At 51.9% G+C, this 139665-nt stretch overlaps 3 protein-coding genes across 9 annotated transcripts; 1 reads left to right on the top strand and 2 right to left on the bottom strand.

Moving 5' to 3' along the window:
• Positions 1 to 21247: 21247 nt before the first annotated feature.
• On the bottom strand, positions 21248 to 29635 carry LOC134947453 (olfactory protein-like). Its single transcript, XM_063935543.1, has 7 exons — positions 28975 to 29635; positions 27135 to 27271; positions 25882 to 25952; positions 25236 to 25346; positions 23184 to 23285; positions 22216 to 22238; positions 21248 to 21361 (listed from the first exon to the last, which is right to left on the bottom strand). Exons 1-6 carry the CDS (start codon positions 29065 to 29067, stop codon positions 22216 to 22218), a joined length of 537 nt encoding a protein of 178 aa, XP_063791613.1. The 5' UTR covers positions 29068 to 29635; the 3' UTR covers positions 21248 to 21361.
• A 15971-nt stretch (positions 29636 to 45606) lies between these two features.
• Positions 45607 to 128568, bottom strand: LOC134948308 (uncharacterized). Of its 5 annotated transcripts, none has more exons than XM_063936218.1 (12): positions 128481 to 128568; positions 123539 to 123695; positions 122572 to 122731; positions 121988 to 122090; positions 120898 to 120995; positions 120065 to 120152; positions 118904 to 119013; positions 118031 to 118238; positions 115450 to 115564; positions 92535 to 92644; positions 80752 to 80866; positions 45607 to 46061 (listed from the first exon to the last, which is right to left on the bottom strand). In XM_063936218.1, the coding sequence occupies exons 2-12, from the start codon at positions 123687 to 123689 to the stop codon at positions 45889 to 45891; spliced, it is 1431 nt and encodes a 476-aa protein (XP_063792288.1). In that variant the 5' UTR covers positions 123690 to 123695; positions 128481 to 128568; the 3' UTR covers positions 45607 to 45888. The 5 variants fall into 5 exon arrangements, with proteins under 5 accessions (XP_063792288.1, XP_063792289.1, XP_063792285.1 ...); XM_063936219.1 differs by lacking the exon at positions 128481 to 128568 and adding an exon at positions 128369 to 128435; XM_063936215.1 differs by lacking the exon at positions 128481 to 128568 and adding an exon at positions 128180 to 128320.
• LOC134948310 (DNA polymerase epsilon subunit 3-like) lies at positions 128336 to 133561 on the top strand. 3 transcript variants are annotated; one of them, XM_063936221.1, is made up of 4 exons: positions 128336 to 128427; positions 130060 to 130140; positions 132481 to 132582; positions 133137 to 133561. In XM_063936221.1, exons 2-4 carry the CDS (start codon positions 130109 to 130111, stop codon positions 133300 to 133302), a joined length of 300 nt encoding a protein of 99 aa, XP_063792291.1. In that variant the 5' UTR covers positions 128336 to 128427; positions 130060 to 130108; the 3' UTR covers positions 133303 to 133561. The 3 variants fall into 3 exon arrangements, 2 of the variants coding, with proteins under 2 accessions (XP_063792291.1, XP_063792290.1); XR_010182942.1 differs by lacking the exon at positions 128336 to 128427 and adding an exon at positions 128657 to 128852 and having other exon boundaries at positions 132486 to 132582; XM_063936220.1 differs by lacking the exon at positions 128336 to 128427 and adding an exon at positions 128661 to 128852.
• Positions 133562 to 139665: the final 6104 nt, after the last annotated feature.

The following is a 139665-nucleotide window of genomic DNA, read 5'->3' as shown; positions in this document are numbered from 1 at the left end:
TCTCCAGCTTCTTCTGAAAAAGCCTGATGAGGGGAATGACCTGACTCAGGCTGGCAGTGTCTGAACTGACTTCACGTGTGGCAAGTTCAAAAGGTTGCAGAACCTTGCACAACGTTGAAATCATTCTCCACTGCGCTTGAGACAGGTGCATTCCACCTCCTTTGCCTATATCGTGGCCAGATGTATAGGCTTGAATGGCCTTTTGCTGCTCCTCCAACCTCTGAAGCATATAGAGGGTTGAATTCCACCTCGTTACCACTTCTTGCTTCAGATGATGGCAGGGCAGGTTCAGGCGTTTTTGGTGTTGCTCCAGTCTTCTGTACGTGGTGCCTGTACGCCGAAAGTGTCCCGCAATTCTTCTGGCCACCGACAGCATCTCTTGCACGCCCCTCTCGTTTTTTAAATAATTCTGCACCACCAAATTCAAGGTATGTGCAAAACATGGGACGTGCTGGAATTTGCCCAGATATAATGCACGCACAATATTGCTGGCGTTGTCCGATGCCACAAATCCACAGGAGAGTCCAATTGGGGTAAGCCATTCTGCGATGATCTTCCTCAGTTGCCGTAAGAGGTTTTCAGCTGTGTGCGTATTCTGGAAAGCGGTGATACAAAGCGTAGCCTGCCTAGGAAAGAGTTGGCGTTTGCGAGATGCTGCTACTGGTGCCGCCGCTGCTGTTCTTGCAGCGGGAGTCAATACATCTACCCAGTGGGCTGTCACAGTCATATAGTCCTGAGTCTGCCCTGCTCCACTTGTCCACATGTCCGTGGTTAAGTGGACATTGGGTACAACTGCATTTTTTAGGACACTGGTGAGTCTTTTTCTGAGGTCTGTGTACATTTTCGGTATCGCCTGCCTAGAGAAATGGAACCTAGATGGTATTTGGTACCGGGGACACAGTACCTCAAACAAGTCTATAGTTGGCTCTGCAGTAATGATGGATACCGGAACCACGTTTCTCACCGCCCAGGATGCCAAGGCCTCAGTTATCCGCTTTGCAGCAGGATGACTGCTGTGATATTTCATCTTCCTCGCAAAGGACTGTTGGACAGTCAATTGCTTGGTGGAAGTAGTAAAAGTGGTCTTACGACTTCCCCTCTGGGATGACCATCGACTCCCAGCAGCAACAACAGCAGCGCCAGCAGCAGTAGGCGTTACACTCAAGGATGCATCGGTGGAATCCCAGGCAGGAGAGGACTCGTCAGAATTGCCAGTGACATGGCCTGCAGGACTATTGGCATTCCTGGGGAAGGAGGAAATTGACACTGAGGGAGTTGGTGGGGTGGTTTGCGTGAGCTTGGTTACAAGAGGAAGGGATTTACTGGTCAGTGGACTGCTTCCGCTGTCGCCCAAAGTTTTTGAACTTGTCACTGACTTATGATGAATGCGCTGCAGGTGACGTATAAGGGAGGATGTTCCGAGGTGGTTAACGTCCTTACCCCTACTTATTACAGCTTGACAAAGGCAACACACGGCTTGACACCTGTTGTCCGCATTTCTGTTGAAATACTTCCACACCGAAGAGCTGATTTTTTTGGTATTTTCACCAGGCATGTCAATGGCCATATTCCTCCCACGGACAACAGGTGTCTCCCCGGGTGCCTGACTTAAACAAACCACCTCACCATCAGAATCCTCCTTGTCAATTTCCTCCCCAGCGCCAGCAACACCCATATCCTCCTCATCCTGGTGTACTTCAACACTGACATCTTCAATTTGACTATCAGGAACTGGACTGCGGGTGCTCCTTCCAGCACTTGCAGGGGGCGTGCAAATGGTGGAAGGCGCAAGCTCTTCCCGTCCAGTGTTGGGAAGGTCAGGCATCGCAACCGACACAATTGGACTCTCCTTGTGGATTTGTGATTTCGAAGAACGCACAGTTCTTTGCTGTGCTTTTGCCAGCTTAAGTCTTTTCATTTTTCTAGGGAGAGGCTGAGTGCTTCCATCCTCATGTGAAGCTGAACCACTAGCCATGAACATAGGCCAGGGCCTCAGCCGTTCCTTGCCACTCCGTGTGGTAAATGGCATATTGGCAAGTTTACGCTTCTCCGACGACGATTTTATTTTAGATTTTTGAGTCCTTTCTTTACTGATATTTTGTGTTTTGGATTTTACATGCTCTGTACTATGACATTGGGCATCGGCCTTGGCAGACGACGTTGATGGAATTTCATCGTCTCGGCCATGACTAGTGGCAGCAGCTTCAGCATGAGGTGGAAGTGGATCTTGATCTTTCCCTATTTTTGGAACCTCAACATTTTTGTTCTCCATATTTTAATAGGCACAACTAAAAGGCACCTCAGGTAAACAATGGAGATGGATGGATACTAGTATACTTATGGATGACGAGTGACTGACGATACAGAGGTAGCTACAGCCGTGGACTACCGTACTGCGTCTGCTAGTATAGAGATGATAATGATATAAAAAATATATATATATCACTACTGCAGGTATATATATATAATATATAATGACGGACCTGCTGGACGCTGTCAGCAGACTGCTGAACTACTAGTATGAAGAAGATAGAAAAAAAAACCCCACCACAGGTAGGTATACAATTATGGACGAGCGCTGACGACACAGAGGTAGCCACTGCCATGGACTACCGTACTGCGTCTGCTAATATAGAGATGATAATGATATAAAAAATATATATATATCACTACTGCAGGTATAATAAGATTTTACTCACCGGTAAATCTATTTCTCGTAGTCCGTAGTGGATGCTGGGAACTCCGTAAGGACCATGGGGAATAGCGGGCTCCGAAGGAGGCTGGGCACTCTAGAAAGATTTATGACTACCTGGTGTGCACTGGCTCCTCCCTCTATGACCCTCCTCCAAGCCTCAGTTAGGACACTGTGCCCGGACGAGCTGACATAATAAGGAAGGATTTTGAATCCCGGGTAAGACTCATACCAGCCACACCAATCACACCGTATAACTCGTGATACTATACCCAGTTAACAGTATGAATATAACTGAGCCTCTCAACAGATGGCTCAACAATAACCCTTTAGTTAGGCAATAACTATATACAAGTATTGCAGACAATCCGCACTTGGGATGGGCGCCCAGCATCCACTACGGACTACGAGAAATAGATTTACCGGTGAGTAAAATCTTATTTTCTCTGACGTCCTAGTGGATGCTGGGAACTCCGTAAGGACCATGGGGATTATACCAAAGCTCCCAAACGGGCGGGAGAATGCAGGTGACTCTGCAGCACCGAATGAGAGAACTCCAGGTCCTCCTCAGCCAGGGCATCAATTTTGTAGAATTTTGCAAACGTGTTTGCCCCTGACCAAGTAACAGCTCGGCAAAGTTGTAAAGCCGAGACCCCTCGGGCAGCCGCCCAAGATGAGCCCACCTTCCCTGTGGAATGGGCTTTCACCGATTTAAGATGCGGCAGTCAAGCCGCAGAATGCGCCTGATGAATCGTGTCACAGATCCAGCGAGCGATAGGCTGCTTAGAAGCAGGAGCACCCAGCCTGTTGGGTGCATACAGGATAAATAGCGAGTCAATTTTCCTGACTCTAGCCGTCCTGGAAACATAATTTTTCAAGGCCCTGACTACGTCCAGTAACTTGAAATCCTCCAAGTCCCTAGTAGCCGCAGGCACCACAATAGGTTGGTTCAAGTGAAAACCTGATACCACCTAAGGGAGAAACTGGGGACGAGTCCTCAATTCTGCCCTATCCATATGGAAAATCAGATAAGGACTTTTATATAACAAAGCCGCCAATTCTGATACACGCCTGGCCGAAGCCAAGGCCAATAACATGACCACTTTCCGCGTGAGATATTTTAGATCCACGGTTTTTAGTGGTTCAAACCAATGTGATTTTAAGAAACTCAACACCAGGTTGAGATCCCAAGGTGCCACTGGAGGCACAACCGGGGGCTGAATATGCAGCACTCCTTTCACAATGTCTGAACTTCAGGTACTGAAGCTAATTCTTTCTGGAAGAAAATCGACAGAGCCGAGATCTGTATCTTAATGGAGCCTAATTTTAGGCTCATAGACACTCCTGCTTGTAGGAAATGCAGAAATCGACCTAGTTGAAATTCCTCTGTTGGGGCCTTTTGTGGCCTCACACCAAGCAACATATTTCCGCCATATGCGGTGATAATGTTTTGCAGTTACATCTTTCCTGGCTTGAATCAGCGTAGGAATGACTTCCTCCGGAATGCCCTTTTCCTTTAGGATCCGGCGTTCAACCGCCATGCCATCAAAACGTAGCCGCGGTAAGTCTTGGAACAGACAGGGCCCCTGCTGCAGCAGGTCCTGTCTGAGCGGCAGAGGCCATGGGTCCTCTGATATAATTTCTTGAAGTTCTGGGTACCAGGCTCTTCTTGGCCAATCCGGAACCACGAGTATCGTTCTTACTCCTCGCCTTCTTATTATTCTCAGTACCTTTGGTATGAGAGGCAGAGGGGGGAACACATAAACCGACTGGTACACCCACGGTGTTACCAGAGCGTCCACAGCTATCGCCTGAAGGTCCCTTGACCTGGCGCAATATCTTTTATAGCTTTTTGTTGAGGCGGGACGCCTTCATGTCCACCTGTGGCCTTTCCCAATGGTGTACAATCCTTTGGAAGACTTCTGTATGAAGTCCCCACTCTCTCGGGTAGAAGTCGTGTCTGCTGAGAAGATCTGCTTCCCAGTTGTCCACTCCGGGAATGAACACTGCTGACAGTGCTAACACATGATTTTCCGCCCATCGGAGAATCCTTGTGGCTTCTGCCATCGCCATCCTGCTTCTTGTGTCGCCCTGTTGGTTTACATGGGCGACTGCCGTGATGTTGTCCGATTGGATCAGGACCGGCCGGTTTTGAAGCAGAGGCCTTGCCTGACTCAGGGCATTGTAAATGGCCCTCAGTTCCAGAATATTTATGTAGGGAAGTCACCTGACTTGACCAAAGTCCCTGGAAGCTTCTTCCCTGTGTGACTGCCCCCCAGCCTCAAAGGCTGGCATTCATGGTCACTAGGACCTAGTCCTGTATGTCGAACCTGCGGCCCTCTTGAAGATGGGCACTCTGCAGCCACTACAGTAGAGATACCCTGGTCCTTGGAGACAGGGTTATCAGCCGATGCATCTGAAGATGTGATCCGGACCACTTGTCTAACAGGTCCCCCTGAAAAGTTCTTGCATGGAACCTGCCGAATGGGATTGCTTCGTAGGAAGCTATCATTTTTCCCAGGACTCGCGTGCAATGATGCACCGATAACTGTTTTGGCTTCAGGAGGTCTCTGACTAGAGATGACAGCTCCTTGGCTTTCTCCTCCGGGAGAAACACTTATTTCTGGTCTGTGTCCAGAACCATCCCCAGGAACAGTAGACGTGTCGTAGGAAACAGCTGTGTCTTTGGACTGTTTAGAATCCAACCGTGCTGTTGTAGCACTTTCCAAAATAGTGCTACCCCGACTAGCAACTGCTCCTTGGACCTCGCCCTTATAAGGAGATTGTCCAAGTACGGGATCATTAAAAACTTCCCTTTTATCATCATTCCGGCCATTACCTTGGTAACACCCTCGGTGCCATGTACAGTCCAAACGGCAGAGTCTGGACTTGGTAATGGTAATCCTGTACCACAAATCTGAGGTACTCCTGGCGAGGATAGTAAATGGGGACATGTAGGTAAGCATCCTTGATGTCCCGGGATACCATGTAATCCCCCTCGTCCAGGCTTGCAATAACCGCCCTGAGCGATTCCATCTTGAACTTGAATTTTTTTATGTATGTGTTCAAGGATTTTAAATATAAAAAAGGGTCACACCGAACCATGCAGTTTCGGTACCCCAAACCGTGTGGAATAGTAACCCCGTCCTTGTTGAAGTAGGGGCACCTTAAGTATTACCTGCTGGGAATACAGCTTATTAATTGCCTCTAGCACAGCCTCCCTGCCTGAGGGAGTTGTCGGCAAGGCATATTTGAGGAAACGGCAGGGGGAAGACATCTCGAATTCCAGCTTGTACCCCTGAAATACTACTTGAATGAAACAGGGATCCACCTGTGAGCGAGCCCACTGATCGCTGAAATTTTTGAGACGGCCCCCCACCGTACCTGGCTACACCTGTGGAGCCCCCGCGTCATGCTGTGGACTCAGAGGAAGCGAGAGAAGAATTATGATTCTGGGAACAGGCTGACTGGTGCAGCTTTTTCCCTCTTCCCTTGTCTCTGTACAGAAAGGAAGCGCCTTTGACCCGCTTGCTTTTCTGAAGCCGAAAGGACTGTACCTGATAATACAGTGCTTTCTTAGTCTGTGAGGAAAACTGAGGTAAAAATATTTCTTCCCAGCTGTTGCTGCGGATACGAGGTCCCAGAGACCATCCCCAAATAATTCCTCACCCTTATAAGGCAGAATCTCTATGCGCCTTTTAAAGTCAGCATCACCTGTCCAGTGACAGGTCTCTAATACCCTCCTGACAGAATGGACATTACATTCATTTTGGATGCCAGCCGGCAAAATATCCCTCTGTGCATCCCTCATATATAAGACGACGTCTTTAATATGTTCTCATGTTAGCAAACTAGTATGTTTGACAGCGTCACCGACCACGCTGCAGCAGCACGCTCTGCAGGTTTCAGTCTAGTACCTGAGTGTGTAAATACAGACTTCAGGATAGCCTCCTGCTTTTTATCAACAGGTACCTTCAAAGTGGCCGTTCCTAAAACGGCAGTGCCACCTATTTTGACAACCGTGTGAGCGCCTTATCCACCCTAGGGAATATCTCCCAGCGTAACTTATCCTCTGGTGGGAAAAGGTACGCAATCAGTAACTTTTTAGAAATTACCAGTTTCTTATCAGGGGGAACCCACGCTTTTCACACACTTCATTCATTCATCTGATGGGGGAACAAAACACTGCCTGCTTTTTCTCCCCAAACATAAAAACCCATTTTTAGAGGTTAATGTCAGAAATGTGTAACACATTTTTTATTGCCGGGATCAAGTCACGGATGTTCCTAGTGGATTGTGTATATGTCTCAACCTTGTCGACACTGGAGTCAGACTCCGTGTCGACATCTGTGTCTGCCATCTGAATGAGCGGGCGTTTTTGAGCCCCTGATGGCCTTTGAGACGCCTGGGCAGTCACGGGCTAAGAAGCCGGCTGTCCCACAGCTGTTACGTCATCCACCCTTTTATGTAAGGAGTTGACACTGTCGGTTAATACCTTTCACCTAACCATCCACTCTGGTGTCGGCCCCACAGGGGGCGACATCACATTTATCGGCATCTGCTCCGTCACTATATAAGCCTCCTCCTCAAACATGTCGAAACAGCTGTACCGACACACCGCACACACACAGGGAATGCTCTGACTGAGGACAGGACCCCACAAAGCCCTTTGGGGAGACAGAGAGAGAGTATGCCAGCACACACCAGAGCGCTATATAATGTGGGGATTAACACTATAACTGAGTGAATTTTCCCCCATAGCTGCTTGTATATACAATATTGCGCCTAAATTTAGTGCCCCCCCTCTCTTTTTAACCCTTTGAGCCTGAAAACTACAGGGGAGAGCCTGGGGAGCTTTCTTCCAGCTGCACTGTGAAGAGAAAATGGCGCCAGTGTGTCTGAGGGAGATAGCTCCGCCCCTTTTCCGCGGCCTATTCTCCCGCTTTTTTCTGGATTCTGGCAGGGGTATTTACCACATATATAGCCTCTGGGGCTATATATTGTGGTATTTTTGCCAGCCAAGGTGTTTTTATTGCTGCTCAGGGCGCCCCCCCCAAGCGCCCTGCACCCTCAGTGACCGGAGTGTGAAGTGTGTATGAGGAGCAATGGCGCACAGCTGCAGTGCTGTGCGCTACCTTGGTGAAGACTGAAGTCTTCTGCCGCCGATTTTCCGGACCTCTTCTTGCTTCTGGCTCTGTAAGGGGGACGGCGGCGCGGCTCCGGGACCGAACACCAAGGACTGGGCCTGCGGTCGATCCCTCTGGAGCTAATGGTGTCCAGTAGCCTAAGAAGCCCAATCCGGCTGCAAGCAGGCGAGTTCGCTTCTTCTCCCCTTAGTCCCTCGCTGCAGTGAGCCTGTTGCCAGCAGGTCTCACTGAAAATAAAAAACCTAAATCAATACTTTCTTTCTAAGGGCTCAGGAGAGCCCCTAGTGTGCATCCAACCTCGGCCGGGCACAAGATCTAACTGAGGCTTGGAGGAGGGTCATAGTGGGAGGAGCCAGTGCACACCAGGTAGTCATAAATCTTTCTAGAGTGCCCAGCCTCCTTCGGAGCCCGCTATTCCCCATGGTCCTTACGGAGTTCCCAGCATCCACTAGGACGTCAGATAAATATAATATATAATGACGGACCTGCTGGACGCTGTCAGCAGACTGCTGAACTACTAGTATGAAGAAGATAGAAAAAAAAAACCCCACCACAGGTAGGTATACAATTATGGACGAGCACTGACGACACAGAGGTAGCCACAGCCGTGGACTACCGTACTGCGTCTGCTAATATAGAGATGATAATGATATAAAAAATATATATATATCACTACTGCAGGTATATATATATAATATATAATGACGGACCTGCTGGACGCTGTCAGCAGACTGCTGAACTACTAGTATGAAGAAGATAGAAAAAAAAAAACCCCACCACAGGTAGGTATACAATTATGGACGAGCACTGACGACACAGAGGTAGCCACAGCCGTGGACTACCGTACTGCGTCTGCTAATATAGAGATGATAATGATATAAAAAATATATATATATCACTACTGCAGGTATATATATATATAATATATAATGACGGACCTGCTGGACGCTGTCAGCAGACTGCTGAACTACTAGTATGAAGAAGATAGAAAAAAAAACCCCCACCACAGGTAGGTATACAATTATAGACGAGCACTGACGACACAGAGGTAGCCACAGCCGTGGACTACCGTACTGCGTCTGCTAATATAGAGATGATAATGATATAAAAAATATATATATATCACTACTGCAGGTATATATAATGTATAATGACGGACCTGCTGGACGCTGTCAGCAGACTGCTGAACTACTAGTATGAAGAAGATAGAAAAAAAAAAAAACCACCACAGGTAGGTATACAATTATGGACGAGCACTGACGACACAGAGGTAGCCACAGCCGTGGACTACCGTACTGCGTCTGCTAATATAGAGATGATAATGATATAAAAAATATATATATATCACTACTGCAGGTATATATATATATAATATATAATGACGGACCTGCTGGACGCTGTCAGCAGACTGCTGAACTACTAGTATGAAGAAGATAGAAAAAAAAAACCCCACCACAGGTAGGTATACAATTATAGACGAGCACTGACGACACAGAGGTAGCCACAGCCGTGGACTACCGTACTGCGTCTGCTAATATAGAGATGATAATGATATAAAAAATATATATATATCACTACTGCAGGTATATATAATATATAATGACGGACCTGCTGGACGCTGTCAGCAGACTGCTGAACTACTAGTATGAAGAAGATAGAAAAAAAAAAAAACCACCACAGGTAGGTATACAATTATGGACGAGCACTGACGACACAGAGGTAGCCACAGCCGTGGACTACCGTACTGCGTCTGCTAATATAGAGATGATAATGATATAAAAAATATATATATATCACTACTGCAGGTATATATAATATATAATGACGGACCTGCTGGACGCTGTCAGCAGACTGCTGAACTACTAGTATGAAGAAGATAGAAAAAAAAAACACCCACCACAGGTAGGTATACAATTATGGACGAGCACTGACGACACAGAGGTAGCTACAGCCGTGGACTACCGTACTGCGTCTGCTAATATAGAGATGATAAAGATGATAGAGATGAACCAAAAAAAATAAAACACTACTGCAGGTAAATATTTATATAATATAATGAATGACGGACCTGCTGGACACTGTCAGCAGAATGCGTTTATAGAATAAAAAATAAAAAACACCACAGGAGTGTTTGTTTAACTTTTTCAGGCAGACAATATACTGGTGGTCAGTGGTCACACTGGCAGCAAAAGTGTGCACTGTACTCCTGCTATAACTGCACCCCAGTCTCCCCCACAATTAAGCTGTGTGAGCAGCACTGGCAGTGAGCACTCAGCACAGTCAGATATAATACATACATAGATGATATATTATCATTATCATATTATCATGCAGCACACTGAGGCTGAGCACAGATATGGTATGTGACTGTGTATCGTTTTTTTTTCAGGCAGAGAACCGATTAAAATTAAACTGGTGGTCACACTATCAGCAAAACTCTGCTGCACTGTACTGAGTACTCCTCCTAATGCTCCCCAAATTAGTAAATCAACTCAAGTGTCTCTGACTCTCTAATCTAATCTAAACGGAGAGGACGCCAGCCACGTCCTCTCCCTATCAATCTCAATGCACGTGTGAAAATGGCGGCGACGCGCGGCTCCTTATATAGAATCCGAGTCTCGCGAGAATCCGACAGCGGGATGATGACGTTCGGGCGCGCTCGGGTTAACCGAGCAAGGCGGGAGGATCCGAGTCTGCTCAGACCCGTGCAAAAAAGGCTGAAGTTCGGGGGGGTTCGGATTCCGAGGAACCGAACCCGCTCATCTCTAATTGCTATAAAGGTGGTGTTAGAAGTTACGGAGGCCCCTCATTTACCACAGGAGAAGGCTTACTTTTATAAAGAAAAGAAAATGAATGTAACTTTCCCTCCATCTCAGCTAAACAGTCTCTTTGAGGGAGTCTGGACTAATCCTGAAAAGAAATTTCACATTCCAAAGCGAATTCAGGCGGTTTACCCTTTCCCTGCAGAAGACAGGAAAAGGTGGGAGTCACGCCCCATTCTAGACAGTGCCCTGTCACAATTAACAAAAAAAGGTGATTCTTCCGGCGCCGGGAACGGCTTCACTAAAGGAGCCGGCAGACCGCAAGTTAGAGACTACGTTGAAATCGATCTATGTGGCCAATGGGACACTACTCAGGCCTACCGTTGCCTGTGCGTGGGTGACTAGTGCTATTGAAAAATGATCAGAAAACTTGTCATCAGACATTGACACGATAGATAAAGACAAAATACTCCTAACGTTAGGTCATATCAAAGACAATGCTGCGTACATGCTTGGAGCTATGAAAGATATTGGTCTCTTGGGTTCAAGAGCCGCTACCATGGCGATCTCAGCATGTAGGGCGTTGTGGATTCGCCAGTGGAATGCTGACGCAGATTCCAAAAGGAATATGGAGGCTCTCCCGTATAAAGGCGAGGCCTTGTTTGCAGATGGGCTGGATGCCTTAGCTTCTGCGGCTAAGTCGACATTTTTGCCTAATGCTCCTGCGCCGGCGAAAAAGACACATCACTCTCAGATGCAGTCCTTTCGGCCCAATAAATACAAAAAGGGTAAAGGTTCCCCTTTCTTTGCGGGTAAAGGAAGGGGAAAAGGTAAAAAGTCCACAGTGTCTCCAGGATCACAGGAGCAGGAATCAACCTCTGCTTCTGCCAAATCTTCAGCATGATGCTGGGGCTCCCTTGCGGGAGTCCGCTCAGGTGGGGGCACGTCTGAAACTCTTCAGTCAGATTTGGGTTCAATCTGGCCTGGACCCGTGGGTCTCACAAATAGTGTCCCACGGTTACAAGCTGGAGTTTCAAGACATTCCCCCATGCCGATTTTTCAAATCGGCCTTAACAGTTTCTATCCCAGACAGGGAAGTGGTATCAGCAGCAATACAAAAATTGTGTCAGGATCAAGTGATTGTCCTGGTTCCCTTGTCGCAACAAGGAGAAGGGTTTTATTCAAGCCTTTTCGTAGTTCCGAAGCCGGACGGCTCGGTCAGACCGATTCTAAATTTGAAAACACTGAATCTCTACCTACAAAGGTTCAAATTCAAGATGGAATCTCTGAGGGCAGTGAATTCCAGTTTGGAGGAAAGGGACTTCATGGTGTCAGTGGACATAAAAGATGCCTGCTTACATGTTCCTATTTATCCTCCGCATCAGGCTTACCTGAGATTTGCAGTGCAGGATTGTCATTACCAATTTCAGACGTTGCCGTTCGGACTCTCCACGGCACAGAGGCTCTTCACCAAGGTGATGGCGGAGATGATGGTCCTCCTTCGACAGTTGGAACCTACGACAAGATTATCGTTTCTGGGGATGATACTGGACACAGAAGTACAGAGGGTATTTCTTCCAGTAGAAAAGGCTCTGGAAATCCATAGAATGGTCAAACAAATTCTGAAACCAACAAGAGTGTCGATTCATCAATGCATTCGGTTGTTGGGGAAGATGGTAGTGGCCTACGAGTCCATACAGTTTGGCCAATTCCATGCCAGAGTATTCCAGTGGGACCTGTTGGACAAGTGGTCCGGATCCCATCTACACATGCATCAGGGGATAATCCTGTCTTCCAAAGCCAGAATTTCACTCCTGTGGTGGCTGCACAGTTCTCACCTCCTGGAAGGACGCAGGTTTGGGATTCAGGACTGGGTCCTAGTAACCACGGATGCAAGTCTCCAAGGTTGGGGAGCAGTCACACAGGGGGAAAGCTTCCAAGGAAGATGGTCAAGTCAAGATGGGGCCTCCACCAAGAAGTCTTCGCAGAGGTGACAGGTCTTTGGGGAGTTCCTCAAGTAGACATGATGGCATCTCGTCTCAACAAGAAGCTTCAGAGATAATGTTCCAGGTCGAGAGACCCTCAAGCAATAGCAGTGGACGCACTGGTGACCCAGTGGGTGTTTCGGTCGGTGTATGTCTTCCCTCCACTTCCACTGATACCAAAAGTTCTCAAAATCGTAAAAAGAACAGGAGTTCGAGCGATCCTCATTGTCCCAGACTGGCCAAGGAGGGCTTGGTATCCAGATCTTCAGGAGTTGCTCATAGAAGATCCTCGGCCTCTTCCTCGTCGCGAGGACCTGCTGCAGCAGGGGCCGTTCGTGTATCAAGACTTACCGCGGCTACGTTTGACGGCATGGCTGTTGAGCGCCAGATCCTAGCCCGGAAGGGTATTCCCAAAGAAGTCATTCCCACTCTTATTCAGGCCAGGAAAGGAGTAACGTCTAAACATGACCACCGTATTTGGAGAAAATATGTGTCTTGGTGTGAAACCAAGAAGGCTCCAAAGGAAGAGTTTCAGTTAGGACGTTTTCTCCATTTTCTTCAGGCGGGTGTGGATGCGGGCCTACGATTGGGTTCAATCAAGGGCCAGATTTTGGCCTTGTCCATTTTCTTTCAGAAACAATTGGCCTCCCTTCCAGAAGTTCAGACCTTCGTGAAAGGGGTTCTGCACATCCAACCTCCATTTGTGCCTCCTGCGGCACCGTGGGATCTTAACGTGGTGTTGCAGTTTCTTCAATCAGATTGGTTTGAACCTCTCCAGGAGGTGGAGTTGAAGTTTCTCACTTGGAAAGTGGTCATGCTGTTGGCCTTGGCATCCGCAAGGAGGGTGTCTGAGTTAGGGGCCTTGTCTCACAAGAGCCCTTGCTTGATATTCCATGAAGATAGAGCTGAGCTGAGAACATATAAACCAACCTATTGTGGTGCCAGTGGCTACTGACACCGTCGCTGGTTCAAAGTCTCTGGATGTGGTCAGAACTTTGAAAATTTATGTCGCCAGAACGGCTAGGATACGGAAAACAGAGGCTCTGTTTGTCCTGTATGCTCCCAACAAGATTGGGTGTCCTGCTTCTAAGCAGACGATTGCGCGCTGGATCAGAGGTACGATTCAACACGCTCATTCCACGGCAGGATTGCCGATGCAGAATTCGGTGAATCCCCATTCTACAAGGAAGGTGTGCTCATCCTGGGCGGCTGCCCGGGGGGGTCTCGGCTTTACAACTTTGTCGAGCAGCTACTTGGTCAGGGGCAAACACGTTTGCTAAGTTTTACAAGTTTGACGCCTTGGCCGCTGATGACCTAAAGGGGGTCATTCCGAGTTGTTCGCTCGGTAAATTTCTTCGCATCGCAGCGATTTTCCGCTTAGTGCGCATGCGCAATGTCCGCACTGCGACTGCGCCAAGTAAATTTGCTATGCAGTTAGGAATTTTACTCACGGTTTTTTCTTCGTTCTGGTGATCGTAATGTGATTGATAGGAAGTGGATGTTTCTGGGCGGAAACTGGCCGTTTTCTGGGTGTGTGTGAAAAAACGCTACCGTTTCTGGGAAAAACGCGGGAGTGGCTGGAGAAACGGAGGAGTGTCTGGCCGCACGCTGGGTGTGTTTGTGACGTCAAACCAGGAACGACAAGCACTGAACTGATCGCAGATGCCGAGTAAGTCTCGAGCTACTCAGAAACTGCACAGAGATGTATTTTCGCAATAATGCGAATCTTTCGTTCGCAATTTTAAGAAGCTAAGATTCACTCCCAGTAGGCGGCGGCTTAGCATGTGCAATGCTGCTAAAAGCAGCTTGCGAGCGAACAACTCGGAATGACCACCAAATTTTGGTCAATCGGTTCTGCGGGGACATCCGCACTCTCCCGCCCGTACTGGAGCTTTGGTATAACCCCATGGTACTAAAGTGAACCCCAGCATCCTCTTGGACGTATGAGAAAACAGGATTTTTATACCTACCGGTAACTCCTTTTCTCCTAGTCCGTAGAGGATGCTGGGCACCCAGCCCAGTGCGTACTTTACCTGCAGTAGTAATTTTGTTATAGTTTTACACAGGTGTTGTGTTAAAATAGTTTTTAGCATGTTGCTGTGATGTTCATGCTGGTAACGTGTGTTAGATTGAATGCCATGTGTGCGGCATGGTTGAAGTGTGAGCTGGTGTGAATCTCACCATTAACTTTAAAGTAAATCCTTTTCTCGAATTGGCCGTCTCCCTGGGCACAGTTCCAATACTGAGGTCTGGAGGAGGGGCATAGAGGGAGGAGCCAGTTCACACTCTGAAAAAGTCTTAAAGTGCCCATGGCTCCCGCGGAACCGTCTATTCCCCATGGTACTAAAGTGTACCCCAGCATCCTCTACGGACTAGGAGGAAAGGATTTACCGGTAGGTATAAAAATCCTGTTTTCTTGCAAAATGTATTATAATTCTAATTAGTAATGATTGAATATTGCATCTGCATCTTTTTTCTCTCTGTGTGTGGCACTATAAGCCTCAGCAAGGTAGCACCTCTCATTACATGTAGTTAGGCTGTGTAGTCTAGAGCCACTCCTTATTCATCCAAAATAGGACGTGGCCATTTTTTTTAATGAGGGTGGGTCACCCTAAGAGTGGGCCTTCTTTCCTCTTGTATGTTTGCCCACCCCCATCCTGTTATTGTTACTCCCCTCCCGTACCCTCTCTCTGTCACCGCTATACATCCTGTATGCGCTCCTGCCTTAGGTGTCTATGTTTGTGCAGATCAGGCAGAAGTAGGGGGGATGGTCTCCTTTTACTCGCGTTAACACAGGGCCGGCTCTAGGCATGTTCGAATAGAGCGGCCGCGCAGGGCGCCACCCTTAATTGGCGCCACGCGCTGGCGCCGCCATATTCGATGCTGGAGCCGGCCCTGTGTGTGTGCTGCTGCAGCATTTGGCGGTCGCGCTGTGTATGCGCGCTGCGCGGCGCCGGTATCTAACGTCAGACGCCGGCGCCGCGCATAGCCCGCCTGCACAAGTGGCCGCCCGCCCGCCAGCCCGGACCCAGGCTCAGGCTCAGGCTCACTCGCCCGGCCTCCCGCCCGCCAGCGCTCCCACACAGGCGGACAGCAGTACTCCTCCCCAGCGCCGCAGGTATTTTTTTTTTTTGGGGGGGGGGGGAGAACCGCACTGTGGGGGCATTTCTGGCACACAGGGGGCATTTTTGGTTATGTGGGGGCATTCCTGGCACTGTGGGGGCATTTCTGGCTCTGTGGGGGGCATTTCTGGCACTGTGGGGGCATTTCTGGCACTGTGGGGGCATTGCATATCTGGCTCTGTGGGGGCATATTTGGCACTGTGGGGGCATATCAGGCACTGTGGGGACATATCTGGCCCTGTGGGGGCATATCAGGCACTGTGGGGGCATATCTGGCACTGTGGGGGCATATCTGGCACTGTGGGGACATATCTGGCACTGTGGGGGCATTTCTGGCACTGTGGGGGCATTTATCTGGCTCTGTGGGGGCATTTATCTGGCACTGTGGGGGCATTTCTGGCACTGTGGGGGCATATCAGGCACTGTGGGGACATATCTGGCACTGTGGGGGCATATCTGGCACTGTGGGGGCATATCTGGCACTGTGGGGACATATCTGGCACTGTGGGGGCATTTCTGGCACTGTGGGGGCATTTATCTGGCTCTGTGGGGGCATTTATCTGGCACTGTGGGGGCATTTATCTGGCACTGTGGGGGCATATCAGGCACTGTGGGGACATATCTGGCACTGTGGGGGCATATCTGGCACTGTGGGGACATATCTGGCACTGTGGGGACATATCTGGCACTGTGGGGGCATATCTGGCACTGTGGGGGCATTTATCTGGCTCTGTGGGGGCATTTATCTGGCACTGTGGGGGGCATTTCTGGCACTGTGGGGGCATTTCTGGCTCTGTGGGGGGCATTTCTGGCACTGTGGGGGCATTTCTGGCACTGTGGGGGCATTGCATATCTGGCTCTGTGGGGGCATATTTGGCACTGTGGGGGCATATCAGGCACTGTGGGGACATATCTGGCCCTGTGGGGGCATATCTGGCACTGTGGGGGCATATCTGGCACTGTGGGGACATATCTGGCACTGTGGGGGCATTTCTGGCACTGTGGGGGCATTTATCTGGCTCTGTGGGGGCATTTATCTGGCACTGTGGGGGCATTTCTGGCACTGTGGGGGCATTTCTGGCACTGTGGGGGCATATCAGGCACTGTGGGGACATATCTGGCACTGTGGGGGCATATCTGGCACTGTGGGGGCATATCTGGCACTGTGGGGACATATCTGGCACTGTGGGGACATATCTGGCACTGTGGGGGCATTTATCTGGCTCTGTGGGGGCATTTATCTGGCACTGTGGGGGCATTTATCTGGCACTGTGGGGGCATATCAGGCACTGTGGGGACATATCTGGCACTGTGGGGGCATATCTGGCACTGTGGGGACATATCTGGCACTGTGGGGACATATCTGGCACTGTGGGGGCATATCTGGCACTGTGGGGGCATTTCTGGCACTGTGGGGGCATTTCTGGCACTGTGGGGGCATTTATCTGGCTCTGTGGGGGCATTTATCTGGCTCTGTGGGGGCATTTATCTGGCACTGTGGGGGCATTTCTGGCACTGTGGGGGCATTTCTGGCACTGTGGGGGCATATCAGGCACTGTGGGGACATATCAGGCACTGTGGGGGCATATCTGGCACTGTGGGGGCATATCTGGCACTGTGGGGACATATCTGGCACTGTGGGGGCATTTCTGGCACTGTGGGGGCATTTATCTGGCTCTGTGGGGGCATTTATCTGGCACTGTGGGGGCATTTATGTATCAGGCACCGTGGGGGCATTTATGTATCCTGCACCGTGGGGGCATTTATGTATCAGGCACCGTGGGGGCATTTATGTATCAGGCACCGTGGGGGCATTTATGTATCTGGCACCGTGGGGGCATTTATGTATCTGGCACCGTGGGGGCATTTATGTATCTGGCACCGTGGGGGCATTTATGTATCTGGCACCGTGGGGGCATTTCTTGCACTGTGGGGACATTTCTTGCACTGTGGGGGCATATCTTGCACTGTGAGGGCATTAATGTATGTGGCACTGTGGGGGCATTTATCCATCTGGAACTGTGTGGCCATTTATGTAGCTGGCACTGCTGGGGGGCATGTCACGTGTAGCTGGCACTGCTGGGGGGCATGTCATGTGTAGCTGGCACTGCTGGGGGGCATATCATGTAGTGTTCCCGCTAGGCGTCTGTGGCTGGGCAGTGTGTCTCAGTGCTCTACCTGGCGCAATGTGTCTAACGTGCTCTTATAGGAGGTTCTACCTGGTGCAATGTGTATTAGCTGCACTACTGTGTGGTGTAATGTGAATTGCCACTATAATGTGGCTACGCACCTTCCCCACGAAGTAACTCCCCTAAATTTTTGCTGCGCGCCTTCGGCGCGCACTGTCCATGCTTTAGCGTGTGGAAATGGGAACAACAAGCATTACAGTATGTACATCATTTTGCCCACCTAACTTAAAAATGTGCCCTCCCTGTGATCAGCAACCTGCCCTAAAAAGTGAACACTAGCACGTGTAGCTGGCACTGCTGGAGGGCATGTCATGTGTAGCTGGCACTGCTGGGGGACGAGACCACGCCCACTTTTTCAGGAGGCCACGCCCACTTTTCCAAGAGCGCGCGCGCCTTCGGCGCGCGCATGGGGGGGGGGCACTTTTACATTTTCTCGCTCAGGGTGCTAGTAGGCCTGGAGCCGGCCCTGCGTTAACACAAAGTGCAGGTGCCAACTCCCCCAGAGTGTCCAGGAGACTCGACATATTGGATATCACCCAGGAGAGCAGCCAATAGTGTTGGGGGGGGGAAGGGAGAGTGTCCAGGAGACTCGCCATATTGGATATCACCCCGGAGAGCAGCCAATCGTGTCGGGGAGAGTGTTCAGGAGACTCGCCATGTTGGATACCACCGTGGAGAGCAGCCAATAGTGTCGGGGGGAGTGTCCAAGAGACTCGCCATATTGGATATTACCCAGGAGAGCAGCCAATAGTGTCGGGGGGGGAGTGTCCAGGATACTCGCCATATTGGATACCACCGTGGAGAGCAGCCAATAGTGTCGGGGGGAGTGTCCAAGAGACTCACCATATTGGATATTACCCAGGAGAGCAGCAAATAGTGTCGGGGGAGTGTCCAAGAGACTCACCATATAGGATACCACCGCGGAGAGCAGCCAATAATGTGAGGGGGAGTGTCCAGGAGACTCACCATATTGGATATTACCCAGGAGAGCAGCCAATAGTGTCGGGGGGAGTGTCCAAGAGACTCGCCATATTGGATACCACCGTGGAGAGCAGTCAATAGTGTCGGGGGGAGTGTCCAGGAGACTCGCCATAGTGGATATCACCCCGGAGAGCAGCCAATAGTGTCGGGGAGAGTGTTCAGAGGCTCGCCACATTGGATACCACTGCGGAGAGCAGCCAATAGTGTCGGGGGAAGGGGGGGTCAAGGTGACTCGCCATATTGGATACCACCGCGGAGAGCAGCCAATAGTGTCGGGGGGGTCCAGGTGACTCGCCATATTGGATACCACCGCGGAGAGCAGCCAATAGAGTCGGGGGAGGGGGGGTGTCCAGGAGACTCGCCATATTGGATATTACCCAGGAGAGCAGCCAATAGTGTCGGGATAGAAAGCAGGGACAGGCCGGGGTGATGTCCTTTACACGTCTACACCCTCCAGGAACCTGATTTAGATAGCGATATTGCAGGTAGCTGTGAGATGTCGGTAAATTAGTGGCTAGATTTAAAGCGCCAATTTTTAAAGAGACAGATTTTCAAAAGTGCAACACATGGTCACTGAGCCCCAGGATCTGTGAAGTCATTTTATATGCCTGGGTTCAGATTAAACCCCTTGGATGAGACTGGCTGTGCAATCCCCATGTTTGCAGTGTGACTGGTTGTTGTTGGGTGGAGTTAGTTGTTATTGACAGTAGTTGTGGCCTGTTAGGTAATGTCTGTCAGCAGCCACTGGGTCTATTTCCTCCTGGAAATCCCGCCCATCCTCCCTGGTACTTCCTGTTGCTGGCTTTTGGCGGGAATAAATTGTTAGTGCCATCTTTCTCTAGTCGATATTGAGGTTCTCTTCCCTTAATTACACAGGCTAAGCTGATTTCACCTTACTGCGGTCGCCACCTGGGGGAGATGTATCAAACCTTTGAGAGAAATAAAGTAGAGAAGTTGCTGATAGCAACCGATCAAATTCTAGCGGTCATTTTTTGGTTAAGCCTGTGCTAGATAAATGATAGGTAGATGATTATTAGTTGCTATGGGCAACTTCTCCACTTTTTCTCTTTCAAAGGTTTGACGCATCGCCCCTTGGATGGGATTTTAGTTCGTGTCATTGGAAGGGTACTTTGGATACATCTTTGTCTTGCTTTTTATTGCGTTCCACGGGACAGAGCACACATAGCGCCTGAAAAGGATCATATTCACAGCATGCTGGGTGTGAGGTGGCATTATATTGGTGGGTGGTGGCATTATATTGGGGGTGTGAGGGGGCGTTTTATTGGGGGTGTGAGGTGCCATTATATTGGTGGGTGGTGTCATTATATTGGGGGTGTGAGGGGGCGTTATATTGGGGGTGTGAGGTGCCATTATATTGGGGGGGTGAGGGGGCGTTATATTGGGGGTGTGAGGTGGCATTATATTGGGGGGGTGAGGGGGCGTTATATTGGGGGTGTGAGGTGCCATTATATTGGGGGTGTGAGGGGGCGTTATATTGGGGGTGTGAGGTGGCATTATATTGGGAGGGTGAGGGGGCGTTATAGTGGGTGTGTGAGGTGGCATTATATTGGGGGGTGTGAGGTGCCATTATATTGGGGGTGTGAGGGGGCGTTATATTGGGGGTGTGAGGTGGCATTATATTGGGAGGGTGAGGGGGCGTTATATTGGGTGGGTGAGGTGGCATTATATTGGGGGTGTGAGGTGTCATTATATTGGGAGGGTGAGGGGGCGTTATATTGGGGGTGTGAGGTGGCATTATATTGGGAGGGTGAGGGGGCGTTATATTGGGGGTGTGAGGTGTCATTATATTGGGGGTGTGAGGGGGTGTTATATTGGGGGTGTAAGGTAGCATTATATTGGGGGTGGTAGGTGACATTATATTGTGAGGGTGAGGGGGCATTGTATTGGGGATGTGAGGTGGAATTATATTGAGTGGGTGAGGGGGTATTATATTGGGGTGTTCCATGCACTCTTTAAGGGCTAGTGAACCCTCACACTGCCCCCTAAATAGATGCTGTTGCCCATAGTAACCAATCAGATACTTGCTTTTATCTAGTACATTCTAGAAAATGATAGGTTGAAGCGAATTGGTTGCTATGGACTACTTGTACACTTGTCCTCTGTGGGAGGTTTATTGTGTCCTCCCTAGAAGCTTAGAACATATACATAGCTGGTAGCAATGACATCCAATAGGACCCAAAACCAGGAATTTTTTGGTCACAATTCCAGGGACAGCAGTTGTTTACAAAGCCCAGACCTGGAAGTGTTTGCGGAAACCAGGGACGGCTGGCACGTATGAAGATGGCCGCTGCCCAGCTTGGCACCTTCACCCCAAATAACTGGCTAATAATAAATAACACAAATTCTGCTTAGTTCATTTATTTTATTTCTCTTTGAAATGCAACAGGGCTGGAAATAGGAGCAAGAAGGGGACGGGAAATGGATTGTGAGCGAAGCGGGGGGTTCACTTGATGCAATCTCTCCTGCAAAACACAAACAAGAAAGGTCAGAGGTCACTGGGACAGCGAGCAGTCACCTACAGGTAGACGCGTACAGTCAATATTTATAGAAGATTACCCTACGTGATAGGACTTACTAACTTGAAGAGGTTATATCAGCAGCAGAACTGGGAAATGTAGCATTAACGTGGCATATTATGGAAGACTGTGTAAAACACATCGTTATGGACAATTGTGGTGAAGAAAATGATCTTGCCTTAGAGAATATGTGCCTGATTTAGAGATGATCTTTTCCCGCAACACAGTGTGGGTCTTTATGCAAATGTTGCGGCGCTATCCAGTCATACCACATACACCGTCTGCTTGTGCTGCTTCTACAATGGCCGGTGCTGTGCGTACAAGCTAGGGGGCTGTAACTGGCGGGGTGAAGTCAGCAGCCATTGGAAAGTAACATGTGAAGGCGGCAGCCACCCCAAATCTGGCACCAAATCAAATATGCATCTCCATTGGATCCAAAAAATCCATGGATGCCAACCCCCTATTTCCCATAACCATCTTACCATGGGTATCTGCCCCAGGGGCTGTTTAAGAGAGGAGAGGGCCCGTGTGCAGGCTCCGTGTGGGCCCCCTTCTGTCTGGCAGAGCATGTATTGGTCTCCGGGAAAATGGAGCCCATGCAATGTCCCCTGTGACTTCTCTACTGAGCATGCACAAATCTCTGGAAAAATGGCCGCTGTGTCATTTTCCTAGTAATGTCCACTGCCTCCGGAGAGGAAAGTGTAATTATAAGGGTGCGCATGAGGCTTTATGCAGTCCTGCTATGTTCAACTTTACACAAGAGAAAACATTGGACATTTTTGGTGTTACCGCGAACTCACCTAGACATGGGGAGGACATAGATCTGGAAAGAGATGGATGACAAGAGATCACGTCACAGATTAGCATTTTATTATTCTCACCATTACCAATGCTGCAGCTCCTGCATTGGGCATTATTAAAGTGTACCTGTTCCTGACACACAGTGTGGGCGCCCATTTTACTGTGTACCATAGGCCCATGTGCAGGAGAATGAATATTCTCTATTCTAGTGAGTATTATGTTCAGCTCAGAAAATGGCTGCCTCCGCTATAGCCAAGAGGAAATTATTTACTAGTCCATTACATTAACATACAGTATGATGCTTTTCAATAGACTGTGTGCCTATTAGTCACAGAGCAGCTGCTATGTCTTCATGAGCCACCAGAGGGTGCCACAGAGCAATTTCTGTTGAGCCTTACATCATTGATACACATGGTTACCCATATGTACAATCTAACTGGAGGTTTTCATGCTCACCAGGATTTATTTAATAAAACAGGGACTTCTACACTTTAATTTGTGTGCATGTATACGCCTACCCTATAACTTTTTCAAAATACACTGCGTTATTTGTCTGTGCTTTTCTGCTGTGCTTTTGTATCATCAGGCACAATTGTGTTTTGCATGGCCAGATAATATCGCACCCAATGCAGGGCGATTACAGGGCCTGGACTTTGCCAGGATTCAGTGATGAGAAGGAAATACTGGTGTCCCCAATATTACAGTGTATGAGATGGAGAGGTCCATGTACCTAGTAGTGCCTCCCCTCCATATGTTGGCGCCATAGGCAGCTGCCTAATGAAAGAGCCAGCCTTGATCCATCTATGCTATTTTAGGATTTTGGGGTCTGGAGCTTCCCAGCATGGTTGATAGATGGGCTTGGCACCCAATTCCTTATGCCCTCCTCCTGAATTGAGGCAGGACAATTAGGCAAATATCCTATTGTAATCCACTTCACAACCATATTTCTACAATATTGTATAGTTACCTCCTTTGCTGAACACCTTGGTATCATCTTCTGTCAGGCCAAGGTTCTTGGCATAGGCCATGAATTGCTGCTTAATCTCCATTGGCAGGTTCGTCTCTCTCCCTGAGTAAGAAACACATTATTAAAGTTGAGGCGTCATTGTGTAAATTATGGCAGTGTGCATCACAACCCCATGGGGCATCGATACTGTACTGAGCCCTGGCCAGCCTCTATAGCAATGGTCCCCATCCACCACCATCACCCACTTGTATATCTTGCCTGGAACCCACAAGAGCTTTGAATCTACTGCCCTTAACAGTAAGAGCCTGATTCTGAGTGGTACACTACATTAGGAATGACCATTGGTGGGTTATCAATCAATGGTCACCATCGATGGTACCATTGATGGATAACCTTGATGGTGTATGTAAACCCATCTGGAAGAGATCCATTGATGGTTTTATCCATTGATCGTCATCCCTTATTACTGTGCAATGAAATATGGGCCAATCAGAGCCCAAGGGCATGGCTTTGCGGGAGTCAGGGGGCGGTGCTAAGCTCAGTGCCCTGACACTTTGAGAAAGAAAAATAATAAATCAGTAGCACTGAACCATTGATGTCGGGAAACCATTTGGTATTCCCCCATCGATGGTGAAAGTATTTGAAATCGGCCATAGACCACGGAGATTTTTTCTCTCTGTGCATGCGTCTCAGTTGTGTTACTACAGAGTCGCAGCTGCGATTTCAGGTGCACACAACGCTGGTGGCGTCTAAAGACGAACCTGACTGTATTTCAGCATCTAAAGACGCACAAAGCGGGGGTCTCACTCCATGCACGTGCAGACGCACGGCTGTTTGGATATGACCATGAAGGGGCCATCAGTGAAGGGCGAGGGCAGTTTCCGTTTGGAGTGGTTCTACAACAACTGAGATCTGGAGAGATACTCTAGGATTTTGATTGACATCCGATTAAGAGATCTCGGAAGAACGTTTCCCGTGTTTGGGACAAAGAACCTCAGATAAGCTTTGTTTTATTTATTTTTGGTACGAGTTTAATTCAGTGGGTTTTCACAATTATTCATGAGCGCGGAAACTAAATCCTTAATGCTACACTAGATGTCGCTTTTCCTTAATGCTACACTAGATGGCGCTTTTCCTTAATGCTACAGTAGATGGTGCTTTTCCTTAATGCTACATTAGATGGTGCTTTTCCTTAATGCTACACTAGATGGCGCTTTTCCTTAATGCTACAGTAGATGGTGCTTTTCCTTAATGCTACACTAGATGGCGCTTTTCCTTAATGCTACAGTAGATGGTGCTTTTCCTTAATGCTACACTAGATTGCGCTTTTCCTTAATGCTACACTAGATGGCGCTTTTCCTTAATGCTACAGTAGATGGTGCTTTTCCTAAATGCTACAGTAGATGGTGCTTTTCCTTAATGCTACACTAGATTGCGCTTTTCCTTAATGCTACACTAGATTGCGCTTTTCCTTAATGCTACAGTAGATGGTGCTTTTCCTTAATGCTACACTAGATGGCGCTTTTCCTTAATGCTACACTAGATGGCGCTTTTCCTTAATGCTACACTAGATGGCGCTTTTCCTTAATGCTACATTAGATGGCGCTTTTCCTTAATGCTACACTAGATGGTGCTTTTCCTTAATGCTACAGTAGATGGTGCTTTTCCTTAATGCTACACTAGATGGCGCTTTTCCTTAATGCTACACTAGATGGCGCTTTTCCTTAATGCTACACTAGATGGCGCTTTTCCTTAATGCTACATTAGATGGTGCTTTTCCTTAATGCTACACTAGATGGCGCTTTTCCTTAATGCTACACTAGATGGCGCTTTTCCTTAATAGTATACTAGACTGCGCTTTTCCTCACCCTTTGGCAGTAATACATTTCCAAGACTAGAACAGCAGTCCATGGGGAAATGTAATGGGGGTTTAAGCACCTGTTTGGGAAACGTGAAGATTTTCAACATTACACTATATGGACTGTTTTGGTACAGTGCTAATCAATATCTTATATTATTATTAATTATAATAACCATTACAAATAAACTTACCGTATAACTTGAGGGTTGTGCAGGTCTTACCCTCGTGCATTGTTTCTGTATATTCCAGAGCAAACGCCTTGTAGTCTGTGCCGACAATGACGACCTCATTATCTCCGTGCGCTGTGTGGACATATCAGCTCGTGTTATCACGGAAGATGGGTGGAGACACAAGAACGCTGAGAGTTCGTTACTAACACTGTTTGTTGTGCTGCAACTCAGGGCAACCACCAATAAGCTTTGTTAGCAGCGTTTTTAGGTAAAAGGCAACTTGTACTTAAGGTTTAGCGGTCCTGTGATTGTCAGTGTTGGACCATGAGGTGTGCCTATCATAGGCTTACCATACTATCCCTTTTAAACCGGATCACACATGGATTACCTGCAATACTGGCATTGGGGCAGATGTATTAACCTGGAGAAGGCATAAGGAAGTGATAAACCAGTGATATGTGCAAGGTGATAAAGGCAGCAGCCAATCAGATCCTAACTGTTAATTTACATATTGGAGCTGATTGGCTGGTGCCTTTATCACCTTGCACATATCACTGGTTTATCACTTCCTTATGCCTTCTCCAGGTTATTGGTTAATACATCTGCCTCATTATTCGCTATGGAATCCATCATTCGGGATGTGCAGCGACAGACAGCAAATACTTACGGCTGCTGTGTTTGTAGTGGCCGCTGGAGATGGTATCATATTTGAAATCCATTTGCTGGCAACCCTTGGGTCTGTGTGGGGGGGAAAAATAAAATAAAATATAGTAACATAGTAACTAAGGTTGAAAAAAGACAATTGTCCATCGAGTTCAGCCTATTTGTGGTCTCCTATGCAGTCTTATTATAGGACTAGTTATTTTTATGGTAGGACTAGTTATAATGCATGCCTACGCACCATAACCCTGCATATCTTTATCCTATAGGAATTTATCTAACCCATTCTTAAAGGTGTTGACTGAGTCCGCCATTACTACTCTCTCAGGCAGGGAATTCCAAACACGTATTGTCCTTACTGTGAAAAAACCTTTTCGCCTCAATGTGCGGAAACTCCTCTAACCTAAGCGAGTGACCACGTGTCCTCTGTGCTGATCTTATAGAAAACAGGTCCCTCCCAAGCTCTGTGTATTGATTCCTTATATATTTGTAGATGTTGATCATGTCCCCTCTTAGTCTCCTCTTTTCCAGTGTAAACATGCCTAGCCTTGCAAGCCTTTCCTCGTATTCCAGCGTCTCCATGCCCTTGATTAGTTTGGTCGCCCACCTCTGAACCTTTTCTAGCTCCAGGATATCCTTTTCGTAGTATGGTGCCCAAAATTGTACACAGTATTCAAGATGAGGCCTCACTAGTGATTTAGATAATGGGAGTATAATACTCTCGTCCCTATATTTAGTTATCATCAAATCCTCCTATCTTATTACTTATAGGTGCTTATTAGTCCACAGCAATGAGAATGATAATTACCCTCGCAATTTAACAAGACATTATCGCTGATGTGTCTGACCCTCTGGTTGGAGCGGTAACGTCAGCAATGTACCTGTCTGTCCGTCCCATCTATGGCATTTAAAAAATATGTACTTTGGAGCTTTAGGTCACAGCTAACCAATACTCATGCACCAATAATGTAACACCACACAACTGCCAGCAGGGGGCGCATCACTTGTCATTAGCATTATTCCTGTTGATTTTTGCGAATTTCTCCCTCCCGGACCTCACGAGAGCAGACTAACCTCCTGCATCTTGCCCACATCACAGGGTATATTTTGTGTTGTGATGTCCCAGTTCCGCCGTAGGGTGGTATTATTTGCTGCGTTGCACAGTGCGGTCAGAGCTTAATGGCTCCCCCCCCCCCACACACACCGCCCCAAACATCCCATATGAGAGAAGGCATACAATATTGTCAAATATGTTCTTACGTCTTGAAAGCGATGGCGACTTTTACGTTGTCTTTGTCCATTCCGTACACGATGATGGGGAGGGTCATGTCTTTCTTCATATCCTTAAACATGGGGCAGTTGGAGGACGCAGCGATTCCATACCACTGGCCCTTAAACTGCGGAAATACCAAAGAGATTGGTTGTTGCCTAAGGTGGTGCTTCGTTGTCGGACGGTTTCATCAGACCTCCGCATAACAGTGTAGTGTACTAGTATCACTGAGGTACCGGATACCTCAAGCCTCTGTGTTGTCACTGGGTCTTAGTGAATGGGTAGGCTGCATTCTCATTAATCATTGGTCCTCAAAGCCCCCTAACAGTCCTGGCTTTAAGGATATGCTTGATATGTAAGCTTGGGAACCGTGGTCTCGATTCAGAGGTAAACGCGGTGCTGATGTTTGCGCAGTTCAGTAATGTTTTGCTACTGCGCATATTGTTGCACATGAGAGTCCGTGAGTTATCGCAGCCTCGCATGAATCAGGCCCACCTTTAGTACCTCAGTCATTTAGATTTAACCATATGAGCTAAAGCATGGATATCCTTAAAACCTGGACTGTAAGAGGGCTTTGAGGACCGAGTTTGGGAAACACTGTCGTAGGTGACTGTTCACCCCAAAAGTAGTAGAAATTGAGAACCCTTTATTATCATACGTCTAATACATACTAGAATATACCGTAGAATGGATGTCTGAAGGGGACTATTTCAATGCATTTCCTGACACATTATATTGCAAATACTATTTATATTATGTTATTGGTTGTACAATTCTCAATGGCTAGAATGCTATTCTGCTAAACTGAATGTTTCAAATATAATTAGAAATAACTAATTGAATGAAAGATGCTTAATCATTAAATGTTAGTCCTTGCTAGTAATTCACAATGCACTGTGATCATTTGGCCACTAGAGGTGCTAGCCTGATTCTAATAATAATAATAATAATAATAATAATAATTGTATGGCTATAGCTCAGGTTTCCCGTTTTCTGCCATTACAGTCCCGGTTATCCATGCTTGAGCTCAGGTGACCTAATTAGTACCACAGTCTATTTGATTTAACCATCTGGGCTCAAGCATGGATATCCTGAAAACCTGGACAGTAATGGTGAAGTTTGGGAAACTCAGTGCTGTAGCTCTTTTGTCCAGTAGGACTCAAGGTGCTTCTTGACCATGCCACCCATCCTACAACACATATGCGCCCAGTTTGGGTCTGAGCAGCCATAAACCTTCAGAACACATTGAGGCTTAACTATGTGATCACATAGGACAGTGACGGCTAACTTTGACACTCCAGCTGTTGTTGAACTACACATCCCAGCATGCCCTGCTACAGTTTTGCTATTTGGCCATGCTAAAACTGATGCAGGGCATGCTGGGATGTGTAGTCCAACAACAGCTGGAGTGTCAAGGTTAGCCGTCACTGACATAGGATAACAAATACTACCCATTGGCCAAATCAGCCTTCTTCCAATCAGATGTATGCGTACCCCACATAGAGGGAGTTGTATCAAATGTTGGAGAGAGATAACGTACCAACCAATCAGCTCCTGTCATTTTTTTTCAAACACAGTCTGTAACATTAGTAAGGAGCTGATTGATTGGTACTTTATCTCTCTCCAAGATTTGATACATCTCCCCCATAAAGAGCCGACATGATGCAGGGTCGGTCTCCTTTTTGGTCCACACAGGTTATGGGTCCAAGAAAGCACAGTGGCCTCTTCCACGGGTATAAAAGAAGATGCAGACAAGGGTCGTTTTGTGCAGAATAACACTGTAACGGCATTTCCTAGTTCTAGAGATATAAAGTTATCATGGTCACTTACCTGGCTCATCTGGAAATCCTTCTGTGCGGGCATATTTGCAGCAGGACACTGCCAGAAGGCCAGAAGCAGGATGAAGGCTGAGAGCTGGAACATGGTTCTGATGGTGGTGAGATGTTGATGTGAAGTGTCAGACGCCCGGTGCTGGTATTTATACACCTCTCGTCGTAAGAGAGGGACGGTGCAAAATAAAGCAGCATTGTTCCGATAAGTGCGTTATGTAATGCCAGACACAGTGTCTCAGGATACTGGGGGATTGATTTCAGACCACTTGCCAAAGGTCTTAAAGTTGATCCTAGATACTTAGTGTAGTGTTGTGTCTTATCAGTACACGACTGTGCGTCGTGTTCACGGCCAACCCCATACGTGGTTGATGTGATCAGGGTTAGGGTTACTGGGAGACTTTTCTCTGTGCGTGTCCTGGTATAAGGTATACAAAGACATGGCCTCGATTAGAGTTGTTCCTGGGCGTCTTGGTGCATAGTGGGGACACTGGATGTGATTCTGGGTTGCACGCAGTATGCCGATGTTCACGTAGTTGAGCGATTTTTTTTGCAACTGCGCATGTGCAATAAATTCTGCACTCTCCTACGGCGCATGTGTTACACAGAGTGGGCCCTCGCTCAGGTGCAGTTGTTCTTGCTGCTGTTGTTGCAATCTTTTGCCGTAAGCGGTTGCGACTATATGCTAATATGGGCAGAAGGTAGGCTGAGCATAGGGACGCCCAATGCTGTGGCATCATTTCCATCTGACGGCGGGTAATCGTTGATACATTGGCACCATTGTTTCAAATCGGGTCATGCCGCAGAGTCTGAGTGCCTCTGAGGACGCGCAGGCTGAGCTGCTCTCCCGGGACGCAGAGGGCTCTCCAGTAGCAAGTAAGATCGCAACTGCTAATTTATGCACGCCCAGAAAACGCCGTCTGAACGGCCATGACAGGCCTGCGTTTACCAGACCACCGAATTAGGCCCCTAGTACACACAAAGGCGCTGTTGTGTATGGGGCAGACAGTATCAGAAGTGGGGCAGTTAAGGGATGGGTGTTTCTGGGCAGAATGGGTAGTGGCTAGTAGAGTACACAAATATGGTCCATTCAGTGGGTGTGGTATGGGAGTATCCTGGGCAGTGGCTAGTAGTGCCCTCACGGTCCATTCAGTGGGCGTGGTATGGGAGTATCCTGGGTGATGGCTAGTAGTGCCCACAAACATGGTCCATTCAGTGGGCGTGGTATGGGAGTATCCTGGGCAGTGGCTAGTAGTGCACACACACACAGGCCATTCAGTGGGTGTGGTATGGGAGTATCCTGGGCGGTGATTGGGTGATCGATAGTAGTGCCCACACACATAGTCCATTCAGTGGGCGTGTTATGGGAGTATCCTGGGCAGTGGCTAGTAGTGCCCGCACGGTCCGTTCAGTGGGTAGGGTATGGGAGTATCCTGGGCAGTGGCTAGTAGTGCACACACATACGGTCCATTCAGTGGGTGTGGTATGGGAGTATCCAGGGTGGTGGCTAGTAGTGCCCACAAACATGGTCCATTCAGTGGGCGTGGTATGGGAGTATCCTGGGCAGTGGCTAGTAGTGCACACACACACAGGCCATTCAGTGGGTGTGGTATGGGAGTATCCTGGGCGGTGATTGGGTGATCGATAGTAGTGCCCACACACATAGTCCATTCAGTGGGCGTGTTATGGGAGTATCCTGGGCAGTGGCTAGTAGTGCCCGCACGGTCCGTTCAGTGGGTAGGGTATGGGAGTATCCTGGGCAGTGGCTAGTAGTGCACACACATACGGTCCATTCAGTGGGTGTGGTATGGGAGTATCCAGGGTGGTGGCTAGTAGTGCCCACAAACATGGTCCATTCAGTGGGCGTGGTATGGGAGTATCCTGGGCAGTGGCTAGTAGTGCACACACACACAGGCCATTCAGTGGGTGTGGTATGGGAGTATCCTGGGCGGTGATTGGGTGATCGATAGTAGTGCCCACACACATAGTCCATTCAGTGGGCGTGTTATGGGAGTATCCTGGGCAGTGGCTAGTAGTGCCCGCACGGTCCGTTCAGTGGGTAGGGTATGGGAGTATCCTGGGCAGTGGCTAGTAGTGCACACACATACGGTCCATTCAGTGGGTGTGGTATGGGAGTATCCAGGGTGGTGGCTAGTAGTGCCCACAAACATGGTCCATTCAGTGGGCGTGGTATGGGAGTATCCTGGGCAGTGGCTAGTAGTGCACACACACACAGGCCATTCAGTGGGTGTGGTATGGGAGTATCCTGGGCGGTGATTGGGTGATCGATAGTAGTGCCCACACACATAGTCCATTCAGTGGGCGTGTTATGGGAGTATCCTGGGCAGTGGCTAGTAGTGCACACACACACAGGCCATTCAGTGGGCATGGTATGGGAGTATCCAGGGTGGTGGCTAGTAGTGCCCGCACGGTCCGTTCAGTGGGTAGGGTATGGGAGTATCCTGGGCAGTGGCTAGTAGTGCACACACATACGGTCCATTCAGTGGGTGTGGTATGGGAGTATCCAGGGTGGTGGCTAGTAGTGCCCACAAACATGGTCCATTCAGTGGACGTGGTATGGGAGTATCCTGGGTGATGGCTAGTAGTGCACACACATACGGTCCATTCAGTGGGCGTGGTATGGGAGTATCCTGGGCGGTGATTGGGTGGTCGATAGTAGTGCCCACAAACATGGTCCATTCAGTGGGCGTGGTATGGGAGTATCCTGGGCAGTGGCTAGTAGTGCTCACACGGTCCATTCAGTGGGCATGGTATGGGAGTATCCTGGGCAGTGGCTAGTAGTGCCCTCACGGTCCATTCAGTGGGCGTGGTATGGGAGTATCCTGGGTGATGGCTAGTAGTGCCCACAAACATGGTCCATTCAGTGGGCGTGGTATGGGAGTATCCTGGGCAGTGGCTAGTAGTGCACACACACACAGGCCATTCAGTGGGTGTGGTATGGGAGTATCCTGGGCGGTGATTGGGTGATCGATAGTAGTGCCCACACACATAGTCCATTCAGTGGGCGTGTTATGGGAGTATCCTGGGCAGTGGCTAGTAGTGCCCGCACGGTCCGTTCAGTGGGTAGGGTATGGGAGTATCCTGGGCAGTGGCTAGTAGTGCACACACATACGGTCCATTCAGTGGGTGTGGTATGGGAGTATCCAGGGTGGTGGCTAGTAGTGCCCACAAACATGGTCCATTCAGTGGGCGTGGTATGGGAGTATCCTGGGCAGTGGCTAGTAGTGCACACACACACAGGCCATTCAGTGGGTGTGGTATGGGAGTATCCTGGGCGGTGATTGGGTGATCGATAGTAGTGCCCACACACATAGTCCATTCAGTGGGCGTGTTATGGGAGTATCCTGGGCAGTGGCTAGTAGTGCACACACACACAGGCCATTCAGTGGGCATGGTATGGGAGTATCCAGGGTGGTGGCTAGTAGTGCCCGCACGGTCCGTTCAGTGGGTAGGGTATGGGAGTATCCTGGGCAGTGGCTAGTAGTGCACACACATACGGTCCATTCAGTGGGTGTGGTATGGGAGTATCCAGGGTGGTGGCTAGTAGTGCCCACAAACATGGTCCATTCAGTGGACGTGGTATGGGAGTATCCTGGGTGATGGCTAGTAGTGCACACACATACGGTCCATTCAGTGGGCGTGGTATGGGAGTATCCTGGGCGGTGATTGGGTGGTCGATAGTAGTGCCCACACACATAGTCCATTCAGTGGGCGTGTTATGGGAGTATCCTGGGCGGTGGCTAGTAGTGCCCACAAACATGGCCATTCAGTGGGCGTGGTATGGGAGCATCAGGGGTGTATCAGTGCAAGTGTCCGTGTACCCAGACGCACAGCCACAAGCATAATTACAAGTGCTTTATTTTAAGAGTGAGAGACAAGGGACCTCAGAGAGTAAACACAGCATCCAAAATATAATGCAGGGCCACCGCTGCGGGCCGGGGAGCGATGAGTAGCGCCCGGCCAGCACGCCAAAGCTGCTCTGGCCGGGAGCTACTCTTGAAGTGCAAAGGCATCGCCGCTGTGCGATGCCTTTGCACTTCTACGGGGGGGGGGGGGCGGCACTGATATGCGGGGCGGACTATAGCACTGTGCTGGGCGTCCCCCCGCATGTCAGTGTGAATGATCGTAGCTGTGCTAAATTTAGCACAGCTACGATCATCTCGGAATGACTGCCTTAGAGTTTATTGGTTCCCCCACTACATCCAATCCAGTGATGTAAGTACATGGAAATAAATCAGCCCTAATGAAGCCTAAAGTTCCGGAGCACCGGACTGACAAATAGGCGCACCCCCTTTGCACAGGAGTCTGACATTTCTCTTGACAGCCCTGCGTATAGCACGTCATATTTTTTTCCCTTTCAGGGCGAAATTCAATTAGATGCAAAATTGCGGTAATTATACGCAGTTTGCGTTTTTGTGGTTGTGTTATTTTTTTTCAGATATGCGCGCTTCCGCCATTCACCTATTCAATTAAAAATGTGGGATTTCTGTGAAAATTGTTGCCATGAAAAATGGGTAACTCTGCCTGTAACCCTCCAAAAAAGCTAAACTAACATCATATAACAGTACAGAAGTTTATAACTGGTTCTAATAAAATTATTTGGGGTACTTAATTTGGTTCAGATGGATGTTATATGCATGTTTTTAAAAAGTGAATAAATGAGAGAAAGCAAGTGTTTGGTTTTTTTTCATTAAAATAAGCATTAAAATTAAACTGGGGTACATGAGAATGGGTCATTATATAGGGGTATATATAGGGGTCATTTTACACCCCTTTGAAAAAAGTTTAAAAAAAGGTTACTCCCTCCTGCAAGCCTAAAAACACTTGTCCCACTCATGAAGCACCCCAATATACCTGTACCGTACTTTGTACCCCAATTTCCAATTTTTCACTCCAAAAATGACACATAATTATTGGCAAATGAAAAATAGTTAAAAACGTCTAAATGCCTAATTAGTCATTCGGAAGGGTGTCCCAGGGGTTCTGAACCAAGGGGGTCATTCCGAGTTGTTCGCTCGGTAAAAATCTTCGCATCGCAGTGATTTTTCGCTTAGTGCGCATGCGCAATGTTCGCACTGCGACTGCGCCAAGTAAATTTGCTATGCAGTTAGGAATTTTACTCACGGCTTTTTCATCGTTCTGGCGATCGTAATGTGATTGACAGGAAATGGGTGTTACTGGGCGGAAACAGGCCGTTTTAAGGGCGTGTAGGAAAAAACGCTACCGTTTCCGGAAAAAACGCAGGAGTGGCCGGAGAAACGGGGGAGTGTCTGGGCGAACGCTGGGTGTGTTTGTGACGTCAAACCAGGAACGACAAGCACTGAACTGATCGCAGATGCCGAGTAAGTCTGGAGCTACTCAGAAACTGCTACGAGGTGTGTAATCGCAATATTGCGAATACGTCGTTCGCAATTTTAAGATGCTAAGATTCACTCCCAGTAGGCGGCGGCTTAGCATGAGCAAATCTGCTAAAATCCGCTTGCGAACGAACAACTCGGAATGACCCCCCAAATTCTAACATTTTTAACTTAGAATAGGGAATTTCCCCAAGTTTATCACCTGCTCAGAGTTGGTGAATTGAAATTCACAGTAAAATTACAGCAAATCCGTTTTCACGGACAATTGAATAGGCACTTTTTTTCGCAATTCATGGTAAATTCACATTTTTTTGGTACCCTCCATCTTAGCTGCCAGTTGTCCCGGTTGTGGCAGGACAGCCCCTAGAAGTGGTCATCTAGGTGGGTACAGTTTACATGAAAGATGGCGGTACGGGGTTTTGCGGATCATAGGCTGGGCTGAGCAGATTTTGTATGACTAATTATTTGGATATATGCTTCTTTGTTTTTGTTTTTTTGTTTGGGAGTTATCGGCTTGCAGGGGTGTATCTAGGGGTCCGAGCGCCCCTGACAAAGTAAGAGACTGGCACCCCCCCATATTTGAAATGAGGAAGGCCGAAAAAAGTGCGTGGCCACAAAATAGTACCCTCAATTAAAATAACATTACATTATTAAATTATATTATATAGAATATATGCAGCAGTGTATCTGAAGCCGTGTGGCACCTGGTAATCAGCATAAGGCTTCACACACTCGTTCTAAGCCGGCCCCCAGACTCCCATTGGCTGGTTTCACAGGAGTCTGGGGGCGGACTTCCAAGGAGTGCGTGAAGCCTGACGCTGGGTACACACTGGTCGATACATCGGCCGTTAAATTGAGCGGTCGATATATCGCAGGTGCGTCGACAACTGTGCACCAGCGACATGTCTGTGAACGACTTCGTTCACAGACATATCGCGTTGGCCCTGCAGCACAGCTGATGACCAATATATCTACAGACCGCCTGTACACTTGCTGCACAAGCCGATGCGGTGACTGACAGCGCAACTGGGCGGGCACATGTAAATGCCCAGTTGTGACGTCAGTCACGACGGATCGGGCAGTGTGTATTTAGAACACACTGCCTGACCCGTCTACAGATATATGCTGATTCCTGGGTGGCGCACGGCTCCAGATACACTCCGTGTGCCCGATCCTTGGGGAACCAGCCAGCACATATATTGCATACATGAGAACATGTATGTTTATATGTGGTAAGCGGTTCCCCTCTGCACTATATGGTCAGCGGTATGTGTGTGCCTCTCACCCCAAGTAGAGTGTGACAGAGGAGGGGTGTCAGGTGCATAGGGAGGTGTTATGTGGGAAGGGGGCATGAGGGGTGTCAGGTGTATGGTGTAGGGAGGGGGGCGCAGGGTGTGACAGGGGAGGTGTGTCAGGTGCATAGGGAGGTGTAATGTGGGAAGGGGGCATGAGGGGTGTCAGGTGTATGGTGTAGGGAGGGGGCGTAGGGTGTGACAGAGGAGGGGCGTCAGGTGCATGGGGAGGTGTAATGTGGGAAGGGGGCATGAGGGGTGTCAGGTGTATGGTGTAGGGAGGGGGGCGCAGGGTGTGACAGAGGAGGGGCGTCAGGTGCATAGGGAGGTGTAATGTGGGAAGGGGGCATGAGGGGTGTCAGGTGTATGATGTAGGGAGGGGGGCGCAGGGTGTGACAGAGGAGGGGCGTCAGGTGCATGGGGAGGTGTAATGTGGGAAGGGGGCATGAGGGGTGTCAGGTGTATGATGTAGGGAGGGGGGCGCAGGGTGTAACAGAGGAGGGGCGTCGGGAGCATAGGGAGGTGTAATGTGGGAAGGGGGCATGAGGGGTGTCAGGTGTATGGTGTAGGGAGGGGGGCGCAGGGTGTAACAGAGGAGGGGCGTCAGGTGCATGGGGAGGTGTAATGTGGGAAGGGGGCATGAGGGGTGTCAGGTGTATGGTGTAGGGAGGGGGCGCAGGGTGTGACAGAGGAGGGGCGTCAGGTGCATAGGGAGGTGTAATGTGGGAAGGGGGCATGAGGGGTGTCAGGTGTATGGTGTAGGGAGGGGGGCGCAGGGTGTGACGGGAGGGGCGTCAGGTGCATAGGGAGGTGTAATGTGGGAAGGGGGCATGAGGGGTGTCAGGTGTATGGTGCAGGGAGGGGGGCGCAGGGTGTAACAGAGGAGGGGCGTCAGGTGCATGGGGAGGTGTAATGTGGGAAGGGGGCATGAGTGGTGTCAGGTGTATGGTGTAGGGAGGGGGGCGCAGGGTGTAACAGAGGAGGGGCGTCAGGTGCATGGGGAGGTGTAATGTGGGAAGGGGGCATGAGGGGTGTCAGGTGTATGAGGGTATGGTGTAGGGAGGGGGGCGCAGGGTGTGACAGTTGCATGGGGTGTTTAACGTGGGAAGGGGGGCATGAGGTGTGTCTGGCGTATGTGTGGTATAGGGAGGGGCATGAGGGGTGTCTGAGGTATTAGGGGTGGGAGGCAGTGGCGGAAGTACCGGAGTCAATGGAGTCGGCTGCCGCCGGGCTCCTGCTCTGAAGAGGGCACCTCCTCCATTGCCTCTGGTCACTTCAACCACTGTGTGCCAGTTAGCAATGATGTGCGCTGCAGCTCTCAAGTCCGTGTAAGGGGAGGCGGGGGTTACCGGCGGTGTTGAGCAGCAGAGCGCCCGCCCCTTACAACCTGGCTCCCGCACGCAGAGCCAACCAAGCTCCCCCTCTTTTCCCCTCTGCTGTGCGTCATGTTCGCTCCGGGAGCGCCGCAGCCCTGCGCTGTATCCTCCTGTAGCATGGTGACACTGACAGGGCCGGCAGCAATGGGGGCAGCGGCTGGCAGCGAATGTGCGAATCAGCGTCCGGCACTCTCAACACTGGGAGTGGTGCTGCAGCCTGCAGCCATGGGGCTCCTCACTGTGTGGTGTTTCGCCATAAGTAAGAGGGAATGGGGGGGGGGGGGTGTGCAGGTCGCCAGGGGCGTCTGAGCAGGTGGCATCCCATGCAGGGAACTCGCTACTGTGTGTGGCCCAGGGCTGTGATTATGTGTGTGCATATGAGGCTGTGAGTGTGCATATGTGGCTGAGTGTGCATATGGGGTTATGTGTGTGCATACGTGGCTGTGAGTGTGTATATGTGGGTGTGAGTGTGCATATTTGGTTATGTGTGCATATGTGGCTGTGAGTGTGTATATGTGGGTGTGAGTGTGCATATTTGGTTATGTGTGCATATGTGGCCGTGAGTGTGTATATGTGGTTATGTGTGTACATGTGGCTGTGTGTATGTATATATGTGAGTGTGTATATGTGGTTATGTGTGTATATTTGGCTGAGTGTATGTATATATGTGAGTGTATATTTGTGGTTATATGTGGCTGTGTGTGTATGTATGTATATATGTGGTTATGTGTGTGCATATAAGGCTGTGAGTGTGCATATGGGGTTATGTGTATGCATATGAGGCTGAGTGTGCATATGTGGTTATGTAGGTATGTGTGTGTGTATGTGGCTGAGTGTGCATATGTGGTTATGTGGGTATATGTGGCTGAGTGTGCATATGTGGGTATGTGTGTGCATATGTGGCTGTGAGTGTGCATACCAGGCTGTGAGTGCGCATATGTGGTTGAGTGTGCATATGTGGGTATGTTTGTGCATATGGGGTTGTGTGTGTGCATATGTGGCTGAGTGTGCATATGTGGTTATGTAGGTATGTGTGTGCATATGTGGCTGAGTGTGCATATGTGGTTATGTGGGTATATGTGGCTGAGTGTGCATATGTGGTTATGTGTGTGCATATGTGGCTGTGAGTGTGCATATGTGGCTGTGAGTGTGTATATGTGGTTGTGTGTGCATATTTGGTTATGTGTGTTCATATGTGTCTGTGAGTGTGCAGATGTGGCTATGAGTGGGCATATGCGGTTATGTGTGTGCATATGTGGCTCTGAGTGTGTATATGTGGTTATGTGTGTACATGTGGCTGTGTGTATGTATGTATATATATATGTGAGTGTGTGTATATGTGGTCATGTGTGTATATGTGGCTGAGTGTATGTATATATGTGAGTGTGTATATGTGGCTGTGTGTATGTATATATGTGAGTGTGTATATGTGTTTATGTGTGTATATGTGGCTGTGTGTATGTATATATGTGAGTGTGTACATGTGGTTATGTGTGTATATTTTGCTGTGTATGTATGTATATATGTGGCTGTGTGTGTTGGTGGTGAAAGTGAAGAGGGGGGGGGCACCATTAGTCTGTTTCACCTCCGACATCTGATATAAACTTACACCCCAGGTGGGAGGGGTTATCGGGGTGTGACAGTGGAGGGGCATTAGGGATTTCTGGGGTATAGGGGGGAGACCAGGGGGTGACAAAGGGGGGACGGGACGGGGGGACAGGTGCATGGGGGGTGTAATGTGGGGAGGGGGCATGAGGATATCTGGGGTATTAGGGGGAAGCAGGGTGTGACAGAGGAGTGGAGTCAGGGTATAGGGTGTCATGGGGGGGCATGAGGGATGTCTTTGGTATGAGGGTGTGGGGAGGAGGGCATGAGGGATGATTGGAGTATAGGAGGGAGCAGGGTGTGACAGACGAGGGGTGTCAGGTGTATGAGGGGTATGATGTGTGTGGAGGGGGGAATGAGGGGTGTCTGGGGTATAGGGGGGACATTGTGTGACAGAGAAGGGGTTTCAGGGGCATGGGGGGTGTAATGTGTGCGAAGGACGGAGATGTTGGGGCAGGGGATACAGTAGGCTGGAACAGTCTCATAAACACAAGATCCTCTTACCAGTTCCTCCAGTTACCACAGCAGCAGCAGCACCGCGACCCTCCACATGCCGCCATCTTTCTGTCACCCCCGGGCACATGACATGCCCAGCAACAGTCATGTGTAATTAATGCCGATGTCCGGCACCACACTTTAGTGAAGCAGCAATAAATAAAACTACAGCTCCCAGAAGCCCTTGCTGTCAGGAGCTCCTGGCGGCAATGGCTGATGGAAGCTTCAGTTTTAGAGCAGCCCAGAGCGCGCCCCCAAAACAGCGGCAGAACGCTGCCGGCCCGCCGAGTGAACTCCTCTGCCTGTCAATCAGGCATAGGCGATCACATCTCTGGCATGCACACGCGCACTGCAGCGCATGCTCAGTTCAGACCTAATCGCCCGCTGTGCGAAAACGCTGGCGAGCGATCAGGTCTGAATTAGCCCCATTGTCTTGTGTATGGCTGTATACGCATGCGCAGTGTGACGATAATCGCTCATTGCACGATAATTTACATTTGCAACTGATGCTGAATGAGGCTCAATAAGGGAGAGTTGGCAAGCATGGGTAAGGTAATTAGATTGTAAGCTCTGCTGACACAGGAGCCGGCACGTCTGTACAAAACAATGTGATTGTACAGCGCTGCAGTATATGTTAGTTGGCGTAGCTTTATATACTCCATAAATGATTATACTGGGGATGTAGTCATTAGGTCGGCATTTATGATGTCAAGATACATGATGTTGGCAGGCAAAAAGTCGACATAAGGATTAGGCTGCAAGGCCATAGGGTTAGGCACTGGAGGTAAGATTAGTTAGGTAGGTGACCGCTAAGCCACCAGTGACAATATGTCGACATTCTGACATGTCGACACTTCATCAGTGATGACATTATGAATATGTCCACATTCTCATGACAAGATAATGAATGTCGACATGACTGTCAACATATGCCACATAGTTATACTGTGGGGGGGTTTTGGTGAGCTGAGCGGGTCATGTGGGGTCTATAAGGTCACAGGAGGACAGATTCTGCTACTTATTCCCCATTACTCACATCATGTCCTATACTGTACATCTTATCAGTCTTATCAGGGCTTATGTGTCCTGTATCAGGCAAATAGAATTTACTGTCGTATTAAGTGGAACACATAAGCTGTTTTCTCCTGACACAATGATAAAACTCGGAGCAAGATTGTAATTTAATATGTATAATTGGCTGTAAAGGAGGAATCTTCGGTCAAAGAGCAGCATTCATCCAATATTCAGTTTCGCTATATCATGAGAAAGTAAAATTATTATTATCATCCATATCTAGAATGATACGAGTCCCTGACAACTGTGGGCTCTGTACCTGCTGACTCCCTGACAACTGTGGGCTCTGTACCTGCTGACTCCCTGACAACTGTGGGCTCTGTACCTGCTGACTCCCCTACAACTGTGGGCTCTGTGCCTGCTGACTCCCCGACAACTGTGGGCTCTGTACCTGCTGACTCCCCTACAACAGTGGGCTCTGTGCCTGCTGACTCCCCGACAACTGTGGGCTCTGTACCTGCTGACTCCCCGACAACTGTGGGCTCAGTAGTGTGAATCCCTGACAACTGTGGGCTCTGTACCTGCTGAGTCCCCAACTGTGGGCGCTATACCAGCTGAGTCCCCAAGAACTGTGGTCTCTGTACCTGCTGAGTCCCTGACAACTGTGGGCTCTATACCTGCCGAGTCCCTGACAACTGTAGGCTCTGTAGCTGCTAAATCCCCGACAACTGTGGGCTCTGTACCTGCTGACTCCCCTACAACTGTGGGCTCTGTGCCTGCTGACTCCCCGACAACCGTGGGCTCTGTACCTGCTGACTCCCCGACAACTGTGGGCTCAGTAGTTTGAATCCCTGACAACTGTGGGCTCTGCACCTGCTGAGTCCCCGACATCTGTGTGCTCTGTACCTTCTGAGTCCCCAACTGTGGGCACTATACCAGCTGAGTCCCCAAGAACTGTGGTCTCTGTACCTGCTGAGTCCCCGCAACTGTGAGCTCTGTACCTTCTGAATCTCCAACAGTTGGATCTTTACTAGCTGAATCCCTGATAACTGTGGGCTCTGTAGCTGCTGAGTCCCTGGCAATTGTAAGCTCTGTACCTCCTGAGTCCCCGGCAACTGTGGGCTCTGAACCTGCTGATTCCCTGTCAACTGTGGGCTCTAGACCTGCTGAGTCCCCGACAGCTGTGGGCTCTAGACTTGCTGAGTCCCTGACAACTGTGGTCTCTGCACCTGCTGAGTCCCCGACATCTGTGTGCTCTGTACCTTCTGAGTCCCCAACTGTGGGCACTATACCAGCTGAGTCCCCAAGAACTGTGGTCTCTGTACCTGCTGAGTCCCCGCAACTGTGAGCTCTGTACCTTCTGAATCTCCAACAGTTGGATCTTTACTAGCTGAATCCCTGATAACTGTGGGCTCTGTACCTGCTGAGTCCCTGGCAACTGTAAGCTCTGTACCTCCTGAGTCCCCGGCAACTGTGGGCTCTGAACCTGCTGATTCCCTGTCAACTGTGGGCTCTAGACCTGCTGAGTCCCCGACAGCTGTGGGCTCTAGACCTGCTGAGTCCCTGACAACTGTGGGCTCTGTACCTGCTGATTCCCTGTCAACTGTGGGCTCTAGACCTGCTGAGTCCCCGACAGCTGTGGGCTCTAGACCTGCTGAGTCCCTGACAACTGTGGGCACTGTACCTCCTTAGTCCCCGGCAACTGTGGGCTCTGTACCTGCTGAGTCCCTGGCAACTGTGGGCTCTGTACCTGCTGAATCCCTGAAAACTGTGGGCTCTGTACCTCCTGAGTCCCCGGCAACTGTGGGCTCAGAACCTGCTGAGTCCCTGACAACCGTGTGCTCTGTACCTGCTGAGTATCTGTGGGCCCCATACCTGTTAAGTCCCTGGCAACTGTGGGCTCCATACCTGCTGAGTGACAGTGAGGATGAGGCATGAAGAGGCAAAATGCAATTCGAGGTTCCCAGCTGTCAGTGTTACACTTGTGTTATTAATGGGTCTGGAGCTCCGGGCCCCATGGCAACACTTTGCATATGGTGAAACAAATTTAGCATTTATAATTTTCAGGAAAACCGTAACAAGGGCTTCTCTCTTTCCCACCTTTGGGCCACAGTCAGTGACACCTATTGGGGTGTGTATAACGAACATGTTCCCACTAATGAAAGCGTCTTCCCTAAATTGGGGCGTCTCACCTCCTTGTATGGAACTGCATCAGACCAGGGATGTTCCTCATGTGTGATCTGTGTTTTCTCACCAGGATGGCCGGAGTCTGCAGGAAGCAGAAGCAGTTCGGGGGCCTGTGCCGCATCAGGTTGAGCAGACCCATCCTGGAGCAGCAGATGCCCAGGAGGACAACAGTAGAGGTACTATAGGCTGTGTCTGTGCGCCAACCTGTTGCTAGAAGAATGTGTGATGAGGTGATAGCGTGTGCGCCTGAGTGCAGTTATTGCAGCAATATATGTAGCAGTGGGGAAACAGGGTTATTCCTGCACCCTGTGTGCACCGAGGGACGTGAGGAAATGTCTCCAGGGGGGATAATATTCAGGGGTCCCAACATTTCGGAGAAATGGGTTCTAGATTCTCATCAGCGGATATGCTCATTTGCTAGCGGAAGTGGAGACTTTTTGTTTCTTTATTATGGCAAATTGTTGGCACCACCGTATCTTATCACTGGAAATCCGGTACGCCGGTGAGGGCTATGTGCAGGCATTTTGCACGTTTTGAGACAAGAGGGGACAAATTTCAGTGGGGCCACTTCCCTGAAAGAATGTTGCCACAATGCATGAACCGTATTTCCGGAAATATCTTAAGAATGATGGTGCTGGTGCCTTATTTCCGGTGATTTCTTCACTAATAGGGCGTCGCTGCAATTTTTCTTAAGAAATTGCTGGAAACACGGGATGGGCGGCCGCCAGGTAAATAAACACACCCTGCTGTCATTATAGATGGGCCACTGTGTGTAGGGCTGAGGTTACGGCTGGGTGCTGTCCTAGGCATAGGGGTGGGTATGCACTAAATCAGCAGCTGTGCAGCCCTTGACAGAAATCGGCATAGAGCCGGGATAATGGGGTGACCGCAATTACAGGAATTGTGACCCCCTGCGCATTTTCTGAAATCTTTAGGATGAACGGGCCTAGGTTTTTTTTTTTTTAATTGGGGTAATAAATGAAGTCACTGATTACTGTAATATAACCAAAAAATAGCCCCAGGGCAGCTGAGCAGTACTCCGAAGCGGTAAGGGTTAACGTACAGATTCACCAGGCCAGATATGCTAGTTAAATGGGATGCTCAGTGCAAAGAAGGTGGAGAAGCCCTGGCCGGCGAATCATACTACCGTGGCGATTATTGTTTCGATATCGGTAGTAATACTTTCACGTGTAGAGTGAAGTGGAGAAAACGTCCTTTTACCGGTGATCAGTACAGTTATCGCTGGAAATAGCGCTGCTTGCCCTGTAGCAAATAAGCCCCTTAAATACCCTCCGCGGTGACGACTTTTGAAACTATTGCTCACAATGGCGCACAACACCAAAAATAATTAAAAGTCCTTACTCCATAGAATAGGGAGCCACAGATGAACACAATTCTTATTCACTTGAGGTAATTAATGTCCGTTTGTCAGAGATATTTCCATATGAAGGAGAAAGAATCCCGGGCTTTCGGACTTCATTCCTTTTGCGATCTGGGAGGGTAAAGGCCCATATAGACGGGCCGATGCGGGAGAGATGTGTGCTGAGCGAACCGCTAAGCACACATCTCTCCCGCCGCTCAGCACAGCGCGATCTGTGCTGAGCGTGCGGGGGGAGACGAGGGGGGGGGGGGGGGGGAGGGGCTCATTTCAGCGGGTGAAATGAGCAACTCGCTATATTGGCCTGCACGGCAGGCCAATCTAGCACCAGCGATAGCGATGCGCGGGGCTGCGCATCGCTATGGCTGTAGGGGGTACACACGGAGCGATAATGCTCAAATTCTAAGCAATCTAGTCAGATTGCTTAGAATATCGCTCCGTGAGTACCCCCCCTTACCCCCTTAACACTGTGGTGTCTAAGCTGATCCAATCCTATATCCACCGGAATTGTGTGGTTACATGCTTTTTATTATATGTTTTATGTGAGTGTAATGTAATAAAAATTCTGTCATTTGTCCAGACTGCATTGCACTAGATTTTATTTCTTTTTACCTTTGAGATTTGGAAAAATCGACTGTGGGGTAAATTTACTAACATTCGTAATTTTCGGAAAAAGGTCAAAATTCAATCACGAATGACATCGAAAGTGTAAAACTGCAACTTTTTGAATTGATTACGACTAATTTACTAAGCTGTCGTATTCGGGTTTTTCTTTTGTTCCGATGTCGATGTCATTCGTGTTTTTTTTTCTATTTTTACGGCAGTGATTAGCAAAACACTGCCGACTTTTTAAAAATGAATCTCGGCCGGATCTGTGTGATCCGTGCTGGGGTTCATTTTTTTTTTTTTTTTAAATTAAACAGTGTAAAATTAAAAAAAAAATTGCGTAGGGTCCCCCCTCCTAAGCATAACCAGCCTCGGGCTCTTTGAGCCGATCCTGGTTGCAGAAATATGGGGAAAAAAATGACAGGGGTTCCCCCATATTTAAGCAACCAGCATCGGGCTCTGCGCCTGGTCCTGGTTCCAAAAATACGGGGGACAAAAAGAGTAGGGGTCCCCCGTATTTTTAAAACCAGCACCGGGCTCCACTAGCTGGACAGATAATGCCACAGCCGGGGGTCACTTTTATATAGTGCCCTGCGGCCGTGGCATCAAAAATCCAACTAGTCACCCCTGGCCGGGGTACCCTGGGGGAGTGGGGACCCCTTCAATCAAGGGGCCCGCTGGTACCTGTAGTACTATTACTAAAAAAATACCCAAATAAACACAAGACACACACACCTTGAAAGTAAAGATTTATTACATACATGCACACAAACATACAAACATACTTACCTTATGTTCACACGCAGGTCGGTCCTCTTGTCCAGTAGAATCCATGGGGTACCTGTAGAAAAAATTATACTCACAAAATCCAGTGTAGATCGGTCCTCTTCAAATCCATTTGTAATCCACGTACTTGTGAAAATAAAAAAACGGACACACGAGCCACGAACTGAAAGGGGCCCCATGTTTTCACATGGGACTCCTTTCCCCGAATGCCAGAAACCCACTCTGACTTCTGTCTAAGTGGGTTTCCTCAGCCAATCAGGGAGCGCCACGTTGTGGCACCCTCCTGATCGGCTGTGTGCTCCTGTACTGAGTGACAGGCGGCACACGGCAGTGTTACAATGTAGCGCCTATGCGCTCCATTGTAACCAATGGTGGGAACTTTGTGGTCAGCGGTGACGTCACTTTAGGTTTTCTACATCTCCTAGCTGGAGCACAGGTAAATTATTAAATAAAAAGTAAAAAAAACCCGTGGTATTTCTAGGGGAATATCCAGCACATAATCCTGTAGACAAAACGTAGTGCCAAAATAAGAGTTGTTTTATATAGACATACAATCATGATGCAATCTGCGCTGTACCTCACACCTCATATGTGAGGCACAGACATTTGATATGGGAAAGTCAATTGTTTACCAAATGGTACATTAGCAATTACAGAGAGCTGTTATTACTGGAAGCTGTTTCCTGAGAACTGATTGGCTGCAAATGCTGGGAGCTGATTGGCTGTAAATGCTGGAAGCCGATTGGCTGTAATATGGATTATGGAAGTGAACTGAGTGTCAGGGAAGTTAGCGCTGGTTTAGCGCACTGGGGAGGGCGGTGGAGGGTTGGGCTGCGGCGATGAAACTCCTCCCTCAGAGGATTCCTGGACGTCTGTAATTTCCAGGCTACGTATTGAGGGTTCTGCTGGATCGGGAGATACATTTGGTCTTGTTGATTCCTCTTCTTCAGGGAGATGTTCCTGTTCTATGTCTGTGTATTGAAAAGAAGCAGGCAATCATTTTATGGGGATTGATATGCGTTCCCAGCGGACGGGATGCCGACGGCCACAATACCGACGCTGAAATCCCAATGGTCACGATACTGATGGGTGAGGTAAGTATTTTACCCCCTTACCCCTCCAACCCTAACCCTCCCTTACTGCAGCCTAACCCTAACCTCCCCCCATAGTGCCTAAACATATCCCCCCTCTCCGCAGCCTAACCCTAACTCTTCCCCCTCAGTGCCTAAACCTAACCCTCCCCCCCTCCCTGCAGACTAACCTTATTCCCCACCAGGTGGCGCTTATACCTACCTTCCCACCCCCAGCCAAATCCTAACCGTCCTGGCTATACTTACCTTCAAGGCTCCCGGCTGTCGGTATTCCGGCGTTCAGATGCTGACCCTTTAACACTGGCTTCCCAACCCGGCAATATACCGGTCGGGTTGCCATCGGGGGCGGGGACAGAGGCGGTGCTGGGAGAGGAGATCATCTCCGCGCCGCCTCTGTCTAACTGTGAACGGGTCACAGGTCACATCGACCCGGCAACCCATTCACACTGCACCTGACCCGGGAATAATCCTTCTTTATTCCCGGGTTGAAATAAAGGATAAGGCGACCCGGGGATTCTGGAGTGACCCCTTTCACACCGCACAGTGGCCCTCATTCCGAGTTGTTCGCTCGCTAGCTGCTTTTAGCAGCAGTGCACACGCTAGGCCGCCGCCCTCTGGGAGTGTATCTTAGCTTAGCAGAATAGCGAACGAAAAATTAGCAGAATTGCTACTAAATAATTCCTTGCAGTTTCTGGGTAGCTCCGGACCTACTCCTAGATTGCGATCAGCTCAGTCCGTTTAGTTCCTGGTTTGACGTCACAAATACGCCCTGCGTTCGGCCAGCCACTCCCCCGTTTCTCCAGACACTCCCGCGTTTTTCCCTGACACGCCTGCGTTTTTTAGCACACTCCCGGAAAACGCTCAGTTACCACCCAGAAACGCCCCTTTCCTGTCAATCATTCACCGATCAGCAGAGCGACTGAAAAGCGCCGGAGAATCCACAGCAAAACTGCTAAGTTTTTAGTTAAATAACTGAGCGCACGCGACCTGCGTGTCTTGCGCATGCGCAATTAGCAACAAATCGCAGCATAGCGAAAATCGGCAACGAGCGAACAACTCGGAATGACCCCCAGTGACCCGCATCGCCCCGTCAATATAGTGGGTTATTTGTGGGGTGTGAAAGGGGTAGAACTAACGTTGGCGGCCGGCGCTGTAATGCCATGTACTACAATGTGATATAGCGGCATAAGAGCTTCTGTGGAAGTGGAAGATGCACTCACTATTAATGGAGGGAGAAGAAAAAGGAATTTTTGTAGTTGACCAACACTATAACTATAACGCTAATAACGTGAGAGTATCAGCTAATTACCCACCGCAGCTGCCAGTGATTGAGGATTTGGTTAGAACCCAACAGGCACAAAATATACAATAAGTAGATAATCCCTGCGCTGGGTGTCTTTAGTTGTAAATAAATAAGTTGAAAGGAAATATATATATATATATATATATATATATGTTCCAATGGTTGCGTGTGCTCTAATAAGTTTTGGGAAACTTGTGCTTTTTAACTAGAAGATGATATATTAACCTGTTCTTTAAAATAATAAATTAATTCTGACACAGGAAAAATAAGAATTTACTCACCGGTAATTCTATTTCTCGTAGTCCGTAGTGGATGCTGGGAACTCCGTAAGGACCATGGGGAATAGACGGGCTCCGCAGGAGACTGGGCACTCTAAAAGAAAGATTAGGTACTATCTGGTGTGCACTGGCTCCTCCCTCTATGCCCCTCCTCCAGACCTCAGTTAGGGAAACTGTGCCCGGAAGAGCTGACACAACAAGGAAAGGATTTGGAATCCAGGGTAAGACTCATACCAGCCACACCAATCACACTGTACAACTTGTGATAACCATACCCAGTTAACAGTATGAACAACAACTGAGCCTCAGTAACAGATGGCTCATAACAATAACCCTTTAGTTAAGCAATAACTATATACATGTATTGCAGAGAGTCCGCACTTGGGACGGGCGCCCAGCATCCACTACGGACTACGAGAAATAGAATTACCGGTGAGTAAATTCTTATTTTCTCTGACGTCCTAGTGGATGCTGGGAACTCCGTAAGGACCATGGGGATTATACCAAAGCTCCCAAACGGGCGGGAGAGTGCGGATGACTCTGCAGCACCGAATGAGCAAAGGCAAGGTCCTCCTCAGCCAGGGTATCAAACTTGTAGAACTTAGCAAATGTGTTTGAACCCGACCAAGTAGCAGCTCGGCAAAGCTGTAAAGCCGAGACCCCTCGGGCAGCCGCCCAAGAAGAGCCCACCTTCCTTGTGGAATGGGCTTTTACTGATTTAGGATGCGGTAACCCTGCCGCAGAATGAGCTTGCTGAATCGTGTTACAGATCCAGCGCGCAATAGTTTGCTTTGAAGCCGGAGCACCCAGTTTGTTGGGTGCATGCAGGATAAACAGCGAGTCAGTTTTCCTGACTCCAGCCGTCCTGGCTACATAGATTTTCAAAGCCCTGACTACATCAAGTAACCTGGAGTCCTCCAAGTCCCGAGTAGCCGCAGGCACCACAATAGGCTGGTTCAAATGAAACGCTGATACCACCTTAGGGAGAAATTGGGGACGAGTCCTCAACTCTGCCCTGTCAATATGAAAGATCAGATATGGGCTTTTACATGACAAAGCCGCCAAGTCTGACACACGCCTAGCTGAAGCTAAGGCCAACAGCATGACCACCTTCCATGTGAGATACTTTAGCTCCATGGTCTTAAGTGGCTCAAACCAGTGTGATTTCAGGAAATCCAACACAACGTTAAGATCCCAAGGTGCCACTGGAGGCACAAAAGGGGGCTGAATATGCAGCACTCCCTTAACAAATGTCTGAACTTCAGGCAGTGAAGCCAGTTCTTTTTGAAAGAAAATAGATAGGGCCAAAATCTGGACCTTTATGGACCCCAATTTTAGGCCCACAGTCACCCCTGACTGTAGGAAGTGCAGAAATCGACCCAGCTGGAATTCCTCTGTTGGGGCCTTCCTGGCCTCACACCAAGCAACATATTTCTGCCATATGCGGTGATAATGCTTTGCTGTCACATCCTTCCTAGCTTTTATCAGCGTAGGAATCACTTCATCCGGAATGCCCTTTTCCGTTAGGATCCGGCGTTCAACCGCCATGCCGTCAAACGCAGCCGCGGTAAGTCTTGGAACAGACAGGGCCCCTGCTGTAACAGGTCCTGTCTGAGAGGCAGAGGCCATGGGTCCTCTGAGATCATTTCTTGTAGTTCTGGGTACCAAGTTCTTCTTGGCCAATCCGGAACGATGAGTATAGTTCTTACTCCTCTCTTTCTTACTATCCTCAGTACCTTGGGTATGAGAGGAAGAGGAGGGAACACATAAACCGACTGGTACACCCACGGTGTCACTAGTGCGTCCACAGCTATCGCCTGAGGGTCCCGTGACCTGGCGCAATATTTTTTTTAGCTTTTTGTTGAGGCGGGACGCCATCATGTCCACCTGTGGCAGTTCCCAACGATTTACAATCTGTGTGAAGACTTCTTGATGAAGTCCCCACTCTTCCGGGTGGAGGTCGTGCCTGCTGAGGAAGTCTGCTTCCCAGTTGTCCACTCCCGGAATGAACACTGCTGACAGTGCTAGCACGTGATTCTTCGCCCATCGAAGAATCCTTGTGGCTTCTGCCATTGCCATCCTGCTTCTTGTGCCGCCCTGGCGGTTTACATGGGCGACCGCCGTGATGTTGTCTGACTGAATCAGTACTGATTGGTTTTGAAGCAGGGGCTCTGCTTGAATCAGGGCGTTGTAGATGGCCCTTAGGTCCAGTATATTTATGTGTAGAGAAGTCTCCAGACTTGACCACTGTCCTTGGAAGTTTCTTCCCTGAGTGACTGCCCCCCATCCTCGGAGGCTTGCATCCGTGGTCACCAGGACCCAGTCCTGTATGCCGAACCTGCGTCCCTCGAGAAGATGAGCACTCTGCAGCCACCACAGCAGAGACACCCTGGCCCTTGGGGACAGGGTGATCAACCGATGCATCTGAAGATGCGATCCGGACCATTTGTCCAACAGATCCCACTGAAAGATCCTTGCATGGAACCTGCCGAAGGGAATTGCTTCGTAAGAAGCCACCATCTTTCCCAGGACTCGCGTGCAGTGATGCACCGACACCTGTTTTGGTTTCAGGAGGTCCCTGACCAGAGATGATAATTCCTGGGCCTTCTCCTCCGGGAGAAACACCTTCTTCTGTTCTGTGTCCAGAATCATTCCCAGGAAAAGCAGACGCGTCGTAGGAATCAGCTGCGACTTTGGGATATTCAGAATCCAGCCGTGCTGTTGCAACACTTCCTGAGAGAGTGCTACGCTGACCAACAACTGCTCTTTGGACCTCGCCTTTATGAGGAGATCGTCCAAGTACGGGATAATTATAACTCCCTTTCTTCGAAGGAGTATCATCATTTCGGCCATTACCTTGGTAAATATTCTCGGAGCCGTGGAGAGACCAAACGGCAACGTCTGGAATTGGTAATGACAGTTCTGTACCACAAACCTGAGGTACTCCTGGTGAGGTGGGTAAATGGGGACATGCAAGTAAGCATCCTTGCTGATGTCCAGCGACACCATAAAATCCCCCTCTTCCAGGCTTGCAATAACCGCCCTGAGCGATTCCATTTTGAACTTGAACTTCTTTATATAAGTGTTCAAGGATTTTAAATTTAGAATGGGTCTCACCGAACCGTCCGGTTTCGGTACCACAAACATTGTGGAATAGTAACCCCTTCCCTGTTGAAGGAGGGGGAACTTGATTATCACCTGCTGGAGGTACAGCTTGTGAATTGCCGCCAGTTCTATCTCCCTTTCCCTGGGAGGAGCTGGCAAGGCTGATTTGAGGTAACGGCGAGGGGGAGTCGCCTCGAACTCCAGCTTGTATCCCTGAGATACAATTTGTACAGCCCAGAGATCCACTTGTGAGCGAACCCACTGGTTGCTGAAGTTTCGGAGACGCGCCCCCACCGCACCTGGCTCCGCCAGTGGAGCCCCAACGTCATGCGGTGGACTTAGTGGAAGCAGGGGAGGATTTTTGTTCCTGGGAACTGGCTGCCTGGTGCAGCTTCTTTCCTCTACCCCTGCCTCTGGCCAGAAAGGATGCGCCTCTGACCCGCTTGCCTTTCTGAGGCCGAAAGGACTGCATTTGATAATACGGTGCTTTCTTAGGCTGTGAGGGTACCTGAGGTAAAAAAGTCGACTTCCCAGCTGTTGCTGTGGATACGAGGTCCGAGAGACCGTCCCCAAACAATTCCTCACCCTTATAAGGCAAAACCTCCATGTGTTTTTTAGAATCAGCATCACCTGTACACTGCCGAGTCCATAATACTCTCCTGGCAGAAACAGACATTGCATTAATTCTAGATGCCAGCAGGCAACTGTCCCTCTGAGCATCCCGCATATATAAGACGACGTCTTTTATATGTTCCATGGTTAGCAAAATAGTATCCCTGTCGAGGGAATCAATGTTGTCTGACAGGGTATCAGTCCATGCTGCTGCAGCACTACACATCCAGGCTGAAGCAATAGCAGGTCTCAGTAGAGTACCAGAGTGTGTATACACAGACTTCAGGATAGCTTCCTGCTTTCTATCCGCAGGCTCCTTTAGGGCGGCCGTATCCTGAGACGGCAGTGCCACCCTTTTAGATAAGCGTGTGAGCGCCTTGTCCACCCTGGGGGATGTTTCCCAACGTAACCTATCCGTTGGCGGGAAAGGGTACGCCATCAGTAACCTCTTAGAAATCACTAGTTTCTTATCAGGGGAACTCCACGCTTCTTCACACAAATCATTTAATTCATCAGATGGGGGAAAAGTCACTGGCTGCTTTTTCTCCCCAAACATAATACCCCTCTTGGTGGTAACCGGGTTAACGTCAGAAATGTGCAATACATCTTTCATTGCAGTAATCATGCATCGGATGGCCTTTGTAGACTGTACATTTGTCTCATCCTCATCTACACTGGAGTCAGACTCCGTGTCGACATCTGTGTCTACCATCTGAGCCAGAGGGCGTTTATGAACCCCTGACGGCCTCTGAGTCGCCTGGGCAGGCGCGGGCTGAGACCCCGGCTGTCCCAAGGCTGCTGCGTCATCGAACCTTTTATGTAAGGAGTTGACACTGTCGGTTAAGACCTTCCACATATCCATCCAATCAGTCCCTGCTCCGCCTCCACGTAACCCTCCTCATCAAACATGTTGACACAGCCGTACCGACACACCGCACACACACAGGGAATGCTCTGACTGAGGACAGGACCCCACAAAGTCCTTTGGGGAGACAGAGAGAGAGTATGCCAGCACACACCACAGCGCTATATAACACAGGGATGTACACTATAATAAGTGATTTTTCCCAATAGCTGCTTACTTATCTTATTTGCGCCTAAATTTAAGTGCCCCCCCCTCTCTTTTTTACCCTTCTTGTATCCAGATACTGCAGGGGAGAGCCTGGGGAGCTGCTTCCAGCGGAGCTGTGAAGGGAAAATGACACTGGTGTGCTGAGGAAGAAGGCCCCGCCCCCTCAGCGGCGGGCTTCTGTCCCGCGTTTTGTGTGACTTAATGGCGGGGGTTTGCACACATATACAGTGCCAGGCTGTATTATGTGTATAATTTGTGCAAAAGGTATTATAATTGCTGCCAAGGGCGCCCCCCCCCCCCCCAGCGCCCTGCACCCTACAGTGACCGGAGTGTGTGGTGTGCTGTGGGAGCAATGGCGCACAGCTGCAGTGCTGTGCGCTACCTTAATGAAGACCGGAGTCTTCAGCCGCCGTTTTCGTCGTTCTCTTCTGTCTTCTGGCTCTGCAAGGGGGACGGCGGCGCGGCTCCGGGAACGGACGATCGAGGTCAGGCCCTATGTTCGAACCCTCTGGAGCTAATGGTGTCCAGTAGCCTAAGAAGCACAAGCTAGCTGCAAGCAGGTAGGTTTGCTTCTCTCCCCTCAGTCCCACGTAGCAGTGAGAGTCTGTTGCCAGCAGATCTCACTGAAAATAAAAAACCTAACAAATACTTTCTTTTCTAGCAAGCTTAGGAGAGCCCCTAGGGTGCATCCAGCTCTGGCCGGGCACAGATTCTAACTGGGGGAGGGGTATAGAGGGAGGAGCCAGTGCACACCAGATTGTACCTAATCTTTCTTTTAGAGTGCCCAGTCTCCTGCGGAGCCCGTCTATTCCCCATGGTACTTACGGAGTTCCCATCATCCACTAGGACGTCAGAGAAAGTGCAATTAATTATACATGCATACAATAAAATACACATAGATAAAAGGAAATATCGCCGCTGCGTAGAACTGGGATCATTCATTTGGCTTTTAGAAACTACTTTGATACAGAAGACACAGAAGACATTGCTTCCTAACAAAGAAACAAAGTTGCTTTTACTATCCTGCTACATTCCCCGGAGCGTACTGGGGGCTGTGGACCTTCCTATAGCGCTGCTTTCCTTCCAGCATATATTCATACTGTATTTATATTTCTGATGTCTGCAATTCTTGTATCTGTGTGTATGTTATTGTGTGTATGTATAATTATTTGTACTATTACTGGTATTGTGACCTGTTGTTTAAAATGAATTAACTTCTAGTTAAAAAGCGCGAGTTTCCCAAAACTTATTACAGAGCGCAACAACTGGAATATATATATTTTTCCTTTCACCTATTTATTTACAAATAAAGACACCCAGCGCAGAGATTATCTACTTATTGTAGTCATTATGTGGGGTGGAAACGTTCCTGACACCAATCCAATCCACCCTTTACCCCACTTCCGTCATCTATCAGCTGTTTATGTACTGCTCTGAAAACCTACATGCACCTGTGCGCTACTGACTACTCTGCAATGTGCGCCCCTCCTCCACCCAACGTCTGCCATCTGACATTCGCACCTGTGCGCTACTGACTACTCTGCAATATGCGCCCTCCTCCACCCAACGTCTGCCATCTGTCCTCCACACCTGTGCGCTACTGACTACTCTACAATGTGCGCCCTCCTCCACCCAACGTCTGTCATCTGTCCTCCGCACCTGTGCGCTACTGACTACTCTGCAATGTGCGCCCCTCCTCCACCCAATGTCTTCCATCTGTCCTCCACACCTGTGCGCTACTGACTACTCTGCAATGTGCACCCCTCCTCCACCCAACGTCTGCCATCTGTCCTCCACACCTGTGCGCTACTGACTACTCTGCAATGTGCACCCCTCCTCCACCCAACATCTGCCATCTGTCCTCCACACCTGTGCACTACTGACTACTCTGCAATGTGCGCCCCTCCTCCACCCAACGTCTGCCATCTGTCCTCCACACCTGTGCGCTACTGACTACTCTGCAATGTGCGCCCCTCCTCCACCCAACGTCTGCCATCTGTCCTCCACACCTGTGCGCTACTGACTACTCTGCAATGTGCGCCCCTCCTCCACCCAACGTCTGCCATCTGTCCTCCACACCTGTGCGCTACTGACTACTCTGCAATGTGCGCCCCTCCTCCACCCAACGTCTGCCATCTGTCCTCCACACCTGTGCGCTACTGACTACTCTGCAATGTGCGCCCTCCTCCACCCAACATCTGCCATCTGTCCTCCCCACCTGTGCGCTACTGACTACTCTGCAATGTGCGCCCCTCCTCCACCCAACGTCTGCCATCTGTCCTCCACACCTGTGCACTACTGACTACTCTGCAACGTGCGCTCCTCCTCCACCCAACGTCTGTCATCTGTCCTCTACACCTGTGCGCTACTGACTACTCTGCAATGTGCACCCCTCCTCCACCCAACGTCTGCCATCTCTCCTCCACACCTGTGCGCTACTGACTACTCTGCAATGTGCGCCCCTCCTCCACCCAACGTCTGCCATATGTCCTCCACACCTGTGCGCTACTGACTACTCTGCAATGTGCGCCCCTCCTCCACCCAACGTCTTCCATCTGTCCTCCACACCTGTGCGCTACTGACTACTCTGCAATGTGCGCCCCTCCTCCACCCAACGTCTGCCATCTGTCCTCCACACCTGTGCGCTACTGACTACTCTGCAATGTGCCCCTCCTCCACCCAACATCTGCCATCTGTCCTCCACACCTGTGCGCTACTGACTACTCTGCAATGTGCGCCCCTCCTCCACCCAACGTCTGCCATCTGTCCTCCACACCTGTGCACTACTGACTACTCTGCAATGTGCGCCCCTCCTCCACCCAACGTCTGTCATCTGTCCTCCACACCTGTGCGCTACTGACTACTCTGCAATGTGCTCCCCTCCTCCATCCAACGTCTTCCATCTGTCCTCCACACCTGTGCGCTACTGACTACTCTGCAATGTGCACCCCTCCTCCACCCAACGTCTGCCATCTGTCCTCCACACCTGTGCGCTACTGACTACTCTGTAAGGTGCGCCCCTCCTTCACCCAACGTCTGCCATCTGTCCTCCACACCTGTGCGCTACTGACTACTCTGCAATGTGCGCCCCTCCTCCACCCAACGTCTGTCATCTGTCCTCCACACCTGTGCGCTACTGACTACTCTGCAATGTGCGCCCCTCCTCCACCCAACGTCTGCCATCTGTCCTCTACACCTGTGCACTACTGACTACTGTGCAATGTGCACTCCTCCTCCACCCAACGTCTGCCATCTGTCCTCCACACCTGTGCGCTACTGACTACTCTGCAATGTGCGCCCCTCCTCCACCCAACGTCTGCCATCTGTCCTCCACACCTGTGCGCTACTGACTACTCTGCAATGTGCGCCCCTCCTCCACCCAACGTCTGCCATCTGTCCTCCACACCTGTGCGCTACTGACTACTCTGCAATGTGCACCCCTCCTCCACCCAACGTCTGCCATCTGTCCTCCACACCTGTGCGCTACTGACTACTCTGCAATGTGCACCCCTCCTCCACCCAACGTCTGCCATCTCTCCTCCACACCTGTGCGCTACTGACTACTCTGCAATGTGCACCCCTCCTCCACCCAACGTCTGTCATCTGTCCTCTACACCTGTGCGCTACTGACTACTCTGCAATGTGCGCCCCTCCTCCACCCAACGTCTGCCATCTGTCCTCCACACCTGTGCGCTACTGACTACTCTGCAATGTGCGCCCCTCCTCCACCCAACGTCTGCCATATGTCCTCCACACCTGTGCGCTACTGACTACTCTGCAATGTGCGCCCCTCCTCCACCCAACGTCTTCCATCTGTCCTCCACACCTGTGCGCTACTGACTACTCTGCAATGTGCGCCCCTCCTCCACCCAACGTCTTCCATCTGTCCTCCACACCTGTGCGCTACTGACTACTCTGCAATGTGCGCCCTCCTCCACCCAACGTCTGCCATCTGTCCTCCACACCTGTGCGCTACTGACTACTCTGCAATGTGCGCCATACTCCACCCAACGTCTGCCATCTGTCCTCCACACCTGTGCACTACTGACTACTCTGCAATGTGCGCCCTCCTCCACCCAACGTCTGCCATCTGTCCTCCGCACCTGTGCGCTACTGACTACTGTGCAATGTGCCCCTCCTCCACCCAACATCTGCCATCTGTCCTCCACACCTGTGCGCTACTGACTACTCTGCAATGTGCACTCCTCCTCCACCCAACGTCTGCCATCTGTCCTCCGCACCTGTGCGCTACTGACTACTCTGCAATGTGCACCCTCCTCCACCCAACGTCTGCCATCTGTCCTCCACACCTGTGCGCTACTGACTACTCTGCAATGTGCACTCCTCCTCCACCCAACGTCTGCCATCTGTCCTCCACACCTGTGCGCTACTGACTACTCTGCAATGTGCACCCCTCCTCCACCCAACGTCTGCCATCTGTCCTCCACACCTGTGCACTACTGACTACTGTGCAATGTGCCCCTCCTCCACCCAACATCTGCCATCTGTCCTCCACACCTGTGCGCTACTGACTACTCTGTAAGGTGCGCCCCTCCTTCACCCAACGTCTGCCATCTGTCCTCCACACCTGTGCGCTACTGACTACTCTGCAATGTGCGCCCCTCCTCCACCCAACGTCTGCCATCTGTCCTCCACACCTGTGCACTACTGACTACTCTGCAATGTGCGCCCCTCCTCCACCCAACGTCTGCCATCTGTCCTCCACACCTGTGCGCTACTGACTACTCTGTAAGGTGCGCCCCTCCTTCACCCAACGTCTGCCATCTGTCCTCCACACCTGTGCGCTACTGACTACTCTGCAATGTGCGCCCCTCCTTCACCCAACGTCTGCCATCTGTCCTCCGCACCTGTGCCGCTACTGACTACTCTGCAATGTGCGCCCCTCCTCCACCCAACGTCTGTCATCTGTCCTCCACACCTGTGCGCTACTGACTACTCTGCAATGTGCGCCCCTCCTCCACCCAACGTCTGCCATCTGTCCTCCACACCTGTGCGTTACTGACTACTCTGCAATGTGCGCCCCTCCTCCACCCAACGTCTGCCATCTGTCCTCCACACCTGTGCGCTACTGACTACTCTGCAATGTGCACCCCTCCTCCACCCAACGTCTGCCATCTGTCCTCCACACCTGTGCGTTACTGACTACTCTGCAATGTGCACCCCTCCTCCACCCAACGTCTGCCATCTGTCCTCCACACCTGTGCGCTACTGACTACTCTGCAATGTGCACCCCTCCTCCACCCAACGTCTGTCATCTGTCCTCCACACCTGTGCGCTACTGACTACTCTGCAATGTGCACCCCTCCTCCACCCAACATCTGCCATCTGTCCTCCACACCTGTGCGTTACTGACTACTCTGCAATGTGCGCCCCTCCTCCACCCAACGTCTGCCATCTGTCCTCCACACCTGTGCACTACTGACTACTCTGCAATGTGCGCTCCTCCTCCACCCAACGTCTGCCATCTGTCCTCCACACCTGTGCGCTACTGACTACTCTGCAATGTGCGCCCCTCCTCCACCCAACATCTGCCATCTGTCCTCCACACCTGTGCACTACTGACTACTCTGCAATGTGCGCCCCTCCTCCACCCAACGTCTGCCATCTGTCCTCCACACCTGTACGCTACTGACTACTCTGCAATGTGCGCCCTCCTCCACCCAACGTCTGCCATCTGTCCTCCACACCTGTGCGCTACTGACTACTCTGCAATGTGCGCCCCTCCTCCACCCAACATCTGCCATCTGTCCTCCACACCTGTGCGCTACTGACTACTCTGCAATGTGCACCCCTCCTCCACCCAACGTCTGCCATCTGTCCTCCACACCTGTGCACTACTGACTACTCTGCAATGTGCGCCCCTCCTCCACCCAACATCTGCCATCTGTCCTCCACACCTGTGCGCTACTGACTACTCTGCAATGTGCACCCCTCCTCCACCCAACGTCTGCCATCTGTCCTCCACACCTGTACGCTACTGACTACTCTGCAATGTGCGCCCCTCCTCCACCCAACGTCTGCCATCTGTCCTCCACACCTGTGCGCTACTGACTACTCTGCAACATGCGCCCCTCCTCCACCCAACGTCTGCCATCTGTCCTCCACACCTGTGCGCTACTGACTACTCTGCAATGTGCACCCCTCCTCCACCCAACGTCTGCCATCTGTCCTCCACACCTGTGCGCTACTGACTACTCTGCAATGTGCACCCCTCCTCCACCCAACATCTGCCATCTGTCCTCCGCACCTGTGCACTACTGACTACTCTGCAATGTGCGCCCCTCCTCCACCCAACGTCTGCCATCTGTCCTCCGCACCTGTGCGCTACTGACTACTCTGCAATGTGCGCCCCTCCTCCACCCAACGTCTGCCATCTGTCCTCCGCACCTGTGCACTACTGACTACTCTGCAATGTGCGCCCCTCCTCCACCCAACGTCTTCCATCTGTCCTCCACACCTGTGCGCTACTGACTACTCTGCAATGTGCGCCCCTCCTCCACCCAACGTCTGCCATCTGTCCTCCACACCTGTGCGCTACTGACTACTCTGCAACGTGCGCCCCTCCTCCACCCAACGTCTGCCATCTGTCCTCCACACCTCTGCGCTACTGACTACTCTGCAATGTGTGCCCCTCCTCCACCCAACGTCTGCCATCTGTCCTCTACACCTGTGCGCTACTGACTACTCTGCAATGTGCGCCCCTCCTCCACCCAACGTCTGCCATCTGTCCTCCACACCTGTGCGCTACTGACTACTCTGCAACGTGCGCCCCTCCTCCACCCAACGTCTGCCATCTGTCCTCCACACCTCTGCGCTACTGACTACTCTGCAACGTGCGCCCCTCCTCCACCCAACGTCTGCCATCTCTCCTCCACACCTGTGCGCTACTGACTACTCTGCAATGTGCGCCCCTCCTCCACCCAACGTCTGCCATCTGTCCTCCACACCTGTGCGCTACTGACTACTCTGCAACGTGCGCCCCTCCTCCACCCAACGTCTGCCATCTGTCCTCCACACCTCTGCGCTACTGACTACTCTGCAATGTGTGCCCCTCCTCCACCCAACGTCTGCCATCTGTCCTCTACACCTGTGCGCTACTGACTACTCTGCAATGTGCGCCCCTCCTCCACCCAACGTCTGTCACCTGTCCTCCACACCTGTGCGCTACTGACTACTCTGCAATGTCCTCTACACCTGTGCGCTACTGACTACTCTGCAATGTGCGCCCCTCCTCCACCCAACGTCTGCCATCTGTCCTCCACACCTGTGCGCTACTGACTACTCTGCAATGTGCGCCCCTCCTCCACCCAACGTCTGCCATCTGTCCTCCACACCTGTGCGCTACTGACTACTCTGCAATGTGCGCCCCTCCTCCACCCAACGTCTGCCATCTGTCCTCCACACCTGTGCGCTACTGACTACTCTGCAATGTGCGCCCCTCCTCCACCCAACGTCTGCCATCTGTCCTCCACACCTGTGCGCTACTGACTACTCTGCAATGTGCGCCCCTCCTCCACCCAACGTCTGCCATCTGTCCTCCACACCTGTGCGCTACTGACTACTCTGCAATGTGCGCCCTCCTCCACCCAACGTCTGCCATCTGTCCTCCACACCTGTGCGCTACTGACTACTCTGCAATGTGCGCCCTCCTCCACCCAACGTCTGCCATCTGTCCTCCGCACCTGTGCGCTACTGACTACTCTGCAATGTGCGCCCCTCCTCCACCCAACGTCTGCCATCTGTCCTCCACACCTGTGCGCTACTGACTACTCTGCAATGTGCGCCCCTCCTCCACCCAACGTCTGCCATCTGTCCTCCACACCTGTGCGCTACTGACTACTCTGCAATGTGCCCCTCCTCCACCCAACATCTGCCATCTGTCCTCCACACCTGTGCGCTACTGACTACTCTGCAATGTGCGCCCCTCCTCCACCCAACGTCTGCCATCTGTCCTCCACACCTGTGCGCTACTGACTACTCTGCAATGTGCGCCCCTCCTCCACCCAACGTCTGCCATCTGTCCTCCACACCTGTGCGCTACTGACTACTCTGCAATGTGCGCCCCTCCTCCACCCAACGTCTGCCATCTGTCCTCCACACCTGTGCGCTACTGACTACTTTGCAATGTGCGCCCTCCTCCACCCAACGTCTGCCATCTGTCCTCCACACCTGTGCGCTACTGACTACTCTGCAATGTGCGCCCCTCCTCCACCCAACGTCTGCCATCTGTCCTCCGCACCTGTGCGCTACTGACTACTCTGCAATGTGCGCCCCTCCTCCACCCAACGTCTGCCATCTGTCCTCCACACCTGTGCGCTACTGACTACTCTGCAATGTGCGCCCCTCCTCCACCCAACGTCTGCCATCTGTCCTCCACACCTGTGCGCTACTGACTACTCTGCAATGTGCGCCCTCCTCCACCCAACGTCTGCCATCTGTCCTCCACACCTGTGCGCTACTGACTACTCTGCAATGTGCCCCTCCTCCACCCAACATCTGCCATCTGTCCTCCACACCTGTGCGCTACTGACTACTCTGCAATGTGCGCCCCTCCTCCACCCAACGTCTGCCATCTGTCCTCCGCACCTGTGCGCTACTGACTACTCTGCAATGTGCGCCCTCCTCCACCCAACGTCTGCCATCTGTCCTCCACACCTGTGCGCTACTGACTACTCTGCAATGTGCGCCCTCCTCCACCCAACGTCTGCCATCTGTCCTCCACACCTGTGCGCTACTGACTACTCTGCAATGTGCGCTCCTCCTCCACCCAACATCTGCCATCTGTCCTCCACACCTGTGCGCTACTGACTACTCTGCAATGTGCGCCTCCTCCACCCAACGTCTGCCATCTGTCCTCCACACCTGTGCGCTACTGACTACTCTGCAATGTGCGCCTCCTCCACCCAACGTCTGCCATCTGTCCTCCACACCTGTGCGCTACTGACTACTCTGCAATGTGCGCCCCTCCTCCACCCAACGTCTGCCATCTGTCCTCCACACCTGTGCGCTACTGACTACTCTGCAATGTGCGCCCCTCCTCCACCCAACGTCTGCCATCTGTCCTCCACACCTGTGCGCTACTGACTACTCTGCAACGTGCGCTCCTCCTCCACCCAACGACTGCCATCTGTCCTCCACACCTGTGCGCTACTGACTACTCTGCAATGTGCACCCCTCCTCCACCCAACGTCTGCCATCTGTCCTCCACACCTGTGCGCTACTGACTACTCTGCAATGTGCGCTCCTCCTCCACCCAACGTCTGCCATCTGTCCTCCACACCTGTGCGCTACTGACTACTCTGCAATGTGCGCCCCTCCTCCACCCAACGTCTGCCATCTGTCCTCCACACCTGTGCGCTACTGACTACTCTGCAATGTGCGCTCCTCCTCCACCCAACGTCTGCCATCTGTCCTCCACACCTGTGCGCTACTGACTACTCTGCAATGTGCGCCCCTCCTCCACCCAACGTCTGCCATCTGTCCTCCACACCTGTGCGCTACTGACTACTCTGCAATGTGCGCCCCTCCTCCACCCAACATCTGCCATCTGTCCTCCACACCTGTGCGCTACTGACTACTCTGCAATGTGCACCCCTCCTCCACCCAACGTCTGCCATCTGTCCTCCACACCTGTGCGCTACTGACTACTCTGCAACATGCGCGCCTCCTCCACCCAACGTCTGCCATCTGTCCTCTGCACCTGTGCGCTACTGACTACTCTGCAATGTGCACTCCTCCTCCACCCAACGTCTTCCATCTGTCCTCCACACCTGTGCGCTACTGACTACTCTGCAATGTGCGCCCCTCCTCCACCCAACGTCTGCCATCTGTCCTCCACACCTGTGCGCTACTGACTACTCTGCAATGTGCGCCCCTCCTCCACCCAACGTCTGCCATCTGTCCTCCACACCTGTGCGCTACTGACTACTCTGCAATGTGCGCCCCTCCTCCACCCAACGTCTACCATCTGTCCTCCGCACCTGTGCGCTACTGACTACTCTGCAATGTGCCCCTCCTCCACCCAACGTCTGCCATCTGTCCTCCACACCTGTGCACTACTGACTACTCTGCAATGTGCGCCCTCCTCCACCCAACGTCTGCCATCTGTCCTCCACACCTGTGCGCTACTGACTACTCTGCAATGTGCGCCCTCCTCCACCCAACGTCTGCCATCTGTCCTCCACACCTGTGCGCTACTGACTACTCTGCAATGTGCGCCCCTCCTCCACCCAACATCTGCCATCTGTCCTCCACACCTGTGCGCTACTGACTACTCTGCAATGTGCGCCCCTCCTCCACCCAACATCTGCCATCTGTCCTCCACACCTGTGCGCTACTGACTACTCTGCAATGTGCGCCCCTCCTCCACCCAACGTCTGCCATCTGTCCTCCACACCTGTGCGCTACTGACTACTCTGCAATGTGCGCCCCTCCTCCACCCAACATCTGCCATCTGTCCTCCACACCTGTGCGCTACTGACTACTCTGCAATGTGCACCCCTCCTCCACCCAACGTCTGCCATCTGTCCTCCGCACCTGTGCGCTACTGACTACTCTGCAATGTGCCCCTCCTCCACCCAACGTCTGCCATCTGTCCTCCACACCTGTGCACTACTGACTACTCTGCAATGTGCGCCCCTCCTCCACCCAACATCTGCCATCTGTCCTCCACACCTGTGCGCTACTGACTACTCTGCAATGTGCGCCCCTCCTCCACCCAACGTCTGCCATCTGTCCTCCACACCTGTGCGCTACTGACTACTCTGCAATGTGCGCCCCTCCTCCACCCAACGTCTGCCATCTGTCCTCCACACCTGTGCCGCTACTGACTACTCTGCAATGTGCGCCCTCCTCCACCCAACGTCTGCCATCTGTCCTCCACACCTGTGCGCTACTGACTACTCTGCAATGTGCGCCCCTCCTCCACCCAACGTCTGCCATCTGTCCTCCACACCTGTGCGATACTGACTACTCTGCAATGTGCGCCCCTCCTCCACCCAACGTCTGCCATCTGTCCTCCACACCTGTGCGCTACTGACTACTCTGCAATGTGCACTCCTCCTCCACCCAACGTCTGCCATCTGTCCTCCACACCTGTGCGCTACTGACTACTCTGCAATGTGCGCCCCTCCTCCACCCAACGTCTGCCATCTGTCCTCCACACCTGTGCGATACTGACTACTCTGCAATGTGCGCCCCTCCTCCACCCAACGTCTGCCATCTGTCCTCCACACCTGTGCGATACTGACTACTCTGCAATGTGCGCCCCTCCTCCACCCAACGTCTGCCATCTGTCCTCTGCACCTGTGCGCTACTGACTACTCTGCAATGTGCGCCCCTCCTCCACCCAACGTCTGCCATCTGTCCTCCACACCTGTGCACTACTGACTACTCTGCAATGTGCGCCCCTCCACCACCCAACGTCTGCCATCTGTCCTCCACACCTGTGCGCTACTGACTACTCTGCAATGTGCGCCCCTCCACCACCCAACGTCTGCCATCTGTCCTCCACACCTGTGCACTACTGACTACTCTGCAATGTACGCCCTCCTCCACCCAACGTCTGCCATCTGTCCTCCGCACCTGTGCGCTACTGACTACTCTGCAATGAGCGCCCCTCCTCCACCCAACGTCTGCCATCTGTCCTCCACACCTGTGCGCTACTGACTACTCTGCAATGTGCGCCCCTCCTCCACCCAACGTCTGCCATCTGTCCTCCACACCTGTACGCTACTGACTACTCTGCAATGTGTGCCCCTCCTCCACCCAACGTCTGCCATCTGTCCTCTGCACCTGTGCGCTACTGACTACTCTGCAATGTGCGCCCTCCTCCACCCAACGTCTGCCATCTGTCCTCCACACCTGTGCGCTACTGACTACTCTGCAATGTGCGCCCTCCTCCACCCAACGTCTGCCATCTGTCCTCCACACCTGTGCACTACTGACTACTCTGCAATGTGCGCCCTCCTCCACCCAACGTCTGCCATCTGTCCTCCACACCTGTGCGCTACTGACTACTCTGCAATGTGCGCCCCTCCTCCACCCAACGTCTGCCATCTGTCCTCCACACCTCTGCGCTACTGACTACTCTGCAATGTGCGCCCCTCCTCCACCCAACGTCTGCCATCTGTCCTCCACACCTGTGCGCTACTGACTACTCTGCAATGTGCGCCCCTCCTCCACCCAACGTCTGCCATCTGTCCTCCACACCTCTGCGCTACTGACTACTCTGCAATGTGCGCCCCTCCTCCACCCAACGTCTGCCATCTGTCCTCCACACCTGTGCGCTACTGACTACTCTGCAATGTGCACCCCTCCTCCACCCAACATCTGCCATCTGTCCTCCACACCTGTGCGCTACTGACTACTCTGCAATGTGCACTCCTCCTCCACCCAACGTCTGCCATCTGTCCTCTACACCTGTGCGCTACTGACTACTCTGCAATGTGCACTCCTCCTCCACCCAACGTCTGTCATCTGTCCTCCACACCTGTGCGCTACTGACTACTCTGCAATGTGCGCCCCTCCTCCACCCAACGTCTGCCATCTGTCCTCCACACCTGTGCGCTACTGACTACTCTGCAATGTGCGCCCCTCCTCCACCCAACGTCTGCCATCTGTCCTCCACACCTGTGCGCTACTGACTACTCTGCAATGTGTGCCCCTCCTCCACCCAACGTCTGCCATCTGTCCTCTACACCTGTGCGCTACTGACTACTCTGCAATGTGCGCCCCTCCTCCACCCAACGTCTGCCATCTGTCCTCCACACCTGTGCACTACTGACTACTGTGCAATGTGCGCCCCTCCTCCACCCAACGTCTGCCATCTGTCCTCCACACCTGTGCACTACTGACTACTCTGCAATGTGCGCCCCTCCTCCACCCAACGTCTGCCATCTGTCCTCTGCACCTGTGCACTACTGACTACTCTGCAATGTGCCCCTCCTCCACCCAACATCTGCCATCTGTCCTCCACACCTGTGCGCTACTGACTACTCTGCAATGTGCACCCCTCCTCCACCCAACGTCTGCCATCTGTCCTCCACACCTGTGCGCTACTGACTACTCTGCAATGTGCACCCCTCCTCCACCCAACGTCTGCCATCTGTCCTCCACACCTGTGCACTACTGACTACTCTGCAATGTGCACCCCTCCTCCACCCAACGTCTGCCATCTGTCCTCCACACCTGTGCGATACTGACTACTCTGCAATGTGCGCCCCTCCTCCACTCAACGTCTGCCATCTGTCCTCCACACCTGTGCGCTACTGACTACTCTGCAATGTGCGCCCCTCCTCCACCCAACGTCTGCCATCTGTCCTCCACACCTGTGCACTACTGACTACTCTGCAATGTGCGCCCCTCCTCCACCCAACATCTGCCATCTGTCCTCCGCACCTGTGCGCTACTGACTACTCTGCAATGTGCGCCCCTCCTCCACCCAACGTCTGCCATCTGTCCTCCACACCTGTGCGCTACTGACTACTCTGCAATGTGCGCCCCTCCTCCACCCAACATCTGCCATCTGCACCTGTGCGCTACTGACTACTCTGCAATGTGCGCCCTCCTCCACCCAACGTCTGTCATCTGTCCTCCACACCTGTGCACTACTGACTACTCTGCAATGTGCGCCCCTCCTCCACCCAACGTCTGCCATCTGTCCTCCACACCTGTGCGCTACTGACTACTCTGCAATGTGCGCCCCTCCTCCACCCAACGTCTGCCATCTGTCCTCCACACCTGTGCGCTACTGACTACTCTGCAATGTGCGCCCTCCTCCACCCAACGTCTGCCATCTGTCCTCCACACCTGTGCACTACTGACTACTCTGCAATGTGCGCCCCTCCTCCACCCAACATCTACCATCTGTCCTCCACACCTGTGCGTTACTGACTACTCTGCAATGTGCGCCCCTCCTCCACCCAACATCTGCCATCTGTCCTCCACACCTGTGCGCTACTGACTACTCTGCAATGTGCGCCCCTCCTCCACCCAACATCTGCCATCTGTCCTCCACACCTATGCACTACTGACTACTCTGCAATGTGCGCCCCTCCTCCACCCAACGTCTGCCATCTGTCCTCCACACCTGTGCGCTACTGACTACTCTGCAATGTGCGCCCTCCTCCACCCAACGTCTGCCATCTGTCCTCCACACCTGTGCGCTACTGACTACTCTGCAATGTGTGCCCCTCCTCCACCCAACGTCTGCCATCTGTCCTCCACACCTGTGCACTACTGACTACTCTGCAATGTGCGCCCCTCCTCCACCCAACGTCTTCCATCTGTCCTCCACACCTGTGCGCTACTGACTACTCTGCAATGTGCACCCCTCCTCCACCCAACGTCTGCCATCTGTCCTCCACACCTGTGCACTACTGACTACTGTGCAATGTGCGCCCCTCCTCCACCCAACGTCTGCCATCTGTCCTCCACACCTGTGCACTTCTGACTACTGTGCAATGTGCGCCCCTCCTCCACCCAACGTCTGCCATCTGTCCTCCACACCTGTGCACTACTGACTACTGTGCAATGTGCGCCCCTCCTCCACCCAACGTCTGCCATCTGTCCTCCACACCTGTGCACTACTGACTACTCTGCAATGTGCGCCCCTCCTCCACCCAACGTCTGCCATCTGTCCTCCACACCTGTGCACTACTGACTACTCTGCAATGTGCACCCCTCCTCCACCCAACGTCTGCCATCTGTCCTCCACACCTGTGCGATACTGACTACTCTGCAATGTGCGCCCCTCCTCCACCCAACGTCTGCCATCTGTCCTCCACACCTCTGCGCTACTGACTACTCTGCAATGTGCGCCCCTCCTCCACCCAACGTCTGCCATCTGTCCTCCACACCTATGCACTACTGACTACTCTGCAATGTGCGCCCCTCCTCCACTCAACGTCTGCCATCTGTCCTCCACACCTGTGCGCTACTGACTACTCTGCAATGTGCGCCCTCCTCCACCCAACGTCTGCCATCTGTCCTCCACACCTGTGCGCTACTGACTACTCTGCAATGTGCGCCCCTCCTCCACCCAACGTCTGTCATCTGTCCTCCACACCTGTGCGCTACTGACTACTCTGCAATGTGTGCTCCTCCTCCACCCAACGTCTGTCATCTGTCCTCCACACCTGTGCGCTACTGACTACTCTGCAATGTGCGCCCCTCCTCCACCCAACGTCTGCCATCTGTCCTCCACACCTGTGCGCTACTGACTACTCTGCAATGTGCGCCCCTCCTCCACCCAACGTCTGCCATCTGTCCTCCACACCTGTGCGCTACTGACTACTCTGCAATGTGCACCCCTCCTCCACCCAACATCTGCCATCTGTCCTCCACACCTGTGCGCTACTGACTACTCTGCAATGTGCGCCCCTCCTCCACCCAACGTCTGCCATCTGTCCTCCACACCTGTGCGCTACTGACTACTCTGCAATGTGCGCCCTCCTCCACCCAACGTCTGCCATCTGTCCTCCGCACCTGTGCACTACTGACTACTCTGCAATGTGCGCCCCTCCTCCACCCAACGTCTGCCATCTGTCCTCCACACCTGTGCGCTACTGACTACTCTGCAATGTGCGCCCCTCCTCCACCCAACGTCTGCCATCTGTCCTCCACACCTGTGCGCTACTGACTACTCTGCAATGTGCGCCCCTCCTCCACCCAACGTCTGCCATCTGTCCTCCACACCTGTGCACTACTGACTACTCTGCAATGTGCGCCCTCCTCCACCCAACGTCTGCCATCTGTCCTCCACACCTGTGCACTACTGACTACTGTGCAATGTGCGCCCCTCCTCCACCCAACATCTGCCATCTGTCCTCCACACCTGTGCACTACTGACTACTGTGCAATGGCCCTCATTCCGAGTTGATCGGTCGCAAGGCGAATTTAGCAGAGTTACACACGCTAAGCCGCCGCCTACTGGGAGTGAATCTTAGCTTCTTAAAATTGCGACCGATGTATTCGCAATATTGCGATTACTAACTACTTAGCAGTTTCAGAGTAGCTCCAGACTTACTCTGCCTGTGCGATCATTTCAGTGCTTGTCGTTCCTGGTTGACGTCACAAACACACCCAGCGTTCGCCCAGGCACTCCCACCGTTTCCCCGGCCACTCCTGCGTTTTTTCCGGAAACGGTAGCGTTTTCAGCCACACGCCCCTGAAACGCCGTGTTTCCGCCCAGTAACACCCATTTCCTGTCAATCACATTACGATCGCCGGAGCGAAGAAAAAGCCGTGAGTAAAATTACTTTCATCATAGTAAAGTTACTTGGCGCAGTCGCAGTGCGAACATTGCGCATGCGTACTAAGCGGATTTTCACTGCGATGCGATGAAAAATACCGAGCGAACAACTCGGAATGAGGGCCCATGTGCGCCCCTCCTCCACCCAACATCTGCCATCTGTCCTCCACACCTGTGCACTACTGACTACTGTGCAATGTGCGCCCCTCCTCCACCCAACATCTGCCATCTGTCCTCCACACCTGTGCGCTACTGACTACTCTGCAATGTGCGCCCCTCCTCCACCCAACGTCTGCCATCTGTCCTCCACACCTGTGCGCTACTGACTACTCTGCAATGTGTGCCCTCCTCCACCCAACGTCTGCCATCTGTCCTCCACACCTCTGCGCTACTGACTACTCTGCAATGTGCACCCCTCCTCCACCCAACGTCTGCCATCTGTCCTCCACACCTGTGCGCTACTGACTACTCTGCAATGTGCGCCTCCTCCACCCAACGTCTGCCATCTGTCCTCCACACCTGTGCGCTACTGACTACTCTGCAATGTGCGCCTCCTCCACCCAACGTCTGCCATCTGTCCTCCACACCTGTGCACTACTGACTACTGTGCAATGTGTGCCCCTCCTCCACCCAACGTCTGCCATCTGTCCTCCACACCTGTGCGCTACTGACTACTCTGCAATGTGCACCCCTCCTCCACCCAACGTCTGCCATCTGTCCTCCACACCTGTGCGCTACTGACTACTCTGCAATGTGCGCCCCTCCTCCACCCAACGTCTGCCATCTGTCCTCCACACCTGTGCGCTACTGACTACTCTGCAATGTGCACCCCTCCTCCACCCAACGTCTGCCATCTGTCCTCCACACCTGTGCGCTACTGACTACTCTGCAATGTGCGCCCCTCCTCCACCCAACGTCTGCCATCTGTCCTCCACACCTGTGCGCTACTGACTACTCTGCAATGTGCGCCCCTCCTCCACCCAACGTCTGCCATCTGTCCTCCACACCTGTGCGCTACTGACTACTCTGCAATGTGCGCTCCTCCTCCACCCAACGTCTGCCATCTGTCCTCCACACCTGTGCACTACTGACTACTCTGCAATGTGCGCCCCTCCTCCACCCAACGTCTGCCATCTGTCCTCCGCACCTGTGCGCTACTGACTACTCTGCAATGTGCACCCCTCCTCCACCCAACGTCTGCCATCTGTCCTCCACACCTGTGCGCTACTGACTACTCTGCAATGTGCACCCCTCCTCCACCCAACGTCTGCCATCTGTCCTCCGCACCTGTGCGCTACTGACTACTCTGCAATGTGCACCCCTCCTCCACCCAACGTCTGCCATCTGTCCTCCACACCTGTGCACTACTGACTACTGTGCAATGTGCGCCCCTCCTCCACCCAACGTCTGCCATCTGTCCTCCACACCTGTGCACTACTGACTACTGTGCAATGTGCGCCCCTCCTACACCCAACGTCTGCCATCTGTCCTCCACACCTGTGCACTACTGACTACTGTGCAATGTGCGCCCCTCCTCCACCCAACGTCTGCCATCTGTCCTCCACACCTGTGCGCTACTGACTACTCTGCAATGTGCGCCCCTCCTCCACCCAACGTCTGCCATCTGTCCTCCACACCTGTGCGCTACTGACTACTCTGCAATGTGCCCCTCCTCCACCCAACATCTGCCATCTGTCCTCCACACCTGTGCGCTACTGACTACTCTGCAATGTGTGCCCCTCCTCCACCCAACGTCTGCCATCTGTCCTCCACACCTCTGCGCTACTGACTACTCTGCAATGTGCGCCCTCCTCCACCCAACGTCTGCCATCTGTCCTCCACACCTGTGCGCTACTGACTACTCTGCAATGTGCGCCCCTCCTCCACCCAACGTCTGCCATCTGTCCTCCACACCTCTGCGCTACTGACTACTCTGCAATGTGCCCCTCCTCCACCCAACATCTGCCATCTGTCCTCCACACCTGTGCGCTACTGACTACTCTGCAATGTGCGCCCTCCTCCACCCAACGTCTGCCATCTGTCCTCCACACCTGTGCGCTACTGACTACTCTGCAATGTGTGCCCTCCTCCACCCAACGTCTGCCATCTGTCCTCCACACCTCTGCGCTACTGACTACTCTGCAATGTGCACCCCTCCTCCACCCAACATCTGCCATCTGTCCTCCACACCTGTGTGCTACTGACTACTCTGCAATGTGCACCCCTCCTCCACCCAACGTCTGCCATCTGTCCTCCACACCTCTGCGCTACTGACTACTCTGCAATGTGCACCCCTCCTCCACCCAACGTCTGTCATCTGTCCTCTGCACCTGTGCGCTACTGACTACTCTGCAATGTGCGCCCCTCCTCCACCCAACGTCTGTCATCTGTCCTCTGCACCTGTGCGCTACTGACTACTCTGCAATGTGCGCCCCTCCTCCACCCAACGTCTGTCATCTGTCCTCTGCACCTGTGCGCTACTGACTACTCTGCAATGTGCCCCTCCTCCACCCAACATCTGCCATCTGTCCTCCACACCTGTGCACTACTGACTACTCTGCAATGTGCGCCCCTCCTCCACCCAACGTCTGCCATCTGTCCTCCACACCTGTGCACTACTGACTACTCTGCAATGTGCACCCCTCCTCCACCCAACGTCTGCCATCTGTCCTCCACACCTGTGCGCTACTGACTACTCTGCAATGTGCACCCCTCCTCCACCCAACGTCTGCCATCTGTCCTCCACACCTGTGCGCTACTGACTACTCTGCAATGTGCTCCCCTCCTCCACCCAACGTCTGCCATCTGTCCTCCACACCTGTGCGCTACTGACTACTCTGCAATGTGCGCCCCTCCTCCACCCAACGTCTGCCATCTGTCCTCCACACCTGTGCGCTACTGACTACTCTGCAATGTGCGCCCTCCTCCACCCAACGTCTGCCATCTGTCCTCCGCACCTGTGCGCTACTGACTACTCTGCAATGTGCGCCCCTCCTCCACCCAACGTCTGCCATCTGTCCTCCACACCTGTGCGCTACTGACTACTCTGCAATGTGCTCCCCTCCTCCACCCAACGTCTGCCATCTGTCCTCCGCACCTGTGCGCTACTGACTACTCTGCAATGTGCGCCCTCCTCCACCCAACGTCTTCCATCTGTCCTCCACACCTGTGCGCTACTGACTACTCTGCAATGTGCGCCCCTCCTCCACCCAACGTCTGCCATCTGTCCTCCGCACCTGTGCGCTACTGACTACTCTGCAATGTGCACTCCTCCTCCACCCAACGTCTTCCATCTGTCCTCCACACCTGTGCGCTACTGACTACTCTGCAATGTGCGCCCCTCCTCCACCCAACGTCTGCCATCTGTCCTCCGCACCTGTGCGCTACTGACTACTCTGCAATGTGCACCCCTCCTCCACCCAACGTCTGCCATCTGTCCTCCACACCTGTGCGCTACTGACTACTCTGCAATGTGCGCCTCCTCCACCCAACGTCTGCCATCTGTCCTCCACACCTGTGCGCTACTGACTACTCTGCAATGTGCGCCCCTCCTCCACCCAACGTCTGCCATCTGTCCTCCGCACCTGTGCGCTACTGACTACTCTGCAATGTGCGCCCTCCTCCACCCAACGTCTGCCATCTGTCCTCCACACCTGTGCGCTACTGACTACTCTGCAATGTGCGCCCCTCCTCCCAACGTCTGCCATCTGTCCTCCGCACCTGTGCGCTACTGACTACTCTGCAATGTGCGCCCCTCCTCCACCCAACGTCTGCCATCTGTCCTCCGCACCTGTGCGCTACTGACTACTCTGCAATGTGCGCCCCTCCTCCACCCAACGTCTGCCATCTGTCCTCCGCACCTGTGCGCTACTGACTACTCTGCAATGTGCGCCCCTCCTCCACCCAACATCTGCCATCTGTCCTCCACACCTGTGCGCTACTGACTACTCTGCAATGTGCGCCCCTCCACCACCCAACGTCTGCCATCTGTCCTCTGCACCTGTGCACTACTGACTACTCTGCAATGTGCGCCCCTCCTCCACCCAACGTCTGTCATCTGTCCTCCGCACCTGTGCACTACTGACTACTCTGCAATGTGCGCCCCTCCTCCACCCGTCTGCCATCTGTCCTCCACACCTGTGCGCTACTGACTACTCTGCAATGTGCGCCCCTCCTCCACCCAACATCTGCCATCTGTCCTCCACACCTGTGCGCTACTGACTACTCTGCAATGTGCGCCCTCCTCCACCCAATGTCTTCCATCTGTCCTCCACACCTGTGCACTACTGACTACTCTGCAATGTGCACCCCTCCTCCACCCAACATCTGCCATCTGTCCTCCACACCTGTGCGCTACTGACTACTCTGCAATGTGCGCCCCTCCTCCACCCAACGTCTTCCATCTGTCCTCCACACCTGTGCGCTACTGACTACTCTGCAATGTGCGCCCCTCCTCCACCCAACGTCTTCCATCTGTCCTCCACACCTGTGCGCTACTGACTACTCTGCAATGTGCGCCCTCCTCCACCCAACGTCTGCCATCTGTCCTCCGCACCTGTGCGCTACTGACTACTCTGCAATGTGCGCCCCTCCTCCACCCAACGTCTGCCATCTGTCCTCCGCACCTGTGCGCTACTGACTACTCTGCAATGTGCGCCCTCCTCCACCCAATGTCTTCCATCTGTCCTCCACACCTGTGCACTACTGACTACTCTGCAATGTGCACCCCTCCTCCACCCAACATCTGCCATCTGTCCTCCACACCTGTGCGCTACTGACTACTCTGCAATGTGCGCCCCTCCTCCACCCAACGTCTTCCATCTGTCCTCCACACCTGTGCGCTACTGACTACTCTGCAATGTGCACCCCTCCTCCACCCAACGTCTGCCATCTGTCCTCCACACCTGTGCGCTACTGACTACTCTGCAATGTGCCCCTCCTCCACCCAACATCTGCCATCTGTCCTCCACACCTGTGCACTACTGACTACTCTGCAATGTGCGCCCCTCCTCCACCCAACATCTGCCATCTGTCCTCCACACCTGTGCGCTACTGACTACTCTGCAATGTGCGCCTCCTCCACCCAACATCTGCCATCTGTCCTCCACACCTGTGCACTACTGACTACTCTGCAATGTGCCCCTCCTCCACCCAACGTCTGCCATCTGTCCTCCACACCTGTGCGCTACTGACTACTCTGCAATGTGCGCCCTCCTCCACCCAACGTCTGCCATCTGTCCTCCACACCTGTGCACTACTGACTACTCTGCAATGTGCCCCTCCTCCACCCAACGTCTGCCATCTGTCCTCCACACCTGTGCGCTACTGACTACTCTGCAACATGCGCCCCTCCTCCACCCAACGTCTGCCATCTGTCCTCCACACCTGTGCGCTACTGACTACTCTGCAATGTGCACCCCTCCTCCACCCAACGTCTGCCATCTGTCCTCCACACCTGTGCACTACTGACTACTCTGCAATGTGCACCCCTCCTCCACCCAACGTCTGCCATCTGTCCTCCACACCTGTGCGCTACTGACTACTCTGCAATGTGCACCCTCCTCCACCCAACATCTGCCATCTGTCCTCCCCACCTGTGCGCTACTGACTACTCTGCAATGTGCGCCCTCCTCCACCCAATGTCTTCCATCTGTCCTCCACACCTGTGCACTACTGACTACTCTGCAATGTGCGCCCCTCCTCCACCCAACGTCTTCCATCTGTCCTCCACACCTGTGCGCTACTGACTACTCTGCAATGTGCGCCCTCCTCCACCCAACGTCTGCCATCTGTCCTCCGCACCTGTGCGCTACTGACTACTCTGCAATGTGCGCCCTCCTCCACCCAATGTCTTCCATCTGTCCTCCACACCTGTGCACTACTGACTACTCTGCAATGTGCACCCCTCCTCCACCCAACATCTGCCATCTGTCCTCCACACCTGTGCGCTACTGACTACTCTGCAACATGCGCCCCTCCTCCACCCAACGTCTGCCATCTGTCCTCCACACCTGTGCGCTACTGACTACTCTGCAATGTGCACCCCTCCTCCACCCAACGTCTGCCATCTGTCCTCCACACCTGTGCACTACTGACTACTCTGCAATGTGCACCCCTCCTCCACCCAACGTCTGCCATCTGTCCTCCACACCTGTGCGCTACTGACTACTCTGCAATGTGCACCCTCCTCCACCCAACATCTGCCATCTGTCCTCCCCACCTGTGCGCTACTGACTACTCTGCAATGTGCGCCCCTCCTCCACCCAACGTCTGCCATCTGTCCTCCGCACCTGTGCACTACTGACTACTCTGCAATGTGCGCCCCTCCTCCACCCAACGTCTGCCATCTGTCCTCCGCACCTGTGCGCTACTGACTACTCTGCAATGTGCACCCCTCCTCCACCCAACATCTGCCATCTGTCCTCCCCACCTGTGCGCTACTGACTACTCTGCAATGTGCTCCCCTCCTCCACCCAACGTCTGCCATCTGTCCTCCACACCTGTGCGCTACTGACTACTCTGCAATGTGCGCCCTCCTCCACCCAACGTCTGCCATCTGTCCTCCACACCTGTGCGCTACTGACTACTCTGCAATGTGCGCCCCTCCTCCACCCAACATCTGCCATCTGTCCTCCACACCTGTGCGCTACTGACTACTCTGCAATGTGCGCCCCTCCTCCACCCAACGTCTGTCATCTGTCCTCCACACCTGTGCGCTACTGACTACTCTGCAATGTGCGCCCCTCCTCCACCCAACATCTGCCATCTGTCCTCCGCACCTGTGCGCTACTGACTACTCTGCAATGTGCGCCCCTCCTCCACCCAACGTCTGCCATCTGTCCTCCACACCTGTGCACTACTGACTACTCTGCAATGTGCACCCCTCCTCCACCCAACGTCTGCCATCTGTCCTCCACACCTGTGCACTACTGACTACTCTGCAATGTGCGCCCCTCCTCCACCCAACGTCTGCCATCTGTCCTCCACACCTGTGCGCTACTGACTACTCTGCAATGTGCGCCCCTCCTCCACCCAACATCTGCCATCTGTCCTCCACACCTGTGCGCTACTGACTACTCTGCAATGTGCGCCCCTCCTCCACCCAACGTCTTCCATCTGTCCTCCACACCTGTGCACTACTGACTAATGCACCCCTCCTCCACCCAACGTCTGTCATCTGTCCTCCGCACCTGTGCACTACTGACTACTCTGCAATGTGCGCCCCTCCTCCACCCAACGTCTGCCATCTGTCATCTGCACCTGTGCGCTACTGACTACTCTGCAATGTGCACCCCTCCTCCACCCAACGTCTGCCATCTGTCCTCCGCACCTGTGCGCTACTGACTACTCTGCAATGTGCACCCCTCCTCCACCCAACGTCTGCCATCTTGTCCTCCACACCTGTGCGCTACTGACTACTCTGCAATGTGCGCTCCTCCTCCACCCAACGTCTGCCATCTGTCCTCCACACCTGTGCACTACTGACTACTGTGCAATGTGCGCCCCTCCTCCACCCAACGTCTGCCATCTGTCCTCTACACCTGTGCGCTACTGACTACTCTGCAATGTGCACTCCTCCTCCACCCAACGTCTGCCATCTGTCCTCCACATCTGTGCGCTACTGACTACTCTGCAATGTGCACTCCTCCTCCACCCAACGTCTGCCATCTGTCCTCCACACCTGTGCGCTACTGACTACTCTGCAATGTGCGCCCCTCCTCCACCCAACGTCTGCCATCTGTCCTCTACACCTGTGCGCTACTGACTACTCTGCAATGTGCGCCCTCCTCCACCCAACGTCTGCCATCTGTCCTCCACACCTGTGCGCTACTGACTACTCTGCAATGTGCGCCCCTCCTCCACCCAACGTCTGCCATCTGTCCTCCACACCTGTGCATTACTGACTACTGTGCAATGTGCGCCCCTCCTCCACCCAACGTCTGCCATCTGTCCTCCGCACCTGTGCGCTACTGACTACTCTGCAATGTGCGCCCTCCTCCACCCAACGTCTGCCATCTGTCCTCCACACCTGTGCGCTACTGACTACTCTGCAATGTGCGCCCCTCCTCCACCCAACGTCTGCCATCTGTCCTCCACACCTGTGCGCTACTGACTACTCTGCAATGTGCGCCCCTCCTCCACCCAACGTCTGCCATCTGTCCTCCACACCTGTGCGCTACTGACTACTCTGCAATGTGCGCCCTCCTCCACCCAACATCTGCCATCTGTCCTCCCCACCTGTGCGCTACTGACTACTCTGCAATGTGCGCCCCTCCTCCACCCAACGTCTGCCATCTGTCCTCCACACCTGTGCACTACTGACTACTGTGCAATGTGCGCCCCTCCTCCACCCAACGTCTTCCATCTGTCCTCCGCACCTGTGCGCTACTGACTACTCTGCAATGTGCACCCCTCCTCCACCCAACGTCTGCCATCTGTCCTCCACACCTGTGCGCTACTGACTACTCTGCAATGTGCGCCCCTCCTCCACCCAACGTCTGCCATCTGTCCTCCGCACCTGTGCACTACTGACTACTCTGCAATGTGCGCCCCTCCTCCACCCAACGTCTGCCATCTGTCCTCCACACCTGTGCGCTACTGACTACTCTGCAATGTGCACCCCTCCTCCACCCAACATCTGCCATCTGTCCTCCACACCTGTGCGCTACTGACTACTCTGCAATGTGCGCCTCCTCCACCCAACGTCTTCCATCTGTCCTCCACACCTGTGCGCTACTGACTACTCTGCAATGTGCGCCCCTCCTCCACCCAACATCTGTCATCTGTCCTCCACACCTGTGCGCTACTGACTACTCTGCAATGTGCGCCCCTCCTCCTCCCAACGTCTGCCATCTGTCCTCCACACCTGTGCGCTACTGACTACTCTGCAATGTGCGCCCCTCCTCCACCCAACGTCTGCCATCTGTCCTCCACACCTGTGCGCTACTGACTACTCTGCAATGTGCGCCCCTCCTCCACCCAACATCTGCCATCTGTCCTCCACACCTGTGCGCTACTGACTACTCTGCAATGTGCGCCCTCCTCCACCCAACGTCTGCCATCTGTCCTCCACACCTGTGCGCTACTGACTACTCTGCAATGTGCACCCCTCCTCCACCCAACATCTGCCATCTGTTCTCCACACCTGTGCGCTACTGACTACTCTGCAATGTGCGCCCCTCCTCCACCCAACATCTGCCATCTGTCCTCCACACCTGTGCGCTACTGACTACTCTGCAATGTGCGCCCCTCCTCCACCCAACATCTGCCATCTGTCCTCTGCACCTGTGCGCTACTGACTACTCTGCAATGTGCGCCCTCCTCCACCCAACGTCTGCCATCTGTCCTCCACACCTGTGCGCTACTGACTACTCTGCAATGTGCGCCCTCCTCCACCCAACGTCTGCCATCTGTCCTCCACACCTGTGCGCTACTGACTACTCTGCAATGTGCGCCCTCCTCCACCCAACGTCTGCCATCTGTCCTCCACACCTGTGCGCTACTGACTACTCTGCAATGTGCGCCCCTCCTCCACCCAACGTCTGCCATCTGTCCTCCACACCTGTGCGCTACTGACTACTCTGCAATGTGCGCCCCTCCTCCACCCAACATCTGCCATCTGTCCTCCGCACCTGTGCGCTACTGACTACTCTGCAATGTGCGCCCCTCCTCCACCCAACATCTGCCATCTGTCCTCCACACCTGTGCGCTACTGACTACTCTGCAATGTGCTCCCCTCCTCCACCCAACATCTGCCATCTGTCCTCCACACCTGTGCACTACTGACTACTCTGCAATGTGCGCCCCTCCTCCACCCAACGTCTGCCATCTGTCCTCCACACCTGTGCACTACTGACTACTCTGCAATGTGCGCCCCTCCTCCACCCAACATCTGCCATCTGTCCTCCACACCTGTGCGCTACTGACTACTCTGCAATGTGCGCCCCTCCTCCACCCAACATCTGCCATCTGTCCTCCACACCTGTGCGCTACTGACTACTCTGCAATGTGCGCCCCTCCTCCACCCAACGTCTGTCATCTGTCCTCCGCACCTGTGCACTACTGACTACTCTGCAATGTGCGCCCCTCCTCCACCCAACATCTGCCATCTGTCCTCCACACCTGTGCGCTACTGACTACTCTGCAATGTGCGCCCCTCCTCCACCCAACGTCTGCCATCTGTCCTCCACACCTGTGCACTACTGACTACTCTGCAATGTGCGCCCCTCCTCCACCCAACGTCTGCCATCTGTCCTCCACACCTGTGCGCTACTGACTACTCTGCAATGTGCGCCCTCCTCCACCCAACGTCTGCCATCTGTCCTCCACACCTGTGCACTACTGACTACTCTGCAATGTGCGCCCTCCTCCACCCAACGTCTGCCATCTGTCCTCCACACCTGTGCACTACTGACTACTCTGCAATGTGCGCCCCTCCTCCACCCAACGTCTGCCATCTGTCCTCCACACCTGTGCACTACTGACTACTCTGCAATGTGCGCCCCTCCTCCACCCAACGTCTGCCATCTGTCCTCCGCACCTGTGCGCTACTGACTACTCTGCAATGTGCACCCCTCCTCCACCCAACATCTGCCATCTGTCCTCCACACCTGTGCGCTACTGACTACTCTGCAATGTGCGCCCCTCCTCCACCCAACGTCTGCCATCTGTCCTCCACACCTGTGCACTACTGACTACTCTGCAATGTGCGCCCCTCCTCCACCCAACGTCTGCCATCTGTCCTCCGCACCTGTGCGCTACTGACTACTCTGCAATGTGCGGCCCTCCTCCACCCAACGTCTTCCATCTGTCCTCCACACCTGTGCGATACTGACTACTCTGCAATGTGCGCCCTCCTCCACCCAACGTCTGCCATCTGTCCTCCACACCTGTGCACTACTGACTACTCTGCGATGTGCGCCCCTCCTCCACCCAACGTCTGCCATCTGTCCTCCACACCTGTGCGCTACTGACTACTCTGCAATGTGCGCCCCTCCTCCACCCAACGTCTGTCATCTGTCCTCCGCACCTGTGCACTACTGACTACTCTGCAATGTGCGCCCCTCCTCCACCCAACGTCTGCCATCTGTCCTCCACACCTGTGCGCTACTGACTACTCTGCAATGTGCGCCCTCCTCCACCCAACGTCTGCCATCTGTCCTCCTCACCTGTGCACTACTGACTACTCTGCAATGTGCACCCCTCCTCCACCCAACGTCTGCCATCTGTCCTCTGCACCTGTGCGCTACTGACTACTCTGCAATGTGCGCCCCTCCTCCACCCAACATCTGCCATCTGTCCTCCACACCTGTGCGCTACTGACTACTCTGCAATGTGCGCCCCTCCTCCACCCAACGTCTGCCATCTGTCCTCCACACCTGTGCGCTACTGACTACTCTGCAATGTGCGCCCCTCCTCCACCCAACGTCTGCCATCTGTCCTCCACACCTGTGCGCTACTGACTACTCTGCAATGTGCGCCCCTCCTCCACCCAACGTCTGCCATCTGTCCTCTACACCTGTGCGCTACTGACTACTCTGCAATGTGCGCCCCTCCTCCACCCAACGTCTGCCATCTGTCCTCCACACCTGTGCACTACTGACTACTCTGCAATGTGCGCCCCTCCTCCACCCAACGTCTGCCATCTGTCCTCCGCACCTGTGCCGCTACTGACTACTCTGCAACGTGCGCTCCTCCTCCACCCAACGTCTGCCATCTTGTCCTGTAACTATAGGTGCACTTTACACACTTGTGCTAAACTCCAAGGAGCATTTTGTGCTGCAGCTTGGCCATCTTGTGGCATGGAACGGGGCCCAATGTATTTAGTAAAAGTTGTCAGAGCGCATATATACAAACCAATATATATATATAAATGATTTCTGGTTATTTCCTGGCTGGTGGCATAGAGGAAGTAGATTAGAACTGACCTGGAAGTACTTGTGCGCTATCCCGGTCACCAGGGGGCTCTACAGACTCTCCGTCTCTGTCCCCTGCTCCTGGAACGTCCTGCTGGCTTTTCCTCACGGCGTCCATCTCTCGAGGCTACAAGATTGAACGGCTGAGATGTATACAAGGCCTGTGACCATGTCCTATTACCTGGATGAAACAACAACTACAAGTCCCAGCAGGTTTAGCCAACCAGCAGCTGGGACTTGTAGTTCTACAGCAGCTAGAGTGTCACTATGCTGTCTCCTGAGAGCTTATGCACAGGCCACCACTTTTCCCATGGACAGCTCTGGTGCTGTCTGCAGACACCATTCTGACTAAGCAGCGGACATAGATGTATAGGGGAACTACACACACTCTACTACAGCGCTCTGGTGCTGTCTGCAGACACCATTCTGACTAAGCAGCGGACATAGATGTATAGGGGAACTACACACACTCTACTACAGCGCTCTGGTGCTGTCTGCAGACGCCATTCTGACTAAGCAGCGACATACATGTATAGGGAAACCTACACACACTCTACTACAGCGCTCTGGTGCTGTCTGCAGACGCCATTCTGACTAAGCAGTGACATACATGTATAGGTAAACTACACACACTCCACTACAGCGCTCCGGTGCTGTCTGCAGACGCCATTCTGACTGAGCAGCGACATACATGTATAGGGAAACCTACACACACTCTACTACAGCGCTCTGGTGCTGTCTGCAAACGCCATTCTGACTAAGCAGCGGACATACATGTATAGGGGAAACTACACACACTCTACTACAGCGCTCTGGTGCTGTCTGCAGACGCCATTCTGACTAATCAGCGGACATACATGTATAGGGAAACCTACACACAATCTACTACAGCGCTCTGGTACTGTCTGCAGACGCCATTCTGACTAAGCAGTGGACATACATGTATAGGGAAACCTACACACACTCTACTACAGCGCTCTGGTGCTGTCTGCAGACGCCATTCTGACTAAGCAGCGGACATACATGTATAGGGTAACCTACACACACTCTACTACAGCGCTCTGGTACTGCCTGCAGACGCCATTCTGACTAAGCAGTGGAAATACATGTATAGGGAAACCTACACACAGTCTACTACAGCGCTCTGGTGCTGTCTGCAGACGCCATTCTGACTAAGCAGCGACATACATGTATAGGGAAACCTACACACACTCTACTACAGCGCTCTGGTACTGTCTGCAGACGCCATTCTGACTAAGCAGTGGAAATACATGTATAGGGAAACCTACACACAGTCTACTACAGCGCTCTGGTGCTGTCTGCAGACGCCATTCTGACTAAGCAGCGGACATACATGTATAGGGAAAACCTACACACACTCTACTACAGCGCTTTGATGCTGTCTGCAGACACCATTCTGACTAAGCAGCGGACATACATGTATAGGGAAATCTACACACACTACTACAGCGCTCTGGTACTGTCTGCAGATGCCATTCTGACTAAGCAGTGGACATAGATGTATAGGGGAAATCTACACACTCTACTACAGCGCTTTGATGCTGTCTGCAGACACCATTCTGACTAAGCAGCGGACATACATGTATAGGGGAAACCTACACACACTCTACTACAGCGCTCTGGTGCTGTCTGCAGACGCCATTCTGACTAAGCAGTGGACATACATGTATAGGGGAACCTACACACACTCTACTACAGTGCTCTGGTGCTGTCTGCAGACGCCATTCTGACTAAGCAGCGGACATACATGTATAGGGAAACCTACACACACTCTACTACAGCGCTCTGGTACTGTCTGCAGACGCCATTCTGACTAAGCAGTGGACATACATGTATAGGGAAACCTACACACACTCTACTACAGCGCTCTGGTGCTGTCTGCAGACGCCATTCTGACTAAGCAGCGGACATACATGTATAGGGTAACCTACACACACTCTACTACAGCGCTCTGGTACTGTCTGCAGACGCCATTCTGACTAAGCAGTGGAAATACATGTATAGGGAAACCTACACACAGTCTACTACAGCGCTCTGGTGCTGTCTGCAGACGCCATTCTGACTAAGCAGCGACATACATGTATAGGGAAACCTACACACACTCTACTACAGCGCTCTGGTACTGTCTGCAGACGCCATTCTGAGTAAGCAGTGGAAATACATGTATAGGGAAACCTACACACAGTCTACTACAGCGCTCTGGTGCTGTCTGCAGACGCCATTCTGACTAAGCAGCGGACATACATGTATAGGGAAAACCTACACACACTCTACTACAGCGCTCTGGTGCTGTCTGCAGGCGCCATTCTGACTAAGCAGTGGACATACATGTATAGGGAAACCTACACACACTCTACTACAGCGCTCTGGTGCTGTCTGCAGACGCCATTCTCACTAAGCAGCGGACATACATGTATAGGGGAAACCTACACACACTCTACTACAGCGCTCTGGTGCTGTCTGCAGACGCCATTCTGACTAAGCAGTGGACATACATGTATAGGGGAACCTACACACACTCTACTACAGTGCTCTGGTGCTGTCTGCAGACGCCATTCTGACTAAGCAGCGGACATACATGTATAGGGAAACCTACACACACTCTACTACAGCGCTCTGGTACTGTCTGCAGACGCCATTCTGACTAAGCAGCGGACATACATGTATAGGGAAACCTACACACACTCTACTACAGCGCTCTGGTACTGTCTGCAGACGCCATTCTGACTAAGCAGCGGACATACATGTATAGGGGAACCTACACACACTCTACTACAGCGCTTTGATGCTGTCTGCAGACACCATTCTGACTAAGCAGCGGACATACATGTATAGGGAAATCTACACACACTACTACAGCGCTCTGGTACTGTCTGCAGATGCCATTCTGACTAAGCAGTGGACATAGATGTATAGGGGAAATCTACACACTCTACTACAGCGCTTTGATGCTGTCTGCAGACACCATTCTGACTAAGCAGCGGACATACATGTATAGGGGAAACCTACACACACTCTACTACAGCGCTCTGGTGCTGTCTGCAGACGCCATTCTGACTAAGCAGTGGACATACATGTATAGGGGAACCTACACACACTCTACTACAGTGCTCTGGTGCTGTCTGCAGACGCCATTCTGACTAAGCAGCGGACATACATGTATAGGGAAACCTACACACACTCTACTACAGCGCTCTGGTACTGTCTGCAGACGCCATTCTGACTAAGCAGGGGACATACATGTATAGGGAAACCTACACACACTCTACTACAGCGCTCTGGTGCTGTCTGCAGACGCCATTCTGACTAAGCAGCGGACATACATGTATAGGGTAACCTACACACACTCTACTACAGCGCTCTGGTACTGTCTGCAGACGCCATTCTGACTAAGCAGTGGAAATACATGTATAGGGAAACCTACACACAGTCTACTACAGCGCTCTGGTGCTGTCTGCAGACGCCATTCTGACTAAGCAGCGGACATATATGTATAGGGAAACCTACACACACTCTACTACAGCGCTCTGGTACTGTCTGCAGACGCCATTCTGACTAAGCAGCGGACATATATGTATAGGGAAACCTACACACACTCTACTACAGCGCTCTGGTACTGTCTGCAGACGCCATTCTGACCTAAGCAGCGACATACATGCAGGGCCGTAACTACGTGTGTGCCAAGTGGGCTTGGCACACAGCGCAGTTGCCCTGAGGGCACACGGCCAGCGGCATGTAATGAGTCAAATTGACTCATTACATGCCACCTCTGCTGTGTGCGCCACGCTGTGGAGGGAGAAGAGACCAGCGCCGGGCAGCGGAGAAGGAGGAGGAGGGAGGGGGAGCAGGGAGCCGCAGCAGCGCTATTTCATTGGTAGTAAGCGCCGCTGCAGCATCCCCCTCTCCTTCCGTATAGGCTGCCCGGCGCTGCTGTGGATGCTGGGATGCGGTTCCTCCATCCCAGCATCCACAGCAGCGCCGGGCAGCCAATACGGAAGGAGAGGGGGATGCTGCAACGGCGCTTACTACCAATGAGATAGCGCTGCTGCGGCTCCCTGCTCCCCCTCCCTCCTCCTCCTTCTCACCTCACTGCCTGCACCGAGGCAGCTGCACGAGGAGCCTGACTGCCAGCAGGGAGATGGTAAGTATATCTCTCTTTCTCTCTCTCTCTCTCTCTCTCTCTCTCTCTCTCTCTCTCAGAGGGACACCGTCTGCCGCAATGTGTAAAAAGGGGGACTGGCTGCCGCAATGTGTAAAAAGGGGGACTGGCTGCCGCAATGTGTAAAAAGGGGGACTGGCTGCCGCAATGTGTAAAAAGGGGGACTGGCTGCCGCAATGTGTAAAGAGGGGGCCTGGCTGCCGCAATGTGTAAAAAGGGGGACTGGCTGCCGCAATGTGTAAAAAGGGGGCCTGGCTGCCGCAATGTGTAAAAAGGGGGCCTGGCTGCCGCAATGTGTAAAAAGGGGGACTGTCTGCTGTAATGTGTAAAAAGGGGGACGCTGTCTGCTGTAATGTATAAAAGGGGCTCTACCTGGTGTAGTGGCGCTACTGTGCAGCGTAATTTGAATAATGTAGACTACTGTGCACCGTAGTATGAATTGCTATTATTTTGTGGCCACGCCCCTTCCCCATGAAGCCACGCCCCTATACATTTTTCACGCGCCTACGGCGCGCACTGCTCCTATCTTACATGGGGGGGGGGGGGGGGGGCGCCACTGTCATTTCTTGCACACAGCGCTAAAATGCCTAGTTACGGCACTGCATACATGTATAGGGAAACCTACACACACTCCACTACAGCGCTCTGGTACTGTCTGCAGACGCCATTCTGAGTAAACAGCGGACATACATGTATAGGGAAACCTACACACACTCTACTACAGCGCTCTGGTACTGTCTGCAGACGCCATTCTGAGTAAACAGCGGACATACATGTATTGGGGAAACTACACACTCTACTACAGCGCTCTGGTACTGTCTGCAGACGCCATTCTGACAAGGCAGCGGACATACATGTATAGGGAAACCTACACACACTCTACTACAGCGCTCCAGTACTGTCTGCAGACGCCATTCTGACTATGTAGTGGACATACATGTATAGGGGAACTACACACACTCTACTACAGCGCTCTGGTGCTGTCTGCAGACGCCATTCTGACAAGGCAGCGACATACATGTATAGGGAAACCTACACACACTCTACTACAGCGCTCCAGTACTGTCTGCAGACGCCATTCTGACTATGTAGTGGACATACATGTATAGGGGAACTACACACACTCTACTACAGCGCTCTGGTACTGTCTGCAGACGCCATTCTGAGTAAGCAGCGGACATACATGTATAGGGAAACCTACACACACGTTTTATGAAGCTAAAAATAAGAATTTACTCACCGGTAATTCTATTTCTCGTAGTCCGTAGTGGATGCTGGGAACTCCGTAAGGACCATGGGGAATAGACGGGCTCCGCAGGAAACTGGGCACTCTAAAAGAAAGATTAGGTACTATCTGGTGTGCACTGGCTCCTCCCTCTATGCCCCTCCTCCAGACCTCAGTTAAGGAAATTGTGCCCGGAAGAGCTGACACAACAAGGAAAGGATTTGGAATCCAGGGTAAGACTCATACCAGCCACACCAATCACACTGTACAACTTGTGATAACTATACCCAGTTAACAGTATGAACAACAACTGAGCCTCAGTAACAGATGGCTCCAAACAATAACCCTTTAGTTAAGCAATAACTATATACATGTATTGCAGAGAGTCCGCACTTGGGACGGGCGCCCAGCATCCACTACGGACTACGAGAAATAGAATTACCGGTGAGTAAATTCTTATTTTCTCTGACGTCCTAGTGGATGCTGGGAACTCCGTAAGGACCATGGGGATTATACCAAAGCTCCCAAACGGGCGGGAGAGTGCGGATGACTCTGCAGCACCGAATGAGCAAAGGCAAGGTCCTCCTCAGCCAGGGTATCAAACTTGTAGAACTTAGCAAAGGTGTTTGAACCCGACCAAGTAGCAGCTCGGCAAAGCTGTAAAGCCGAGACCCCTCGGGCAGCCGCCCAAGAAGAGCCCACCTTCCTTGTGGAATGGGCTTTTACTGATTTAGGATGCGGTAACCCTGCCGCAGAATGAGCTTGCTGAATCGTGTTACAGATCCAGTGCGCAATAGTTTGCTTTGAAGCCGGAGCCCCCAGTTTGTTGGGTGCATGCAGGATAAACAGCGAGTCAGTTTTCCTGACTCCAGCCGTCCTGGCTACATAGATTTTCAAAGCCCTGACTACATCAAGTAACCTGGAGTCCTCCAAGTCCCGAGTAGCCGCAGGCACCACAATAGGCTGGTTCAAATGAAACGCTGATACCACCTTAGGGAGAAATTGGGGACGAGTCCTCAACTCTGCCCTGTCCATATGAAAGATCAGATATGGGCTTTTACATGACAAAGCCGCCAATTCTGACACACGCCTAGCTGAAGCTAAGGCCAACAGCATGACCACCTTCCATGTGAGATACTTTAGCTCCACGGTCTTAAGTGGCTCAAACCAGTGTGATTTCAGGAAATCCAACACAACGTTAAGATCCCAAGGTGCCACTGGAGGTACAAAAGGGGGCTGAATATGCAGCACTCCCTTAACAAACGTCTGAACTTCAGGCAGTGAAGCCAGTTCTTTTTGAAAGAAAATAGATAGGGCCGAAATCTGGACCTTTATGGACCCCAATTTTAGGCCCATAGTCACCCCTGACTGTAGGAAGTGCAGAAATCGACCCAGCTGGAATTCCTCTGTTGGGGCCTTCCTGGCCTCACACCAAGCAACATATTTCCGCCATATGCGGTGATAATGCTTTGCTGTCACATCCTTCCTAGCCTTTATCAGCGTAGGAATCACTTCATCCGGAATGCCCTTTTCCGTTAGGATCCGGCGTTCAACTGCCATGCCGTCAAACGCAGCCGCGGTAAGTCTTGGAACAGACAGGGCCCCTGCTGTAACAGGTCCTGTCTGAGAGGCAGAGGCCATGGGTCCTCTGAGATCATTTCTTGTAGTTCTGGGTACCAAGTTCTTCTTGGCCAATCCGGAACGATGAGTATAGTTCTTACTCCTCTATTTCTTACTATCCTCAGTACCTTGGGTATTAGAGGAAGAGGAGGGAACACATAAACCGACTGGTACACCCACGGTGTCACTAGTGCATCCACAGCTATCGCCTGAGGGTCCCGTGACCTGGCGCAATATTTTTTTAGCTTTTTGTTGAGGCGGGACGCCATCATGTCCACCTGTGGCAGTTCCCAACGATTTACAATCTGTGTGAAGACTTCTTGATGAAGTCCCCACTCTCCCGGGTGGAGGTCGTGCCTGCTGAGGAAGTCTGCTTCCCAGTTGTCCACTCCCGGAATGAACACTGCTGACAGTGCTAGCACGTGATTCTCCGCCCATCGAAGAATCCTTGTGGCTTCTGCCATTGCCATCCTGCTTCTTGTGCCGCCCTGGCGGTTTACATGGGCGACCGCCGTGATGTTGTCTGACTCAATCAGTACTGATTGGTTTTGAAGAAGGGGCCTGCTTGAATCAGGGCGTTGTAGATGGTCCTTAGTTCCAGTATATTTATGTGTAGAGAAGTCTCCAGACTTGACCACTGTCCTTGGAAGTTTCTTCCCTGAGTGACTGTCCCCCATCCTCGGAGGCTTGCATCCGTGGTCACCAGTCCTGTATGCCGAACCTGCGTCCCTCGAGAAGATGAGCACTCTGCAGCCACCACAGCAGAGACACCCTGGCCCTTGGGGACAGGGTGATCAACCGATGCATCTGAAGATGCGATCCGGACCATTTGTCCAACAGATCCCACTGAAAGATCCTTGCATGGAACCTGCCGAAGGGAATTGCTTCGTAAGAAGCCACCATCTTTCCCAGGACTCGCGTGCAGTGATGCACCGACACCTGTTTTGGTTTCAGGAGGTCCCTGACCAGAGATGACAATTCCTGGGCCTTCTCCTCCGGGAGAAACACCTTCTTCTGTTCTGTGTCCAGAATCATTCCCAGGAAAAGCAGACGAGTCGTAGGAATCAGCTGCGACTTTGGGATATTCAGAATCCAGCCGTGCTGTTGCAACACTTCCTGAGAGAGTGCTACGCTGACCAACAACTGCTCTTTGGACCTCGCCTTTATGAGGAGATCGTCCAAGTACGGGATAATTATAACTCCCTTTCTTCGAAGGAGTATCATCATTTCGGCCATTACCTTGGTAAATATTCTCGGAGCCGTGGAGAGACCAAACGGCAACGTCTGGAATTGGTAATGACAGTTCTGTACCACAAACCTGAGGTACTCCTGGTGAGGTGGGTAAATGGGGACATGCAAGTAAGCATCCTTGATGTCCAGCGACACCATAAAATCCCCCTCTTCCAGGCTTGCAATAACCGCCCTGAGCGATTCCATTTTGAACTTGAACTTCTTTATATAAGTGTTCAAGGATTTTAAATTTAGAATGGGTTTCACCGAACCGTCCGGTTTCGGTACAACAAACATTGTGGAATAGTAACCCCTTCCCTGTTGAAGGAGGGGGACCTTGATTATCACCTGCTGGAGGTACAGCTTGTGAATTGCCGCCAGTACTAACTCCCTTTCCATGGGGGAAGCTGGCAAGGCTGATTTGAGGTAACGGCGAGGGGGAGTCGCCTCGAACTCCAGCTTGTATCCCTGAGATACAATTTGTACAGCCCAGAGATCCACTTGTGAGCGAACCCACTGGTTGCTGAAGTTTCGGAGACGTGCCCCCACCGCACCTGGCTCCGCCAGTGGAGCCCCAACGTCATGCGGTGGACTTATTGGAAGCAGGGGAGGATTTTTGTTCCTGGGAACTGGCTGCCTGGTGCAGCTTCTTTCCTCTACCCCTGCCTCTGGCCAGAAAGGATGCGCCTCTGACCCGCTTGCCTTTCTGAGGCCGAAAGGACTGCATTTGATAATACGGTGCTTTCTTAGGCTGTGAGGGAACCTGAGGTAAAAAAGTCGACTTCCCAGCTGTTGCTGTGGATACGAGGTCCGAGAGACCGTCCCAAAACAATTCCTCACCCTTATAAGGCAAAACCTCCATGTGTTTTTTAGAATCAGCATCACCTGTCCACTGCCGAGTCCATGATACTCTCCTGGCAGAAACGGACATTGCATTCATTCTAGATGCCAGCAGGCAAATGTCCCTCTGGGCATCCCGCATATATAAGACAACGTCTTTTATATGTTCCATGGTTAGCAAAATAGTATCCCTGTCGAGGGAATCAATGTTGTCTGACAGGGTATCAGTCCATGCTGCTGCAGCACTACACATCCAGACTGAAGCAATAGCAGGTCTCAGTAGAGTACCAGAGTGTGTATGCACAGACTTCAGGATAGCTTCCTGCTTTCTATCCGCAGGCTCCTTTAGGGCGGCCGTATCCTGAGACGGCAGTGCCACCCTTTTGGATAAGCGTGTGAGCGCCTTGTCCACCCTAGGGGATGTTTCCCAACCAGGGCCGGTTCTTGCCCTTGCGGCGCCCCGGGCAAAAGTTAGGGGCGTGGTTTAACATGGGGGCGTGGTCAGTCACGCCCCCCATTTGTAGCGCCGCTGAACAAAAAAAAAAAAAAAGTATACTTACTGTACCCCGCTCCTGTTTCCAGACCCTGCAGACCGGCGCCGCTCTTCTCCTCGGATCTATGGGAGAGACGTCTCTCCCATAGCACAGCATAAGCGCTAGAGGTCAATTATGACCCCTAGCGTCTATGCCACAATACTGTGCGGTGCGCGATGACGTCATCGCGCACCGCACACCAAAGGTCCTCTCCATGAAGGGAAACTAGACGCTTAGCGTCTGATTCCCTTCAGAGCGGGGGAGGACCAGCGCCACGAAGGGAAACCAGACGCATAGCGTCTGGTTCCCTTCTCACAGCGGGAGGGGGGGCACAGCGGGGGGACACTGCTGGGGCGCACACTGACAGTGGAGGATCTTGCCATGGTGCGGCGCCCTCCGGATGGCGCCGGCGCCCTCCGGAAGGCGGCGCCCCGGGCAAAAGTCCTGCTTGCCCGTGGCAAGATCCGCCACTGTTCCCAACGTAACCTATCCGTTGGCGGGAAAGGGTACGCCATCAGTAACCTCTTAGAAATCACTAGTTTCTTATCAGGGGAACTCCACGCTTCTTCACACAAATCATTTAATTCATCAGATGGGGGAAAAGTCACTGGCTGCTTTTTCTCCCCAAACATAATACCTCTCTTGGTGGTAACCGGGTTAACTTCAGAAATGTGCAATACATCTTTCATTGCAGTAATCATGCATCGGATGGCCTTTGTAGACTGTACATTTGTCTCATCCTCATCTACACTGGAGTCAGACTCCGTGTCGACATCTGTGTCTACCATCTGAGCCAGAGGGCGTTTATGAGCCCCTGATGGCCTCTGAGACGCCTGGGCAGGCGCGGGTTGAGACCCCGGCTGTCCCAAGGCTGCTGCGTCATCGAACCTTTTATGTAAGGAGTTGACACTGTCGGTTAAGACCTTCCACATGTCCATCCAATCAAGTGTCGGCCCCATCGGGGGCGACACCACACTAATCTGCCCCTGCTCCGCCTCTACGTAACCCTCCTCATCAAACATGTCGACACAGCCGTACCGACACACCGCACACACACAGGGAATGCTCTGACTGAGGACAGGACCCCACAAAGTCCTTTGGGGAGACGGAGAGAGAGTATGCCAGCACACACCACAGCGCTATATAACACAGGGATGTACACTATAATAAGTGATTTTTCCCAATAGCTGCTTACTTATCTTATTTGCGCCTAAATTTAAGTGCCCTCCCTCTCTTTTTTACCCTTCTTGTATCCAGATACTGCAGGGGAGAGCCTGGGGAGCTGCTTCCAGCGGAGCTGTGAAGGGAAAATGGCGCTGGTGTGCTGAGGAAGAAGGCCCCGCCCCCTCAGCGGCGGGCTTCTGTCCCGCGTTTTGTGTGACTTAATGGCGGGGGTTTGCACACATATACAGTGCCAGACTGTATTATGTGTATAATTTGTGCCAAAAGGTATTATAATTGCTGCCCAGGGCCCCCCCCCCACCCCCCACCCCCCCCCAGCGCCCTGCACCCTACAGTGACCGGAGTGTGTGGTGTGCTGTGGGAGCAATGGCGCACAGCTGCAGTGCTGTGCGCTACCTTAATGAAGACAGGAGTCTTCAGCCGCCGTTTTCGTCGTTCTGTTCTGTCTTCTGGCTCTGCAAGGGGGACGGCGGCGCGGCTCCGGGAACGGACGATCGAGGTCAGGCCCTGTGTTCGAACCCTCTGGAGCTAATGGTGTCCAGTAGCCTAAGAAGCACAAGCTAGCTGCAAGCAGGTAGATTTGCTTCTCTCCCCTCAGTCCCACGTAGCAGTGAGTCTGTTGCCAGCAGATCTCACTGAAAATAAAAAACCTAACAAATACTTTCTTTTCTAGCAAGCTCAGGAGAGCCCCCTAGGAGCACCCAGCTCTGGCCGGGCACAGATTCTAACTGAGGTCTGGAGGAGGGGCATAGAGGGAGGAGCCAGTGCACACCAGATAGTACCTAATCTTTCTTTTAGAGTGCCCAGTCTCCTGCGGAGCCCGTCTATTCCCCATGGTCCTTACGGAGTTCCCAGCATCCACTAGGACGTCAGAGAAATAATGAAATGTATGAATTAGACCTATAGCTGGAGGGATTTACAATAAAGCCCCTATCAGACAACCATGGGCCTGTGGCAGATACAGAATGGTTATAATATTACTCACTGTATTATAGGGCTCAGCGCCTGTCCCAGAGCTTTGTGAAAATCCAGGGGAGGATGGAGAATCTCTGCTCCCAGAGTCAGATGATCGCGCTACGTCACAAACCACGGAGCCTACGGATCAGACAGACACTGCTACAGACCATATTGCCCCAAACATTCATAAAGTGTATATGCTGAATGCTTTCTTTAATATTATGCAGAACATAGCTCAAGAACAAATGATAGAAGTGTGACTGCCACAACATAGACAGCCATTTTGTAAACTGAACAGGTTTTCATGAAGAAGAGGCCTATTGACTCACTAGGGACCAGTGACATCACTCTTGATTCCAAATGGCTGCCTCTACTATGTGACGCCACAGGTGAATACTGAGAGGGTCTTTATTAACGGTCCATTCAGTTAGCCAGACATTGACACCTAGACACAGAAGCAGCTCCCGCTATACATATGCCCCCTATATAGGAACCCAGTCCATATTAATTAGTAAGGGTGAAACAGAGAAAGTTAAACCAACTTTGCTGAGGCAAAAAGACCCACAATATTACCAGTGATACACAAATTCATGTGACCTTGCCTTGTACACAGCTGAGGCAGCCATTTTGTTGGCCTAATCAATTCACTAAGGACCTAACGTAAATATGGGGTGTACGTATATATATGTAGGCATGCATTAGGAGAATTAGCTATTACAAGCCGTTATGAGAGAACCGTCAGAAACACAAACTCTGTCCCCAGTATTGGGGCTGACATCAGCCGTCAGTATGATGAGTGATTGCTGATCTTGTGGTGGTCACTGAGGAGAACACAACTGTCCCTTATCCAGAAAGCATCTCATTTCTCTCTATAGGGAGATTTAGCAAAGCTGAGAGATAAAATACCAAACAATCATCGTACAGGTTGTGTGGGAAAAATGACAGTTAGGAGCTGATTAGTTGGTACTTTATCTCTCTCCAATGTTCAATAAATCTTCCCCCATATACGAACATTAGCTAATTCCTATCCTTACACGTCAGATGACCGCTGGTGGCAAATCATCCTGTATCTGGATAGGAATTACCTTACTTGCACCTATCCCCTCTCTGTATGTTATTAGTAACATCCCAGCCATCATGCAGCCAGCCATTGTGACACAAGCACCATACACCCAGCCATTGTGACACATAGACAGGCGCCATTGTGACACGTGCGCTGTGGCTTACATGCCCAGCACCTGACAGTTACCAAGCACTCAGTTCTAGGCAACGGAGGAAGATGGAGGCCTGCGATAGACTGGGAGTGCAGGATTGCACTGATGAGAGTACTGATGATTTCAGTGATTTCAGTGAGACTTTATCTATAGTGGATGAAGCTTGGGAGACCATCGACCCCAACCCCGACATCCAAGAGCTCTTCACGGAGTACAATGACGCTTTCTTCCAAGGGAAGTTGGCTGACGTACCCGTTGAATGGAGCAATAAGCTGAAGACGTGAGTATGGCGACTGTCAGATCAATTTATTATGATATTCCTGCTAAGATATACACTATTTATTAGCACCTGACACTGTGATGGCATTTATAGTATAATAAGCTTACGGTCACATTCCAGATAACTATTTATTTAGATGGTCTTCAGAATGTTAGTTACACCTAAGCAATGACAGCACTTAATAATCAACATTTGGATGTATTATTAAAAACTAAAACTCACTGGCGTATCTATAGTGGGTGCAGGGGGGCCACACCGCACACTATGCACCCATACAATTATTCTTACCTGTCCAGACTCCTGCACCAGCCAGTGCTGCAGACAGAAATCACAGAGAAAATGGGGACGCAGACATTTTCCTGGTGATTTGCGTATGTGCAGTAGAAAAGTCTCCAGGAACATAGCACAGGTGCCATTTTTATTGTAAGAATGACAATTATAAAACACAAGCCCTATGTGACCGCTGGAGAGCAGATTTTCCTCCTGCCTGTGACAGTGAGGATGAGGCATGAAGAGGCACAATGCAATTCGAGGTTCCCAGCTGTCAGTGTTACACTAGTGTTATTAATGGGTCTGGGGCTCCGGGCCCCATGGCAACACTTTGCATATGGTGAAACAAATTTAGCATTTATAATTTTCAGGAGAACCATAACAAGGGCTTCTCTCTTTCCCACCTTTGGGCCACAGTCAGTGACACCTATTTGGGGTGTGTATAACGGACATGTTCCCACTAATGGAAGCGTCTTCCCTAAATTGGGGCGTCTCCCCTCCTTGTATGGAACTGCATCAGACCAGGGATGTTCCCCATGTGTGATCTGTGTTTTCTCACCAGGATGGCCGGAGTCTGCAGGAAGCAGAAGCAGTTCGGGGGCCCGTGCCGCATCAGGTTGAGCAGACCCATCCTGGAGCAGATGCCAAGGAGGACAACAGTAGAGGTACTATAGGCTGTGTCTGTGCGCCAACCTGTTGCTAGAAGAACGTGTGATGAGGTGATAGCGTGTGCGCCTGAGTGCAGTTATTACAGCAATATATGTAGTAGTGGGAAACAGGGTTATTCCTGCACCCTGCGTGCACCGAGGGACGTGAGGAAATGTCTGCAGGGGGGATAATATCTAGGGGTCCCAACATTGGGAATCAGTGTGATTAATAACACTGAGACTGAGGAAGTACCGGAACGATATAATGGGAGCAGAAGGTACATTTCCAGAATATTATAAAATTAAGTTAACAACAAAACTTTTCCAGCAATGATGTAGCAGTACATGGTGCAGGGTTTGTCTCTGCTGATCTGGTGCAGCTCACACCTGGAGACATAAACCTCAGTCAGTGTAACACAGTAACTGTGTGTGATGTGTGTGTCAGTGTTACTATAACCGGCTCATTGCTGTGTGTGTTACAGTGTCTGCTGCATGAGATGATCCATGCGTACCTGTATGTGTCAGAGATACAGGACACCTCTGCGCACGGCGAGGAATTTGTGAAGGAGATGGAGCGGATCAACTACCTGACCGGCGCTAATGTTACTGTAAGTATATAATCAGCCATTAAGGGGCCAGTTATGTGGGAGGAGAGGGGAGGCCGACACACCGGCCAGCAATGTGTGGAAGGAGAGGCGAGGCTGACACACCGGCCAGCAATGTGTGGAAGGAGAGGGGAGGCCGACACACCGGCCAGCAATGTGTGGGAGGAGAGGGGAGGCTAACACACCGGCCAGCAATGTGTGGGAGGAGAGGGGAGGCTGCAATGTGTGGGAGGAGAGGGGACGCCGACACACCGGCCAGCAATGTGTGGGAGGAGAGGGGAGGCTGACACACCGGCTAGCAATGTGTGGGAGGAGAGGGGACGCCGACACACCGGCCAGCAATGTGTGGGAGAGGAGAGGCTGACACACCAGCCAGCAATGTGTGGGAGGAGAGGGGAGGCCGACACACCGGACAGCAATGTGTGGGAGAGGAGAGGCTGACACACCGGCCAGCAATGTGTGGGAGGAGAGGGGAGGCTGACACACCAGCCAGCAATGTGTGGGAGGAGAGGAGAGGCTGACACACCGGCCAGCAATGTGTGGGAGGAGAGGGGAGGCTGACACACCGGCCAGCAATGTGTGGGAGGAGAGGGGAGGCCGACACACCGGACAGCAATGTGTGGGAGAGGAGAGGCTGACACACCGGCCAGCAATGTGTGGGAGGAGAGGGGAGGCTGACACACCGGCCAGCAATGTGTGGGAGGAGAGGAGAGGCTGACACACCGGCCAGCAATGTGTGGGAGGAGAGGGGAGGCTGACACACCGGCCAGCAATGTGTGGGAGGAGAGGGGAGGCCGACACACCAGCCAGCAATGTGTGGGAGGAGAGGGGACGCCGACACACCAGCCAGCAATGTGTGGGAGGGGAGGCTGACACACCGGCCAGCAATGTGTGGGAGGAGAGGGGAGGCTGACACACCGGCCAGCAATGTGTGGGAGGAGAGGGGAGGCCGACACACCGGCTAGCAATGTGTGGGAGGAGAGGCTGACACACCGGCCAGCAATGTGTGGGAGGAGAGGGGAGGCTGACACACTGGCGAGCAATGTGTGAGAGGAGAGGGGAGGCCGACACACCGGCCAGCAATGTGTGGGAGGCGAGGAGAGGCTGACACACCAGCCAGCAATGTGTGGGAGGAGAGGAGAGGCTGACACACCGGCCGGCAATGTGTGGGAGGAGAGGGGAGGCTGACACACCGGCCAGCAATGTGTGGGAGGAGAGGGGAGGCCGACACACCGGCTAGCAATGTGTGGGAGGAGAGGCTGACACACCGGCCAGCAATGTGTGGGAGGAGAGGGGAGGCTGACACACCAGCCAGCAATGTGTGGGAGGAGAGGGGAGGCCGACACACTGGCCAGCAATGTGTGGGAGGAGAGGGGAGGACGACATACCGGCCAGCAATGTGTGGGAGGAGAGGGGACGCCGACACACCAGCCAGCAATGTATGGGAGGGGAGGCTGACACACCGGCCAGCAATGTGTAGGAGGAGAGGGGAGGCTGACACACTGGCCAGCAATGTGTGGGAGGAGAGGGGAGGCTGACACACCAGCCAGCAATGTGTGGGAGGAGAGGGGAGGCTGACACACCGGCCAGCAATGTGTGGGAGGAGACAGGAGGCCGACACACCGGCCAGCAATGTGTGGGAGGAGAGGGGAGGCCGACACACTGGCCAGCAATGTGTGGGAGGGGAGGCCGACACACCGGCCAGCAATGTGTGGGAGGAGAGGGGAGGCCGACACACCGGCCAGCAATGTGTGGGAGGAGAGGGGAGGCTGACACACCAGCCAGCAATGTGGGGGAGGAGAGGGGAGGCCGACACACCGGCCAGCAATGTGTGGAAGGAAAGGGGAGGCTGACATACCGGCCAGCAATGTGTGGGAGGAGAGGGGAGGCTGACACACCAGCCAGCAATGTGTGGGAGGAGAGGGGAGGCCGACACACCGGCCAGCAATGTGTGGGAGGAGAGGGGACTTCGACACACCAGCCAGCGATGTGTGGGAGGGGAGGCTGACACACCGGCCAGCAATGTGTAGGAGGAGAGGGGAGGCTGACACACTGGCCAGCAATGTGTGAGAGGAGAGGGGAGGCCGACACACCGGCCAGCAATGTGTGGGAGGAGAGGAGAGGCTGACACACCGGCCAGCAATGTGTGGGAGGAGAGGAGAGGCTGACACACCGGCCGGCAATGTGTGGGAGGAGAGGGGAGGCTGACACACCGGCCAGCAATGTGTGGGAGGAGAGGGGAGGCCGACACACCGGCTAGCAATGTGTGGGAGGAGAGGCTGACACACCGGCCAGCAATGTGTGGGAGGAGAGGGGAGGCTGACACACCGGCCAGCAATGTGTGGGAGGAGAGGGGAGGCCGACACACTGGCCAGCAATGTGTGGGAGGAGAGGGGAGGACGACATACCGGCCAGCAATGTGTGGGAGGAGAGGGGACGCCGACACACCAGCCAGCAATGTGTGGGAGGGGAGGCTGACACACCGGCCAGCAATGTGTAGGAGGAGAGGGGAGGCTGACACACTGGCCAGCAATGTGTGGGAGGAGAGGGGAGGCTGACACACCAGCCAGCAATGTGTGGGAGGAGAGGGGAGGCTGACACACCGGCCAGCAATGTGTGGGAGGAGACAGGAGGCCGACACACCGGCCAGCAATGTGTGGGAGGAGAGGGGAGGACGACATACCGGCCAGCAATGTGTGGGAGGAGAGGGGACGCCGACACACCAGCCAGCAATGTGTGGGAGGGGAGGCTGACACACCGGCCAGCAATGTGTAGGAGGAGAGGGGAGGCTGACACACTGGCCAGCAATGTGTGGGAGGAGAGGGGAGGCTGACACACCAGCCAGCAATGTGTGGGAGGAGAGGGGAGGCTGACACACCGGCCAGCAATGTGTGGGAGGAGACAGGAGTCCGACACACCGGCCAGCAATGTGTGGGAGGAGAGGGGAGGCCGACACACCAGCCAGCAATGTGTGGGAGGGGAGGCCGACACACCGGCCAGCAATGTGTGGGAGGAGAGGGGAGGCCGACACACCGGCCAGCAATGTGTGGGAGGAGAGGGGAGGCTGACACACCAGCCAGCAATGTGGGGGAGGAGAGGGGAGGCCGACACACCGGCCAGCAATGTGTGGGAGGAAAGGGGAGGCTGACATACCGGCCAGCAATGTGTGGGAGGAGAGGGGAGGTTGACACACCAGCCAGCAATGTGTGGGAGGAGAGGGGAGGCCGACACACCGGCCAGCAATGTGTGGGAGGAGAGGGGACGCCGACACACCAGCCAGCAATGTGTGGGAGGGGAGGCTGACACACCGGCCAGCAATGTGTAGGAGGAGAGGGGAGGCTGACACACTGGCCAGCAATGTGTGAGAGGAGAGGGGAGGCCGACACACCGGCCAGCAATGTGTGGGAGGAGAGGAGAGGCTGACACACCGGCCAGCAATGTGTGGGAGGAGAGGGGAGGCTGACACACCGGCCAGCAATGTGTGGGAGGAGAGGGGAGGCCGACACACCGGCTAGCAATGTGTGGGAGGAGAGGCTGACACACCGGCCAGCAATGTGTGGGAGGAGAGGGGAGGCTGACACACCGGCCAGCAATGTGTGGGAGGAGAGGGGAGGCCGACACACTGGCCAGCAATGTGTGGGAGGAGAGGGGAGGACGACATACCGGCCAGCAATGTGTGGGAGGAGAGGGGACGCCGACACACCAGCCAGCAATGTGTGGGAGGGGAGGCTGACACACCGGCCAGCAATGTGTAGGAGGAGAGGGGAGGCTGACACACTGGCCAGCAATGTGTGGGAGGAGAGGGGAGGCTGACACACCAGCCAGCAATGTGTGGGAGGAGAGGGGAGGCTGACACACCGGCCAGCAATGTGTGGGAGGAGACAGGAGGCCGACACACCGGCCAGCAATGTGTGGGAGGAGAGGGGAGGCCGACACACCAGCCAGCAATGTGTGGGAGGGGAGGCCGACACACCGGCCAGCAATGTGTGGGAGGAGAGGGGAGGCCGATACACCGGCCAGCAATGTGGGGGAGGAGAGGGGAGGCCGACACACCGGCCAGCAATGTGGGGGAGGAGAGGGGAGGCCGACACACCGGCCAGCAATGTGTGGGAGGAAAGGGGAGGCTGACATACCGGCCAGCAATGTGTGGGAGGAGAGGGGAGGCTGACACACCAGCCAGCAATGTGTGGGAGGAGAGGGGAGGCTGACACACCGGCCAGCAATGTGTGTGAGGAGAGGGGAGGCTGACACCAGCCAGCAATGTGGGGGAGGAGAGGGGAGGCCGACACACCGGCCAGCAATGTGTGGGAGGAGAGGGGAGGCTGACACACCAGCCAGCAATGTGTGGGAGGAGAGGGGAGGCCGACACACCGGCCAGCAATGTGTGGGAGGAGAGGGGAGGCTGACACACCAGCCAGCAATGTGGGGGAGGAGAGGGGAGGCCGACACACCGGCCAGCAATGTGTGGGAGGAAAGGGGAGGCTGACATACCGGCCAGCAATGTGTGGGAGGAGAGGGGAGGCCGACACATTGGCCAGCAATGTGTGGGAGGAGAGGGGAGGCTGACACACCAGCCAGCAATGTGTGGGAGGAGAGGGGAGGCTGACACACCGGCCAGCAATGTGTGGGAAGAGAGGGGAGGCTGACACACCGGCCAGCAATGTGTGGGAAGAGAGGGGAGGCTGACACACCGGCCAGCAATGTGTGGGAGGAGAGGGGAGGCTGACACACCGGCCAGCAATGTGTGGGAGAGGGGAGGATGACACACCGGCCAGCAATGTGTGGGAGGAGAGGGGAGGCTGACACACCGGCCAGCAATACCTGGGAGGAGAGTGGAGGCTGACACACCGGCCAGCAATGTATGGGAGGAGAGGGGAGGCCGACACACCGGCCAGCAATACCTGGGAGGAGAGGAGGGAACGCTAGCTTCTGGGATTATACTTTATTATATTTCTACTATCTGATTAGATCTACCTCGACTTCTATGAGGAAGAGGATGCGCTGAAGACCCACTGGTGGCAGTGTGACCGCTGTCTTCTATACCGCAAGAAGATGGTGAACCGCGCCCCATCTATGACTTCTAAATGGTGGGCGCTACATGAACAGGTGTGCGGTGGAGAAATCCACAAAGTGAGGGAGCCGCCCCGCCAAGGTAAGGAAAATAGCGCTTCTTCGTATGCTCCGCCCACTACGCACTCTGCACTCACCTAAGTGTGACTACATGCGGCAATATCCTGATACACTGCCGGGGGGAGGGAATCCAAATAATGCACACAGGCCCCAATCAGCACAGGAAGCGCCCTGTACACATCACACCACTGACGTTGGGTGAGGGAGTGGGGACAGGCGGCATACACCCATTTGTCATTACATCACATTATAATGTTACATATAGACAGTGCTAGGTGTGAGCAACCCTAACAATCAGACACCAGTGGCCTGACTGCATGATTATATGTAATATATCACCGTATATGTACTGAGCAGTGATAAAACACAGAACATCCCTGCATAGGAGGATCACCTCGCACAGTACACTTGCTGCGTTTCTAACTGATACTTGTATATTATAGGAACTAAAAGACAGCGGACCGATGCTGGTGCACCTGGCGATACGGCTGCTCGCACACCTGTGAAGAAAGCGCGGATATAAACGTGATCTACTTAATGTAATATTTCTTTCTAAATTTCTCAATAAGAAATTTTTGACCTAGGGGTGCCGTGAAAAAAATTCTGATATTCTAGGGCGCCGTGATTCAAAAAAGTTTGGAAACCACTGCCATACTGCAATAATTCCTTGAACTCGAAGTTGGATACCCTGAAATAGTCTATGGAAAACTGAGAAACACACTGCTGCTGCAATATGACCGACCTGTATATCACCAGGGAAACAAGATGTGCACTGAAAGGATTGTTTCCATGGCAACATATGCTTCTAAGAAACATCAGTTACTGCCACCAATGGGCTAAAGGGCAGCAGCAGTGTGTTTCTCTGTTTTCAAAAGGCAATTTCATGCAGTTCTATTTTCAGTAACAAGAGTCACTCCACATAATTATGCTAAATCATTTTTCTGTGGAGTTTCCCTATAATCCTATATTTCTGCTGCGGGGTACGCTGGGCTCCACAAGGATGGACAATGGGGTGTAGAGTAGGATCTTGATCTGAGGCACCAACAGGCTCAAAAGCTTTGACTGTTCCCAAGATGCATAGCGCCGCCTCCTCTATAACCCTGCCTCCCTGCACAGGAGCTCAGTTTTGTAGTTGGTGCTGCAGATAGCAGGCACGTAACAGAGGGGCTGCTCCAGGCAGCCCTAAGAAGAGCTTTTTATGAAGAAAAGTGAAGACTTCAAGGGCTGCAGCAGTGTGTAGATGTCAGGAGACATTCACTGCTGCAGCTCCATCTCTCCCTAGCGGCGCTGTACACTCCCGCGCCCTGGTTGCCGGGTTACTACAGCGGGAGGCTCCGGTTTTCTTCTGGTCAGGCACACCCGACTGGGGCTCTCCGGGATCGCGTGGCCGCGCTTCGGGAGGTGGTGAGTGGGTCCCGCTCGCGGGACCCGTGCTGTATCACGATACTGCGCGGCCGGTGGGAGGCGTGCCGCGCGCGCTGGCGGTGGACACTGTGGCAGTACAGGCGATCCCACTAGATCACCAGGGCATGGGTGCAGGTCAGGTTTTCTCTCTAAACCTTTTTATGTGTAGCCCGCAGTACCAGGTGGTTTTGCCAGCAGAGGGGATAAGGCTTAGACCTGGAGCCCCTCCCCCAGCCCCAGGGCGCCATTTCCAGCAAATGTTCCCGCCCTGGAGCTGCATATCTGTCTCTCCCTCACTCCCTGTCAGTGTTTGGGCGCCATTTCTCTCAGCTACACTGTTCCTGGGACTGCTTGGGCAAATCCTCCTTTGTAAAGCCGCCTGGTTGTCAGCGCTGTGACTTTACAAGACACTTAAGTATTCTACATGTCATTTAGACAGTGTTAGTTAAGAAAGAGTGCATTTAGTCAGGGTTCTCTGGTACAAGTAACCTGTGATATACATCCAGTTCTTACTGTGCAGTGTTAGATCTACTGACTACATAGCTATATATACAAGCTAGTCCAGTGCAGTATTATTGTTGGTAATAAACCTCTGCATTGTATAACTGTGACTATATGTGTGTGCATTAGCTTGCTGGGTGATTTTCTTTCGTGTCTCTCACTCAACTTGCTATCCATATATTCTATAACCTGAGGGGGCTTGGTGAGTCAGGCTTAATAATATAATATAGGATATTCACAAGATATACTCTAATTGTATTTTTCTCTGTGATTTTAGTCACCATATCTCTCCTTTATCTCTGCTGGTGCTGACTACACTGCACAGGGGTTTGGGCAAGAGGTATTGTTATACCTCCCAACTTTGTGTTTCTTCAAAGAGGGACACACGCGCGGCGATGCCGCGCGCGCTCCCGAAAAATGGGTGTTACCTAAGAAAAGGGGGCGTGGCTTCGCGGGAGGACCCGCGATCGCGAGCCACGCCCCCGTTTTCGTCACTGAGGGGGCATGCCCAGCGCTCTGTGAGCCGCTGGCATGCCCCCTCTCCCTCTGACTCCCCTGAATAGACGCTGTGCGCATGCGCACAGCGTCTATTCAACGCTGCTCTGCTAAGCAGGGCAGCGAGAGACAGAGCCTCCCAACTGCCCCCCCCACCGCAGGACACTGCGGCCCGCGGGTGGGACAGCGGGACAGTCCCCAAAAAACGGGACTGTCCCGCGAAAATCGGGACAGTTGGGAGGTATGGTATTGTGCTGCTGACAATTGTACTGTGTTACCTGATACTGCAAGTTATATCATGTCTGCTTCTGAGGGTAACGGTTCTGGGGCTGAACACACTACAGGTGTTGCTGACGCCACAGATCCCTATGAGGAGAATATAGCAGCTGCAGGCTCTGGTTCTGGGGGCTCCTTGCCCCCCAGTGGGACTGTGGCAACGGGGGTCCATAATGACCCGCCGTGGGCTACTTTCTCCACACTTCTGAATACGCTAGTTACTAAACTAACGCCCCCTATGGGACCTCCTATGCCGGTTCAACCGTATGTGGTCCCCGCGGCTAACCCGCCGTGGGCAGATAACTTGTCTGCTAAATTGAAGAAATTGAACCAGTCCTTGACTATTAAAAAGTCTGACCCTCGCTCGCCTAAGACCAAGGGGTCCTCTAAGCGAGCTCTTACCTCCTCACAATCCACTGCTGTCACTGACATCTCGTCTGATGAGCCCCACAGAATCTGACACTGATACGGCTGATGGGGAGGGTAGTTCACATGTGGATGTTCCTGATCTTTTGGAGGCTATTAAGTTGATTCTACAGATTACGGATGATCCCGAGCCATCCGTCCCTCCTAAGAAGCCAGATAGGTTCAAGCGTCAGAAGGTGGTTAAACAAGTTTTACCTCATTCTGATCACCTGGTGGTTATACGTCAGGAATCCTGGGAAAATCCAGGGAAGACGTTTGTGCCTCAAAAGAAGATGCTGGCTCGCTATCCCCTCGCGGGGGCTATTGAAGCATGGGCCCTAGAGTTGGAAGCTGAAATCTCTTCTGACCATGCTAGACAATGCTTGTCATATATTGTCACAGCTTCTCACTATATTAAAGAGGCGGCTTCTGATGCCGGTATTCTAGCAGCCAAGGCCTCTACTACGTCAGTCCTGGCTCGCCGGATATTGTGGCTGAGATCCTGGTCTGTGGATCTGGATTCTAGAAAAACCCTGGAGGTACTCCCTTTCAAGGGAGATATTCTGTTTGGGGAGGACTTAAATAAGATAGTGGCTGATTTGGCTACTGCCAAAACTGCCTGTCTGCCAAGTACCGCTCCTTCTGTGTCGAAGGCTAAAGGTACTGCCTTTCGTCCTTCAGGTAAAGCAAAAGGTCAGGCGTACCACAAGCAGGCCCGCACTTCCAAACCTGGTAAGCCAAAGCCCAAAAGAGCCTGGGCTGCCCGTCAGCCAGCTTCCAAGACCGATAAGCCTGCCGCATGACTGGGCGGGCCTCCCCCTGGGGGATCCCAGGGTGGGGGGGCCGGCTTCTAGGGTATACCCAGGAATGGTTGAAGACCACTTCAGATGCCTGGGTATGGGAAGTCACTCGAGGTTACGCCATAGCCTTCAAAAACCGTCCCCCTCATCGATTTTGCCTGACAGATGTCCCTTTGGACAAGACAAAGGCAAAAACACTACATGGACACAGGAGTGGTAGTACAGGTGCCTCTTGCTCAGAGAGGCCGGGGGTACTATTCACCGCTATTTCTAGTCCCGAAACCGAATCGGTCCTCCCGGCCCATTCTCAACCACAAGGCATTGAACAAGTTTGTGAAAGTCTCCAAGTTCCGTATGGAAACCCTTCGCTCTATAGTTCTGGCCTTGGAACCTGGGGATTATATCGTCTCCCTTGATATACAGGATGCTTACCTGCACATTCCTATAGCAGTGTCGCATTAGCAATACCTGAGGTTTGCGGTTCGCAACCTCCATTACCAGTTTCGGGCGTTACCTTTTGGTTTAACTACAGCTCCGCGAGTCTTCACCAAAGTTATAGCGGTGTTGACGGTGGTACTCCGCCGTCAAGGGGTCAGGATCCTACCGTATCTGGACGACTTGTTGATCCTGGCAAATTCCCCAGAACTTCTCCTACATCATCTAGATCTGACTGTCCGGTTTTTGCCGATAGGCTAGTAGGCTTCACTAGGCAATGTGAATGGTCGCGGTGAGGTTACTTTCGGTCAACCGCTGACCACAAAGTTCCCACCATGGGTTACAATGGAGCGCATAGGCGCTACATTGTAACACTGCCGGGTGCTGCCTGTCATACAGTACAGGAGCACACAGCCAATCAGGAGGGTGCCACAACGTGGCGCTCCCTGATTGGCTGATGGAACCCTCTTAGACATAAGTCAGAGGGGGTTTCTGGCATTCGGGGAAAGGGGTCCCATGTGAAAACATGGGGCCCCTTTCAGTGCGAGGTCGGGTATCCGTTTTTTGTTTTTTTTTACAATAGTTTTTATTGAAGTTTATGAATAACAGTTACAATGAAAGAACACGCAGATACCAAACAGCGGAGCATTAGCTATAATTTCTATAAAGAAGTAGCTATAATTTCTATAAAGAAGTTGGTTAAACATTTAAGCAGAGAAAAGAAAGAGAAAAAGATAGAGGAGAGGGGGGGGGGGGGGGGGGAGGGGGGAAGCCAACATGTCTATCTGTATGGTAAACATTATAGTCGACAATATCATATTCATTGAAACACATGAACCCATAGGGAATTAGGAGATCTCCTGACCTGATGTCTATGTGGTCAAACTCATTTCTGGCTAAAATTTATGTGTATAAGGGGGGTGACATAAGATTATCCATGGTAAGGTGTGGGATGCCAGCCCAGGGGGAGTTACTTCTTCTGATATAGTCATCCCATTTCAACCAGCCATCAAAAACACGAGAGCCAGACTGGGAATATAGTTTACCTGACGTTTCAAAGACATGATGATTATGAATTTTCTTTTTAATGGCTATAATGTCAGGTAATCTTGCTGATTTCCATAATTGGGCTATGGAGGCTTTCGAAGCTATAAGTATGTGTCCCAGCAAGTACGTATCTGAGACAGCTACGTGCGGATGGGGGTAATGAAATAGGGCTATAAGGGGATCTAAGGGGACAGTATATCCAAGCACATCTGAAATCAAGACAAAAACTTCTTTCCACAAGGGTTGTAACATTGGGCAGGACCAAAACACATGCATAATGTTCCCAATTTGTCCACATCCTCTCCAGCAGTAGGGGGAGACATCCGGCCATATCTTATGCAGCCGATCTGGGGTGAGGTATGCTCTGTGGATTAATTTAAAAAACATTTCTGAATGACCCATACAGCGTGAAATTTTAAAGCATGAGTGATAAATTCTCAACCATATCTCTCCAGTGAAAACATTGGGCAGATCAGCCTCCCATCTACCTTGGGACCCAAACGTATGGGTCGTCATTTCTGAAATCAAGTAATTATACCATCTGGAGACATTGCCCCGACTCTGTTTAGTGCGGACAAGGAGAGGGAGCATCTTGGGGAGACATTTAGAAGCTGAGGGATTGGGGGCGATACCTGGAAAGCCAGTTTCGTATTTGGAGATACTTATAGAAGTCCTGTTTCTGAATATGGAAATGCGTTTGTAAATGGGTGAATGAGACCAACATACCCTGTGAATGAATATCCTGAAGCGTCTGTAGGCCCCGGTCTGACCAGGAGAGTAGGGACAGGTTAGGGATCATTAGAGTTATCGTTTTTAATGAAAGCTGGAGGAAGGGGAGAGATTGCTTAGCCTCGGGTGAGAGAAGAGTATGCCAGGCATTTAATGTGCATTGGATCGCTTTACTTTTGTTAACTGACGTAGGGATAGCAGACATTGGGAGCCACAGCAGATCTGCAAGGCAGTATGGAGACACTGTTGTCTGTTCGACAAGTACCCATGGTTTCACTATATCCACGTCGACCCAATCTCTGATGTGGCTCAGAATGCACGCTTTGTGGTAGTTTTCTATATCAGGGTAAGCTGCTCCTCCCTTGACCTTAGGGGCTGAAAGGGTGGATCTAGCTATTTTTGTTTTCCCCCCCCCCCCAGATGTAGTTGGAAAGGATCTTATTGAAATCGTTACAAGTTTTCTTCGGGAGGGGGCGAGGGATAGTTCTAAAAAGTACATTAGCTTCGGTAGAAGCACCATTTTTGCCGCCGCCACGCGCCCAAGCCAGGAGCCATCCTGCAACTTCCAATCTTTGGTAAGTGTTCTAAATGCTGCGAGAAGTGGGCCGAAGTTACATGTCAGGAGATCTGCCTCCCTAGAGAGGTGGACTCCCAGGTATCGAAGAGATAGTGATTGCCAGGAGTATTTATACTTTGTTTTCAAGGAGAGGACCTCGTCTGTATTTATGTTCAATGGGAGGGCTTCGGTTTTAGCGGTATTAAGCTTGTAATACGACATTTTAGCATATCGGTCAAGGACAGCATGTAGGCGGGGTAAGGAGGATCTCGGTTGCAAGAGACATAGCAAAATGTCATCTGCAAAGAGACTTATTTTGTGCTGTTTCCCGCCTATATGGGGACCCAAGATTAGATTATCTCTTCTAATACATTCCGCTAATGGTTCAATCGCAAGAGCGAATATTAACGGGGATAAGGGGCATCCCTGTCGGGTACCATTAGTAATTTCAAATCTCATAGAGTGGCACCCATTTGTGAACACTCTAGCCGATGGACAGGAATATAGGGCTAATATAGAATTGAGAAAGCGACCTCTAATGCCAAACCTGCGGAGCGTGTGCTGCATATATTTCCAATGGAGCCTGTCGAATGCCTTTTCGGCATCAAGTGACAGGAGCAAGAAAGGTTGATCGGCCTGTCGGCAGTGTTCAATGATATTAATCACTCTCCTAGTGTTATCAGAGGCCTGTCTACCTACTACAAATCCAACCTGATCTGGGTCGATCAGGGCGGGTAAAAGGGGAGCAAGTCTATTTGCTATTAGTTTCGCAAAAAGTTTGACATCGACGTTAAGCAAAGCTATGGGGCGATAGTTTTGGACGGAAGTGGGTGATTTACCGGGTTTCGGAATTGTTACAATTTGGGATTCTAGCATTTCTTTCGGGAAATAGGAATTGGTGGAGGCTTCATGAAACACATTCAATAAGGTTGGGGCGAGCAGTTTATTAAATTGCTTATAGAAGTTAGACGGGTAACCGTCGGGGCCAGGGGCCTTATTAAGAGGAAGGGAGGTAATAGCAGTGTCTATTTCCTCCAGAGTCCATGGGGAGTTAATGAGTTCGGCGTCTTGTTTCGACAAAGATGGGAGAGGAAGAGTCTGGAGGAACTCAGAGATTTCCAGAGGCTCAGGTTGGGGAGTATCAGGGTCATTTTTTAAATTATATAATTGGCAATAGTAGTCCGCGAATGTGTTGGCTATATCTGAGGGGTCCATAACTTTGGTGCCTTTGGAATTATATACTGCCTGTATCCGTTCCCGAGCTCTGCGTCCACGAAGTTTGCGAGCAAGAAGTCTACCCGCTCTATTGCCTAGGGAGTAATATGTTTGATTAAGCCGCTGAATGTTGCGGTGGACCTCAGCAAGCGCAAAGGAATTAACTTTGTCCATGGCTGATAAGAGCTTAGAGAAAATGGTTTTATTTGAGGGGTCTTTCTTATGGGCCTTCTCCAGGGAGGCGACCTCCTGCTCCGCGGAAGCAAGCTGCTGGCGTGAGTCTCGTTTCAATTTAGCCGCGATTTGTATCGCTGAGCCTCGGACCACGGCTTTCAACGCGCACCAATGGGTGAACGTGGAAGTGTCTGATGGTTGATTAGTGCATAAGTACAGTTCCAGAGCTGCCTGTACAGCCTGTAGACCCTCAGGCCTATTTAAAAGGTGGGAGCCTAATCTCCAGGGTCCCGGGGGAGCATTATATGAGAAGACATCCCAGCTCAGAAGTAGAGGGGAATGATCCGACCAAGTCATTGGCAAGATGGTAATCTTGCGTATAGAGGCTAACGTTGGTCTATCTACAATGGCCATATCAATTCGGGAGTATGATCTATGTACATGCGAATAGAAGGTGTAATCTCGTGTCGTGGGGTGTTTAACTCGCCAGGCATCATACCAGTTGTATTCAGCTAATAAAGTTTTAAAGGGCCCGGCTGACATGTGGGGTTTTAGCGGATGAGGAAGTATAGGCGGGTTGGATCTATCTATGTTAGGATCCGGGGCTATATTAAAATCGCCCAGAAGCAAAACAGCTCCCCTGGACTTCTCCTGGAGGGCTTGAAAGAGCTTTCTACAAAAAGGAATCTGCTTGGTGTTAGGCGCGTAGCAGCAGGCAATGGTTACCTCATCTTTTTCCAGATGGCCAACCAGTATTAGGTATCTACCATCTGGGTCTGAGTATTGGGTCGAGAGCACAAACGGGCAGTTATGGGCTATAAGAATAGCTACTCCAGCCTTCTTAGCAGGGCCATTAGCCGTATAACATTGGGGGTATTTAGGGTTAGAGAAACGCGGGGGATTAATAATTGGGAAGTGTGTCTCTTGCACGGCTGCAATATGCGCTTTTTGTTTAGCAAAATAAGTAAGGGCTAGTTTCCTCTTGTGGGGAGAGTTTAGCCCCTTAGCATTAATTGAGATAACATTCACCATGGGTCAAGAAAAGGAACTGCGTAGCATAAGCGAATCAAGGGATGTAAACAAAACATACTCGACAATAGGGGTAACATAGAATGGCTTACAAAACTGGGAGCAGGAGAAAAAACAAAAACAAAACGCAAGAAATAAAAAACAGCAAGAAACATAACTAGTCTCCCTTGAGACCAGAACCAGACGCCTTGACCAGGCGTCTGTGTAGAACCGTTGGGGGTTAGTGGCATGACAACCATCCACCACCCCCGCCCAGGGATATGTGTGAACCCCCGACTCAGCCCCCCCCCCCCCCCCCCCCCCCCCGAGGCCCCCCCGCCCCACCCCACCACACCACCCGGGACTCACCCATGGCACTACGGAGGAGGGAGGGGGGGCCCCGGGGGGGGGAAGCCAAGCCAAGAGCCCAGAACCGCTAAATCTACATGTTGTAATATACCGAAATAGCTAACAATAACAAGAAGGAGGAGAGGAAAAATAACACTTTGAATTGACCGGTCTATCGTACAGGTAGTTCCTGGCCACACTCACCCTCCTCTAGAATTTAAACCTCTCTAAGAACATGTATATGACAGAACACATAAGAATCTGGAGAAAACATTGACCCGCGAAGGTGAAAGGAGGGAATGCATGTAACAAAGCAATATATACTTTAAATGCGACAAATGAAGAGTCAGCCATCGCCTAGACTTGACTCCTACTTCACCGTGGACCAGTCCTGTTGGAGTCTACGCTGAGGGGAGGAATCTCCCCCGGATGGACTCGTAATGTTCCAGGAGCTCAGGAGTTTCATTCCTTCTTCGACGTTATCAATCACGATCGTGGAACCCTCACGTGCAATGAGAAGCTTGACAGGAAATCCCCAGCGGTAAGAGATATTGGCTTTCCTTAGTGCCAGTGTAATGGGTTGAAAGGAGCGACGTCTGAGGAGGGTAGTTTGAGACAGGTCTCCAAATAGTTGCAGGTCCCCAAGAGCCTTTGCGGTATCTGATGATGGTCTTGATGCTTTAAGGATTGCTTCTTTAATATGAAAATAGTGCATTTTCAACAAAACATCCCTTGTAGCGTGGGCCGGGGCTGCTCTGGCTTTAGGAAGTCTGTGGATCCTGTCAATAAGGAGATCAGCCGATGCGGCCTGCGGTAGGAGTTTTCCGAATAGGTTAACAGCGAAATCATGAAGGCTACTGTTAGATATCTCCTCAGGGACCCCGCGCAGTTTAATATTGCTTCGTCTAGATCTGTTCTCGAGATCTGCGATCTTATCTCTAAGTTTGTGCACCTCATCCTCTAGGCTATCGTGGGAGTCCAATAGTTGATTGTGGGACCCCACCACCTCCTCCATTTTTGTTTCCAGATGGTTGGTACGATCTCCTACCTCGTCGATGGATTGCTGACATGCCTGGAGAGTGGAGCGAAACTCCGCCGCGATGTCTGATTTAAATTGCGACATGAGCAATTTCATTGTACCCACTGTTAACGCATCAGAGTCGTTGACAGCTTCCATGGATGGGGAGGGCTGTCTCGGGGGAGATATGTCAGAGGTAAGAGGGGGAGGCGGGGGGTCAGCCTTCTTCATCTGAGGTTTATCTCCCTTTTTTTTAGGAGGTTGAGGGGAAGATTTAAAGAATGATATTTGTGACACCGATTTGGAGGCTTTCGGACGCTTGGGAGCCATAACAGAGGTCAGGATGATCTGGGGGATCTGTCAAAATTGCAAGTGTTGAGAGCGAGGGTTCCACACACTGGGTTACCAATTGGTGCACATCCCGGGCCGGGACGGTGGAGGGAGAGGTAGTAATCAAATCAAATCGTAGCCATCATGTGTGAGCAGAGCCTCCCTTCCAGGGAGAGCGTAGTATATCAGAGTGAACACTAGATGGAGCCTCCAGGCCAGCAACCAGCTATAATGTAGTAGGTAATGTAATATATTGGGGGACAGGAGTATTCCGTAGGGGGAGCTGTGCTGGAGAAGAAAAGAGGAGAGGGGTCCAGCTTTGTGAGCAGCTGTGCAGGGGAATCAGCCCTGAGGTTTATCAACCAGGCCACCGTATAATCTGTGGGGCCTCTCTCTCTTCATCCACCTAGGAGCAGGGGGGGAGACCCGGCTTCTCTTATATATGAGGGGTCTATCTCACCTCCGCCCTCCGATTGGACCCCCTCCGCCGCTGCCAGGGTCCAGGGAGTCAGCTGTGATGCGGCTCCCGCTCCGGAGATCCCCGCGCCAGGTGCCGCCGAGAAGCCGTCAGCCGCACACCTGCCTCCAGGCTCCCGCCGCCGCCTCCCGAGCTCTCCGTCGAAGTTGCTGGGGGGAACACGCCCGGACTGCAAGCACCGGTCCACGGGGACCAGGTATTCGGTGGCAGAAACGTGGGGAAGGGCAGGTGTCTTCTCCGCTGATCGCGGGCCCGCAGCTAGGGTGATGTAAAAATCGAGCCCGGGGATTCAGGGACCGGCGTAGGCCGCAACCCGCAGAGGCCCAGTAAAGGACCTCCCGGCTCCGCAGCTCACGTCTAGGGGTCCCAGGACAGTGCAGACTGTTAGTAAGGGGGGAAATTTTCCAGCCACCCCAGGTATTTATGGCCAAAGGAGACCTTAGGAAGCAGGAGCTCCTCAAGCACACGTCCCGCTACGGCTCCAGCTAGGCCACGCCCCCCCCGTTTTGTTTTTTTGCAAAGTACCTGGATTACAAATGGATTACAAGAAGAGCCTTCTACACTGGGTGACTAGTTGGTTATGTAATGCCAGGGCCGCCGGGACCTACATAAAAGTGTCCCCCGGCTGTGGCATTATGTATCTGGCTAGTGGAGCCCGGTGCTGGTTTCAGAAATACGGGGGACCCCTACGCTTTTTGTCCCCCGTATTTTTGGGACCAGGCGCAGAGCCCGGTGCTGGTTGTTTAAATATGGGGGAACCTCTATAATTTCCCCCCCCATATTTTTGCAACCAGGACCGGCTCAAAGAGCCCGAGGCTGGTTTGGCTTAGGAGGGGGGACCCCATGCAATTTTTATTTTTATTTTAACACTGATTTTATTTTTTTAAAAGGTGCACAATGAAGCCCAGCACGGATCTCTCAGATCCGGCCGAGATTCATTGTATTAAAGTCGGCAGTGTTTTACAAGTCACTCACGTAAAACACTGCCAAAAAAAACAAATGACATCGACATCGGTAAAACCGAAAATGCAGAATACGGCAGCTTAGTAAATTAGTCGTACTAAATTCAAAAAGTTGCAAATTTACACTTTCGATGTAATTCGTGATTGAACTTTGACCTCAAACGGGAAAATACGAATTTTAGTAAATATACCCCACTGTCTCAATTTGTTGGTTTAAAAAGATCACCAATTCTCTGACCATTCACATTGCCTAGTGAAGCCTACTAGCCTATCGGCAAAAACCGTAGACTACGTTATTGCCTCATTTTGTTTCACGCGACAATACTACACATTGTATACTTCTGTTTCATTTTACTATTTTTTGAACACGGTTGAGCTCTCTATCAACGAATGAACATTGAACACCCTTGACTTTCCGTCCGGAGACGGCACAGCTAAGTATTTTTTTGAGCACTCTCATATTCACCATCACCGCTTGAGCGATAGCGCCATCTAGTCCACACCACCACAACTCTTTCTGTTCCACTTTTGGACTACCTGGGATAAGTCCACCGTTGGACCAAGAAAGCAGCAATCGGTTTACTAGAAGCGCCATTAAGGATTTCACCTTCCCTTTTTCAATTTACCTAAGGTGGTTTCTTCGTTCCACCTTAATCAGGAGATTGTGGTTCCGGCACTTGTTTCTCCTGATCTGTCTCCCAAAGAGCGGTCTTTGGATGTGGTACAGGCTCTCCGTATCTATGTGAAGAGAACTGCTTCTATTAATAAATCTGATTCTCTTTGTTCTGTTTGGGTTTCACAAACGGGGCTGGCCTGCTCACAAGCAGACTCTGGCCAGATGGATTAGAATGGTGATTGCACATGCTTATGTGAAGGCTGGTCTGTCAGCTCCTGCTCACATTACGGCCCATTCTACTCGGCCTGTTGGACCTTCTTGGGCGGCCCGCCGTGGTGCGACCCTTGAACAATTGTGCAAGGCGGCTACGTGGTCCTCAGTGAACACGATCATAAGGTTCTATGCCTGCGATACTGCCGCTTCCCAGGATGCTTCCTTTGGACGCCGGGTTCTTGTGCCCGCTACAGTGCGTCCCCTCCCATAAAGAACTGCTTTAGGACATCCCCATTGTCCATCCTTGTGGAGCCCAGTGTACCCCGCAGCAGAAAACGAGTTTTATGGTAAGAACTTACCTTTGTTAAAACTCTTACTGCGAGGTACACTGGGCTCCACATGGCGCCCACCCTGACGCACTTAGCTTCTTTGGGTTGGTATGGCATTAGCCGCTGACACTTCTCTTGTCGTGAGAGTGTGGTGTTGTGGCTACTAACCGTTGTCGTCTCTAGTACCTGCTACTGCATTGGGCTGGTTAACTAAAAACTGAGCTCCTGTGCAGGGAGGCGGGGTTATAGAGGAGGCGGCGCTATGCATCTTGGGAACAGTCAAAGCTTTTGAGCCTGCTGGTGCCTCGGATCAAGATCCTACTCTACACCCCATTGTCCATCCTTGTGGAGCCCAGTGTTCCTCGCAGAAAGAGTTTTAACAAAGGTAAGTTCTTACCATAAAACTCGTTATATTTCCCAGAGAATTAAATGTGGTATACATTAATAACGGTAATAAAGACAAGTATTTCTTCTTTAATGAAACAAGTATTTGTCTATCAGGATCCTTACAATGTCTAAACAAAAGAATACTAGATTGCGCTAAAATGGGATTTTAGCAGCTCTGTAATAGGTAACAGTAATAAAGTAATAGAGGATCAGGTTCCGGCTTAATTGGAACCCGATCCTCAAACAGTCCAAAAAGGGCTGTAAACATCTCACTAACTTTTTCTTTTTTTACAGGTTTGCGCAAGACACATAAATTAACATAATCAAGCGCTCATGATAATATTCTTCCTTACACTGTATATCACATATTCTCCTAGTATGTAATGGGGAATCCCGATTTACAGGAATAGTGTGCAGTATAGTGAGAGCAAAGCTGTTTCTAGGCAGACGGCTCAGCCATCCGGCCAATCTGCCGACCTATCTGACAATTGGTAAGCGCAATAACACTTACCAATCGTCGGCCCGCCCAGTTGTGATGTCAGTCACCGGCGGACCCTGCAGCAAGTGCATCTGCAGATATATCAGCCATAGGCTGTGCTGCAGGGCTGACGGGATACGTCTGTGAATGACATCAGTCACAAACCTATCACCGGTACACACCAGCCAACCCACCCACGATATATCGGTTGTTCAACTGTATGGCCGATATATCGGCCAGTGTGTACCCAGCAATAGGCTATGAAAGCATGGGAAACCTCGTCCAAAGAAAGGCCAGGCAGTATATATCACCCATATCACATCCTCTTCCCCTATGCAATGCGGCCTGTGATGTGTCACTGCCCCGGGCAGGGATGCCCCTCCCCCATTATCTTCATATCCCAGGTGCTGTCCAGTTATTTACCTGATACACACCTGAGCTCTGTGTGCAGTCACCTGCCCCCATTTCTCACCAACCCAAGGAAGGGGATATGGCCGGGCCCCTGGCCCTTCCCTCGGGCCCTGATAAGCTGTACTCCCATCTCTATGTAGTGCCACCATAGTATGATGATCTGGTATGCATATATCATTTACCAGGTGGCTTTATTCTGCGGCTGGGTCTGGTCATGTCAATATACTTCTTCCACAGGTAATACTGGTTCCTGATGCTGTCCAAATTCATCTCCATGTTATCCAGGGCTGCAAACTGCTAGAAGACACAGTATAAAGTGTGAGCGACTGACACACCGGAGAGGCCTGGTCAGTATAGAATATTCCCATATATGTCATTATATTAGAACCTGGAGGAAACTCACACAGTAACAAGGAGAACACACAAACTCCACACAGATAGGCCATGGCTGGGAGTTAAACTCACGACCTCAGTGCTGTGAGGCAGTAATGCTAGCCACTTGTAACCAGACTTATGATGTGACGCCCTTGTGTTTGCATAGAGCATCTTTTCAGGATCTTTTCTCTATGGTGTAAAGGGCTTCAGTCACATAAACACAATGGCCAGTATTTACTAAAAATCTGAGTATGTCCGATTTGTGTTTTTTTTTCTAAGTCCCAATCCGGGAATTCACTAAGCACAAATCTCGGCAGTGTTTGGACTATTCGTAATGGTTTGAATGACAACGTTCAGAAATACGATTGAATAGACCATCGGTCAAACGCGGCTGTTATGTCATACAATACGGGCATTCACTATTCATTCGTATTTGGGTGTTAGTTTCTGAGTGCTCAAGTGCGGGTCTGTTTTTTTTCGATTCGTTAAAAAAAGCAGCAAAAAAATAGACCTGCTTTTTCCAGTTGAGTTTGGATAACTATGCACGGATCAGTGAGATCTGTGCATGGTTATCTATGGGAAAGGGTCTGTTTAGTGTAAAAACTGAAAAAAAAATTGTGTGGGGTCCCCCCTCCTAAGCATAACCAGCCTCGGCTCTTTGAGCCGGTCCTGGTTGAAAAAATATGGGTAAAAAAAATGACAGGGGTTCCCCCATATTTAATCAACCAGCACCGGGCTCTGCACCTGGTCCTGGTTCCAAAAATACGGGGGACAAAAAGCGTGGGAACTTTGTGGTCAGCGGTTGACCGAAAGTAACCTCACCGCTGACCGCAAAGTTCCCACCATTGGCTACAATGGAGCGCATAGGCACTACATTGTATCTGTGCCGTGTGCTGCCTGACAGACACTACAGGAGCACACAGCCAATCAGGAGAGTGCCACGACGTGGCGCTCCCTGATTGGCTGAAGGGACCCTCTTTGACAGGAGTCAGGGGGGGTCCTGGCAGTCGGGGAAAGGGGTCCCATGTGTACACATGGGACCCCTTTCAGTGCGTGGTCGGGTTTCCGTTTTATTATTTTGCCAAGTACGTGGATTATTCAAAGGTCTGATTCTACACTGGACTATGTGAGTATAATTTTTTTCACAGGTACCCCAAGGATTCTACATGGAGAAGAGGAACGAGCCTCGTGGGAACATAGGTAAGTATGTGTGTATGGAGGTGTGCATGTATGTAATAAACTTATACTTTCACGGTGTGTGTGTCCTGTTTTTTTGGGGGTATTTTTTTAGTAGTAGTACTACAGGTACCAGCGGGCCCGGTTTTCCACCGCATGCTGGTACTTGTGGTTCTCCAAGTACCAGCTTGCGGGGGAGGCTTGCTGGGACTTGTAGTACTGCTACTAAAAACAATATTCACATTTTTTCAAAAGGCTATCAGCCCCCCATCCGCCGCCCTTGGATGGGGGGGACAGCCTCGGGCTTCACCCCTGGCCCTTGAGTGGCTGGAGGGGGGGGACCCCTTGATTTAAGGGGTTCCCACTCCTCCAGGGTACCGCGGCCAGGGCTGACTAGTTGGGTATGTAATGCCAGGGCCGCAGGGACCAGTATAAAAGTGTCCCCCGGCTGTGGCATTATGTACCTGGCTAGTGGAGCCCGGTGCTGGTTCAAAAATACGGGGGACCCCTACGCTTTTTGTCCCCCGTATTTTTGGAACCAGGACCAGGGGCAGAGCCCGGTGCTGGTTGATTAAATATGGGGGAACCCCTGTCATTTTTTTACCCAGATTTTTTCAACCAGGACCGGCTCAAAGAGCCCGAGGCTGGTTGTGCTTAGGAGGGGGGACCCCACGCAATTCTTTTCCGAATTTTTAAGACTTTAATCAACTTTTTAAGGTACACAATGAAGCCCTGCACGGATCTCACAGATCCGGCCGGGATTCCTTGTGTTTTGTCAGGCAGTGTTTTACTCATCACTCCCGTAAAACACTGCCTGATATTACGAATCACATCGACATCGGAAAAAACGATTGTGTAAAACTCGGCAGCTTAGTTAATGATCGTATCAGGATTCAAAAAGTTGCAGTAAAATGCACCCTATACCATTCGAGTTCAAACACCCTTCAAAACGGCCAAAACACGAATCTTTGTAAATATACCCCAATGGCTCTCATTTACACAATGGATGCACAATGCTTTGGTATTGCACTGGGAGTTCCCACATGGTCTGCCAGCACCTATCAAGGCGCAAGTTTGCCCCCCACCCCTCTGCTCCTGTCTTCAGCTTTGGGGAGACATTGTCTGAGGCCGGGACAGTGACCTAGCACTGTCTAATGAGGGCATTACAAGTTACTGTACAACGCATTTCATGGGTACATGGCTGGAACACACCTGCTCATCCAGTCTGTACACCGGGCCTCCTGTGTGCGGTACAGCTGGGCTGTGCTGGCGCCTCGCCCTGGTATCATGCAGAACCACACGCCGGTTCTCCAGTAATGTGTTATCAAGAGCTGGATAAGCTTGGGAACCCTTGTCTGGGAAATGGTCATAAAGCCATCTCCTGTTCTTTGTCATCACCTCGGGGTGGTCCTTCACGGAGCTGAAAAGACGGCAGCAGTAACCTGAGGTCAGTATTAGCTTCTGAAGATGGGCTATAAGCAGAGGTGTAACAAGCAATCATCAGGCCACATAGCACAGGAGCGGTCTCTACAATAATTGTCCACATGCACTCAGTATGTTCCACGTAGCACGTGTGTGGACAGTATATGCGTATAGCAAAACCCATCTGGCCTGTAGCTCCAGAACAACAAGCCGGTGCACCACTATGCATGCGCTACCTGCATACCACCTCCCCCCATACTCAGAAGAGCATGGGGCCTCCGGAGCAGTATGGCCAGACGCCTCACTGCCCAGCCCTAAACAAGCCACATGGGCTGTTCTGGAGGCTGTCTATAGCTATATGACAAAGAGATCTGCCTGGACTCACCGTCATCATTATCTGCAGCGCAGGACAGCCGGCAAAACAATTATATAAAATACAATTTACTTCTAAAATAAAACTTCTAAAATTCTACTTCTATAATGAAAAGGTCATACAAGGGTGACGAAGGCCGCGCAGATGTGAGACCCAGGTTACAGAGGATCCTGATCATGGGAACTCGCAGTCTACACGACATCTTCATTTAAGATTTAGAACTCCCCATAAACGCAGAATACAACTAGCAATAAGCCATGTACAATATAAGGAGCAGTAGCAGATCTGACCTTCCTGACATCCAGGTCTTTGTGTGAGCCGGGACGGGCGGTGACGAGCTGGCAAGGGTCAGATTATGGGGGCACCCACCTGTCGGGGGTTTCTTCTTCCTATGTGCTGGCTAAACAGAAAGCAAACAGCCATTATATCTTATCCAGCACAAGCCATCGTACTCCGTCATGCTAATAGTCCAACCCAGGTAATAATGTCACTGTGTCCCAAGGTAATCCTCCTGTGCCATGATTCCTACACACACATGTCTGGGAAGACCCTTGTGTAGAGTCATAATCGGATTATGTCGCTAGCTCCTATATGTCCAATATAACAAGAGAACAGCCTAGAAATATCACCCACTGACCACTGACATAACCGTAATGATGTTTTATATCTATTTCATCTAATAGTCCTATCCAAAGCACGGATATATATTTGGGGGTCAGGAACAGAAACGTTCTTGGAAACAAGAAGGATTAACAAGCATTGTGATTGTGTGCGTGATTCAGAGGCGGCACAATGCCGGTGATTGCGCAGTTGTGCGATGTGTTTTACACTGCGCATGTTTCAGGGCTGCTCAGAGATCTGATGCTGCGTCTGATGTGCGACCGATGGTAGATCAGAGACGCCATCACTGGGCATCTATCTCAATACAAATCCCTGTAGCTGCGTCATGAGCATATATTCGTAGATCAGCTGCATCTGAATCAGGGCATATTGTCATATTAAACCACAACTAACAACATTCCGTCTCTGTGTTCTTATAGTATTTGTGTCACATAGGTATGTTGGGGGAGTTATATGGAAGGCTGCATTTACACAGGGAACTGTGCACTTTACTATAACCGATTATATGTCAGGGAGTAACCTAACGCTTCCTCAGAGGTCCAGCTCTCAAAGTAAATCTTACCTTAGCGGTAGCGGTGTTCTATGTATTACCAGCCACTGCCGGGGACATATTTGGTCTTTTAGTCAGACAGACCAGGGGGCTTCTGTATTAGCCTGCGAGATGCAGACACAGACACGGACACCATTCCGGCGACACTGCCCATATTTCTAAAGCAGCATTTACCTAAGCCTCTATTTCTGAAAGTGACCAGTTATTCTTTCATCTAATTCAGGTTAGATGACCCTTGGACCTCCAGTTGTTATAGAACTACAAGAAGCGACGGTCTCACCAGAGCTGGGTTCCAGGTTTCCCCCTTCTCTCCTCCAGGCATGTCTGCAAGTGTCAGGTATTTAATCTGGACCTTCGGTGGTTTCTCGCTGCAAACAAAGTGGAGAAATAAAGTTAGGCTTCGAGAAAGGGAGGGGGAGGGTTAGGATGCGGGAGAGGAAGGGTTAGGGTTAGGCTGCGGGAGAGGGAGGGTTAGGGTTAGGCTGCGGGAGAGGAAGGGTTAGGGTTAGGCTGCGGGAGAGGAAGGGTTAGGGTTAGGCTGCGGGGAAGGGAGGGTTAGGGTTAGGCTGCGGGAGAGGGAGAGTTAGGGTTAGGCTGCGGGAGAGGAAGGGTTAGGGTTAGGCTGCGGGAGAGGAAGGGTTAGGGTTAGGCTGCGGAGAAGGGAGGGTTAGGGTTAGGCTGCGGGAGAGGGAGGGTTAGGCTGTGGGGGAGGGTTAGGGTTAGGCTACGGGGAAGGGAGGGTTAGGGATAGGCTGCGGAGAGGGGTGGTTAGGGTTAGGCTGTGGGGGAGGGTTAGGCTGCGAGGAAGGGAGGGTTAGGCTGAGGGAGAGGGGTTGTTATGGTTAGGCTGCGGAGAGGGGTGGTTAGGTTTAGGCATCCCGGGGAGGGTTAGGGTTTGGCTGTGGGGGGAGGGTTAGGGTTAGGCTGCGGGAGAGGGAGGGTTAGGTTTAGGCTGCGGGAAGGGGTGTTAGGTGTAGGCACCCCCGGGAAGGGTTAGGGTGCGGGTATAACTACCTAGCCCATCTGGATTCTCACCATTGGGATGCCAGGTCAGTCTTCTGACTGCCGGCATATCATACCCAACTTGGTCCCATGATTTCCCACATACAGTACCTGTCTTTCGTCTGAGGTTTCTGCTGGGCGTTTGGCACCCATATCATGGTCATGTGTCTGCTCCTTCCATCTTTGAAGTAGGGATCTACTACATCCACCTGAAAAGCAAGGCATTGTGGGTAGGGGACATGGGGTGTATACAGCAATCCAGCTTCCTGAGGTATAAATGGAAAGTGCCCCTATCACCTACCACCTACACACAAGGGGCCTCTCCGCCTTAAGGGAGAACATTTGCAATGGAAGCAGACGTGTTGGCTGAGCCGCTATTCTGCCTGTTGACTGTTGAAGAACCAGTGTCATCACTGAGGCACGAGGCACCGTGTACTTCCACCCACAAGACATGTGCTTTACATGGCTCCATCCTCTGCCCTTACACAAACATTTATATACATATACATTTCGGTGCCCCCCTCCCCAATATCAGCTGCCCCAGCTTACCCCATCACAGGTCTCCGCTGGCCGTATCTAACAGTCAGAGGGAGCTGGGCAGTTGGTTAGATACACAGAATCATTTGGACGTATAACTGCCCTGGAAAACCACTCAGGCCCTCAGGGGTGGACGCTGCTGTGGCATCAGAGGCAAGGGGCCGATGTTTTCAGTCCACGCATGCGTCTGAGCGCAATTTCAGGGGCGTTCCTGGGAAGTAACTGGGGGCTGGCTAGCCAGATGCGGGTGTGTCGCGGACGTATCACCGCCAGTAACTGCGACTTTTTCCACAGTTGCACTGGCAGCGGTGGTTATGTTATGTTGGACATTCCGCGCTGGTGCAGTGTCCGATGGTGCATACGATGGTGCTTATTTGTACACACAGCGGCGAATAAGCGCCACAGCCAGTGCACGTCTCAGAAGGAAGCCCATTGGCTGCAGCATTAGCATAAAGACGTAGTCTGCGCTGCCTCTGAATCAGGCCCGTAGTGAGGACCAGACCCTGCTCGCCTTCTCTCCGGAACGTTCCTGGGAATCATACATGTCAGGGAGTTTCCCACACACCAGGGAGATAAGAGCAGCCTCCCAGATGCCTGAGGGAGGGGGCACAGACACAGTGTTACAGTATCACCCCCCCACCACCCCGGCCCTAGCGCCTCTTACCTGCGCAGTCTTCCTGTGAGAAGAGGCGTAAGATTCCGGGCTTCTAGACGGCCCTCTCATCCCCCTGAGCGAGTTCACACCCGGGAAGAGCACTTTGTCCATACTGAGAACACAAACAGAGGATTGAGCTGATGGCGGAGGCTTGTGGCGGCCATCACTCCGCTGACACACCAGCATCACATACCGTTACAGGTAAGTGTCCTGTGATAACTGAAGGGTGACAAAACATACTACGCCCAGTCAGGGGCAGAAATGCAGGAGGGCACCAATATGGCAGCTGGCGCACGCCCAGAATATATAAGGTCATAGTGCTACAGTCTTAGCTATCTTCTGTGTACGCACTGGCGCCACATTTCCAAACAGATCACCAGTCAGATTGCTGACCAGTAACAACAGGGGGAGCACATGCCTGGGGGAAAGAGAATATTACCCAAGCTGGAATGTGACGTAGACTAAATACTGACTTATATAACTAAAGTCATTTTATCTATCACTGTCTGCTGCTCTGGCCATCCTGTGATGGAGCTGTCACGGGAGAAGAAGGGGCTTATTATCTACCACTTATATACAATTCCCAGACCTACCTGCAGGTGGCAGCACTGCTGTACAGGGTGCACTCTCTAGGAGCAGACTCTGCGCTGAATGTCAGTAAGGAGGACACGTGGAGCTGATGAAGCTCATTGTCATTTGGTGGCGTTTGGCAACTTGGTAAAGTGGTTACACTCAGGAACGGGAGTCCGCCTGCTTGAGATAGGAGCGCTTTATTCATATGGCTGTAGAAGCATGACCATAGTGCAGATCACATGACCACAGTACAGGTCACATGACCACAGATCGCATCATGTAAGGTACAATACAGCTATACGCAGAAGGTAGATGGGGGGCCTGACGCACCTGCGCACCTCGCTGTTACATGAATAATATGCTTCATGTGGGGTCTATAGAGATGGGCACAGGTATCACATAAAGCTCTTAAGTGCATCCCCACTGTGTATTTGGGGGGTATATTTACTACAGTGCGGGATGTTGCCCATAGCAACCAATCAGATTGCAGCTATTATCTTCTAGAAGGTGCTAGATAAATGATATGTAAAGCCTGACTGGTTGCTATGGGCAATATCTCTACATCTATAAACCTGCACTTTAGTAAATATACCCCTTAGACTGTAATAATGTCTGAAGGAAGAATAAAGAAGCAATAAAGCCATTTACTTCATCTGATGAGAGGATTATATACGCTCCACAGTACATAGGATTCTGGGATAGGTGCAAACTCCATTTTGTCGCAGCTGAGTGATTGTCGGCAATCTGCGCACACATCTGTCGCATGGCACATGTTATGTGACGGTCTTGGGACGGCGGTCACAGAGAGGATTTATTTACAAAGTGACAGTCAGGGACGTCTGGGGAAGGTAACGGCGAGAGGTGGCAGCAACGCAGACGTGCTGCGGCCATATTGGGGGTGTGTATGAGGCTGCGATCCCATTACGTAGTAATCTGTGCTCAGTTATGGACGTCTCCATGTCAGCATGGCTCATTTGTACAACGTACCTGCATCCTGTGAGGGTAATCTCGTGACAGACCCAGGCGGCCGGTAACGCGGGTTACCCTGCTCTATCCTCCGGAAGGACACCCAGCACTGCGGATGCGGGCACAGCGTCCTCTTACACATGGTCTCATCCAGATCGCTGTGCGCCGCCATCCCATCCTGTGTGTGACAGAGGGGTCACATGTTATAGCTCTCCGCTCCACACTGTATACCTGACATAAGCACGGATCACCCACATGTACAGCCAGTGTAGTGTCTAATGGTAATTACTGGGAAAGTGTTATTCCCCGTCACATGACCAATAACCTATCGTCACTCTCAGGGTATAATGGGGTTAGTGATCATCCGCCCTCCAGCTGTTGTGGGGCCACAAATCCTGACAGGATCTAGTAAAGCATGCTGGGACATGTAGTTCCACCTCAGCTGGAAAAACACTGACATGGCATGCAGGGGCGAATTTAGGAATCAGGCTGTCCCTGGGCACATTATTGGCCGCCCCCGCATCAAGTCACCGCCCCCTTCATTCTGGGGCCAGTCAGGATGCTTCAAGATCGTCAATGCAGCCTCAACTTCACCCCACTACCACCTCCAGGACCACAATTTGCTGCCCATTGTCCTGCTCCCATCAGCTGCAAAATAACACAGAAAAAGGAATAAGCTGTAATGACAAAAAATAAAGAAGAAGAAGAACCTCCGGCCTCATCAGCCTGGTGTGCCGCCCCCCAGCAAGTGCCGACCCTAGGCACGTGCCTCATATGCCTAGTGGGAAATCCACCAGTGATGGCATGCTGGAAGTTGTAGTTCCACAGCTGGACAGAATATTACACCCTCGCTGTAAATGGTATTTACCCCTGCAGAGGGCAACATGTGATGGGGTTGTAGGCCACTCACCAACTGACCCATCCTCTTATACCAGCTGCCGATAGAGTATGCGGTTAGCCGATAGGTATGCAAAAAAGCATCATCTTTTCTAACCTTCCCGCACATGCCATATCCACCGCCTGCACCCACACATGCCATATCCACCGCCTGCATCCACACATGCCACATCCACCCACATATGCCACATCCACCGCCTGCACCCGCACATGCCACATCCACCGCCTGCACATGCCACATTCACCGCCTGCACCCGCACATACCACATCCACCGCCTGCACCCGCACATGCCACATCCACCGCCTGCACCCGCACATGCCACATCCACCACCTGCACCCGCACATGCCACATGCACCACCTGCACCCACACATGCCACATGCACCCGCACATGCCACATTCCCCAATTGCACCCGCACATGTTACATCTACCGCTTGCACCCGCACATGCCACATTCCCCACCTGCACCCGCACATGCCACTTCTACCGCCTGCACACGCACATGCCACCGCACATGGCACATGCACCACACGCACATGCCACATGTACCCGCACATGCCACATCCACCACCTACACCCGCACTTGCCACATCCACCGCCTGCACACGCACATGCCACATGCACCCGCACATGGCACATGCACCGCCTGCACACGCACATGCCACATCCACCGCCTGCACCCGCACATGCACCACCTGCATCCGCACATGCCACATCCACCGCCTGCACCCGCACTTGCACATCCACCGCCTGCCCCCACACATAACACATGCACAGCTTGCACCCGCACATGCACTGCCTGCACCCACACATACCACATGCACCGCCTGTCCCCACATGCCACATCCACCGCCTGCACATGCCACATCCACCGCCTGCACCCGCACATGCCACATGCACCCATACATGCCACATATACCGCCTGCACCCGCACATGCCACATGCACCCATACATGCCACATATACCGCCTGCACCCGCACATGCCACATGCACCCATACATGCCACATACACCACCTGCACCCGCACATGCAACATCCACCGCCTGCACCCGCACATGCACCCATGCCACATCCACCGCCTGCACCCGCACATGCCACATGCACCCATACATGCCACATACACCACCTGCACCTGCACATGCCACATCCACCGCATGTACCCACACATGCCACATCTACCGCCTGTACTCGCACATGCCACATCCACCGCCTGCACATGTAACATTCACCGCCTGCACCCGCACATGCCACATCCACCGCATGCACATGTAACATTCACCACCTGCACCCGCACATGCCACATCTACCTCCTGCACACGCACATGCCACATCCACCTGCACATGCCCCCACACATGCCACATGCACCGCATGCTTCCCACACATGCCACATCAACTGTCTGCACCCGCACCTGTAACATTGACCACCATTCACCACCACATGCTACATCCACCGCCTTGTCAAAGTCGAAAAATATTGAAGAACACACAGCACGTATAAACTGCACACACATGCCCACCGCGCGTGCACTTGTTCCGCCGTGCGTGCACATATCCGCAATTTGCGTATGGTCGCTCCCGCGGTCCTGCGCGTGGTATGGGTATTTACGGCGGAGTTTGTGAACGTATGGAGGGCTATTAAAACATTACATATTTAATCCAAATAGTGCACATTGTACACATAGTCCCCCTGCACCACATCAGAAAGTAACAACAGTTTAAATGATTCCAGAACAAAGGGATTCACCTTTACAGGATAAGAGGGGACAGACTAAGGTTATAAGGTGGTGTTTGGTATCCAGCTGTAGGGTATTTTAAGGGTAACTTTCCGGTGTTGGTTTGTGGAAGATCGCATGTTCCTGCGGATAGTTAGGTGCAGAAACAGAATATAGATATAAACTGTATTTACTGTATATTATGTATGCGGCGGGAATCCAGAGGAGACCACCCACAAGAGCAGTTGAGAAAGACATCGCCCACCTTTTCAAATCAACCTATGACCTCTCCTGTACTGTAAAGGTGCATTCCTGTGTCCAATGGACAACGGGATTACAGTATCCATTGTATTGCTTTTGGAAGTATTGTATATAAAGCCTGTTGCAGCCTGGCCGGGCACAAGACTCTCAACGTTGTCAACCTGATAGCGGAGGACCGGACCGGGAGGCGCATGCGAATATTCTCACGTATGTACATTGACTGTAGCCATTTACTCTGTTGTATTGTAGTGCATAATTTGTATTGTTAACCCCCTTTCAGAAATATTACTCTGTGGTGTCGGAACCCAGTGATTAACTACAAATCGGTGTTGTGTCTTCCTTTTCCTGCTAAGGTTTAAGACTGTATTAGTAACGCATTGCATTGCTGTATAAGGTTTAAAGTGAATCTCTGGGTGTGTGCGCGCTGTGTGTACTTTGTACCCCCAGCGCGGCATTTGTACGCTAAGTCCGTACAGTGATACAGGACTCCGTACGCAAACAGTGTATGAAGTACAGAGCGTGTGTATTAAGTATAGCGGCCGCAGTTTCTAAAGGTTTAAAGTGTATTTAAGGTGTGTTTAAGGTATAGCTTTATGTTTTAAGATAAAATCGACATTATCAGCCTGCACCCGTAAATGCCACATCCACCGCCTGCACCCGTAAATGCCACATCCACCGCCCACACATGTATCATTGACCACATTCACCGCCACATGTCATATCCACTGCATGCACCCACACATGCCATATGCACCGCCTACACCCACACATGCCACATCCACCTCCTGCACCCGCACAAACCACATACACCATATGCACCGCCTGCACCCACACATGCCACTTCCACCACCTGCACCCACACATAACACATGCACCGCCTGCACCCACACATACCACATGCACCGCCTGCATCCACACATACCACATGCACCGCCTGCATCCACACATACCACATGCACCGCCTGCATCCACACATACCACATGCACCGCCTGCATCCACACATACCACATGCACCGCCTGCACCCGCACATGCACCGCCTGTACCCACACATACCATATGCACCCACACATGCCACATGCACCGCCTGCATCCACATATACCACATGCACCGCCCAGAGCCGGCCCTAACCAATATGATGCCCTAGGCAAGATTTTGGCTGGTGCCCCTTAGCACCGCCACTAGTTCTGCAGGAGATGCCTGGCATGAGTCAGCTGGCAGCTCTGCTAATGTCGGGCGCCTTTGTTTATGAAAATGCTACTTATTTGCATTACTATGTGGCTAGGATGCAGAAGCAGCTTCTGCTGATTAAAATGATATGCAGCATGCCTATATTCTGTGTTCGACTGCGGCTGTATCTGCATACGAAATGCTACATTACAGTTATTTCCAGGAATACACTGCAACGTAGCAGTTCGTATGCAGATACAGCCGGAGTCACACACAGAATATAGGCATGCCGCATATCATTTTAATCAGCAGAAGCTACTGGTGCCCCTAAGCATATCAAATGCCCTAGGCATTTGCCTATGCCTAAGGCCGGCTCTGGCACCGCCTGTCCCCACACATGCCACATCCATCGCCTGCACCCGCACATGCCACATCCATCGGCTGCACCCGCACATGCCACATCCATCGCCTGCACCCGCACATGCCACATCCATCGCCTGCACCCGCACATGCCACATCCACCGCCTGCACCCGCACATGCCACATGCACCGCCTGCACCCGCACATGGCTGTTACACCCTTAGATACAATATATAAGCCTAATGTCATTTCTTTTTACATTTCCACATGGCATCAAATGAAATATAGAGATCAGAACGGAAGGAAATCCCATGTCCTGCTCCCGGGATCATCCTGCGGTCACAGCACAGGGGCAGTCACACTGGATGATGCAGCATGTTCTCCTCCAGAGGTCACAGAAGAACTACAAGCCCCAGCATGCTTGGCTATATATACACTGCTGCTTAACCTTAGAGGGTCTCTCCCGGACACACACAGCGCAGCAGCAGCATCCTCCCCCGCCCTTTGGTAAATGAGAGATATAAATTAGTAAAAGTTAGTGATTATTATCAGCCACTCACCCAGCCCTGGTTACTATGACAGCACGGGAACGCGACCCCGCCCCCTCCTCACTCCTACCGCCCCGCCTCCTCCTCACTCCTGCCGACCCGCCCTTCCTCACTCCCACCTCAGGAGGAGACTGGCAGCGTTTCCCTGACTTAAGATGGCGGAAGGCGAGCCGGGCACATGCGCAGTGGTATGTAGGAGGAAAGATGGCGGCGGGCGGTGGAACGCATGCTGTGTAGTAGCGTATGTGTGCACTAGGGGGCGGCACCGGGTCAGACACTTGTAGTGTTCTCGGGGAAGTTGAGGTCCTGGCGAGAAGAACTGAGCTGAGCTCCCAGCAGCAGAAGCAGTAGTGGTGGCTGAGCCGAAGAGCAGACACCTGGCGGGTATGATGATTATATACATAGTGGCACTACAAGCACCAGCATGCCCTGTTGTTCCCAGATAGCTGCTGTTTGCTACCTTGTTGCTGTAGAATCTCGTCCCCATGTCCCTTTGGGGCTCAGCGGTTATCATTACCTCCTATGGGGTGTATGTAGGCGCAGCGCTGAGAGCCTGTAGTAATGACGTTCTATTGTGGCCACGCGGATTCTAGTAGCTGCGTTGCTATTTAGCACTTGGGGCTCCGCGGGGTGTGTCCTCCTCCTCCCCGCCGGACTGGCGCTGCCCGCGAGGGGTCACTGTATAATGCACCCGCTTGCTGTATCCGCTGCAGATGACGTGAGGCCGGGACATGCACCCGCTAGCTGTATCCGCTGCAGATGACGTGAGGCCGGGACATGCACCCGCTAGCTGTATCCGCTGCAGATGACGTGAGGCCGGGACATGCACCCGCTAGCTGTATCCGCTGCAGATGACGTGAGGCCGGGACATGCACCCGCTAGCTGTATCCGCTGCAGATGACGTGAGGCCGGGACATGCACCCGCTAGCTGTATCCACTGCAGATGACGTGAGGCCGGGACATGCACCCGCTAGCTGTATCCGCTGCAGATGACGTGAGGCCGGGACATGCACCCGCTAGCTGTATCCGCTGCAGATGACGTGACACCGGGACATGCAGCCGCTAGCTGTATCCGCTGCAGATGACATGAGGCCGGGCTGACTTTTTATATCCCCCATTGCAGGGTATAGCTGACGCCTTTCCTGCCATTGGTTAATTGCGCAGACACCACAGGCCATGGGGGCCGTACAGGGGCCGCAAGATAAATCCGAGATTACCCAGCGGAATCCCTGTTGTCAAGCAGGAGGTAGCGGGTATAACCCCATCCTCTGGGGGGGAAACGCCACAGAAAGGGGAAACGATCACTGCCTCAAATAGACCCCTATACGTGCTGCCATTACAGTGCACGGGTGTAATTCATATTACAGGGCTGATGTGACCCCACCGTGTGTTACTACTGGTTTCTCTTCTGTGTGTAAGTACCTGGGAATAGTAATAGACACAATACAGCTGTTCTGATATAAACGTCCCCAGGGAGCGGATGGGCCGGCGTGGTCCTGGGTTGGCTGACGACAGCGAATGACTGATCCATTTATACTCTGGTGATGTCTGATGATTCCAACACTAAATTGTCACAATGTCCCTTTTATAGCTGTAGCTGATCAAGATGGCCGAGAGACCGGAGGATCTGAATCTGCCCAATGCCGTCATCACACGCATCATTAAGGAAGCTGTAAGTATTGTTGGTTCTTTATTACTATGTAGGCTCACCATACTATCCCTTTACACCGGGACACTCATGCATTACACAGGTTCTGTGGCTGATTAGAACCAGGTGATGTGCAGGCTTGAGGTCAGCCAGCCACAGAACCTGTGTAATTCATGAGTGTCCCGGTGTAAAGGGATAGTGTGGTCAGCCTATTACTATATAGTGTGGACTATGTCAGCTGTACTCCGCAGCGGAGGGACTGTACCTCCTCCCAGTCACCTGCACCAACGTCCTGACATTTCATAGCTACTATAGGGGCTAAGGGCCTAATTCAGACCTGATCACTGTTGTATGTAATCGTAAGACGCCCGTTTATCGAACGACTGCACATGTGTACGGATCGTAATACTCAGGCGCGAGGCCAAACTGCTAAAGATACCAGCGTCTTTTTTGATCATTAGCCGAACGCATGTTGATTGACAGGATGTGGAAATTTGTAGGTGGTAGCCAGCCGTTTTCTGGGAGTATCAGGAAAGACACAGGTGTTCCCAAGTGTTTTCAGGGCGGGTGTGTGACGTCGGCTCCGACCCCTGATCAGCCTTTCTATCGCACAGACTGTAAAAAAAACATTAGATGGTGAGTGAGTTGTGAACGGACTTGCAGCTGACCGGCGTTTGCAAAGCTTTTCGCACGGCGTACACAGATTTGCATGGACGGATTTTCACTCTGTCTGGGCGGCGAATATCTGATCGCAAACCTCTGCAAATTTTCAAAGGAGAGATCAGGTCTGAATTATGCCCTAAATGTAATAGCCTGTGAGAAGGCGGAGGTGCAGGACCGTGTGTGAGACTGCCTGTATTTTTATTTACAAGGCAAAAACAGCCTGGATTTATCTTGCAAATAATCGCTAGGGTTAGGCTGCGGGAAGAGGGGGGGGGGGGCTGTGGGGGGGGGGGGGGTAGGCTGCTGGAGGGGGGGGGGGCTAGGGTTAGGCTGCTAGAGGGGAGGCTAGGGTTAGGCTGCTGGAGGGGGAGGCTAGGGTTAGGCTGCTGGAGGGGGGGCTAGGGTTAGGCTGCTGGAGGGGAGGCTAGGGTTAGGCTGCGGGGGGAGGGGGAGGCTAGGGTTAGGCTGCTGGAGGGGAGGCTAGGGTTAGGCTGCGGGGGGAGGGGGAGGCTAGGGTTAGGCTGCTGGAGGGGAGGCTAGGGTTAGGCTGCGGGGGGAGGGGGATGCTAGGGTTAGGCTGCTGGAGGGGGGGCTAGGGTTAGGCTGCTGGAGGGGGGGGCTAGGGTTAGGCTGCTGGAGGGGAGGCTAGGGTTAGGCTGCTGGAGGGGAGGCTAGGGTTAGGCTGCTGGAGGGGAGGCTAGGGTTAGGCTGCTGGAGGGTAGGCTAGGGTTAGGCTGCTGGAGGGGAGGCTAGGGTTAGGCTGCGAGGGGGGGGCTAGGGTTAGGCTGCTGGAGGGGGGGCTGGGGTTAGGCTGCTGGAGGGGAGGCTATGGTTAGGCTGCTGGGGGGGAGGCTAGGGTTAGGCTGCTGGAGGGGGGGCTAGGGTTAGGCTGCTGGAGGGGAGGCTAGGGTTAGGCTGCTGGGGGGGAGGCAAGGGTTAGGCTGCTGGGGGGAGGCTAGGGTTAGGCTGCTGGAGGGGAGGCTAGCGTTAGGCTGCTGGAGGGGAGGCTAGCGTTAGGGTGCGAGGGGGGGGCTAGGGTTAGGCTGCTGGAGGGGGGGCTAGGGTTAGGCTGCTGGAAGCGGGAGGCTAGGGTTAGGCTGCTGGAAGGGGAGGCTAGGGTTAGGCTGCTGGGGGGGGAGGCTAGGGTTAGGCTGCTGGAGGGGAGGCTAGGGTTAGAGGGGGAGGGGGGGGGCTAGGCTGCTGGAGGGGGGGCTAGGGTTAGGCTGCTGGAAAGGGGGGGAGGCTAGGGTTAGGCTGCGGGGGGGGCGCTAGGGTTAGCCTGGGGGCGGGGGAGGCTAGGGTTAGGCTGGGGGATGGGGGAGGCTAGGGTTAGGCTGCGGGACGGGGGAGGCTAGCGGTAGGCTGCAGGTAGGTAGTGGGTTAGGTGTAGAGTAAAAATACTGCAGGCATGTCCAACTGTGGCCCTCCAGCTGTTGTGAAACTACATATCCCAGCATGCCCTGACACAGTTTTGCTGTCAGAAAATGCTAAAGCTGTGTCAGGGCATGCTGGGATGTGTAGTTTCTCAACAGTTGGAGGGCCGCAGTTTGGACATGCCTGACTTACCGGGATCTGTCGGGATTCCACAGTCAGTCTTCTGACCTGGCGAGATTTCATACCCAACCCGGGAACATATCAATGTCCTGTGCTCTAATTGTCCTTTTCAATACTATTATTTCTTCCGTGCTAATAACTTTGCAGTGAAGGGGAAGAGGAAGACGCTGAATGTGACGGATGTGTTGGCGGCTGTGGAGGAGATGGAGTTTCAGCGGTTCCTGACGCCACTGAAAGAGTCCCTGGAGGGTGAGCGCTCCCAAACCCAGGAGACAGTGTATGACAGTTGTCCCCATACTGTAACCATTCCTCGGTGTTATGTGTTGGACTATCATACCTCCCAAAATACAGGAGATGATAGTAGGGACACCTTGAGCAAGCCAAAGGTATACGTCCGAAAAAGGGTGTGGCCTTGGGAGGGGGGTCAGTGAGACAGCCAATCCAGTAACAGAATAGGTGGGTAGTTGTATAGGAAACGATTGCTTGGAGGCTCTGTGAAAACTGAAGGTTACTTTCCAGACATCAGAAGCATGGGGGTACTGAGCGTGATACCTCATTGGTTGCTCATGACTCTTGTTGTACAGCATTCAGCGCACACTTGCTTCAGTGCAGCTTTAAGTGTGACCTGTGCGGAACAACATTAGGGGTGTTACACATGGTAGGTAATGTTGGGTAGATGGTCACGGAGTGCCATATATTAGTAAGGCTGGTTGTGGGATGCCGTTCCTAAGTGGTAACATGTCTATCTGAATGCTATAGCCACGTGCACAACTGATTTTATTTTCCTGTCCCTCATCTTACAGACGGGACCAGAATGGAGATAAAGAAGCCACCGAGTTGAGGAAGAAAGATAAGGAAAAGAAACCTGGCTGCGACGACCCAGATCGGAGTCGGGAAGAAGAGGTAGAGGAGGAAGAGGAAAAGATGGATGAGGATGAAGCAGTGGAACAGGAGGAGGTGATGAACTGAGGAGAATCGTCCATTGTGCTGGACATTTGGGCCACATTCCCATGACTCGTGCCACCAGGAAGATGTTTGGGCAGCCACCTCTCATCTATCAGACCTGGTATCTTATTCCGTCTTCCCTATAGCTGGTTGGGGGCCACAGCTTAGGACTGATTCATGGCTGGGGAATTGTTCACCTGGAGACGAGGTGTCTGCAGCCGGCTGGTAACGCTGGCACCTAGTCATGTTTTGCTTTTTGTTAATAAATAAGGAGTATATGTTTGTTTCTCTTTAAATCAAAATTTGTTTGCTTAACTGCGCACTGAGTCCCTTTTTTGTTCGGATAAGCTGCCGCACTTAAAGGTGACCAACCTCCAAAATAGAAACAAAAAATACAAATTTGTGCTGCGCTCAATCCTGGTGATTGTAATGTGCTTACCCCTCAATTTGTTATCACTAATTGTCTGTATGGTTTTAGGTACAATATAACCTACACAGGAAGGTGATATATGAGACAATAGCTTTTATAGTTGACCAGTGTAATTTATAAAGTATAGTGTATATATATACCAGATCGTGGATGAAATAATTATGTGGCAACTGTATTTTTTAAAGTGCTAAGCTCCGTTTATTTAGGAAATTTAGTCCAGTATTGTCCATATCATTTCTCAATGTCACCCTTTCTTAATGCGGCGTCCCGCATGCAAGTTTCACCAGATTCTACTTGGTACAGTCTTTTGAGTACTCAATTGCTTCTGCAGTAATACTGTAAAAGGTACTTGAGTCTTCACGGTGTGGAGCACTCAATGTTCATTCATATGGTACACAGACACAGTGGTTTCCTCCGGACTGGCTTCCTCCTCTCACCCTGGCTGTCCGTGGTGCGTCCTGCTTCGGACGTTCCCCGTGCGCCAGTCGGTTCGATTGAGCAGCCTGTCTGAGGCAAGGGAGTCCGGGGGGCGCTCTACGGAGCTGCTCACCAGGCTAACCCCGCCTCATACGGACACTCACCTGTTGTCTTTTCCCGATGATGACCCGAGTTCCGACACCGACTTCTTCCTCCGTTCCTCGTCCTGCGGTTGCTTAGTTACGAGCGCGCTCTCTGAATGTCCGGGTCACGTGACCAGTTCTTTCATGGATCGTCTCGTCCCCTCTGCTCCGTGCGGCAACGATAAATGAAATGTGGATAATAAAATCAGTGGTGTCCGTATGAGGCGGGGTTAGCCTGGTGAGCAGCTCCGTAGAGCGCCCCCCGGACTCCCTTGCCTCAGACAGGCTGCTCAATCGAACCGACTGGCGCACGGGGAACGTCCGAAGCAGGACGCACCACGGACAGCCAGGGTGAGAGGAGGAAGCCAGTCCGGAGGAAACCACTGTGTCTGTGTACCATATGAATGAACATTGAGTGCTCCACACCGTGAAGACTCAAGTACCTTTCTCTGACGTCCTAGTGGATGCTGGGAACTCCGTAAGGACCATGGGGAATAGCGGCTCCGCAGGAGACTGGGCACATCTAAAGAAAGCTTTAGGATCACCTGGTGTGCACTGGCTCCTCCCCCTATGACCCTCCTCCAAGCCTCAGTTAGATTTCTGTGCCCGACGAGAAGGGTGCACACTAGGGGCTCTCCTGAGCTCTTTGTGAAAGTTTTAGTTTAGGTTTATTATTTTCAGTGAGACCTGCTGGCAACAGGCTCACTGCATCGAGGGACTAAGGGGAGAAGAAGCGAACTCACCTGCGTGCAGAGTGGATTGGGCTTCTTAGGCTACTGGACATTAGCTCCAGAGGGACGATCACAGGTTCAGCCTGGATGGGTCACCGGAGCCGCGCCGCCGTCCCCCTTACAGAGCCAGAAGAGCGAAGAGGTCCGGAAAAATCGGCGGCAGAAGACGATCCTGTCTTCAGATAAGGTAGCGCACAGCACCGCAGCTGTGCGCCATTGCTCTCAGCACACTTCACACTCCGGTCACTGAGGGTGCAGGGCGCTGGGGGGGGCAGCGCCCTGAGACGCAATAAATCGATAAAAAAACCTTATATGGCTAAAATAAATGCATCACATATAACTCCTGGGCTATATGGATGCATTTAACCCCTGCCAAAACATACAGAAAAAGGATGATAAGGACGCCGAGAAAGGGGCGGAGCCTATCTCCTCAGCACACTGGCGCCATTTTCCCTCACAGCTCAGTTGGAGGGAAGCTCCCTGGCTCTCCCCTGCAGTCACTACACTACAGAAAGGGGTTAAAAAAGAGAGGGGGGCACAAATTAGGCGCAGTATATAACAATACAGCAGCTATAAAGGGAAAAACACTTATATAAGGTTATCCCTGTATATATATAGCGCTCTGGTGTGTGCTGGCAAACTCTCCCTCTGTCTCCCCAAAGGGCTAGTGGGGTCCTGTCCTCTATCAGAGCATTCCCTGTGTGTGTGCTGTGTGTCGGTACGTTGGTGTCGACATGTATGAGGAGAAAAATGATAAGGAGACGGAGTAGAGTGTCTGAAATTGTGTTGTCACCCCCTAGGGGGTCGACACCTGAGTGGATGTACTGTTGAAATTGCGTGACAGTGTCAGCTTTGTATAAAAGACAGTGGTTGACATGAGACAGCCGGCTACTCAGCTTGTGCATGTCCAGACGTCTCATACAGGGGCCCTAAAGCGCCCGTTACCTCGGATACAGACGCCGACAGGGGTACTGACTCCTGTGTCGACGGTGAAGAGACAACCGTGATTTCCAATAGGGCCACACATTGCATGATTGAGGCAATGGAAAAAGTTTACACTTTTCTGATAATATGAATACCACCAAAAAAAGGGGTATTATGTTTGGTGAGGAAAAACTTCCTGTAGTTTTCCTGAATCTGAGAAATAAAATGAGGTGTGTGATGATGCGTGGGTTTCCCCCCGATAACAATTGATATTTTCTAAAAAGTTATTGGCAGTATACCTTTTCCCGCCAGAGGTTAGGGTGCGTTGGGAAACACCCCCTAGGGTGGATAAAGCGCTCACACGCTTGTAAAAACAAGGGCTCTACCCTCTCCTGAGATGGCCGCCCTTAAGGATCCTGCTGATAGAAAGCAGGAGCGTATCCTACAATGTATTTACACACATACTGGTGTTATACTGCGACCAGCAATCGCCTCAGCCTGGATGTGCAGTGCTGGGTTGGCGTGGTCGGATTCCCTGACTGGAAATATGATATCCTAGATAAGGACAGTATATTATTGCCTATAGAGCAATTAAAAGATGCATTTCTATATATGCAGGATGCACAGCGGAATATTTGCCGACTGGCATCAAGTATAAGTGCGTTGTCCAATTATTCCAGTAAAGTGGTCAGGTGATGCGGATTCCAAACGGCATTTGGAAGTATTGCCTTAAAAGAGGGGATGTACCCCAGGTCGCCTCTCAAAATAAGACGCCGTATTATCAGGCGCAGTCCTGGTTGGCAAGCGGACAAAAGGGTTCCTCTTTTCTGCTCGTGACAGAGGGAGAGGAAAATGCCTGCAGAGATCAGCCAGTTCCAAGGAACAGAAACCCTTTTCCGCCGCTGCCAAGCCCTCAGTATGACGCTAGGGCTTTACAAATTCAGGCACGGTGGGGTCCCGTTCTCAATGAATTTCAGTGCGCAGTGGGCTCACTCGCAAGTAGACCCCTGGATCCTTCAGATAATATTTCAGGGGTACAAATTGGAATTCGAGACGTATTCCCCTCGCCGCTTCCAAAAGTCTGTTTTACCGACGTCTCCCGCTGACAGGGAGGCAGTTTTGGAAGCCATTCACAAGCTGTATTCCCAGCAGGTGATAATCAAGGTACCCCTCCTGCAACAGGGAACGGGGTATTATTCCACACTATTGTGGTACCGAAGCCAGACGGCTCGGTGAGACCGATTTTAAAATCTAAAATCTTTGAACACTTGCATACAGAGGTTCAAATTCAAAATTGAGTCACTCAGAGCAGTGATTGCAAACCTGGAAGAAGGGGACTACATGATGTCTCGGGACATCAAGGAGGCTTACCTTCATGTCAAAATTTACCCTTCTCACCAAGGGTATTTCAGGTTATGGTACAGAACTGTATCAGTTCGGACGCTGCCGTAGGGATGGTCCACGGCACCCCGGGTCTTTACTGAAGTAATGACCGAAATGATGATATTCCTTCGAAGGAAGGGAATTTTAGTTATCCTTTACTTGGACGATTCCCTGATAAGGGTAAGATCCAGGGAACAGTTGGAGATCGGTGTAGCACTATATCAGGTAGTGTTGCGGCAGCACGATTGGATTTTCAATATTCCAAAAATCGCAGCTGGTTCCGACGACTTGTCTTCTGTTCCTAGGGATGATTCTGGACATAGTCCAGAAAGAAGGTGCTTCTCCCGGAGGAGAAAGCCAGGGAGTTATCCGAGCTAGTCAGGAACCTCCTAAAACCGAACCAAGTCTCAGTGCATCAATGCACAAGGGTTCTGGGTAAAAATGGTGGCTTCCTACGAAGCAATCCCATTCGGCAGATTCCACGCACAGTGGAACCTTCTGGACAAATGGTCCGGGTCGCATCTTCAGATGCTTCAGCGGATAACCCTGTCACCAGGGACAAGGGTATCCCTCCTGTGGTGGTTGCAGAGTGCTCATCTCCTAGAGGGCCGCAGATTCGGCATTCGGGACTGGGTCCTGGTGGCCACAGATGCCAGCCTGCGAGGCTGGGGAGCAGTCACACAGGGAAGGAATTTCCAGGGCTTATGGTCAAGCCTGGAGACATCTCTTCATAAAAACATTCTGGAACTAAGGGCCATTTACAATGCCCTAAGTCAAGCGAAACCCCTGCTTCAGGGTCAGGCGGTATTGATCCAATCGGACAACATCAAGTCAGTCGCCCACGTAAACAGACAGGGCGGCACGAGAAGCAGGAGGGCAATGGCAGAAGCTGCAAGGATTTTCGCTGGGCGGAAAATCATGTGATAGCACTGTCAGCAGTGTTCATTCCGGGAGTGGACAACTGGGAAGCAGACTTCCTCAGCAGACACGACCTTCACCCGGGAGAGTGGGGACTTCACCCAGAAGTCTTCCACCTGATTGTAAACCGTTGGGAAAAACAAAAGGTGGACATAATGGCGTCCCGTCTAAACAAAAAACTAGACAGATATTGCGCCAGGTCAAGGGACCCTCAGGCAATAGCGGTGGACGCTCTGGTAACACCGTGGGTGTACCAGTCAGTGTATGGGTTCCCTCCTCTGCCCCTCATACCAAAAGTACTGAGAATCATAAGAAGGAGAGGAGTAAGAACTATACTCGTGGTTCCGGATTGGCCAAGAAGGACTTGGTATCCGGAACTTCAAGAGATGCTCACGGACGAACCGTGGCCTCTACCTCTAAGAAAGGACCTGCTCCAGCAAGGGCCTTGTCTGTTCCAAGACTTACCGCAGCTGCGTTTGACGGCAGGGCGGTTGAACGCCGGATCCTGAAGATCCCTACCCTGGTCAAGGCCAGGAAAGACGTAACCGCAAAACATTATCACCGCATTTGGCGAAAATATGTTGCGTGGGGTGAGGCCAAGAAGGCCCCTACAGAGGAATTTCAACTGGGTCGTTTCCTCCATTTCCTGCAAACAGGACTGTCTATGGGCCTAAAATTAGGGTCCATTAAGGTTCAAATTTCGGCCCTGTCGATTTTCTTCCAAAAAGAACTGGCTTCAGTGCCTGAAGTTCAGACATTTGTAAAAGGGGTACTGCATATACAGTCTCCTTTTGTGCCTCCAGTGGCATCTTGGGGATCTCAATGTTGTGTTGAGTTTTCCTAAAGTCACATTGGTTTGAACCACTCACCACTGTGGACTTAAAATATCTCACATGGAAGTGACGAGTTAGCCCTGGTTTCAGCCAGGCGGGTGTCAGAATTGGCGGCTTTATCATATAAAAGCCCTTACTTAATAGTTCATTCTGAAAGGACAGAATTGAGGACTCGTCCTCAAATTTTCTACCTAAGGTGGTTTCTGCATTTCACATGAACCAACCTATTGTGGTACCTGCGGCTACTAAGGACTTGGAGGATTCCAAGTTGCTTGACGTGGTCAGGACCCTGAAAATACATGTTTCCAGGACGGCTGGAGTCAGAAAATCTGACTCGCTGTTTATCCTGTATGCACCCAACAAACTGGGTGCTTCTGCTTCTAAGCAGACGATTGCTCGTTGGATTTGTAGTACAATTCAGCTTGCACATTCTGTGGCAGGCCTGCCACAGCCAAAAATCTTAAAATGCCCACTCCACAAGGAAGGTGGGCTCATCTTGGGCAGCTGCCCGAGGGGTCTCGGCTTTACAACTTTGCCGAGCAGTTACTTGGTCAGGAGCAAATACGTTTGTAAAATTCTACAAATTTGATATCTTGACTGAGGAGGAC

Source organism: Pseudophryne corroboree, chromosome 8 (assembly GCF_028390025.1).
Source record: "Pseudophryne corroboree isolate aPseCor3 chromosome 8, aPseCor3.hap2, whole genome shotgun sequence".
NCBI lineage: Eukaryota > Metazoa > Chordata > Amphibia > Anura > Myobatrachidae > Pseudophryne > Pseudophryne corroboree.
The sequence above is the reverse complement of the archived record's forward strand: the minus strand, read 5'-3'. Positions and strand labels throughout refer to the sequence as shown.

What these genes read in the sequence shown, in the direction of transcription:
- LOC134947453 (XM_063935543.1), bottom strand. Translation starts at nt 29,067, where the DNA reads ATGTTCCAGCTCTCAGCCTTCATCCTGCTTCTGGCCTTCTGGCAGTGT. An exon ending in CCACTACAAACACAGCAGCC is followed by an intron (nt 25,347 to 25,881) that starts GTAAGTATTTGC and finishes ATGTCCACACAG; the next exon opens with CGCACGGAGATAATGAGGTC. An exon ending in CAAGGTGTTCAGCAAAGGAG is followed by an intron (nt 22,239 to 23,183) that starts GTAACTATACAA and finishes ATCTCTTTCCAG; the next exon opens with ATCTATGTCCTCCCCATGTC.
- LOC134948308 (XM_063936215.1), bottom strand. Translation starts at nt 128,233, where the DNA reads ATGGGATTTCCTTCCGTTCTGATCTCTATATTTCATTTGATGCCATGT. An exon ending in AGCAGTGCTGCCACCTGCAG is followed by an intron (nt 122,091 to 122,571) that starts GTAGGTCTGGGA and finishes TTGTGTTCTCAG; the next exon opens with TATGGACAAAGTGCTCTTCC. An exon ending in AAGACCTGGATGTCAGGAAG is followed by an intron (nt 118,239 to 118,903) that starts GTCAGATCTGCT and finishes CCGTCTTTTCAG; the next exon opens with CTCCGTGAAGGACCACCCCG.
- LOC134948310 (XM_063936221.1), top strand. Translation starts at nt 130,109, where the DNA reads ATGCCGTCATCACACGCATCATTAAGGAAGCT. An exon ending in CACGCATCATTAAGGAAGCT is followed by an intron (nt 130,141 to 132,480) that starts GTAAGTATTGTT and finishes ATAACTTTGCAG; the next exon opens with TGAAGGGGAAGAGGAAGACG. An exon ending in ACTGAAAGAGTCCCTGGAGG is followed by an intron (nt 132,583 to 133,136) that starts GTGAGCGCTCCC and finishes CTCATCTTACAG; the next exon opens with ACGGGACCAGAATGGAGATA.